Source organism: Calonectris borealis, chromosome 1 (assembly GCF_964195595.1).
Source record: "Calonectris borealis chromosome 1, bCalBor7.hap1.2, whole genome shotgun sequence".
NCBI lineage: Eukaryota > Metazoa > Chordata > Aves > Procellariiformes > Procellariidae > Calonectris > Calonectris borealis.
Genome location: NC_134312.1, coordinates 61,536,951 through 61,640,118, shown reverse-complemented (window position 1 = coordinate 61,640,118; position 103,168 = coordinate 61,536,951). Strand labels below are relative to the sequence as shown.

At 38.1% G+C, this 103,168-nt stretch overlaps 3 protein-coding genes across 6 annotated transcripts; 1 reads left to right on the top strand and 2 right to left on the bottom strand.

Moving 5' to 3' along the window:
* Positions 1 to 526: 526 nt before the first annotated feature.
* On the bottom strand, positions 527 to 57,762 carry SLC41A2 (solute carrier family 41 member 2). Of its 2 annotated transcripts, XM_075157208.1 has the most exons (12): positions 57,646 to 57,762; positions 56,073 to 56,205; positions 48,935 to 49,675; positions 47,026 to 47,133; positions 40,992 to 41,063; positions 39,959 to 40,103; positions 37,903 to 38,049; positions 29,233 to 29,380; positions 28,585 to 28,664; positions 13,932 to 14,063; positions 12,809 to 12,957; positions 527 to 2,564 (listed from the first exon to the last, which is right to left on the bottom strand). In XM_075157208.1, the coding sequence occupies exons 3-12, from the start codon at positions 49,487 to 49,489 to the stop codon at positions 2,379 to 2,381; spliced, it is 1,722 nt and encodes a 573-aa protein (XP_075013309.1). In that variant the 5' UTR covers positions 49,490 to 49,675; positions 56,073 to 56,205; positions 57,646 to 57,762; the 3' UTR covers positions 527 to 2,378. The 2 variants fall into 2 exon arrangements, with proteins under 2 accessions (XP_075013309.1, XP_075013316.1); XM_075157215.1 differs by lacking the exon at positions 56,073 to 56,205.
* A 2,606-nt stretch (positions 57,763 to 60,368) lies between these two features.
* Positions 60,369 to 66,496, top strand: NOPCHAP1 (NOP protein chaperone 1). 2 transcript variants are annotated; one of them, XM_075157196.1, is made up of 4 exons: positions 60,369 to 60,496; positions 61,793 to 61,879; positions 63,562 to 63,698; positions 65,237 to 66,496. In XM_075157196.1, exons 1-4 carry the CDS (start codon positions 60,427 to 60,429, stop codon positions 65,417 to 65,419), a joined length of 477 nt encoding a protein of 158 aa, XP_075013297.1. In that variant the 5' UTR covers positions 60,369 to 60,426; the 3' UTR covers positions 65,420 to 66,496. The 2 variants fall into 2 exon arrangements, with proteins under 2 accessions (XP_075013297.1, XP_075013291.1); XM_075157190.1 differs by lacking the exons at positions 60,369 to 60,496; positions 61,793 to 61,879 and adding an exon at positions 62,624 to 62,922.
* A 508-nt stretch (positions 66,497 to 67,004) lies between these two features.
* On the bottom strand, positions 67,005 to 101,815 carry ALDH1L2 (aldehyde dehydrogenase 1 family member L2). 2 transcript variants are annotated; one of them, XM_075157179.1, is made up of 24 exons: positions 101,744 to 101,815; positions 101,632 to 101,712; positions 95,640 to 95,781; positions 93,203 to 93,437; positions 89,680 to 89,845; positions 88,741 to 88,842; positions 87,079 to 87,168; positions 85,909 to 86,043; positions 85,388 to 85,513; positions 83,893 to 83,984; positions 82,863 to 83,010; positions 81,997 to 82,116; positions 80,657 to 80,784; positions 76,722 to 76,872; positions 75,944 to 76,014; positions 75,733 to 75,838; positions 75,287 to 75,374; positions 74,426 to 74,519; positions 74,079 to 74,175; positions 72,482 to 72,580; positions 71,580 to 71,745; positions 70,198 to 70,303; positions 68,828 to 69,027; positions 67,005 to 67,789 (listed from the first exon to the last, which is right to left on the bottom strand). In XM_075157179.1, exons 1-24 carry the CDS (start codon positions 101,813 to 101,815, stop codon positions 67,734 to 67,736), a joined length of 2,871 nt encoding a protein of 956 aa, XP_075013280.1. In that variant the 3' UTR covers positions 67,005 to 67,733. The 2 variants fall into 2 exon arrangements, with proteins under 2 accessions (XP_075013280.1, XP_075013271.1); XM_075157170.1 differs by having other exon boundaries at positions 101,632 to 101,811.
* Between the last annotated feature and the right edge of the window lie 1,353 nt (positions 101,816 to 103,168).

The window sequence follows — 103,168 nt, the reverse complement described above, 5'->3', positions numbered from 1 at the left end:
ATGGATTTTGCTCTCTCAACCATGCAATGAACTTGCCTCCTCTTGAAGTACCAGATTTTCCCATTACACTTTTCCATCACTTATTGTTTCCATGCCCAGATTATTCCAATATGTCAACATATTTCCCCTTTTCAAATTTCACTGAATTTGTCCCATTTAACATTTCTTCCCCAATTCTGCAATCTAAACGCTCACCCATTTGTCAGCAGACTGTACCAACCGTTGTTGCTTATTTACTGGGAAAATATTTAACACACTAAGGATACTGCCATGGCTAAATACTACAATGCCCTCACGCATCAGAGAAGCACAGATCACAAGTATCTCAAGAAATTTTAATTTGTAAGAATCTTGCAATTCATTTAAAACCACCTTAAAATTCAGTAACTCTAATGAAAAAAGTGCTTGAAATGGCAGCTTAGTTGATTCAGATGGCAGTTCTATCACAATAAAAAAAATTTGCATCTACATCTGTACCAAAAATAAATATTATTGAAAAAAAAACTTAAAAATGAGTTACATCTAGTCCATTTTAAACAATTTAATAGGCGTATTTCCCACAATGCTACATACAAGAAACTATTTTAAATAACATTAATACAAACTAAGAAAAGTCAGAGAACCTGAAGTTAGAAAGATTTCATCTTTCTCTCACGTAATAAAAGACAAAATACATATGATTCATTCAAACAACTATATTATCATAACTGTAAGAAAAAGCTTAAATAAAAGTGTTTAAATGAGGGAGCTAAAAGTCAGGCATCTAAATCCATGCGTAGGCACTGAATAGCTGGTTTAATTTTCAGAATTGCAAACACTTTCAACTTCCACAGAGTTTAAGGTGACCGACACCTATAGAATTCCCTTTAACACTTATCCACATAATTAATTTAATTCATCTGAGTAGGTCCATCAAATTAAAAGGGAGGATTTATATGCATAAATCACATGACTAATGTTTACAGGATTACAACATATGCTGAGATATGGATTTAGTTGTCTAATTTAAATCTCAAAATTTAAAACTTTCAATCACAACATTTAAAATATGAGTTATTTATTTAATTATGCATCTAGGATGTATGCTATATGTCTTCAAAAACATATGCTGTGAGGAACTGCCACTAGAGTTTAAAACAGAGCAATTAGTTCATTTTTTCAAAGTGGCAACCAGAGTCCTCATGATCAATGTATTATTCAAAATATTGAGGTATACAAATAAGAGAAATCATTTAGAAGCAGTCATTTTCCTTATTGACCATATTAGTTCCACACTTTGAAAGCAGAAATCCTGTTAGCAGAGATTTCTGCTTAGAAATGGATGACATAGATAGCTCTGAAATTTTAGAAGTTTATGTAACTTCCTAAGTGCCTAAAAAGGAAACACAATCTTTCGTACCCCAAGTTTTAATCAGGGATCAGTATTTACATTTGAATCAACACCTCTAAATACTTCATTAAATCAGGATACTGGCCATCACAACACCATTAATATCAGTTAGTTAAACATCTTTTCGGTTGCTAAATGAAAATACACTTTCCAACACAAAGAGTTTTAATCATTCATCCATTATTATTGATCAGGTCAGTGTCACATTATTTGTCTTTACTATGCTCTTGTTCTAATAAATCACAACAGCAAAATAATTAGGTTGCTTTTTTTAGCACAAAGAGAAAGGGCTCAGTTCTGCAGACACTTTTCAAGTGTCTAATTTTATAAATGGTGGTGGTCATATTAGTATACATAAAATAAAACTTGTGACAAAATGTTTAGACAATCAGGGTTCAAATCACCATAACAGTTATTATTGATATCAAGTCTGCCATGGTCAGAGAGTTACAGCACCAAAATGGCAAGATAAGAACATATCATCAACTAATCAGGTAATGTCTATGAAACTGAATTCATCTGAGGTCTGCTAACCACTTCTGTGGTAAGATGAAAATACATACCCACTTTGTTCCCGGGAGGGAAAGACAAGGCAAGGACTGATTGGGTCTTACCCTCTTCTTCATCACCACTGAACAAGCAATTAGAGATTGTTCTGGTTCACAATACAGGTAAGGAACTGTTCTTTTAAAAGACTGGAGCTTTTAAAAATTTAAAACTTGATGAAGGATTGATCTGCCCTTCATTGTGTCTACTCAGATGTTTTCAACTAGCAGCAATCCACCTGTTTTCAGAGTAAAGGTCTCAAGTATCCTCCTAGTTCCATACTATTTTTTAAAAAACAAACAAAACTAAAATCATTAAGGCTGTTTTATATCTGCGTCAACTTGATTTACTTATACAAAATGGAACAATCACTTTGAGGACCTTCAAGGAACGATTGGTCTTGTCAATATTCCAGGAAAAGTCATTGCATCCGTTGGAATAATTAGTCTCCGACATCACCATCTCTGTCACCTATGAGCCACAGAAAATGAAAACCTATAGCTAATAAGGCAGTTCCAAGCAGATCTCCCAGTGCAGTAAGATAAGGGATAGAAAAACTGTCAGGATCTTTTCCTTTTTTCCAGAAGTGGTGTACCATCCAGTCAGCAATCCATAACAGAGTAAACACCTACAGAACATCAAAAAAACAAAATCTGCGTTACTATCACTTAAGTTATACTGAAAGGAAGTCAACAGCCAACATTATTGTCTCCTTAGTACTTAGCACTATTGTATACAACTGCTTTTGAAAAATATAAATAATCAATATGAATTAATTTCAGACTAAAACTCCCCACAACTAGAGACAGCGACACTTAGCCAACTTCACTCAGTCAATCACATGCACAGGTTGAAGGAACACATTGAACCATCGACAGCATTCTTCGCCCAGTCTATGCTTCAGGACTTCTGAAAACGGCAAGAAAAAGCAAAAACTCCAACCAAATGTGCAACTGCACGTCTCACACAAGACATCATTCCGTACAGTCAGAGCATAAGTGGGGCTTCGAGATCATTCAGAACCGACTGATGTTGCCCCAGATGAAAACACTCAACACAGGTGTGACTCTTGTTTTCACAGGTCTAGAACTGAGCTGAAATCAGATGCGATGTAAAGAATATCAGGTCAGATTAAGAACAGTTTCATCTGGATTGTATGAACTCCAAAAAATGGCCTACAAGCTACTTTTATGCATGAAATACCAACTTCAGCCCTTCTGTAATAAGGCACACCTGCAATATATATTATGAAATTGTCACTCCAGGCTGAATTTGTCCCAGAATAAAAGATTTCATTCCCAACTGTGAATGTCTGAACATTCAAGAGGTTTGATCTTAATACCAAAGGTATGCATAATCATTAATCCAGTTTTAGAAAAGAATTCTTTTAATGTTGTACAGCTGTATGATAAGAGATTCTGGTTCAGTGGAATCATGCGGTGTGGCATGGCATGAGATGAATGGAGAAAGGATCACTAACTGAGCTTCCATTTCTTCTTGTCTCTTCTAAGGAGCTGCTTAAGATGAAATAAACACTGTATTTTATGTATTTTTAGTTAACCAGATCTTTAGGAATGGTAAACTTAAGACAGTTACTACCATAATTCATTTTTAAAAAGTCTACTATGTACATTTAAAGCAATATGCAGTAGTAAAAGGTACAAAATTCACATTTTACTTAGTAAATGATCAATTACTGGTATCAAAAGCATCTTTATAAATGTATGCACTCATTTACTGAAATACTGATAAGATGGTTGCAAGAGACTTCTCCACAATACAAAATACAGTAAAATGAATGTCATATTAAAAATTGTGTTGAAAAAGTTCCTCAGTTAATCTTTGCTTTGCAAAAGTATATGTTAAAATACAAGCCAGATTTTCTAATTTTTATAAAAAAAAAAAAAAAAGAGAAAGGGAGGAGTATTTGCTTAATGAAAAATGCATGGTTTATTTATATAAACATATCTTCTGAAAAGGGAACTGTGTAGTCTAAGCTAATTATGCAAGTCCTAGGTGTGCTGACTGGAATCCAAACAAATATATTTAAAACAGATGTTTTCTTTGGAAGACTATCAGATTCTTTGAGTCAGCTCCTTCTTCTAACAGAGACAAAAAGAGGCCTGTTTATAAAAGATACTGTACATTAACATCTACAGGATGTACACAGAAGACTCTGTAGCGCCCCACATCAACAATAGTTATGTATGTTCTACTAGAAGATGAGAGCATTCGTTCCAAGAATAATTTATAACGCATCTATATGATACAACCAATTAGACATAGCATACACAGTTTAATTTAAATGACAGTATGCACTTTTGTTTTTTAAAAATCATGACACGAAAACCCTAATTTGTCTATATATTTTCCACCCTAAAATAACTGACTTAGACTATTGTGAAAAATGGGTAATTTGGAAATGAAGTTTAGTGAACCTTCTCATATTAATTTACAGGTGCATAACACATAACACAAATTATAACAAACCTGGCTTCTCTGCGTAATAGGAAAAAAGTTATAGCATATTATATTAACTGATGCTTATGAAAGTATATGATGACAGTTGGGACATACTGCTTGCGGAATGAGACTGCAGTTTACCAGCCTGTATTTTGGTGAAGGAACAATGCTATCAACATGCATTTGCATGGCTGGAAACTCACTAACATTTAAGAATTATACAGATCTGTCTTTGGAAACGGTTACTTATTTGGCCACAGTCATTGGTGTTGCAAGATCAATGTGACTTAAATCTTTAATGAGATTTTACTTCTTATCAATGTTAAAAGGGGGCGATCAAAGTCATCAATCAACTGTTATTTTTGGAAGGAAAAAAAAAAACCCACAAAACCAAAAGCCCTACTATGAGTTTGCTGATTTTTGAAAGTAAGACAGTCCTTGAATTTAAAGTGACAAGAAAAGTCAGTCACAAAGATCTGTCAGAGGTAAAAAGAAGAGAAAAATCATACAAAAGACATCACAAGACTTGTTACTTTAAGTAGCACAACACTTCACATTTTCTGGGATTTATTAGTGACCTCTGCTTATTTCAGCAAAATCACACAGGTGGCACAGCAGTACAAATGCTGTGTACTGCTACTCTGCACCCATGCTATGAAGAAGAAAGCCTTCATACTTCAAATTGAAAATGAGCTGCTTTGGAAGGAAAAAATAAAGGGATCAGCATTACAGAAAAGCCTAATAAGATAATACAAAAATTATCTGTTTGGCATGAAATGCTGCAGAAAAGTGATAAGCAAAGCTTGTAAATATATGCAGAACTGTTCGAGATGTGAGCTAGTATTTTTAAATTATTTAGTACACAGAGGAAGAGAACAATGAAGTGTTTTTTGCAAAAAAGAGATGAGTAGTAGTATAATTATGAAACAGAGCCCTAGGAATTCTTCCAGCCTGAAGAATTAAATAAGCCTGAGGTTTAAGAAAGGTAAAAAAAACCCTAAATATCTATATACATAAAAAGATATAGCTAAGAAAAGGGAGACACTCTATAGTCATTGATCAAGAAAAAAAGCCCAGAGCAAGGATTGCAAAAATATAAGCAACATTCCAGATCTTTTGATATTTTAAAAGGAAGATCATGCTAAGTTATTACTCTTCAGGAAAAAATTACAATCAAAATTGAGGAAAATGAAAGTAAAGACATCACCAGTTTTAGACTAACAAAATATGAAACAAGTATCCAATAATGACTGATATTTTCTATTTATAAATGTGTATTGGTAAAAAGACTTATCAGTCACATTTGTCAAAAAGGTCCTAAGAAGCAGCAGAATATAGCAATAAGAATGACAGGGAGGGAGGGAGGAAAAGAGCAAGAGTGAAGTCTTTATCAAACCCTAATGATGAAGACTCTGAAAATAAAGAGTGTAAGTACACATACCATTTTGTACAACAAAGGACAGAAATAGAGAGTAATTCTTGATATTGAACTTTCTGATTCAAATTATGAATAACAGATTGAAACTGAAATTGAATATGAATGCTTAAATAAGAGTGAGCCTCACTATTTAAAGCTCAAATCTTATGATTGCAAGACTAGAAATGGGAACATTATACACTACAAAGCAGTTTTTTCCTTTGTAATTTGGCACAAAGTTTACTTTCATTCTTTGCAGATCTTTAGATACAAATAAATTTAGCTAAAGAAAAGTTATTTTTGGTCTTTTGCCTGTAGTAGGGATCCCTAAAAACTATCTGCATTTTCTCATGTAATTAATTTCTCATTACTTCTGAAATGGGAAAAGAATGAAACTATTATTTTAAATAAAAATACATAACTCCTTCCAAACATTTTTAATACTGCCTCAGCTTCCTATAGCCTAAATGATACATTGCAGGATGCTATAATACTTTTATTGTTTCTTTCATCTGGCATGACCACATTTCATCAGTGAACGCATGTCAAATTCACAGTGATAAAAAGTATTACATTCAAATGCATAATATTTGTAAAGCGGATTTAAATCTTTCATGTTTATATTAGTTTATACATTAGTTGCTGTGATTAGTGAATCCCAACACCAAACTGGGAAGAAAAAGTTTAGGTTATATATTTGCATATGTTTTTTCACACAGGCATTATCAAAATTCTGCTTTAAGTTTAGTGTGTAGAACCAAGACCTTTTAGGAGTTTATTTGGCATGCCTTAGATGGACAGGATATGCTGCCTGTTACTAGTACTGCTGATTCACCTTAAATCATTTCCACGTGAAGGTGCATTACAAAATAGTTTCATTCTGTTACTTTAGACAGGAAACACAGATGCAAATAAACTGTGGTAACCTCTTTTCAAATGTATTTTAATTCTGCTTTACTCTCAAACTTATAGTGACCCAAAATTCACCTATAATGTAACCATGACAAGATCTGGTAATTACTGCATAAGAACTCCTATAAATCAATGAAATTCAAAGGTAAATTTATTTTTTTTTTTAATTATGACTGAAAAACCCCAGTTAAGGATCTCTAAAAACTACTGTGTCCTAATCTCATCATTCTCACCAGATTTATGGTTTAGGTCTTGTAGTGGTTTTGACCCTTCATTAAGTTAATTTTTAAATGATATATTACATTTCTCAGATTTTAAATGGCTTTTGATGTCTTCATGTGAAACTAAGTAGTAACTGTAAAGCACTCATAATAGATCTACACTGAACTTACTTGCTGAATTTCCATTGTCTACAGCCAGAATTCTGTAGTTGGTGAACTCTCGAAGTAGGGTCTACATACATTTTTCCAAAGAAATTTTTCTCCACTGTCTTCTCAGGTAGCATATCTGGTGTGTATCGTGTCCAGGGGAAACAAGTCACTATTTCCTCCAAACATGAAGAGATTTCCTTCAACGTCTGGCTGCAAAGAAACCACTGAACAGCAAGTTCTTTCTTGCTGTTGTTGTTTGCGTTGTAGCTAAGTGGTATTAGCTACACTATGGTATCCAAGTACCCAGAGAGCATAACATAAATTTATGTAAGACTAAAACCTCATCTAAGTAAAAAACTGCAGTTGTTTCTAAATCAATTTGATTATATTGATGTAATTTTGTGGGAAGGGACTTTTCCCCACAGTTTAAATCCGAATTCCTCAGACTGTCTTCTTGATTTCTTTGTAGCTTTGCCAGACACCCCAGTTTGACCAAGACAGCTCTAATTTCGGGCTGTTTGTCAGCTGTCTGATTGAGGAGTGCAACCCAGACCATTAAGTGTTCAGGTATGCTCAACCTGCACTAGCTGTAGCACAATTCAGCGTGTCGTGCTACATACATGAGCACTTTGAGCTCAGCTTTCTGGAAGCAAAAATGATATATCCCTGCTAATGACTTGGTAGGAGCCAGGTTTCGACCACAGACAGCAACATGCCTGGAAGTGAGAGAGCGGGTGACACCCACATTCAGATCCCAATGAATCTGGCAAGTCTGCTTCTCATGCTACAATGAAAAAGCACCGAACATGCAGAACTGTCCAGGTTTGGACCTTGGTTTCCATATTTCCGTGAATCATGTAGTCTCTTTAGCAGTTATATGATCTACATTTCGGAAGTAACCTTTCCTATTAGAAAAAGCAGTATTTAAAATGCATCAATATTTTCTCTATAAACACAACCTTCCTTATTTCTCTATAATGTACAGTATACCCCATGAGTTATTTTTCCACACTGAAGAGGCCCATACCATCATTAGAATCCTCACACTAGTGAGAAACCCAAGACGGTTTTGATGTGAGCAGGAAGTCATTATGAGCACTGCTGAATTCTGAGTTTTCTATTGCCCCAAACAGCCCTGAAGCATTACAAAAGTTACTTCACAGCAGTATACACCTGACCCTCATCGGATAAGAAGGACTGCATTTTGGAATTACTTATTTGCTTGGTAATAGCTCTGGGAATCTCCTATTGTTTGTTTATTCCCCGAGTCTTTAACGTAACTGTGTGCACAGATTTTGTTAGGAGGTGTGAAAATTCCTTAGAGGGCATTTTACTGGCTCAGAGAGAACATGAAGAACAGAGGCCGCCTTTGAATGCTGAGAGCCCTGTGCCAGGACTGATGGCTTGGCAATTCCAGGGCTGCTCTCATTCTACTGTAGGTTGACAAGACAGGATGAAACTCTGCTCAGTGCATAGCCTCATACAGTTAAAAAATACTTCTGCCTTTGTGAGGTATTAGAGGAGGAGTGTTTTTCAATTAAGATATTCTTTGTTGGTCAAACGCCAGATTGTAACTGCGTGTAGCATAGTGGTATGTGCTCGTGTGTGACTTGTTTTTGTAAAATTTTCAAGAAAAGAGTATTCCTCTTCAATAGAGGCCATTCACCAAATACAAAACACATTTAAAATCAATATACTGGTTTTCATTAATGCACATTGGCTTGCCCAGATACTGTATGCTGCATTATGTGAAGTACCCTACATACTTACAGGGCATAATTTTTTTTTTGTATTTTCCTCTGATGCTGCCATTCATAAGCACAGAACAGACTCTTCACTACAGAGCTAATTCAGATCTTTTGAACTCCAGCCTAAAAGTTCTAGTTGAATCCAGATTAATATAAGTATTTGTGCAGTTTTCCTCACCTTTATGAAAATATAACTGTGAAATCCTAGCCCCACTAAAGTTAAAGGGAGTATTGCCTTGGATTTCAATAGAACCAGTTCAATTTAATTGAAGAACATTTCAAGAATATGTATTTACTTAAAAAACAGAAACAACTGTACTATTAAAGGCAGGGAAATTAAAATAAAAGAAAATAAAACACTTTCTGGGTTTTCTTAAGTCTAGAAACCCAGAACTGCTTTGTTCATAGAGAATCAGAGAGAATGCAGATCATAATACTGGCTACTCATATTATTTAAAATATCTTAATTTAATGATTTTTAGAAACAACTACATAGTCAGTGGAACTGTGCTTTGTTTTACTACATAGCGTGTTTTTGGTCAATAATAACTAAATCATACTATTGCTAATGCAGATCATGTCATATTAATTACATATTTCCCATACATATTTCAATTAAATGACATGCTGGGGAGAGATCAGGTAGGGAGAAGACAGGAAAGAAGCTGGTAGGCATGGGTGGTGAAAAAACAAAAATCAAATAATGAAAGTACCAGAATTGGATGAAAATGAAATTAACTACCTGATTGGAACTTCAGTAATATTGTATAGAGCTTGCAATGCAAATAAATTCTGTTTTATCACTTTGGGAAGAGGAATATTGAAGTTTACAGGCAATCTGAAAAAGTCTTGTTAAAATGCCAAATAGAGTTCATATATATGTTACTAATTTACTGTAGAGATAATGTGGAATAGTATAAACTGCCAGAGGAAGAGAGAAATATAAAAGTCATAATCAAAGTTTTTGTGTTAATATTTCCTTGATTTTTTTCAGCTTACTATAACATTCCAGTTCTACTTTTGTCATTTCCCTAACCCCTTCCTCTCCATTTTAAACAAACACAGAGCTGGACAGTCAGAGATAATAAACAGATCTTGAAGTTAATTAACAATCTATTTCAGTCCACTGTAAAATACGTCGTTAAATAATTTAACATCTTACAATAGTCGCTAGAATTTTAAAGATAGAAAATTCACTTTGTTGCTGTTGTTATTTTTTAATTTAGCATTAATTTTTTAACATAGTGGAAAAAATGTAAATAGGTGGTATATTGCCATAATCATTATTCAGCTACCCTTTCCGCCCCCCAGCTCAATATGAGGAAGGAATTGGAAAGGGCAAAGTAGTGATATCAAACCTCCTTAAACACAGGACTGACAGTAATTAACTCTTTGGGAATCACTATGTTCTATTAAATTATCATCTACCACCTCAAACATAAAAGATATAGCCTGCAAGCAGGCTTGTAATTTTTGACATCCATTTTCATATGCCTTCCATGCAAAGTGAAAATAAATGCAAAGTCCAATATATTATAAAAAAGGCCTAGAATGCAGGTCTCTCACTGCTCAAAAGACTGTTAATGGATTTTTTTTGTTGGTAATTGAAATGACAATAATTAGCTGCGAGGTTTTTCAGTTTTACAGCAGAACTGGAAAAGCTCTCATTGGGAGGGCAAAAATATAAAAGAATTCTGGAAAAATGAGATCAGTAGATGTTGGCTTATGCCAAAAGAAATGGCAGCTTGAAAACTGTTCTTTACTATATCCAGGTGCGTAGATGATGTCACTGAAAAAAGGGAAGAGGAATGAGTACAAATATTTAAGTGTTTTCCTTGAGAAAGGAGAAACATAAAAGCACACAACTGCAGCAGTGCTTCAGACCGATAACATATGTTCAAGATTTTAGAGTTAAAGCAAGAATCGTCTCTCTGAAAATTTTAAATCTGCTCTAATTAGAGGTATGCAAAACTACAATAATCACTACTAGAAAAATGCCAGAATAATTAAAATGGGGAGAAGAATCTATTAAATATTTTCAGAAGGTGTCAAAAAACACGGGGTTCCAAATTGTAAATCTGTCAAGACCCATGAGAAGTTATAGTGTGCAATACTGTTGCTCAGTTTCAAAGTAAATAAATCTCAGACTGCCTGTTACGGCTGAAGACAGAAGGTAAAGAGGAAAAAATCATCTATAAAAGACAGCAAGGAAAAAAGAAAAAAAGCTATATGTCTGCTTTATGGTTGAAAAATCAACAAAATCAGGCGTGGCCTTATGAACTGTAATGGAGATGCATGACTGCAAAATTGAGTACTCTAATCAGACTTTGAATTTATAGAAATCAACTTTACACGTGTATATGTGGTAATGCTGGGTCCAAATTACTGTGTGATCTGAAAGTCCTGCCCTAATGCCTTAACTTGGTTTTCAGCTGAACTTCCGCATTTCTCACATCTTACCCTTCCTTTGCTGCTGAAAAAAGGTTTGTATCCCTAACCATATTATGATTGCAGTTCTGTGAGCAGAAGGACTGTATGGATTTCATAGATTTATGAATTCAGGTTGATTCCCATGTGAAATCTCTGAAGTCTAATAATGGTTGAAATCACACTGCAGTCTTACCTTCAGCAGAGGCATTAACGGGGACTCTTTCCCCAACCTGTTTTTGTTAAGCTTGTAAGAACTTAGTATCACTGACAGAGCCGAGACTCAGAAAAACTTGACTGAAATGAGCCAAAGGATTCAAAAGTTATTAGAAAGGACAGACAGACAGACAGAACAGAGAGAGTGAAGGAATAGCATTATTTCCTCAGGAAAACACATTATAAAACAAGTGATAAGGCTGGAAACTATGAATATTATGTAAGAGGAAAATGAAAAGTAATTTATAACTTTTAGTATGACATTCTCACTTGCAAAGGTTGGAATGTTACCAGTTATATTCTACCAAAAAAAGTATAGAATTCTTATATGAAATTAAAATAGTAACAGTTTTCAAAACCTATCTTTATTGAAATAGTGTGATAAACACAGAAAGACAATTCAGAACATTAAAAATTATAATTTTTATTAAGGATTGACTGATGATAATGTTGTCTGTATTTTAAAACTAAATTGGTCACATTTTTAGAAGCACTATGTATAATTAACTTATGGATATTTCAACTGTATTTTTATTGTGTAACGTGAACAGTCAATTTTTGTTTTTAAGGTGCAATGAAACATTATAGTTAATTCAGCCAAGGTTTAGCTAAAAATTGGCTGTAGATGTAATAAAAACATTCCATTTTGTATTACTGATTTCTCTAAGTGAAATTATTTCACCTTAAGACATTGCTATTTCAAAAGGCATCTTTCAAGAACTGTCCTTGCTGGGTGTGAACAGGCCACTAGGTTAAGACCAGCGAAAATAATCTAACAATGTTTGACAATTAATGCAATTACAATGTCTTGTACAATGATCGCTGTCAGACTAATTTCAACTTTAATAAATATTAAGAATGCACCAAGCAAGCCACAACATTCTCATCTACTGCATTTTTTACCACGTTAACTGAAACAGTAACGTCAACCACTTTGGGAGATTTCTTTGAGAGTTTTCCTTGATGTATTCATGATTCATAAATGCTACTTTTCCTTCTCTCCATCTCCCCTCTAGTTGATTAAAATGATGGGGGATTTAGATGCAATGGTTCCAAGAAGCATGTGAAAGAGAAAGTGCATGATGCATGACTGGGAAATAATGCAGTTAAGTGTCTTCTGAAAAGCACTCACAATACAGATACACCTGTGTGAGCTGTATACATGTGGAGATAATTAGTTACTTCAAAACTGTGCTGAAAGTCTGTATTAACCCATACCTTCTTGTACTATTAATGAGATTTCAGAAATCAGATAAAACATGATTTTCTTCAAGAACTTGATTTTATACAAGCATTTTCAAGTTGTACTTGTTCTTACCTGTAGCAGAGCTGCAAACAAATATACTGTTATAAAGATAGGAGTTAAGGAAGTGTGGCCACTTTTCATTAAGTGGATAGTGTACAAGAAAATCAGGTGTCCAGGAATCACCAAAAGAAGCAGAACTTGGGCTGATTTGTTATTTACTCCTACAATAAAGAAATCCAAAATTCAGTTAAACTCTTCAATTACTGTGTCAGATTTTTATTCATTTTAATATAAAGAGCAGTTTTAGAAATCCACAACATTGGCTATTGTGGAACAGCAGGCATTATTTTCTGCTAGAAGACTCGTAAGGATTTTCATAGGGGGAAAAAAGTCACCCCTAGTGTCTGCCAGAAAAGTTAAGCAGGGCCCTTCCAGAAGAGGGTGCAATCTGTCTGCTTTTCATTCTGTACTCATGTAATACCATCTGCTTTTTTGGAGCTGCAGTGACTTCCTAAAGCCTTCCTAGGAAAGAGGATGTTTTGGACACCATATTCAAGACATCCTCAAAAGTACCTTATACTTCTAAAAAGTAATCCCACATTTACCATTTTCTCATCTGTTCCAATTCATTTCATAAATATGAAAGTGTAACACATGCTGTTGACACATCACATTACACCACAGTTACCACATTATTAGGAAAGGGAGCAATATAGGGGAGGAATAAGCTGTGAAGTAAGAATCTAGAAAAAAAAATAGCAAATGGGAAATGGAAAGCAGGCACTTGGCCTAGTAATAATGTTAGATATCAAGTTTGGTCATAACAGGAGATTGGTTTGAACTTCTGGAGTTAAATGACAAAGGTTAGGAGCAGGTAAACAAGCTAAGAAAAGATGAAGGTTGAAATCCTTCTGAGTGGGTATCACGGTGTCCTGCCTCATCGGTCCCTGTCTTTGACCCTTGCCAGGGTTACACCTTTCTCTGTGTTCCTCTCTACGCGTCGCCTCCTGCACAAGGGAGTTCCTTGTGCTTCTCACAGGCAAACAGCTGCAGGCAAAGGAAACTGCCAAGCCTCTGCTGCCTTTGAATTGCGCACAAGTTCAGTTTGTTGCCATTTCTCACTGGTGGTACAGTCTAGCACACAGGGGTAAAAAGAGGAGACAGTAGTTTTAACAATTAACTGACAAATACATACCTGTACCATAATAGGTTCTGCACGGATAATAGCAACCCTTGGCTTCCTCTGGCAGCTCTCCAGGAATGCTATGCAAATGGAGGTAGGTAGAAATTCTGCTAGCTTGAATAGCTACTAGATTACCACCAATACCTGAAATACAAAAGAGAACAAGTGGTAAATTTTCAGCTATTTTTTTCCTCTAGTAGGCAGTATTTTTGCAAATTCACCAACTTCCTCTATGTTTACCACAGTCCCCTACCTACAAAAGTCAATAAGAGAAACATCTTTAGAATGCGTATTAGTTATAGACAGGCTAACACCAAGCACTAAAATAAGTCAAAAAACTTGGGCTACGATTTGGTGTGTCACTGGATATTTGGAAGATCTTGGATATCAGTTTTGATTCATGGTAAGTGCAAAAGATTCCTCCAAAAGGTTTGGTCTGGCTTTCTCACAGGTGAAGCTCCCTTTTATTGCTCCCTCTTCTTTGGAAATCCCTCTTGGAACAATAGAAGTACTACATGATTGTGCGACCGCTGGATTACCTTCCTAGGTCAGCATTGCTGGCAAGTATAAATAACGCAAAGCAGATGCACTCACTACCACAAGCATAAATGCAGATTTCACACATAGAATCATAGGGCTGGAAAAAACTTCAAGAGCTAATCTATCCATTCCCCTTTGCTACAGAGCAGGACTAACTATAATCTTTTGCCTTTCATAATTCAGGTTGAAAGGACAAGACAAGTGTCTGAATAACTGATTTTTAAAAGAATGGTAGTGATGAAGACTCTACCTTCTCCATGACAACTGTTGATATACTTCCTATTAGAAAAAAGATTTCTATGAAACAATTTATATGAAACAAACCACCCTAGGATGCAAAGAGAAGTGGCTGGCATTGTTACAAGGCCACTGTCTATAATCTTTGAAACATTGTGGAGATCAGTCCCTGACAACTGGAAGAGGGCAAATATCATGCCCATCTTCAGCAAAGCCTTTGACAGTTTCCCACAGCTTCCTACTAGACAAACCGGCAAGTTACAGACTGGATGGGTAGTCTGTGAGGTGAGTAGGAAACAGGTCACACTTAGGGGGTGGTGATCAATGGTTTTTACTCCAGCTGGCAGCTTGTCACAAGTGGGGTCCCCCAGGGATTGATACTGGGCCGCACACTGTTCAACGTCTTCAAAAATGACCTGGATGATGGGATTGAAAGCATGTTCACCAAGTTTGCTGATGACACTAAACTGGGTGGTGAGGTGGGAGAAGGGAGAGCCATCTTACAGAGAGACCTGGACAGGCTGGAAGAGTGGGCTAGCAAGAACAGTATGAAGTTTAACAAAGACAAGTGCAAAGTCCTGCACCTAGGACAACATAACCAAAAAGCCCAGTACAGGCTAGGATCTGTGTGGCTGGGGAGCAGCTTTGCTGAAAGGGACCTGCTGAAAGGTCCTGGTGGACGAGATGAACATGAGTCAGCAGTGTGCTGCTGCAGCAACGAAGGCAAATCGCATCCTGGGCTGCATCCATTTCTACTTGCAGAGATAGAGGCATGATCATCCCACTCTACTCAGTGCTTGTCAGGCCACACCTGGAGTACTGTGTCCAGTCCTGGTCCCCACAATTCAAGAAAGACATGGACAGATTGGAGGAGGTCAAAAGGAGGGCCACGAAGATGATCAAAGGGCTGGAGAACCTGCCCTATAAGGAAAGACTGAAGGAGTTAGGTCTTTTCTCCCTGGAGAAAAGAAGGCTCAGGGGAGACCTCATCACAGTTTTCCAGTACTTAAAGGGCGGCTACAAAGAGGACTGAGGCGCTCTCTTCACAAGGAGACACATGGAGAGGACAAGGGGCAATGGGTACAAGTTGCACCAGAAGAGGTTTCATCTTAATATAAGAAAGAACAATCATTCACTGGAACAACCATCCCAGGAACATGGTGGAGTCCCCACCACTGGAGGTTTTCAAGATGTGACTGGATGGGGTGCTAGATCATCTCATCTAGGCTCCCTTTCCCATGAAAGGTTGGACCAGATGATCTTTCGAGGTCCCTTCCAACCTGGGCTGTTCTATAAATTTTTACTTCAGTGAATAGAAAACTAACCCAATTTGTTATATCTACATTACAGAATGCAGTGGCACTAGCATAAAATTGTCCTACTGCTATTATACTCTAGAATTGCCTACTTGCATATCAAGCATGTGCTTTTCTTCCCCAGATGCTTTACATAGGGATGGGTTGCTCTGAGAAGATATGATTAGGCAGAAATAATGCAGATCTTGCCCCCACTTTGGAAGGAGAAAGCCCTTGTTTATTGTAGTTGAACTGATTTGTTTATCTGATGCTTAGGGCTTTGTTTGAATGCAGAACAAATGTCTGTGGTCACCAGAAGACACTATTTGCCAAATTCTTTTGAGGACTATGGAGTGGTTAGGACAAACATCTAGTATTGAGAACTCAAAGATTTCCTGTCTCACCACTGCTTAAAGACAATTAATAGCAGAGCTTAACAAGGGAGTAGGACATTTAAGCAAAAGGCTTCCAATATAAATCAGGAAATAAGGTAGAAAAAATCATGGAGTTGGCAGAAAGGACTCTTTATGAAACTTACCTGCATCTTCCCAGTCAGGAGATATAGGGACAAAATGTGAACTACCAAAAGGTTGAGTCAGTCTTTGCAAAGAAAATTAAAATAACAGTAGCTTTTTTCAGACAAACTACAGAATTAGAAGTAAAATAAGGGATTTATATAAACCACAAAAGGGGTTTAAACAGATCAAAACCAATCTAAGTAGGGTCCAAAGTCTGTCTTTTGATTGAGAACAATAATTTTGAGACTTCTGACAAAAGAGAATAAGGTATGGAAAGGGAGGCAGAAATAAAACTAAGGATCAATGCACTACATTTGGATGGGGATCAGATAATTTCTGTGACTGAATTACAAAAAAACTGTTATGTAAAACTACTTCTTAATAAAGCTACAAAGCTGGGGATGGTGCCATATGACTAGAAAATACGAAACAGTTTCTGCTTAAAAAAGAGGGGATAAAAGCAATCTGGGTAATTACAAGCAGGCTAACAACTGCAATAACTGATATATTCAAAACAATGTTAAAGGAAAAAAATCAGTAAACTCTCACTATCCGTATCTATCATAGCATTACAAGAAGAAATAAAAGAAGTAAATAGGGCTGTTTTTCAAGGTGTGCTTTGAGGTTTGTAGCAATGCAACCATAAACCATGTTAGCACAAAACCCCCCAGATTTCAAGTATTTCCTAGGGAGTGTGCAATTTCCTCTTGTGACTGATAATTATCTGCTTCAAGAAATTCAGACCATCAGAAATACGATAAATGATCTGGAGCTCCTTCCCTAATTAATAACAAGGGAAACTGAGTGAGAGAAAAGAATTAAGGAAAATGGAAATTTGCCCATTTGAAATGGCAATAAAAAAACCTGCCTGGACAACAGAGACATGGACAAGTCTAAGAAAGAAGGTATGAGATTGGTTGTCAATCTTTTGATGGGTAGCTGTTAATCAAAAATCTTTTTACTTTTATAACCGCTGTTCAGAGAAGGTATGCCCCAAGCCCTATTGTGCATGTAGATAACAAGAAAAATGATTGAAAAGTATTAAAAGTGATTCTAAAACAAACTGGCCAGCCATGGGGCACTAGTAAAAGGAGGTCCTGCTCTGCAAAGGAAGCTGACATGCTAACCAAAACAGCCAGTGTGGAGTGTGATTTCAAGAGGTGCAACATTCTCTTTTCTATTTTAATTACAGCTAAGTTGAACATACACAATCTATTTTAGCTAACTGGAAATGCAATATTCATATGCTAAGGAAAATTATTTTAAATTTCATTTGGTCTGAGTCTCAATAATCTAATATCAGTGGTATATTTTTAACTCACAGAAGATAGACAGGTGTACTGAAGTGTAAAAAGCTTCTAGAATCCATACATCCTGCTCAGTCTCAACCAGCCGACAATGTATGGTGATGGGCTGCAGCAGTCACACTGTCTTTTAGTTCTGTCCATTCACCTACCAGTTCTTCCTTCTAATTATTTTTGAACCTTTGGGCCAAGTTCGACCACGTCTGACACAAGGATAGAGATACTAACTACCTCTGAGTATGGTGAAACAAGCTAACAAAAAGGAAACAGTGGGTAGGTAAATAAAGAGAAAGATTCAAACCCATGCCCTCCGTGAGACAAAGGCAGTAACACGAGCTGTATAGTTAACACCATAAACATGCGAGCTGACCAGTCAGCACCTAGCTTGGAGCTAGGCATGATGCCTCTTGCTCAGCCAGTGGTTCAGTGACACTGAAGAGGAACGATGATGTTGTGGAAAGCAGAGGGAGAATGGAGAGAATGCTGTGAGCAGCGGGTATTGCAGGGACACAAGGCCATAGGGAACACTGCGGGTTGAAAGGGCTATCGGGTGCTCTAAAAACTCAGGATACAAATCAACACGGAATCAGGTTTCATTATTCTGCTCGTCATAGAATGACTTGTATAAAGCTATGCTTGTCTTGAATGAATCACTTCAATATGTACACAGATATTCAGTTTGTTTTGTAACAGCAGTTACTGTGCATGTGAAGTTATCTCGGCAGCATTAGATTAATCAGATCCCTGCAAAAAGCAGAAAACAGATAAAACTGCATAGGTTGACAAGGTGTCAATACACAAAATTGATAACTTCTCAGCATCTTCTGAATGCATAAAATGGTCGTGTGCTCAGTAGCTGCTCATATTATGAAAATCTCTGTAGGCATATATGAGGACTGTTTCCATGAACATTTAAGTCAGAAATTTTTTTCCTGGAAAACAGTATTGCAGTCATCATAGCAAATACTTTATTATAAAGACTAACTTTGTTAGCTTCTTTTCATTCCAATGAGAACTACAACACAGAGGAAAATAATCTTTCAAAAGTAAAATCCTGCAACTGTTACTGCATTCCTCTCAGAATAGCAGATGTGTTTAACTTCAATATGAGAGTGCTACTTTGTCAATAAGCAGAAGAGACATTGTCTGGTAAAGTGTGAAGGATGTCATGCTGACTTACAACATTAAAAGAAAATTGAAAACCTCATCATTTTATCGAGCCAGTTAAGCGCTAAGCAAGAGTAAATATTACTTCTGAAAATTGTTATCACAGTTCTTTTTTGTCTAACAAGCACAGAAAGCCATATTCAAAGTAGAGCCAAAACCATGTCATGTATTTGCGAATAGGCCTACGGGCATGATTCTATTAATCATTATCTGGAAAAAGGACTTTTTTCTAATAATAGAAGTAACCATGCTATTTGGAAAACCACATTAGAAGTACTTTTCATCAATGCATCTTAAAGAGTATTTCTTAAAGAATCTGTCTCATAACCCTCATCACAGGTAAAAAAACAGAAATTAAGGGAAGCTGTTGCTGACACAGACTGATCTGAGACCATCCAATGCTCTGGGTAACACACGGGGCTGTTTTTTTCCTCAGATCTTATACTGCATGTTTTCATAAACAGGGTAACATTTTCCAGGGAAAACTGGGAGGAGTGGCTGATAAACCAGCGGTTGTACTGCGATTCAGAGGGTACTGGATAGACTGGAGAATTGGGTCGAGAGGAATCTCATGAAGTTCAACAAGAGGAAAACTACATCTGAGTGGGAATAACCCCATGCACCAGTACAGGCTGGGAGTCGACCATCTGGAAAGCAGCTCTGCAGAGAAGGACCTGGGGATCCTGGAGGACAAGAAGTTGACCATGACCCTGCAATCCACCTTCATGGCAAAAAATGCCAACAGCATCCTGGGCTACATTAGGAAAAGCATCACCAGCGAGCCAAGAGAGGTGATGCTGTACTCCGCACTGGTGAGGCCACATCTGGACTACTATGTCCATTTCTGAGCTCCTCAGTACAAGAAATAGACTTACCGGAGCGAGTCCAACACAGGGCCACAGGGACTGTAGCTTCTTTTCTATGAGGAAAGGCTGAGTGATGTGACTGTTCAGCCTGGAGAAGAGAAGGCTCAGGGAGATCTTATCAATGTATATAAATACCTGAGGGGAGGGATGAAGACAAGGGAGCCAGGCTCTTCTCAGCAGTACCCACTGACAGGACAAGAGGCAATGAGAAAAAATTGAAACACAAGATATTCTATCTGAATACAAAAAACCCCACTTTTTTTTTACCGCGAGGGGAGTCAAACACTGGAATAGGTTGCCCAGAGAGAGAGGGGTCTCCACCTGTGGAGATATTCAAAACCCTACTGGACACAGTACTGGACAACCTGCTCTAGCGGACCCTGCTTGAGCAGGGGGTTGGACTAGATCTTAAAAGGTCTCATCCAACCTAAATGACTCTGTGATTTTATAAAAAAGTAAATAAAGCCACGTTTTCCTCCCAACTCTATTTCAGCTATGTTTCAAATGAGCAGAGCAAGCACTTGCTTATATTACTTACTGCTTTTGAAGAACAGATGTATCCACCTAACCTTTGAAAAGGACTCTCTACATTTTGAATCTTGAGCAGACAAGGTACTTGTCTTCCTGTGTTTTTCCAAGGTAGATCACTGTCTTTCAGACACTGTTGTGAGCCCCTTGTTTAGGGTTTTAGTTTATCTGCAGAAGGCCAGGTACCCAGAATCAAGGTATTCCAAAGCCAAAGGTGATAGTAGCTGCAGCCCTCTAACCTACCATGGGTAGAATTGGTATAAATTATGATGCGGTCGAATAATACGACTACTATTCTTCCTCTCAGACCTCTAATTCAATGCCACAAAGTATTGCCTAACTAAACATCACGTTGATAATTTGCTTTATCCTTAGCGTATAATGAATAGCTGGTAGTCTTATTTAATATGCACTATTCAAAGCTTGGACTGAATAGAGACTTCCTAGTTTCCTTTATGCTTTTCAGTCGTGCTTGTCTCTATAAATCTGAGTGCTTTACAAACATGAATGAATTTATTTTTAAAACATACCTGTGAAGTGATATTTTTGTACTCCATGTAAAGAGCATTTTTCAGTTTTGAATATCCAATGTAAAATATTAAAGTCTTTTTTTCCACCAAATGTTTTAGTATTTAAAGCAGACTTCTCAATTATTTCATGTGTCCCAATAAATGTTTAGTAATTCTGCCGGTCAGATCCAGAATCTCTAATCAGGGATTCCAGAAAAAGAGAAGAATTAAGTTATTACTAATTAATAAAAGATCTGGTTTAAGGTACTTGTTTAGCATCAGGGGAGAACTGTATGATAGGTAAGAGCAATTTTCCAAAGCAGTATTCAACTACCTTATTTATAAAGTCACTTCCTCTCCTGTAGGTCCCCATCTCATTCTTACTTTTTTCTTTTTCTTGAATGTATATAAATGAAGAAAGGTTCCTGCAGAAAACTGCCTCCTATGAAGGCACTGAGACCACAAGATAAAGCCTACATACTCAGCTTTAATGACCAGTGCCATAACTGTCCACAAGACTATAAAGAACTGTTGCATGATGGGGCACACAAATAATTGTGTAGGAATGGCAAACCATATGCATATCAATTCATTGAGATTAAAGTTTTTTAGCAATCCAGTTCTATGGAGAGAGATTAACCAGTGACAGAATACCATGTTGTTCCCAAGCATCTACAATATAGCTTGTGCAATAGGACAAAAATAAATTAATACCCACATAAGGGAAGAATTAGGCCAACACAATTCCCAAATTGATTTTTCTTGTAAATCTATCAAGAGAAGGAAGGCAACAACATTCTCACTTTTGTGCACTCCTGCGTACAATCCATAGTTCAGAATAGTCAGTTGTGCCAATTAGTCTTTCTGGAGTTCAACAACAACTGCTCTTTGATGTCATTTGTATTACAAAAACGAAATGAAAAGGAAGGAAAAGAATCTCAGTTACAATAGTGACCAAAAACTCTAAATTTTTTCATAATTGGATTATCTTTCAGAAAGTTCAAGATCAATTTTTGCCCTGACCTCTCTATCACTAACTTCAAAAAACCATGTTTTATGCAAGTGAAATACTTAGAATGGAAGCCTAGCTTATCTAGGTACTTTTTAATGTTGCTTTTTCATCCATATTTCTTCTATCTTCCTTTGCACTTTGTAGCATTTCTTTTAATACTTAAAAATGTTTGGGGGAAACAGTTGGAAATTATTAGCTTTTCCTCTAGGGATGTTTTTTAAGAGAAGTCTTTGAGACAACATTATATATGCATATTATTACATTTTAAAATGGAGTAGTTTACGTTTCATTTGGCTTATAAATAATTTCTTCCTTATGCCTGATTAAAAATTGTTCTGTGACTGTCAAAAAATGAAAATATTCTAGATATAATTTTGACATGAAAACTAATAATTACTGAAATCTTGTAAAAAAATTTACAAGTAAGAAGTAAAAGAAAGAATAATAGCGTAGAATACGCTATTAATAGCATGTCTCTAATAGCATAGAATATGCAGATTTACATGTACAGGCTAGCAACTAAAAAGTAGTAAAACTATCACCCAATAATGCATCAGAATTAAATATCCAGAATCAAAACCCTCCTCCTTTTTCATGTGAAAATAAAGGCTGAATTATAAAGTTCTCGTACAGTATAGGTGCCTTCTGAGACTATCACATTCTTTCCAATTCAGGATGCAGAAAATTAATTTGCTACTCAGCCAAATTGCTCTACTACCATACAGGTCACTAATGCTTTCCCTTGTAATTTACAGAGGCAAATTTCAGATGCTTAACTGACTGAGACAATGGTTATCTTCTAATCAAAGCACTTCTCTGTTGTGTGAAAGCTGAGAGTACAACTACTCTATAAGAGATTAAAATATACAAAGTTATTAAAAAAAAAGCATTTTCTTTTTTGAGGAGGAATGGTTTCTGGGTATTTTCTTTCCATATTCTCCAAAGCACACAATTTACAGCAAAAGCTCTCTGAAAAACCTGAAAGTTTGTCATTCAATTTATCCTACTAATAGATAAAAAAGGTATGGTTTGGGGAATATACTACGTAAGTTTAACTTTCATCTCCCAGACAACAGACATTCAGTAACTTTTGTGTTAGTTTTTCTCATATGGATTTCTCATATTGCTTGATCTACATTTATTCCCTTCAGATACCAAATAATCCTACAATACGTACAGCCAAAGAGTAAGAAATAGTAAACAGTTTTATGTTACCCTTAAAGAGTATTCCTTCAAACCATCTGTAAAGGCAGATTTTTCTACATAAAGCCTGCAAAGCATTTCTGATTTTCAGATGTTTTCACAATTGATTTGCAGAACCTCCATTCTACAAAATGCATAAAAATGGGGTAAGGTCTACCAACATGTTTGTTATGATGCAGTAACTCCTGAAATGCAAATACTTACAAAATATCTCACAGTGTTTTTCTTAGGCATACAAGAAAAATGGTGAGGAAAGTAGCTCTGCCTAGTAACCGCACCTTAGTTCATTTCAGCTGCATATTCTGAAGCATATAACTGTTCAAGGCATTATCTTTTTTCTGCTCAAAAGGAACTCGGTTCCTTGCAAATTGCAATTCCTGAGCCAAATGCAACACGCTGTGATGTTGTAAGAGAATTTGCAAATTTTAACCATCTCATCCTTTAGAAAACATAAAGATCAACTTGAGTATCTAGGCTGAAGCACAGCCACGCTTGGGCTTAGTCATTTTATTCAGAACCTCAGTACATCAAACAGAGACATCTAAATCTCTACATCTAAAGTAGTTTGGAAGTACCACAATGGCTGAAACCACAAAATGATTTATTTATTTTCAAAAAGCAGAGTTACAATTTAACCCAACCAACCATAGTGTTAAAAATAATTACTCATCTCAAGAAATGTGTTTAACAGGTGAAAAATGGAAAAGCGGTTGTGAAATCCTTCTGGCCACCAGCAGTAAAGCTGACTATAAATGCCTGTCTGCTTAAGAACTATTTTAACATTCTTGGCAAATATTTGCAGTTATTGTTAATAGGGGTAGGAACCTTTGAGGTTGCTCAAATTCCAGACCAATATTTCTTAAACCAAAAAATTTATAGCTCCACACTGTAACATATGTGATGAAAGTAACTTGTCTCACATCTAAGAATATTCAAACCCTCTAGACAGGACCAGGTTGAAAGCTACTTAATGGCGCACACAGGAAGCCTAACACCTGACAGCTTTGCAGTGCATACTGTTCAGGATTTGAGACTGGTTGGACTCGATGATCTTAGAGGTCTTTTCCAATCTTAATGATTCTATGATGATTCTATATGGCGACTGGCACTGAAAAAAACAGTGACAGCTTGAAATCCTGGACAAATTCGCACTCCTCAAATTTTGGCTGGACACAATCCCAATAGGTTACAGTATTTCTTTCAGGTTTCCCTGGTTTCTTTCAGGTTTCCTGTGTCATAGGAGCAACAAACATTAAGGTAAGAGAAAGGAAAAGGCATCTGAAAAGCATTTTGAGGGGAAAACCCTCAGCTCCTTTCGCTACTTAGGCTTACAATGAGAATTCCAAGGCCAGGAAAGCACCGGTAGAGAAAGCTTTTGGCAACAGTAATATTTAAAAAGCCATCTGTTAAGCAGTCTAGCACACTGTTTATGTTAGTAAATGAGTGTCCTTAGATGTGCTTTTTTAACTGAAAGATTTCCTAAACTCCAGTTTACTGCAGTATACTGACCAGCAATATCCAAAGGTGCCAGTAGAATTATGAAACCCAGGAGACGCTAATCTAACAGCAACCAAAAAAATCACCTACCTACAATTTCCTTTTCCAGGAGGTGTACCATAAAACAGGCCCATTCTGCCTCCTCTACACAGAACACATTTTCTCTACATTTTCCAAGAAAAATGCCTCTATATTTTGAATTCTGAGGGTTGAAGGGGTTAGCATACGCATGTACAACACTTACACATTACTCCCCTCTGCTCTTTTGTGGATGAGGGAAAACCAGAACTCCTCAGTGCCACAGCTGTCGCCCAGTGGCACTGCAAAAGCAGCATTGCCATCGCCAGTAACAGGCCATGGGCCTCAGGCTAACCATACCTTACGCTAGCGTTGCAAGACTCTAGTCTTGGCCTGTTAGGCTTGTTGTCAGCTCCAAAATGGCGCTTGGTATGAGGCTTCTCTTCTTACAATGTGGAATTTAAGTTTGGGATAATAGCAAAGGTCCTGAAAATATGGACACAGGACTATAAGCAGCTTGCTGATGGATCATTACTAGTCACTGAAAAAGTTTAAATTTTCAGAGCTGGGAAAAGACTGCTTTATGCATAACAAGAAAAGAAGGAGCTAAGCATGAAAAATCCAGACGAACAATGGAGGCACCTGGTGTGTGGAAAATAACATTCTCAGGCATTGCGTAGCAGTCCAGGGGCAGATGAAGAGGCTAAGAACAGTCTGGAAATACAAATCTTCTTATGAAAAAGCAACATTTTGAATGGGGGTGGTACAATCATCACAGGAATCATCACTGCAGGAGCACTGTGGGACTTCCACAGCTACAAGCATGACTCTTGCTGTCCCTGCCTTCTTGAAGGACTCTTTCTCTCCCTGTCTACTCTAATAGCGTGTCCAGAGAAGGGCAACGAAGCTGGTGAAGGGCCTGGAGCACAAGTCTTATGAGGAGCGGCTGAGGGAACGGTGGTTGTTTAGTCTGGAGAAAAGAAGGCTCAGGGGAGACCTTATTGTTTTCTACAACTACCTGAAAGGAGGTTGTAGCGAGGTGGGTGTTGGTCTCTTCTCCCGAGTAACAAGTGACAGGACAAGAGGAAATGGCCTCAAGCTGTGCCAGGGGAGGTGTAGATTGGACATTAGGAAAAATTTCTTCACTGAAAGTGTTGTCAAGCATTGGAACAGGTTGCCCAGGGAAGTGTTTGAGTCACCATCCCTGGAGGTATTTAAAAGACGTGTAGATGTGGTGCTTGGGGACATGGTTTAGTGGTGGACTTGGCAGTGTTAGGTTTATGGTTAGACTCAATGATCTTAAAGGTCTTTTCCAACCTAAATGATTCTATGATTCTAATGGCCCCAGCTTTCCCTCTCTCCACTTGCCTAATTCTTCAAGGATCTTTTGACCTGTCAGCTAATCATCCAGGGCTATGTATAGCTTCTGGCTAGTTCTTTTTCTCTAAAGCTCATTCAAAAGAATGTATGCACGTTGCCTTAATTCTGTTGATAAACTTATGAAAGAAAATAAGAAATAAAGTGATACATTTACCCTTTTCTCTAGAGGCATGTTTATAGTAAGCTGTCATTGTTAGCAATTAAAATTATTTGCTTAAGTCCAATCATCAGCTAAAAATGTTAAAAAGGTAAAATGTAAACATGCAGGCAATCCAGGTTTCACACTCAATTTCTGTGGAAGAAAATGACCTTGAACAGGATGTATAGTTCACTTACAAGAGCAGTCCATAACTACTACAGGGTAAAAAACCATCACCACTGCAACATCTGGTAGGAGCATGAGGCCTTGAGAAAGGCATGTATCCATGCGACCTGTATCCATTGTAGGTAGCAAATCTAGAATAAGTGAGTCTATAAAGAATAAGTGAGTTTATAGAGAAAATCCAGAAGTGTTCTGGTACTGTACTGGAGCAGAGATAGAAGCCTTTGGGGAAACAGTAAGAAACAATCACCAGACAGTTGTTGGCTTTTATAATCAAGGGATGGCATCTAGGAAAGCAGGACCACTGGTTGGGGTATACCTGCCTAAAAAGAAAAAACAATCCTCTTCTCTTAGGAAGCAAATCTAGGGGGTTACTAAAAAGGACTATAATTAAGAAAAGTTTCAGATGTAAAGCAGAAAAAAGTTGAAGATCAACATGTCCGCCCTGCTCTTTAGGTATCTGGAAATTAAAATGGAAACACACAAAAGGTAGGTGCAAGTACTTGCAATTTTGAATGAATATAAAGGTAAGGCACAGGCAAGGAAGCATAAAGGCTGAAGTGTAAAAATAAATTTACAGTTAGCAAGGAACACAAGTGACAACACAGAAATGCTTCATATTAAAAGTAAGAAGAAAGGAAATATAGGACCTTAATGGGAAAGAAGAACAAGCAACATGCTCTGTGGAAGATTGAAATGCTCAGTTCCTTTTGTCTACTGCCTTCATAAAAATGGTGATGTCTGATCACAAACTCATATGTATTAAGTCTGTAGGGCCTGAGAGTAAATTAAATTCAGTGCATCTTTAGAGAGCTACATGAACAATCCATGAATTATCAGTGATCATTTTTGCAAACCGATTATCTTGGAGGTTAGAGAATACCAGAGGGCTGTAATGGGGAAAACAGAAAATACATATTTAAAAAGGGCCAGAAAGGATGATCCATGAAATCTATATATCAGTGAAATTTATATTGCTACATAAGTATTAGAACAAATTATTAAAAAGACAATTTATAAGCTCTAGAATGTATGAAAGCCGTAAAACAAGAGCTAACATGAATTTGCCAAGAACATGCTTCTGTCAAAACAATATGATTTCCTCCTGTAACTGAACAGCTTGCCTTAAGGGTGCAGCAATATATGTACTAACTCTCAACTGTAGTAAAGCTTAGCAAAATGTTTTGGTGCTATCCCATGCTACATTTCCACTAGCAACCTCTCAAAAATTAATTATATCAGGGCAATATGTTCAAAACTAAAAATCAGTGTCCATATTAACATTTTACTATCGAAATGGAAAACAAGTGGTCATAATTAATTTAATTGATAGCTCAGAAAACAGAATAGAATATACCCATATGGAATTTGCAAAGGCCAAGTTAAGTCAAAAGCACTTTGTAAGCCAAAAATTAGAAGTCAGAATCATCTTGATAATTGGAGAAATGGTTTAAAAATCAATAATACTTAAAAGCGCAAAATAATGTAAGAAATAAAATGGAGAAATACAAAAGGGGAAAAGAACAGCTAGGCAGCAATAGAGTGGGAACATATATCTGGTGATTATAATTATTGCAAACTAAATATGTATCAACCCTGTGATACTGTAGGAAAAAAAAAGCTCAAAAGTTTGCATTTTCAAACTGCATCAGTCTAATAAGATATTATCTGTTCTTAAAAAATTTGCTTTGTTGTTATCCTTACATGATAGAACACTTAACTTAAGGACCAAATTTTCACAAATACATTCTTACACACCTGGAAAGTGTATACCAAGCATGGGAAACAATACACATTTTTCTTGAGAAATCTATTTACTTGCCTGTAGCATCCCTGTTAGTTCTTATATCTATGTACATTACATGTAAATAGTAAATTACTATTTTGAAAATTTGTCCTTGGATGTTCATAAGAAAATCCTTTGAAATAAAATTTTATCTACATTTTCCTCAGCCACAACCTTTTCAATATAATATTTGATCATTTAATATTTGAATGCATTACTTCAATATTTACACTTTCTGTTTCTTAATGCATACTTTAGGTTCCTACTTCTCACATTCTCTATCATGTTTTAATGGTTGTAGTACATACGATCAGGAAGCACTCCTTAGGTGTTCAAATAAACAACTGTTGGCATCAAAATCAAAACTTGAAATTAATATAGCAGATACTAATTAGCATAACAGGAATTTGTTGTAATAGACTTTTCTCAAACCAAGGTATATCAATTGATATATAGTAGCACATAATCCTATCAGAGTCTTACCATTAATTACTGGGGTATAAACAACAATTCCAACCAAGTTAGGATCAGATACCGTTGTGTCCAGAATAAGGCCACCAATACTGAAAAACAAGGTACAATATTTAGAATAAGGCAAGCAGGTACATTAATTAGTATTTAAAAACTTTTTTAGCAATCTGTCTATCTGTCTTAGAACATCTTCAAGCCACAATTTTCTTCTCAGTTCATTCCCATTACCTCGTTCTCAGCTACAAACTGACATCGCTATAGTTATTTATATATTAAAATCAACTTCTTGTATAACAAAGACCACAGAATTTCAGCCAATCACTCCACTTTTAAGATTCATAACTTTCATTGAATTAAATAATCTCTCAGATCAGTGTATAATTTTGATTGGAAACTGCAGGAGATGAATAGCTCACCATTTTCTTCATTTAATACAGCACACTTCTGCTCAGTCGTTGCCACAGGCTACTGCTGCCTCCCCCACTCATTCCCACCTGTGACTTAACTTTGTAACCTCCTCATTTTGGGAAGATTAAAGTTTATTCACACTCTACATTGTAGAGGCTCCTTAAATGTTTCTTTTAAGTACAATCAGGTGTTAAATAAGATATGTAGAGACACAGGGTGACTATCAAGACAAAGCAAGACAAATAGATTTACCTGCTTATAACCATGGCAGTTATAACAGGCTCCCATCCTGAATGGAGAACAGTTCTGGTAGCTGGGTGTTTGGCAGCTATGACAATCCCCATCGGAGTCAGAGCCAAAAAAAAGGCACCAACCAAAGGAGATACATAGTAATATGTCTCTAAAATAATAATATAGAAAAAACCAAAAAACCTGTTTTACTTTCAAGGCATTCCTGTATGTTTTTCCTAATTTAGAACTCTAAAATAAATTATAACCTGTATCATGCAGTTGAGGAATTTTCATAGTCTTTATCACTACTGTACCTAAAGTTTCAACTACTGCACTAAACAATATGGTTAACATCTGCCATCTGTGATCACTGTCTCCCATCTTCTCAAGGACAGAACTATCTGTACAAAGAAGGAATTTTGAAGAAGATTTTTGTATGATGCTTTGTGATAAAAATGCAATAAGGATGTGGAATATAAAACATTATTTTGTAACTTATCTACTAAAAAAAAAAGGAAACTGAATATATTGAAAATGCATTTTGTCTCTACACAAATTCATAGCATATGTACACCCCCTTCTTTCCAAAGCACAGATAATATGGTAATCCTACCAGAAATATCTTAAATGATGCAAGCACAGTGTGTAATATTGAGACATTTATATCTGTAGCTCAGTTATTTTATAACCAGTCTGAGTCTGAAAATACTCAGCCACAATTCTGCTGCTTGCACCTATCCATCAGAATGGCATCATATTTCATAGGAACACAACTGCAAACACCAGTGAGTACCATCATAAAGCTGAGCTTATAAGGCAAACAGCTGCCTCCACAAAAATAATACTATTTTTTGAGATTACTTGGTTTTATAATCCCATCCACACAGAAGCTATTACAGTGATCCAAGACTTCCTAATTCAACAGTGAGGTAAATAATGGAAAATTTATCCTAATCACAAGTATATATATAAACTATGCAAACATTCCACTTTTACAGATATTTAGTTTTATGAGAAATATGGTAATGTATTTAATGTTAAATACCTTTTGTCTAAAATTTCAGAATTTGGGCAAGTTTTATTGCAAAATATATTTTAAATAACAGGTTGAAGTAGTTAATGTAGAACACACAAACAATTTACCAAAGAAGAATATTTAGTATATAAAAAAGTACTTTCACCCATGTATTATGGCTTATTACAAAGGCTGCAAATTCAAGCAATTACTACTTTGATGTTATCTTGGTGGAGCTAAAATTATTGCTGGAAGAATTGCTGTAGAGTTTTTAGAAGTTACTATCCTTCTGCATCGACTGGTAACAACCTCTGCAGCAGAGCCAGCAGAAAAGATAGTAAGATACCTTTCACTGGGTAAGCTAAAAGCAGAAAGCTATTAGAATGAGAATGAGACAAAGCCCAAAAGAGAAGTAATTTTTCCCTTTCCTTAACTATTCTACAGTATATTATCTCCTTCTTCCTTTGTGGTGCCTTTTTTTCCTCCTTTCTCCTCTTTTTGTGAACTAAGAAGTGGGCCTAATGTAAAGAGTTCTTACCCAAAAGAGTACACACAATACATGATTCCTTTATTTGATAATTACAGTTTTGTTTTATCAAACTTAATAAAAAAGACAACAATGTACTGATGTAAAGTTCTTGAACTTTTTGTCATGTAGACTACTACTTACTGCCCGAGTAAATGCATCCTTCCTTCCACTTGCAATGAAGAAAGACCCCTGTGTGCACTAAAATTGGTCACATGGAGAGGCATAATTCATTCTACATCTATTTATTTAAAATTTTGAGACTTCCCTCCTTTTCCCCTCTCTTTTTTTCCCCCCCTTCTTTTTTTCCCCAAGACATAAATCATACTGCATTCCTGCTACGTGTTCTTTCTCCCTCTCTGTCTGTTCCTCTCAAATGGAACCAAGGTGAGGCATTAGCATGTACCAGATGTCCAATAACTGATTTAAAGCTCAGAATGAGAGAATAATTCTAATGTAGTATATTTAGTAAAATATAAAAGTGCATAAAATGATGAAATCCTATTAATATCACAGATTTCCAAGTCTTTGCCACATTTTTGGAGAGGTTGCCAATTTTATTAAAAGGTAAAGTCTGCTGGTCAGCAAAGATCCTCTGTTGCAAAAAAACATTCAACGGCAAAATACAGATGCAATGGTGAGCATTATCCTAATTAATCACTAATTTTTGAAAGTTCTTCACTTGTACATCAACAATTAGCCCACTGTACTCTTTATTACAGGATTTCTACCAAGTCAGGAAAGGAAATAAAAGTTCAAAAAAGTATGCCTTTTACAATATTTTCTTTTTTAATCCCACTAACAACTTGTTAGAACACGTTCATGAAAAAAAGGCAGAGTATGTAACTATCTGCACCAGCCTCCAAGCTTGGAGAGCTAGTCCAAGAATGTAATCCAAGAATTACAAAGAACACTAAAAATAAACAAAGTAAAATATATCGTATAATTCCTTTCTTCTGAAAAAAAGGAAAGAGCACATAGATAAAACCGAAATCAGTCTGGCAAATGAACGATGAATACTAACCAAGAATTATTTAATAGGTAATTTCTAAATAAATAATAATTATGTAAAATATAACATATACATACACATATCATCCTGCCACAGAAATGTTTTGTAAGAAGTTTAAAAAAAAGGGGAAAAAAAAAAAAAGAGAAGACAATCTTGCTAGTGTATAGTGATTCATGAATTATAAGCAAAATAAATATAATTTATATCTGCAGTGCAACAGGACCATTTCAGAAGTCAGCAAGTAGCCAGAAGCAAGGGCAGCTTTACAAATCTTAGAAAACATGACTAACCCATGATTGATTATCAAACCTTTCACGAGTTGAATTCAACATATTTTAAGTTAGTTAACAGCAACTACAGGAAAAAAGGAAATATGCATCTATAAACTGACACAAGCTGTCATTTTTACAGCAAACAAAGCAAAAGTTAGATGAATTTTCAAGAGGGTGCATACATATTTTATAACAATAAAACCAAAGTGCATAGTGATATAAAAGACAATGACATGAAACAAAATGCAACCAGTGTTTTTTTGGGTTTTTTTTTTTTTTTTTTACATACTAAGATAGGACTTTCAAGACTACTCAGCAATGGCTTAGCTTTGTTCCTCTGAGTCAAAAGCAAGTGAGAGGAGTTAATTTTTTTGGCCTTATTGTTCAAAATTTTAATATGTACAAATGTCTTAATTTCACTGTGGAGAAAAGTACACATAAAACTTACAAAATACATTTTATACCCGAGTCCTTTAAATTGAGTTGGACAGAAACTGGATTATAAAAGCTACCCCATTGTTACAATACTGTCACAAGTTTCTTCTTAAAAGGGACAAAAGCCACTGACTCTCAGGAGTGGGGGATCTCCAAGAACAGGATGCAGCCAGAGCTTATATTTAAAAAAAAACAAAAACAAAACCAAAAAACTTCTACTATCATAATATACTAGCACTTTATTGGGATTCCTTGTTCTAAAAGTGCTAGAGGGAATACTAAATAAACAAAAAAATAGGCCACCAACCATGCCCATGCTGCTAAACAAGGTGGAAGTCAGGTATACATATTAATCAGTTTACAAGTTTTAGACTAGACAAGTGAAATTCACCCCACTCATGTTTTAAGGCAATGATGATGTAAAAATGAAGGTGAGGCAGCTGCTCCCGACCAGAACTTCAAATTCTACTGCCTATTAAGTTTAATTAAAAACAGAACTATAGAAGTAATTAATAGTTTAGAAACATATCACAGCATCTGTCACAAGTGAGCAACGATAGACTCCAGCTACCTGCAGGAGTAGTGAAACTACTCAGCTCCAGTCTAACTCTTGGGAACAGAGTGCAGGACTTTCTTTTAGCTATGGGAGACTCTACTTGCAGAACACCTTACTATAAGAATCTAAAAAGACATTAACCTTGAGATGCATCTTTGGAGGAAGGGTGGGCCATCTTCCTCTTCATAATTAATTCACAGAAGAAGAAAATGTATTATACAATAGCTGGAGAATGGGAAGAGGGAATAAATTACTCCTCTTTTAGGGCTCACTTCACTCCATTTTTGATAGACTTGTAGCAAGTAGCTTACACGGTGAAAGGAATCTCGCTCAGCCTGGCTCTGTGATAGAGTTTGTACCATCCAACAGTGGAAGATCAACTCCTAAAAGCACTCAACTCTTCAATGAACTTCTGACTGTGACCTTAAATTAAAAAAGGAAGGATGGAAGAGGAAAGAGACAAGGTTCTCAACAGAGTCCTTCCTGATCTTCATTTACTTTAAGCCCTCATCCCTTTAGTAAACTGTGATATAAATTAATCTTCTAGTTTGGAGAACTCAGATGCTTAATGTTTTACTCCTTGTGCAGGGTAGCTACTGTGACATACTGTTCAGTGCAGTGCCACTGAAAACAATGCAACCTCTAGTAGGAATTAGAAGTAAACTGGAAATAAACTACTTCAAAGCAACTGGTAGGAACCTGAAAATAATAATGTGAATCACACAATTTGACTTCTCAACCCAGATCCAACATGCACGAGAGAGAAATGCATATATTTAAGCCACGTTCTGTAAGAAAAAAGGAAAGCTTTAAACGAAGTCCTCAGATCGTTACTGACAAATGACAAGCAACACGGACCTCCACATTTAATATACTGGGTCTTTCGATTCCAGAGCGTTGGTCGAGGAACCGGAGGTGGGACCCAGCGACGGTCCTAGGGAGCCCTCTAGTGCTTTCCCCCAGCTATTTAACAACGATTCACAGATACAGTTCTTGAAAGGGAATTGTTAAGGCAGAAAGAACTGTTAACATTTTGCTATGTAAATCCCCATGTTTGATGGCTTTGCTATTATTTTTAAAACGCTCAGATGAACTTTTAAGAAATTATATATATGATGGTGGCCAAACAAGACGTTTCATTTGGCCCTAGCCTAGGTAAAAATGCTACAGTCCTTTTTCCCTGTCTCTTCTGGCTATGCCATGAAGCATCATATCAAACCAAAGGCTGAGCACAGGTGTACAGCTCTATTACGGACAAGCATAAAGCTTGTACATACATCATGTCCCCCCTCCAGCCTCATTATCTGAAAACAACTTTTCCCATGCAGAGAGAAGCCAGAAATTTACACTTTTGTTTCAGTACATTTGAGTAGTTAGGCTAATAAATCATAGGGGAAAATAGTTAATTCAGAATACAGTTCAGAGGTGAATCCCACCTGCTTCATTACTAGCCCATAAACTGTGGGTTTCTTTATAACATTCCCATTGTGCTTGTTATTGTAGCATTGAGAAAGCAGGGAAATGACAGAAAGAACATAAGAACATCTGTGCTGGGTGAGGCCAAAGGTCTCATCTAGTCTAGTATCCTGTGTCTGACTACGGTCACCAGTTCAGGTTTGTGGAAAGAAGAAAAGAAAATGACAAGTTTAGAGTGATGCTTTTTCCAGTGTACTCTGTCAGCTTCTGCTGCTGTTTGCCTCAGGGATTTCATCACTCAAGTTTCTCTCTGCATCTGTCTGTTCAATACTCCTCAATGGATTCTTCTCTGATTATTTTATCCAAATAGTTTTCTAAAATCACTTTGGTCCTCTTAATACATCACAGAAGTAAGTTCCGCATCCCAATCACGTAGAGTGTAAAAAAGTTTCTTTAACTTTTTTTTAACCTGTTGCCTACTCATTTTCCTAATGCCTCTTTCCTGCCATTCACAACTTCATATACCTCTCCTGAGCTGAAGCTACTCCATACTTTTATTGCTTGTTACTATTTCATAGTTCAAATACATGTATCTTGGAAACCACATATTTCCAAGGGCTTTGTGGTATGTTCTTACTTTAGAAACATTCTCTGTTTCCTAAGAGAAAGAAATACAAAGACATTGAAAAAAAATACAAGAAGCAGCAGCAGCCATTTTAGCGGTAACTAGATATTTACATATATCACCAAAGGAGAAGTATTTCCAGAAGACCATATAGAAAGAAAATTGGGAGTAACTCTCAGAAGTGTACTTGAGCACACTAATCCTTCCCCCTACACAATGTGTGGGATCTGCTTTTCAGCTGCAGTGGCTAACTAAAATGTGAATGGCCATGACAGCTGTAAAAGTAGCAAAGGATCCGTTCAAACTGGCCCCACTTGTTTTTTTATTCCTCTGAGATACATTAGGCCATCTGCAACTAGAGATGTAAATTTCTGGAAATGTGTAAAAGAAGTCCAAGTTTCATTCCCCATGTTCTTTTTGGGGCTCAGGGTTTTTTGCTTTTTTTTTTTTAGGAGCATGGTTTTTTTAGCATGTTTTAGGAGAAACTGAAATATTAGTAGTATACTAACTTACTAGTAGTAAGTTACTCCTTAAAAAAAAGAAACATATTATCTGTAATTTATATAAAGCATAGGAAGCAGTACTAGATATATTCACAAAATAACATGTTGTTTATTTACAAATGACAAATGTAGCTACTATTAAAATACCAGCACATGTAAATAAGTTTTGCCTGTAGCCACAATTAAAAAAAAAATGGAAAGGAGTAGAGGAAGCTGTTTAAAAAGAGTAAGACTCAGTATTAATGATTTACTGTCTTTGAGTTATATGGGTTCAACTTAGGCAATTATATAGAGAACATTACAATGCAAATACATAGGAAACTAATATTTATAGGGAAAAGATTTAGGAAACAAATGAAAAATCACTGGCCTATTCATTACAATGTAGTTTACAAAGCAAAATTTTAAAAACCAAAATGAAGTTTGACCTATAGGGCATAAGTTTCTAAGAAACTTCATTTTAAATGCTTACTAGTTAACATTTAAAGCCTGAAGTCTAGCATTAATTATTTTAAATCAGACAAAGTCCTGACTAGAATAAATTTCAATCGTAACCCTACACTATAATTGTCTACAGTTATGTCATTTAAAACACAATATACTTTAAATAGTTTCTGTGGAAGGAGTCAGTTGCAGCAATAATATAATTTTAAATATTGTTCTGAACATTCTTCTCCTCCTGTGAGAAAATGTTTTCACACTTTTTGTTTCTTCATGGGAGACATGATGAAACAGGAAGAAAAAGACTGATTTTTGAGTTCCTAATTCTCATTTTCCAAGCTCACATCTCCTTTGTGACAACCAAGCATTTCATTACATCAGCTACTGAGCATGCTTCTAATAATAATAATAATAATAACAATTATAGGCATATTCATTTTTAGCAGACATTGTGATGATGAACCTTCTTCTGTGGACTTCTCCTTTAAGAGAGTAGGATTTAGACAGTACAGGTCCTAGAAATCAGAAAAACAGTTTCAAAGGGACTATAGACACATGCAAATAACCAGTAGAAGAGAAGAATTGCAGACTGAAAAAAAAAGTCATTCATAAGAAAATTAATTTGGGGCTGTTTATGTGTAATTCACCTGTTCATAGCTATTAGTGGGAGAATTAGCAAACAGTAAAAAACTGTCAGCAAGAAGCCAGACAGAATTCATGCGTGAAGTAGGATTAGATCATTGCCCTCTGTAGTCAGTAGTCAGAGAAGACTTCTCCTTTGCTGCTTAGCTACTCAGAGTGGTTATACATTTTTTCATCTTTCATGGCAGAAAGATGTTCTGAAGAAAGCTACAGCTAACTTAGCAGATTTAGGTTTGAAATATAGCCACCAAATTTATAAGACAAAACAAAACAAAGAAAACAGAAGAGAGCAGGGCCATTATTTGGAGAATCTGGAAGTGGTTACTTCGTTTACTGAAAAGCAGAAGGAAACACTGGTAAAATCAAGCAGAGGCACAGGGAACAGGAAGGAGACATGGAAGTGTCACACTGTGAGGGAGACGAGAGATAGGAAAGAGCTGAGGAAACTGGTATTGGAAGCTGGAGTAGGGGAGATGAGGAAACATGAAGGTATTGCAATGGGAGCTGGAAAGCACTTGGAAGGAATCAGAAGGAAACTCACAATAGTTTTTGCATAACTCATTTAAAAGTCATAGCAATCACAAAGCACAAATCTATCTAAAATTAGGCTTCACTTCTTTGAATACATACTTGTTGTAGACTTGCTATTGTTACTCAAGTTACTTAAATTATTTTTATTTTGATTTCCGGGCATAGCTGCAGCTCAAGATATGTTTGAATGGTGTCTAAAACCACACTCTAACAAAAAAAAATTCTCAAAGTAGAACTCCTCTCCCAGCAGCTTATCAAGACAGCCAATTCAACTCCTTCCTCCTAGTGCAAGGGGAGAACAATTCAAAAGGTCTCTGGGAAGCAAATATTTGATTTAGGGGTGGGCATTCAAGAAAACTTGGATGAAGTCAGCTTCCCTCCCCTCTACAGGAAAGCAGAGTAAATTCAGCAACTACAGTTTCTAATCCACATGTAGATTGACTGTGGTACCGTGAGAGTCTTTCAGATATTAGTAGATTGTACCAAGATTGTGGTTAGTGACTTCTATCATCTTAAAAAAAAAAAAAAAGAAAAAGAAAAAAAAAGATCATGGCATAATGTTGCAACCCAAGATTTATCATTCAACGGTATAAATGTTGACAAAAAAAGTCAGTCAAACTAAAATGTTTTCTAAACCTCTCCCTCCCTGCCTTCTCTCCACGCTCCTGATGCAAAAGAGGTTCCTAGGGAGACATATACACTAGGAAACGTACTTACCAAGGCAAGTATAAAGACCCTGACTTATCCATGCTAGTATAGCAAGAGTGATAAGATCTCCAAAACTTGCTGCTATAGGAGTGGCAACATTGTCAGGATTAATACCCGTCTTCTTTGATCCAACAATAACTCCAACCATTATTATACCTAGATTCAATAAAGAAGACAGTACAGTAACCATATCTACTGTTGTAACTCCACAGAAAACTCCAGGATAACGTCAATTTCAAACTTGATAAATACAAAGTCAGTGCTTTTGTCCCAGGATGATTTTTCTTCCCACCTAACTGATGTCTGTATTTTTAAGTTTTAGCCATTTTTAAAAATGAGGTTGTATATTAAAAAAAATACAATAAGCACACAAAAAACCCCACCAAGAACCTTATTCACAATGAACTATTTTGCTTATGATAAGAATTAGCACTATCGAAATTGTAAATCAGCTATTTCCTGAATAAAAAAAAAATATGCAGTGTATTATTTCTACACCCTATTAACTTTAGCTGAGTGAAATTTAAATTACAATAGTGTAATTTAAATTTAGGCTGAAAACAACATAAGATTAAATACTTTGACATCTGATATTGTGCAAGATTTTCAGTCATGGACTTAGCACCAAACATCAAGAAGCTATACCATAAATTAAAAACAAGACAACATATAAAAATGTTACTTGCTACACAGTTAAAAAATTTTAAATTAGGGATGTAGGGGTTTTTTTTCGTATAAACAGCAATACTAACTTTTTAAGAGGCATTTCCCTGCAGAATGCAAGGGGCTACTAAAAATAAAATTCACATTGTTATTAACAGTTGTCTTTGGCATAACCTGAGTAATTTCCCTCTCATCATATAATACAAGAGCTTCAACTGTGTATACTATCTTTTATGTTATTTTAAAGACTTTTTGAAAAATTGGTATTATAATTTTCATGTATTTTAGGAATATTATGTATTGTAGGCTATATTAGGAGTTCACCTTCAGAGAAACTGCCTAAAGAGTTAAGCTCCATGAAATTCTCAAAAGAACGAACTGAAATAATCCTGTAGGATCACAATATTTCAAAAGCATCTGTTTCACCTTTAGGAGGATGAAGCTTAGAAAGTAATTTCCCATGCTGGCTCATCACCAGATAACAACAAAGTTTCTCTTCATGTCCAAATTATACCTGAGAAGTGGAAAAAATGCACTCATACTCCCCAGTTTTCTTGCTGCTCCTAATTCTGCGCATGATCAAACTCAATGGCTTTGTAGTCACTAAAAACCATGTATGCTCTTAATTCCATGCAAAACTTTAACAATTTTGTAATTTTTACATAAGTAAGCATATCAAATTACTAAAAAAAGGAAGTTAAACATTTTACTTGACTTACTGTTATTAAGACTACTGACTATGTATTTTCATTAAGAATGAAAGTAGGGGTACTTTTTTCCCCCCTCATGTCCATTAAGTACCGTCTTTTATGGTTAAATGTTTCCTGACAATTGGGAAGAGAAGATTAAATTCATCATGCCATATGGCTCCAAACAGACATTGGCACTGTTTGTAGAGGGGGGCTTGAACTTGGCCCAAATCCTTCACATAACAAGCCAATTTGTTCACTTCAGATACAAAGCAGAGCACAAACTAACATCTAAGCCGCATGGACAACCAGGGAGTTTAGATTCAGCTGAGTTAACATCTGGGCTCACTTGAGCTTAATTACAAATAAGTTCTACCTGTTTAGCCCTAAGAATGTATTTTGTACATTAATTTATATAGAAAACAGGGGACAAAAGTTCTCCATCATATTAGGTAAAATCTAAAAAACATACTTTTTGTTTTAGATATGCTCAGGAGGTCCTGCAAATCAAACCTTTTCAAAGAATATGACAGGAGAGGAATGCAATATGCTGGCCTGTATGGAAATTGCAAAAGGGCAGCCTATCCTCAGCTGTGTTTCAGATGTATTACACCTTACTGGATTTAAATTTTTAAGGAATAGCAACATAATATACATTCTCCATCCACAGAAAACTAAATAACTGTAGAAAGTGACATATATACTCCTTTTACCTTGTAAAAGAGAAGCTATGAAGGCAGTTGCTACACTGCTAGAACACAGAAGGATTGAATGATCAAAGCGGTATTTGCCCTCTGGAATCCAGCCCAATATAACTGCTGCCACTGCTGCCAGAAAACCAACTACTGTTGCCTGAACCTGGAAAAGAAAAAGATGGTGAACAATTCTTAAAATAATTGCTAGACTTATGAGGACTACAGAATAATTTTCTGTTATTCTTTCCTCCTATCTACATTTATTTGCAAGGTGTAAAGGGAGCATGCTCATCCATTTTGTAGAGATGATGATAACCTTGGATTATCAAGAAGAAAAATCTTATGCCAGCAGAAAAGGCTTTACCAGCATTTCAGAGACTCTAGAATAACAAAAGTAAAATCAGGGAAAAGAGCTGAGGACTTATCAGGAGCCAAAGCTGAAATGCCTAAAGAGGCTCCTAAGGCCATTTAAAACAGTGAAGTCACAGTATAAACATTTCACATATTTTTTGAGCATGTTGTATTATAACATATGAACATGAAATAGTTCTTAATCTTAAGAAATAGTTGCTTTGGAGAACAAACATTCCTCAAATGACCCAGCTATTTAAAATATTGTTTATTGTCCAAAAGCTCTATCACGTGCTTTCTTTAAAGATTTAATCTAATGCAAATACAGTATTGAAAACATTTGAGAGGTCAAATTTAAACGGTTTTGCCAAACCTGGAATTTTTCTCTAATCATCCTCAAATCCTTTCTCAGAAAAATTAAAAAGGAAATACCCTTGGTAAAGTCACAAAGAATACTTTACCTCTTCTTCTGATAAATATAAGCTCATATTGTTTTATGTATTTATATTCTTTAGGGAAGAACTACATTGTTCAAAAAAAATCAGTCATGCAAACATTATATGTTAAGTATGAGCCAGTGTAAGTAGAGCTAGTTTCTCATTAACACTGTCCATCTCCATACTTACCAAAGTTTGTGATGGAGTTTTTCAATAATTTTGCTCACTTACAAGAGTTAATCAAATAAGTCCATTATATTTACCTGTTTTAAGGCCAAATTGCCAATTATTAGGTTCCATTTCTCAATGGGAGAATCCATTTTTCCAATATTTACCTGACAAAATTTCAAAAGAATTTCAGACATTTGGGTTTAAAATTGTATTACTTGAAAATGCACTAACAAGGCAGAAACCCACAAATAATTCAACTCATACAAAAAAAGAGACATTTTGAAAGCAAGTTAAAACCAGGCTATACTTTTTTCAAGTCAAGTGTTGCTGTTGATTTTAAATTGTACTTACAGTATCTATCCAAAAGTAGCAAAACTTGATGCAGTTTTACATAGTAACTTGTTTAACATTAGCCTACTGTGCAAGATATACTAGCCACCTTACATTCCAGGAATGTCCAAGCACCACCAGTGATTAGATCAGTGGCTGGAAGGGAAACTTATCAGTGTTCGGTCACTTTAGACTGGACTTGTTTCTATGGCCCTTAAATTCTATAAGCCAATAGAAATATGTGTAGATACCTGCGTGTGGACACACACACTCATGCAAGTGTGTTAATTGATTGCAGTGAAACTACCTGCACAGAGAAAATGCAAGTGCTTACAGAAGATCAGAAACCACATCTAATATTGGTTATTAGTATTCTAACTTTTCATTTATACAATACCAGCTAAAGACTTATGATGCTGTAAATGATATAAGTCCAGTCCTAAGGCAGTAGCTGGAAAGACAGCAAATAAATTATTCTAAGAAGTGAAAAAGTACAGACATAGTCCTTTATAATGTATTTCCTACTTTCACTTATTTTTTTGAGTTAGAGGACAAGATCCGAAGAACAGTACATACCACTGCAGTATATTTAAAAATAATTTCCTTTTTGAGATAACTGAACAATTTTTCACATGTTGAGCATAAATTTTAATGTTTTTTCCCCACAGAATACTAATTTATAAGATAACATAATTCTCAAAACACAGAAAGTCTTAATGCATATTTTTTTCCTCTTTTGATAATTTCTTTCCATTTGGTTTTACTTCCATTTTTTTTCCACTTTTTTCCATTTTGTGACAGTAATGACTTGCGAGGAGCATAGTAGTAAAAGAAATGTTAACTTAGAAATATAATAAGATGCTTTATCTCAATCTACGCTATAAATATTTTACAGTGTTCAAAGTACAGTCAAAGCTCCACAAGTACATGCATTAAATTTAAATATTACAGCAATATTTAAGGAAGCGCAGATAAGAATCTCCTTTGCATCCTTCTTAAATATATATGCTAAATGAATGAAATGACAGGCTATGGAGAGCTTCACTCTTTTTCTCCTCTGAAGAAGTTTTTGAAAAGTATACAAAAGCCCCCTGTTAAAACAGTAATCTTGCAAAGTGCTTAATGCAGCCTAAAAGTGAGCTGCTGCCAAATGGCATAGTTCTTCTCTCCCCTACTATCAGCTACACGTTCACGTTTTCTTTCTTGAACCAGATCTACCAACTCCATGAGTGAGTTCATGGCAACATAAATTTGCTTGCTAGTTTGCTGGAAAACTTTTTTTTCAGGGAGCAAAAAGGAGTTATCTTTTACAAAATGATCTGATACATCACATGCAACCATGTAACCATGCACACATGCTCTTAGGGTTTGGAAGGCAGAAAAAGAGCAGGACGACTCCTTTCAGCTGCAGATTTCCATAAAGTAAGATCAAGTTTATTGTGATACTGTGGAATAGATGGACCTAAACAAAAAGTTTGTAAAGTTGTATTGCTAATGCCTAACCCTGATGACACACAGTCAAAACAAGAGTCTGCATAAGTTAACAGGGATGACTGGATGAGTGGTGTTTTGGTGTTGGGTCGGGTTTTTTTCACTTCCTCATAAAAAAAGTAAAAAGGAATAAGGAGAAAAGGTAACAGTGTGAACCAAGACAATGAGAGTGACTCAAACTACAGAACAAGACTGAAGAATACAAAACCACACAATATAAATGTTGTGCTTGAATGGGCAGTTGACTTAAGTACACCTCACACAGTTATGCCAGCACAGCAGTGTGGGGAGGGAGAACAGTTTACATTAACACTAACATCAAAGAGAATTATAAGCTATGCCCTGAGGTAGATTAAAAACACAGTCTTGAGACAGATTTAGTGAAATGACCGATTCTAAAGTGGATGGGAAATTGTGAGTGACCAGTAACAAGCAGCTAAAGTAGTAATTTGGGCAACAAGATGACTGAAGGTGATCAGGCAAAACTTGAAACCAGATGTATTATGGATAACAGAAACTTGCTAATAAGACATTACTTTTTGGCTGACTACATAATTACAATGGAGTAAAGATAATTAGTTCACAGCCCCAACAGCATAGACATTTCTACAAATTCAGATGCAATTATAAGCTAACGGAGCAAGAAGGGTATGAATTAGCTCCAATGCTGAAGTCATGTTAGAAATTTCTTCCTCAAAGGTAAAGCTATTCACAGTCTTGCATTTACTGTAAAGACAGTATCTGGTGGGGAGCCAGCTAGTGCAAATTTAGTCAGAGAAAGGAAGATTAATCATACAACTGCCTCCAAATAACTGTTTAGATATGCTCTGAATTAATATACTCCTTCAGTTTTCACCTAGGATGAGGATGACAGGATCAAAGACTGGATGGCTAAAGAGAGTAGGGGGTCAATGAAATCAATGTGAAGAGTACAAAGGTCAGAATAACCTCTTTCACAAAGGTCTGAGAGAACTGGCATGTAAATTACAGGTCCAGTAGTAAGCTTTTTGATTAAACTCTCCAGTAAGGAATGACACAATATGACACAGCTCCTGTTTTTAAAACCTGGGGAAAGCAGAGCAATCAAGGCAACTGTCCTGAAGTTTAAATTTGTATCTGGCAACTAAGCCCAAGTTGTCACCTGTAAGAAGTTACATGTAACATATAACAAGTTTCCATAGTTTTTTGGTTTGTTTTTTTTTTTTTTTTTTAACTAATAATTGGAAACATTACTGAGTTCTTGTGTATTTGTTTGCCTTTGCAGTAGCTCTCTGGGGGATGCAGCTGGCTATCCACCAGCTCGCAGAGCTGTGCACATTGCAACTGATGTTGAACATGAAAAAAGACACATAAGAGAAAGTTGGAAGGTTCTCTCCAAGAAAAAAAGGCATTTTTTCTGGTTTTTCACATGTAAAAACTAAATATAATCTTGCTAGCATTATCCTGATAATGAATGATCTATACTGTTCTTATTTTCTACAGTATTGTTCTCTTAAATCTCCACTGTGTTGTGCACATGCGCATACACATTTATTGATGAGCTCTTCACCAGCTAGAACAAATTAGAGCCACCACTGGCAAAAGAGAGCATGTTCACCGAACTGTGACAAGCCTCTACCTGCTCCCCATTAAGGATGTCGAATGAACTTACAATATGACTAAGGAAGTTCCAGAAAGTATTTCAATCACCTGTGTAACTTAGTCCAGGGTCTGTCATGATTCTTGAAGAAAACAGGTCATACAAGGAAATCAAAGGCATCAGAAAACAACCACCCAACAAAAAAAACCCCTACAGGTCTGTTAATGCAAAGCTGGGAAATAGCTCGGTGCCAGTGGTGTTGTGAACGTGACATCGGGCAATGCCAAAGAAACTGGAAGTCCCACACGCCACATAGCACTGTCTGAAGAAATGTATACTTCACTGACTTCTTCTTAGCCAGTTGATTAACATTCATGGTGGAAGGACATGAACAGAGTTAGCTAACCTGATTTGGCAAAGACAGACATACATGGCATTCATGGCATGCTTGAGTAAAAACCTCTGAAGCATCAGCTGATTTATGTCTTGGTGAGACTTAATGACAGTGGTAAGTGGCACTGGTAATAACACTCCTCAAACTAAGCCCTCTCAGAATGGGCTATTTGAGTCTTGGTAGGATCTTGGCCTTCAAATGGCCAAATTGGCTCTGAAAAAATCACATTAAAGACATCTACAGATCATGTTATCACACAGTTACTGGGATACTCTTAAGAATGCCATTTTGGGCTGAGTTTACCACTTTAGTTAACCAGTGAACATGTAGCCAATGTTGTGGAAACTCCAGTATCCTTTATCTGTGTGTGTGAGAGTGGGATCAACTCCGTGGTAACAGTTGATGGATAATATGAACCGAGGTCAGGATTCCCAGTGCAGAAAAAGGGTCTGCATGACCCTTTTCCAAGTGTCCCCTGAGGTTCACAAATGAGATGGCATTGGTGAGGATGGGGAAATCAGCCATGGGTTGGACCAGAGAAGAAGTTCTGGAGGCATGATCTGGCAAAGGTCATAAGCTCAACTGAGACAAAGAATTAAAGATCCCATTAACTGAAGCAGAAGTGGTGGAGCTGATTCTGATCCTCCTTTTTTTAAGCCTTCAGTAAGGCACCGGTAGATCTTGGACTTCGTGTATTTTTCACTATGCAATACAAGCACTTTCAATCCTCAGGTCACGAACTGTACCAGTCAGGAACAAATTAAGCAACAGGTCAACATAAAAAAAAAAGTAAGGTAAAAGACAAAAGTATTTATGCCTGACAATAAAGGCAATAAGGTTTAAACACAAAATATTGTTAAGAAACAGTGAGAATACTCAGAAAAGTAAGAGCATTAAAATCAACCAGAAAACAAGACTGAATAGCTAAGGCTGCCATTGACAAAGATACAACAAAACATGTCAATTCTTATGTATGAAAGAATGGATATGGGGCAAAAGTAATCAATTTCTATACTGGGCATGACACAAGCAAACCTTTATAGGACTGCTAAGGCTATGTCCATCACAGTGTGCATTTGGGCAATAACTCAATATAATGTGGCAATGAAATTTATTAATGACAGAAAGCTGGGAGACCTTGTCAATATAAAGCATTGTAATATCATACAAAAACTGGGTGACCTTGAGGATTACAGCAACAAAAACAGATTAATTCAACAGTAGAAATGCAAGGTCATGCACTTATGGACTAATAATATTTCTGCCAGAAGATGGGAGTGACAGCTGGAAATAACACAAAAGGAGAAATACTAGGACACAGCCATTGATCACAAAGTGACTGTAAGGTCTAAATCTGACACTGCTAGGAAAATAAGCACATATAAACTTAGGAAGTTTCAAGAGCAATTTTAGAGAGAAATAAGGAAATGCTATTCTACAAAGCCACAGTGAGGTCTCATGTGGAGTTACATACACCTTCGACCAAACATTTTCTAGAAAGATTCATTCAAGCAGGAACAGGCAGAGAGAGGGGGCCTTGCTGGAGAACAGAAAAATTATCTTACAAAGGAGAAACACTGCATAAGGCAGTGTCATACAGAGATACCCAGTTCAGGTACCAGAAATAGTTTAGCCATGTTTTTAGAACATTCTGTTCACAATAGTTATCCACACAAGAGAAAAAATATATGGTAAGGTAATCTGGCTTGCTTAGGCTAAAAAAATGAAGGGATGGAACATCTCCTGAGATGTAGAAAAGAACTATAACAAATACATAAGAAAGAAGACATAGAGAAAACCTAGTAATGCTATGTTACAGTGTTGACACAAATAAAAAAAAAAGCACGTCCAAAAAGACCACAACAACAACAACAAAAAAGTAATAAAATCATTTAGCCAGAAAGCTACAAAAGAGTTTCTTACAGTTTGATCAACAAAGATCTGGAGTAGCAACGGCAGCAATGATTCATTTTGGTGCCACACAAATGGTCTTTACAAAAATGTGTTCAAAATGTACACATTTTGTTAGCCTGTTCAAACCCCATCAAGGCCAAAGAGATCTGTCAACCTTACAGAATACACACGTAAGTCTCAAAAATCTACTTTATCTGTTCTGAATGATGACACACAAGAGACCAAAGAAGTAAAATTTTCATGTGTGGAGGTTAAAGGGGGTCACCTTTTTAACTTTGCCAATTTAATAACAGATTTAAAGAGCCCCCCGTAACAGCCAGATTAAGCCATAAAACACTTGTGTTCTAAAGATTTGTTTTCCTTTTGAAATATTTACAACATGTATCCAAAGAGGAAAGGGGAAGAGAAAGTTACTCACAGCAGTTGACAGCCGAGATGCCAAGGTCATTTCCAAATTTCCTTTCAGACCAAGAAGTGCAGGAACCAAGATAAAAACTTCAGTAACATTCTTGAACACATCCCAGTGCTATTTTAAGGACACAGCGGGAAAAATTCAATTGAAAAATTCTCTTTAGACCATCTGCAAAGTATTCAAAAAATTCTGTAACTCATAACATAAGCCTCTAAAAAAATCAATATTTTTATATTAGACCTACAAGTCTAAAGCCAGAACTGTTATCTATCTAGATAAAATAGATTTATGACTGCATATTACTACTTCAAAGATGAGAATACTAAAAGTAAGAGATACAAAACTTGGTCTTAAAACAAACCTAGTTAAAAAAAGATGTCATTAATTTGAAGGGGGGCGGGGGGGTATGACTTTAAAATAGTACCAGGTGCTATGACTGCTCTTGAATTCTGCTCTTAATTTACAATAATATTTTCATCTTTTCCCTTCCAACTGTGTAGAAATCTCACAGAAAAAGAGCAAGGAATTAGTTGTCAAATGGACAGAGCTTGTAAGTGAAAAAAGCTTCTTTTAATTCTTTTACTTCTAAGTGTGAAATTTAGAAGAGTACAATTTTCCAAAACCCAGATTTTATAAAGCAAAGACAAACTCTCCCATAATCTTTTGTGGGTGCTGAGTTCTCAGTGCAGAAATGCTATGCTACTTTATCTGTCAATCCATGTATTTAATTTGTAATCATCAACTTTAACTAAATTAAAATAACAAAATTGTAAATTGTCTTTTTATTCAGGGATTTGCAATTTTTTAAACTATTAATTTAAAAAATGATTCAATTCTCAAATGTAAACAAGATCTGAGAATTTCCTATATGTGAAGTTACATATGTATTTACTACTGGGAAAGAATAGCCATGAAATGTTTGTCAAAAAACAAGTTTAGAATGCTTTGTTGTCTTCAAGTTTTCATTTTCAAAACACGTTCTGTCACATTTCAATATCCTGCTGATATCACATTTATTTCATAGGAAACCGTTACTTTTAATTCCACTGAAATGCTGATATCTACAACTGCGTTAAGCTAGAAACCAGTCCTAAAAGTATTCCATATCAGTAGGGTTTTAGTGATATAATACTCCAAAACAGGTTTTAAAAATATTATTAAACTTAAATCTTAAAATTCAGAGAATTTTATCTTAATCCTGAATAACTACCATCAGTTAAATCTGCAACCACAAACCAAGATAATCTGGCTTCTCTGGACCTAATACAATTATATTTCAAGGTGGACCATGACTTCGCAGCCCTGTTCACAGCACTCACGTTTGTAATTCTGAGTGCTCAGTTTACCTTATGTTATATAAAAAAGTCACTTACATACATCTGAATATTCAAAAAAGCTCTCAATCATTTCATGTGATTTTCATATAACATATGAATGTAATGCACAATTTCGTATACCATATGCATTATCATGGACCAAATCTACACAGTATTTCAGAAATTGCATAGACTTGGAGCATACAAGGAGATGAGATAATGCAATAAATTCTTCTAATCTTTTTAAACTCCTATGTATTGCGGCATCACGGTTAATGACAACTTGCACTTGACTACGTACACATTTACTAGTGTCAACAGAATTTTGCATCATTACTGTGTTTCTATCCCTAGTTAAAGCAGAAGGTAACAGTTTTATTCACCAGCTCACTGTGGCTAAGCGACAACACTTAGCAAGACTTGAATGACTCCAAATTAAACACTGGAACTGTTTAAGGTGAGGTTTGGGGGAAAGGAGTTCATAGTAGCAGAACCATACACAGACCTAATTACTCCTCAATATTGTAAATATCTACAATATTACGTGTTAGAAACAGACTACCTGTTAAAAAAAAAAATCTTCCAAAGCAAATACCAACCTGTACAATATCCAAAACCATGCCAGCAGAAACTGTTCCAAATCCTGCTAGCAAAAAAGGAACAAGTATCTGTAATGCCATAATACTACTAGATTCTTTGGGTTGTTTTCTGCTCCCTTCCACAATGATATCTTCATTACTGTCACTAGATAGGTTGTCTTCCTGCAACATGGCATCTGTTTCTGAAGTGTCCATACCATCACAGTAATTATAACTGGTAAAATCATCATATTTAGGGCTACAGCTAGATGGGCTGTGTCCATTACTACCATGAAAACTTGGTTCTGAGAAGTGATGGTACTCTGTGTGTTGTTCAGACTTAACATTAAAATTGTGTCCTGCCTGTTGTAATCCATCTTGCCAGACACCATTCACTTTTTTGTGTCTTTCATCCTGGTTTATTTGGTAAACAACAGGAACCATACTCAAAAGCAGTCTCAAAAATTTATCGGACTGAATTGTATTAAGATTTATGGTCCAGTTTACAAAACCTTCTCTGTCATGAACTTTGCTATTTATTTTGGAGATTGTAGATCTGCCTTTACAGTTAGTCATAGTGCTACAGAAGTACAGGTTGAAAAGCACTTTGTTCTTCAGACGTCAGTGAAGAAATCTTGTAGATGAGTCAAGTGCCACACTTAATGATTTTAAAACAGATAAACCAAAATGATCCTTTTTTGCATGCAAAAACGTTTTTTCATTGATCTCAGATCTTCAACAATTCCATAAGCAAGACTGGATCTGCAAAAAAGTAATAAGTATATATTCAAGCTTTAAAATATTTTAACTCTACAGAAGACACAAGATATTGGTTTAAATTTTCAGATCACCCCGTATCTTTCCAAAGCAACTATTTGTAGAAATGCCAATCTCCTCCAACATTCAACTGCCTAAGTTGAAAGAAATTAGAAGGTAAAAAGGGAAAGTTGGTGGGTGAGGAAGTCTCACAAACCGATGTACTTTCCAGTGAAAGAAAGAGACGGCAATGTGGACTGTAAGTGAATTGGTGAGGGCCTAGCTTTTGCCTTCTTAAAGCCCAGAAAGTCGAAGTCTTCAGGCAGATACTGTCTGTAGCCCTAGACTTCCCGTAGCCTTGAAAGCAGTAGGTCCCCAGAGAAACGTAATTCTGCAAGGTGCAAGGGAATGGACAAATGGAACCCACATGATGCACCGCGGGGGCACTGTTGTTCCTCCCACTTTATGCTAACGGCAAGGAGCACGGAAAAAATAGGGGAAAAAAGCCCCTAACTTTCAAAACACTCTCAGAGGTGGTAAGCCCAAAGCAATATTCTGGGTAGCAAAGGCCTTATGCGTTGACGGTCCCTACCCTCCATCCCTGTAAAAAGATGACAAACCGATATTGATATGTACAATTCAAAAGCATGCTATTCTAAAATCACAGTAACCAAATTTCCTCTGAAGCAAGCATACAAATTATGTTAAATATAAAGAGCTCCTGTATACACAGTATACTCCTGTATACTCCTGTATACACAGTAAAACTGGACATTTTTTCATAAAATACTACAATATCAAGGAAAGGAGACAGTAATGAAATTCAGACCAACTAGTCTAAAATAGTTTAAATTAGTCTAATTTAAAAATAAACCTGCAATACTATATTCATAAATATGGCATATTAAAATTTAATTAGAATTAGAAAAAATGTTAGGAGTTAGGATAATTAAAATAAAGATATTAAAATTCTGATTTTAATTTAATTTTGCATGAGGTGTAGGTTGCAGATATTTCCTGAAAGACAGGTTATTCTGATGTCTGGTAACCACTAAAATGTAAAATGTAATTATTTGATCAATATTAACACTTGACGTGGTCGGTTTGTTTTGCTTTCTGCAAATATATCTTTTATGTTTAATGTGATTTAATGTGCATTTATTTCTACTTTGAAATTTCCATTATGGTAGAAAATTAAACAATTATATATTGGCAGCCTCAAGTCATTTGACATTTCCTTCATCAGAAGCCACTTTACCTTCCTCTTCTTCAGTTTTCATGTTGTGATAATAGTTATGGTAATTTACTAAAAGAACAACAGTTTTCATTTGACTTGAAGATTTGTTGACTTTGGTATTTGTTACTAGGCTCCATGAATACAGGTAAATGATTGGCATAAACAAAGAAACAAAGGTCAGGCAGACCACACCAGCATGATGTGGGATGACACAATTCCACAAGCTCAATTTCCACACTGTATCTGTGTAAAGCTGGGAAAACATAGTTTAACAGATTGCAGAAAATAAAAATAGTTTAGGCTTAGAGGATTTTTAATCTATTTTTCCTGAGAAAACAAGGCTCCTAAGATCATATAATTTATGTTATGATCCCTATACTTCCCCTCCTTCCATTTCAATGTTTTTAAGTCATCCAATATTTCTGGAGCAATTTCAGATAGATTTGACAGAGAGTAGAGATGTCAAAGCTTTTAGTAACTAATGGCCTTATAAGAGACCTAAATTTGTGCCCTTGCCGTAAGGCATCTTCAAACATTAGTTAGGATAATTCACTCATATATGGCCATAGCAAGTCCATTTCAAAAGTCCTGCTGGTCACAGAATTACTTATTTTGTTTTTGTGAGTGAAGAGATGACTCAGACGCAACATGAAGATTTTCCCTCTATCAATGGCTTCCTCCAAGGGAGCTCTGACCACGAAACAAATATTTTAAAAATTACAATGGAGTTTATCACTTGATTTAGAAAGAAGTCAAGTTTTGCAAGAAAAAGCAATCTTTTCTCCACAAGGCCAGCAGAGGAATTTAAGTAACCAAGATTCCTGCAATATCCTTTGCCGCTCTGTAGCGGATTGTGCTACGTTGAACCTTTTAGCATAAGTGCATAGAAACTCCTAGGCCTCGATTCTGGTTTCCACACACTTTAATTAGGAGTAACAAAATAACTTTTGCTGCTATCCCAGAGGAGCTCTAACCACAGGCCAAAACGGTGCTCTGTTAAGTGCTACAGAAAGACAGAAAAAGAGGAGGTAATTTTGTTTCTTCCTGGCCCAAAGGTGGCATTATCTAAGTAAAAGAAACAGTGCATTAAAAAAAGACAAGCAGAAGCAGATGTATCATTAAACTCGCAAACTAACTATTATTAACTTCTATGACAACAGCAAAGAGCTTTATAGAAGGATTAAGAGGAATACAAGAGAAGAGAAGTTAATGGAAGTTGAGGAAAATTAAAATTTCAGGTCGGGTATAGCCTAGGGTGCTGAAGGTTGCCAACTGATTTATGAGGATGGGAAGTGGCACACAACTTATGAAGTTTGCAGAGGGAAAAGCTTTGGATCACTTTAGCCGGCTGAGTTTCGGTTGGTCACATGAAACTTTATGACAGAATTCAAGAACCGGATGTAGAATTGAAATGTAAAAGTGTCTGTGATGAAAGACACATACTTAGGCCCACAGCAACCTCACTGTTTTTTTTGGGGGGGTGGTGGTATTTTTTTTGAGGAGAGGTGGAGGAGTAACAAATGAAGGATTTTATTTCACTCACAGAGAAATACATTGAGAAAATTTCCCAATAATTTAACAAGGCAGAGTCTGGCTATCATAGTGGTTTCTCCAATATGTCCTCCAGTCACATCACCAGAGTGCTAGACCAGTGACTCATGGAAATTATTCATTGGTCTGGAACTCTGGCCAAAAATATTTGGGTTAATTATCCATATTTTTCTAACATACGGACTTTTTCCTTTTATATTTTTACTATCTTTTTTTTTTAAGAAACAAATCTTTCGGAAAGATTGTGGTTTCATTTAATATGAGAAAGTGTTTAACAAATAGAAATGGTACTTAAAAGAAAAAAAAAGGAACAGAAAAATAATTTGGTCAACTAGCAAGTTACAAAGGAAGGAAAAGGTTGGCATGGATGGCTAACAGTTGAAATAGTACAAAGCAGTTTGGGTGACAGTCATTTATGTTTTTCCTACCAAAAAGACTTGGAAAGACAAAAAGTAAGCTAATGATAAGTGCTGAAAAATGACAATTTAAGAAGACAAACTGAAAAATATACTATACAGTGAAGAGTAATCACTTTCCCAGAGCATACAGAGAGGAGATAACTATGAAGCCTTCTGAATGTAACTATTAATTTCTAAAAACCTGTTCCAACAAAGATAATTTTCCAAATGCCACCTGATGCAATAATTTTATCCTGAGTTATGGGATGCTAATATTGCTGTACTTTTAGGGGTTTTTTTTGTACCAATAAAATGCAGCAAACCGTCTAAGGAGCAGTATGATCTCAGGGACAAGAACTCCCTAAGAAGCTTTATCATTGACAAGAACAATACCAATTTTATTGTGTTGTCTAGAAAAGATATAGCCAGCTAAAGAAGCAAGCTCTACTTGAGTAACTCATATGAGGAAAAGGAAGTAAAAATCTCAAAAATCCGATCCCCAGTTTCTGTACGATGAGGAGATAAGTGAATCTGGTTTCTTGCCATATAATCAGGAGGTTACAGAGAAAGGTGAAGTACTAAAAAAAGGAAAAGAGCGAGACAAAGATCCTTTGAGAAACCAGGAAGCAGCCTCACATTTATCCTACCTGGCGTGTTATATATGAAATGAAAGGACACCTTGTCTTTGTCCCTACAAGCAAAATAATGAGCTATGCCCAGACTATGAATATAATAATTTCCACTTCTTTATTGTTTCCTAAGTACCTACTCTTCATAGTTTCTTGTTTTCCTTCATACATTTTATAACACACAACAATTACTGTGTATTATTCACCTCCCTTTCTCAGTCCTGCAAACATACACAAGCATAAACAAATAGTCCTGCAAACATACACAGATAGGAAATACAGCCATACCCTGCTGTTTGCTGAAGACCTCTTCCTGAAAAGTGAGACACTTAGCAAGCCAACGGATAACAAACCAAGTTTCCCCAAAAGAATTAATACAATTGATGCATCCAGGCATTTAAAAATACAGACAGAGACAGTATATACGATGTGGAAAACGGACAGGCAGAAGCAGATGATGTGGAAAATAGACAGGACCATGAGCTGGAAGAGATGCTGACTTTTGGAAATGGATAGCTGCTTTAGAAAAATCTCAGATACTTCAGCTATGAAACTGAACACCCGATCATTATCACATTTTTCCATCCTTCACCTTTGATTGGCTTGATTGGTCTTGATTCATCTGAGGAAGATGAAGATGACGAGGAAAATGTAATTGTTTGGGAAGAGGCAGCAAGAACGCTCTTCATTATTACCCAAATGAATTGCCAACATTGCTTCAGACACACTCATGATTCAGTTCTCAAGAGCATAGGAAGGAGATGCTTCTTCCATACTTTCCTAAGGTCTGAAGAACATCCAGCACCAGCAGGATTAAGGGACTGGATTCTACAGCTAAATTTGATCATTTAGTGATTAGACTGCTGATAATTTATTTAAAGCATGAAAACAATTAGTAATTAAATCACCGTGCTTTTTTAAGTACCTTCAGAAAAAGGGGAAGGGGGAAGAGTGGTGAATTGAGTATGAAACTTTTGTAGAGTCAACATTATGACAGGCTAAAACAAATATTTATCAAAGTCTAAGCCTAGGAAAATTAATTTCTTTCACAGTTTAGCTAACAAGACTAAAAAATAACACTTATCTAAATAATACTGAGGGCTTTCACAGGATCTAAATGTAATCACACCATAGCCAAAAACCATTTTTCCTAAAAGCTGCAAACATTTCTTACAGGTAATCTTTTAGAGCAAGAATAACTTCTACATTGCACTTCTAAGTAGTCTACAATGAAACACAATAGCTTAAACATACCTGCTTGAGAAACACATCTCAGTACAAGAACGAGCCTTGGAAAGGGATATTCAGGAAAGTAATATGAAACATTAATGAAATACTGATCTTTAATATTTTGCCATAATAAGCAAAGATGAAGCTGGATTCTTTACTGGCTTCAAAGATGAAGCCAGGTTATTTTCAGTGAAAGGATGAGAGGTAGTGGGCATAAATTGAAACACAGGAAATTCCATTTAAACATAAGAAAAAGCTTTGTTTTACCACGAGGGTGGTTGAACACTGGTCCAAACAGGTTATGGGCTCTCCATCCTTGGTGATATTTGAAACCCAACTGGACATGGCCCTAAGCAGTCTGCTCTACTTGACCCTACATTGAGCAGAGATGGTTGACTAGACTATTTCCAGAGATCCCTTCCGACCTCAACAATTCTGAGATTCTGTGAAGTTTGAGATGTGAGGTTGTGGGGGACTTTTTTAAATTCAGGATAATATTTACACAGGTGATACAGGGATCTACATGGCGTCTTCCCCACTATTCTGTCCTGCATACATAGAAATTCCCAGTATCACACTGACTTCCTTTTCACAGCTGTGGCTACTCATTTACATCGTTGTATCCCAGTGAACGTATCAGCAGAAAGTGAAAGCTACATCGTATCACCTCAGCACATATAGAGAATAGACAAACAGACTGTATTATCATTAACTATTTTGTAGAATCCAGAACCCAAGGTGGTGCGCTGGACTAAGATTATTTATACCAGATACTTAATGTTTAAAGACTGGAAAACATGCTGAAAATTAACAAATGTTGCATGCAAAGCAGATATATGGGCATTACATACCATTTCTTAAATATTATGCAGTAAATTAGTTAACGTGGTGTTTATTGTATGGCAGTTGTAGGTTAAATCAATAGCAAAAGAAACAAAAGAAAAAATAACGAGAGGAAAAAACAGATTAAAGAACCTCCAGATGCCTTCTTGAATATAAGACGCCGAAAGAGCTGCCAGCCTCAGGCTCCGTTTTCAGACAAGTTTGAGACTGCTGCATTCCACTTCCTGAACATGGCAGCTTTTCATTTTGGCCCCAAGGAAGAGAACGGCAGCTGTCGGCAAAAGATTTGGTTTGCCTCTGCGCTTTTAAGGCAACTCAATTAGAAGAGGCCAAAACAGAGCCAGAAACAAGGTAGCAAGGCTGTAAAATGTGGCCAGGTTGTAAAATCGCTCAAATGGAATACCATCACAAAAAATACCAGGCAAATAACTTCCAACCCATCAAAAGCAGATGGGAAAGTTTGAAATGTAAGAGATAACGCAGTCCTATAGATTAAGTAACCAATAGGTACTTACCAGAATGAGTTCTAACTATACTATTTGGGATCCTGATTACAGGTTTCTGCTGTCATCACCAAGGAGGGATGAATTGCTTATTAACTCAGGCACTTAGGATACAGACTTCACATTGTTTTTTGTGGATAATATCCTAAGGTATTTGAAAAGAAAATGATACACTGTTATTTTTCCTTCTGAAGTGTCTACCAGTCATACTGTAGTATTTATGGTTCCAGTTTCACAATCCCTTTAAGGCAGTGTATGTAGGGAATGCTGCCAAAACAGGTCTTCCCACCTGCTCTCATCTTTTTACCAGCATTACTGAATTGGTAAAGTGAGGATAACTTAGGATGTCTACTAAAGCCTGCTAGGACTCTACCTAGAAAAGATATATGAGCAGACTTTTTTCAGGTATTTATGTTTTGTTCCTGACACTAAGACTAAACAATTATTTAATTTTATATGTTCCGTTTATCAGAGCCTGGCTAATGTAGTGTGGTCTATAATCTAGGATCAAATGTGAGTGAAGAAGACACACAACTGCAACCTGGACAGCGGGGCAGAGAGGGGCGGAATTATAATGTTCACTGAAATTAAAGAAAGAGACACAGCCACAACTTGAGCTGCATTGAAAATTAATGACAGAGTAGAAAGTACAGTAGAGTAAATCACAAAAAGCCTCTATGTTTTGGCAGAAAAGTATGGAAAGGGCACAAATGTACCATCACATATTAATTACAACACTTGTAAACAAAAAAAGATGACCGTTGAAGTCTGTGTGCATGCTGTTCGGGTAGAGGTCCCATGCTTGTCTAGCAACTGCACCTGCGGTGGCAGATTCTGGCATATTTTTATAGGTGCAAAGGTGGGAACAGAAATGCAAGCACAGAGGGATGTAAAGAGTGCCAGGGAATAAGGGCCACTGGAAATGTTGGGCAGATCTTGTGCACGCGTAGAGAAACCAAAGAAAAGGCTCATTGTCCAGGCTACCTGGAGCAGTGCATAATTATGCGCACATGATGAAAAGAGCTGCGGGGGTTTGAGGAGCGCAGGGTACCGCGACGCGGGCGGCCTTACGCCCTTCAGCATCCGTGGGCCGGGCGCAGGGCACCCGGACAGGCCGACGACGAGCGGAGCCTGCCCCGGCGCCGGGGGGCGGCTGCAGGGCGCGGGATGCGGCTGAAAGGAGGGCGCATGGGGAGGCTGCGAGGGCGGGCGGCCGCCTCAGGGCCCGGAGAACGGGGGACAGGACGAGCCCTACGGCGCACGGGGGAAGCCGGCCCGGGCCGGGGCCGGCGCCGCGCGTGGGAGGAGGACGGGCGGTCGCGCGCGCCCCGCAGCCCGGGGGCACCCCCCGGCATCCGGGGTGCGGCGGGCGCGTTGCTCGCGCGGGGCGCAGCGCCTGCAGGGCGGCGCCTGGCGGCTCCGCCACTCCTGAGGAAACTTTCCCGCCCGCCGCCGCCTCCCGCGGCCCCCGCCGCCTCCCTCGCCCCGGGGCGGCAGGTCGTCGGCCCGCCCCGGCCCCTCTCCCCTCGCTGGCGTCCACCCCCCCGGGTCCCCGCCGCCCCCTCGGGCCGCGCCTTCCTCTCACCTAGGCGAGGGCGATGCCGGCAGCCGCCCGGGGTCCCGCTCCATCGCTGCGGCGGGCGGGGAGGGACCAGCCCGGCGGCGGTGACAGCTCCGGAGCTAGGTGAGCGCCGCCGCCACTGAGCAGGCGCGGAAGCGGCTGGAGGGCGGGCAGCCCCCGCGATGATGTGGCCCGTGATGCGCAGCAGCCGCCACCGGCCGCTCTGACCCGGCAGCGGGCGGGGGAGGGGCTGAGTGCCGGGGGCGCGAGCAGCCGCCAACCATCGCCCCGCACCGCTGAGGGGAGAGGACGGGACGGGGCGCGGAGGTGCGCGGCGGGAGGGGCCGGGCCCGCCCGCCATCGCTCCCAGCCCGGCCCGACGCCCCCGGGCAAGCTCCGGCCGCCTGTCACCCCGCCGCCGCCGCCTGCGAGGGTCGCTGAGGGGACAGCGGGAGGGACCCGCTGCGCGTTCTCGGACCCCTCGGGCAGCCCGGTACTCGGTGGCGGCGCGGGGCGAAGCTGGGCCCGACTGAGGCTCCGCAGCCTGGGAAAACAAAAGGCTGGGAAGGGGGGCGAGCGGCGAAGGCGCTCCCCTGGCAGGCGGTGGCGGTGGCTTTGCTTCCACTTGCAGAAGCTTTCTTGGCGACGTAGCACAGAGTCAGCGTTTTGTGCTGGCTCCAGAATGTCAGCTACTAGGACATTTCTGTTCTTTCCTGCAGCTTGGCTAAAAATAATTTCCTCAGAAATCCATTTTTTTAAGTATTTGGGTCAGTTGGAATATTCTTCTTCTTGCCCAGCTAGTCTGTATCCCCTGCGTGCAACAGCGAGTGCTTGCACACAAGTCTGCGAGTAACTCCCTTGAAATGAGCTGCCTGTGTCAAACTAAATACGGAGTCGAGGCCTTGCTGTGTCCTGTTAATCAATCCTCAAAACTCTTTGTTTTGAGACACACTTTATATTAACACATTAAAATAGTCAAGCCAGCTAAATTTGTGCAGTTCTTATCATTGCTAGTATTATTCCTCATTTGTTGCTCGACTCTTTGAAGTAGTGAGGATGCCTTAAGTGGAAGGTAAAAGGGAAGAAAGAGGAAGAAAAGAGAACCAGGATTTAATGATGGTGACAGCAGCCAAGTCTACAGCATCTCTCTTCCTTTACGTAGACAGAACAAAAGACAGCATGGGCAAGTCACCAAATGTCTGCCGTGACCTGGAGCTAGTTGCTGTGGGTATGTGTGGAAAAGCAGAAAGTTAAGCACGGGAGAATGTATTTGCAGGACCACGGCCAAAATTCACTACAATAGTGAAATATACAGCATCATCTTGAACTCTGAGTCAATACTGCATTAAATGAATGAAGCAGCCCGAACCCCAGAGCTACTAATTCAGCGGTGAATGCTGTCTCAAGCCTGAATTTATTGGGAATTTGGGCTACGGATGCTGTTGTCACCCTACCCTAGTAACAACTAAATATATCCATGCCTTGTCTGCGCTCACGTGTCACGCAGTGTGGATACATAGCTGGGCCACCTCACAAATCAGATAAAGATCACATCTGCCTCTGCTGCCAACAGGTTAGAATATAAACCTGAGGTTTGGGAATAGCACCTGAGGGTGCTATTTTTGGCTTTTCTAATTGCTTGTCTGGTGATCTTGGGCAATCATTTCATCACTCCCTATTACAGGTTTCTGGAAAGTATTATGCCCCTCCCTCCACTGAAATGGGTGAAATAGATTGATTGACGTTCACACACTGTTTTTTGGGCTGTCTGCAAATTCAGGAAGACCCACTTTTGTGGCCCAAGGCAAAAACCTCAGTCCTCGAGATTTTTCAGTCATCAAAGCTAGCAATAGGGTTTTTTTGAGAAACTGAAATTTTGGAGCACAGTTGGGCAGAAAGGCGCAAATCAGGTAGCAAATTCAGCGGAATGCCAGTGGTGCTGCAGGTGGCCTGGGAAAGTGGCAGAGGACGCTTGCTTGGGCCAAACGGTCAGGAAAATAACAGTGCAGTCTCTTGCTTGAGGCCTTGCAGAAGGTTTGCTTCTTACTCCTTTGCATTTGTCAAGTCTAAAATACTCGGATCTGGTTTTTTTCCTTGTGTTCTTTGCAATGAGGGCATATAAACCACTTACCTGATTACTACTTTTTCTCATTTTTGGCTTGCACTTCCTGTCTCATCTCTAATGAACCATTCAGTTCTCTTTTTACAGTTTTCACAGTGTCTAGATTATAAACAGGTAGGGACAGAAACTGCAGAACAAATCTTGAATAACAGGTTGGCCAGTGTCAACTGAACTTGACGGTTGTGTAAGTTTCTTTTCCAAAAGATAATTAAAATTCCCTCAGGGTCTGAAATTTAATTTTAGGTGCATTTGTCAAATTCTGACAGTGAAAATGGGAAAGTTTTCACAGAAGAGCAGCTGCTGGCAGGCGTTGCAGTAACGTTATCTGCTGGCAGCTTGGTTTCATACTCTCATTCTCCTCCAAGCGACGGGATGGACTTTTCATGCCAAGTCGTTTCATAAAGATTTTAAAATTTTTTTTTTTCCTTGTGACATGAATCATTTCCCTCTCTGCATTGTTAACCCCGGATTTACACGAGTGTAGCTGTTGGTGCCGGTTACCTGACGTAAGGAGCGGCGGCAACGCCGCGGAGTCCCCCAGGAACCCCCCAGGAGCCCCTCACCCCCGCCGCGGCCTCGGGGCGGCTCTGCCCCTCCCGCCCTCCAGGGGGCGCCTCGCCGCGCCTCGGCAGCTGCGGCAGGGTGAGCGCTCGGCGCGGAGCCACTTCCGCTTCGGTCGGCGGATGGCGGGGGACGGCGGAGCGGCGGGCCCGGCCGCCTCTCGGGAGTTGCTGGCCGTGGGGCGCCGAGGAGGTGAGCGGCCCCCGGGGGGGGAGCGGGGCCGGTGGGAGCCCCGCGGCCGAGAGGTGCGGCGCCGCTCGCCAAGCTGAGCTGGGCCTCCCGCCCGCTTTTCGGGACCGGCGCTGCGGGGCTCGGCCCGGCCGCCGCCCTGGCCGGGCGGTTGGGGAGGGGCGAGCCGGGGAGCGGGGGGTTGGCTCGGCTCGGCTCGGCTCGTGGTGAGTCCCCGGCCTCGCCCGCCGGCCGGCTGCCCGAGGGGGCTTTTCAGCCCGGCTGGCTGCTCGTACTGCGCTTTTTATTACATCTCGCGTGTTTTGAAGAGCTGCCGTTTTCCCGGGCGCGGCTAGTACAGGACGAAGTGAATACGCGGGGGGGAAAACCCAAAACAAACGTTGAACTAGTATCGATAGTCGTAACAACATTTCTATGAAGATAAAAAAATGTTAAAAAGAAATAAAGCTTCGTTTAGTAGTAAAGGGCTGGTGGCTCTGTTGGCGGTCATAAGAACTACCTTGCCTAATTAATGCAGTTTCCCCACATCATTTGGATTTTACGATGCTTCTCCTGAAAATACTTGATTAGGTGATTAGCACCACCGTGTGCGGCCTGCTTTCATTGATTGCCACCACACAGTCACACACATGAGGGAAGGGATTTAAATGCATGTAACTAGCATGTGTTAGCTGTTGCCTCAGTAGGGTTTGCTGTGGGTTATTGCAGGTATATTTTCTCTGTGCCTTGATAACTGTCGCTACAAAAATCTTTGACAAAAGACTTTAAAAACAGTGGGAGCCTGTAAGAAGTGACCTGCTGGGTCAGACCAGCGGTCCGTATAGCCGAGTATTCTGTCTCCCATCAGCTGCGATAGCAGATGATAATTACAGAGAACTTGTTAGTTTAAGCACCGTGCTCCCCATTCTGGTAATTGCCCGGTGTCTGCAGTTGAAGTGGTAGGGATGCTAGGGGGTGCGTTCCTGCTCAGTCCTTTTAGTATCTGATTATGACTCTGCTGCCCTGAATTTGTCTAATTCCGTGTTGAACCTCCTGATCCGTCTGCTTTCACAGCCTCTTGTGGTAGCAAGTTCTAGAGATTCACTGCCTACTACATACAGAAGTACTGAGATGACCACCCCAAACAGACATCAAGGAACAGTATTTGCAGGAAAGCAGAGTGGAATTCCTGGAGGCAGAGACAGTTGAATCCTCATTTTTAGTCTTGTAGAAAAGTAGCAGCAAGAAGAGAGCCTCACAGTTAAAAAGTGACATTTGTGGTTGACATAGGTAAACATTCAAATACTTGTTTGTTTCCAGGGCTGGAAGAAACTTTGTTGATTAGTTCAAAATGTAGCAGCAAGAAGGCCACAACTTTACAGACAGTGAGGATGCCAAGGAGTAATGGTAAGTAGGACTTTGTTACTGGAACAGTGTAAAGTAGTAGGTAACGTATTTGACATAACTTTTGCTTCTGTGCTTTCCTTGCATTAGTAAAGGGAGGAACTCGTGTGTTCTGTTTCTACTGGTGCAGGTCGTCCATTGCAGTTGCACGTCCCACAGGTCAATCACGTAACTGCTGCTTCTGCAAAGCTAGATTTTGCGATGCTCGGCTTTACAGCTGTAAGTTTTAGGGACTTAGTTCTCCTTGCAGAAATACTCGCGCTGTCTGCATATAGTGAACTTGCCACAGCTTTGGTCTTTGTTTAGTCAGCTACTTTCAAATTGATGCAAGTTATGTAGATCACTTTCAGAACTTTATTTTTAATGAATGTGCTGACAAAATTATTAAGCCAGATCATATAACCATTTATTCGTAACAAATTAATTTGAATGCATTAAGAAAACTTTTTTTTCTTTAATCAAGCTACGTTCCTTCTTTCTTAATTGAAGTTACATATAGATTGCTAACATTCTCTTCAGCGTAACTCCGTGCATAAGAGGACATAGTGTAAAAATCATTATTCTTTGAAAGTAGTGTGTCTTCAGGAGTTTTTCTCTTCATGAAAATATACCAGAGTTCTTTAGTCTCAGATTGTTCTTTTTCAGTATAGAGTTGTTGCTTTTTTGCTGATCTGGGCTTCTTATCTCTTTTCAGAAGTAATTCCTCAGTATAAAATATTTGGTGTATAAAAGCATTTAATTTAAAATGGACTCCTTTCAAATTACTGTATTTTTATTTTGTGATTGAGCTGAGATTTAAAAAGTAATAGAAAAAACAATTTGTTATATCGAGTTCTTTCTTGGATAAAAGTCTCTACGAAGATGACAGTGTTTCAAGGGTAGATTATACCTGTTAGACTTCTGTGGACCTCACTCGGAATAGTACCTCTTACTTCACGGAGAATGAAAACTGATGATTGGCTCATCTGCATGTGTGGCGCACAGATTATTTGAAGAAACTCTGGAGGCAGGTGAAGATATTCCCTTCCTCCGCGGGAGGGAAAGGGGTGTGAGTCTGGTAATGACACTGATTATCTTAGAATTGTTGGGAAGTCCACTGAGCTTAGCGGGATATTTCTGTAGAGGGTAAGTGCTTTATACTTCTACCTAGAGCATCTATCTCTTTCCCACGGTCTTAATTTCAGAGCCCCTTTTCATAATTATGTTGAACTTTCTTTAGTCTAGCATCTGTACTTTAGTGGCATCTGTACTACACCTAATTTTTCCATCTTCTTTGAGACATTCAGTCTATACTTTAATAGGGAAGAAAGGAGGACATAATTACATTTCCATTGGAGATAATACTGATGTGGAAGTTTCTCAAGATGGCACTCAATATGTATTTAAAACCATGGAATTTACAAAGAAGTTTTCTGTAAAGTAGTCACATTTTGTTTTCAGAATCTGAATGGAATTGTTGAAGTCATTTCTTCCTGCACCACATGCTGACCAATAGATTCAGTATCTTTTTGCTGTTTATGTCTTGGGAAATTGAATACTGTAATAAATCCTCCTATTAGAACATCTTAAATATAGTAGACAGCTGAAATGGAATCTGTTTAAATGCTCAGATTTCTGAGGTATAAATGTATAAACTAATGCACATCTGTTTGTATATATACATGTGATAATTATTTCTTTTTCAGTTTTGGACCGAGTACAGAGCTTTTTACCACAGATGGCCCATGCAAATGATGAGCTAAGAAGAAAAATGGTAACGGCACCAGCTCATCAGTTTGATATTGAAAATCTAGACAGTGCAACAGAAAAAGTTATAGAAATGGTAAATACTATATTTTTTTATTTTATAAAGTAAATTTAGATGTGATTAAAATAATTCTCTGATCTTAGAATGAGCTAATTTGGTAGATAAGGCTAAGTCTTTACCATTAATAAAAATGCTTATTTGGTTAAAATTTACTACCTGGTTTTCATACTTGCAGAATTTAATGACTGGGGATGAAGTAGTTTAAGGCCAGAACAAGACATACTTTTGAATCAGCATCTCTGAATCAAAAGTAAGTCACAAATTGTATTTTAAATGTCTCATGGGTAATTTGGTTTAGAAACTGGACAGTGTAAGGCATAACAGAAGGCTTTAGTATAAGAGTAATAACTGGCTTTCAGCTGTGCTTTGTAGGTATTTTTAGGACTGGCTATAGGTCTTGGGTTTAGAAAAGTTGTTAGTGGTGGTGTGATCCTTTATGGCTGGTATTTGCCTGTTTATTTACATTCACATCAATATTTTCTTTCTGTTTTTAACGGAAGTGTTGCAGCCACACTCATGTAGGAAAATTTTAATATGAAGGTGATGTGATACGTGCGTGTCCCAGACAAATGCCTTCTGGCCTGCAGACCCGCAAGATAAAAGGCAGAAATAAGGCAGCCTGGGGTTTGGTGTGTGAGCTGTCAGAACAATTTATTGGCCACTGATTGGATTCAGAGTTCTTGTAGATAGTATCCAGCCTACATGCAATAGGTTGTCCAGTGCTGAAGAATTTGAAATAAATAGTGAGGAAACAAAGTGGATCATGAAAATTGTTTGTTTTAATGCACTGAAGTGGAATGGGTAACTTGGACAGGATTTTTAAAAGATTGCACCGGGGAGTTTTGATTTCTCTTTTTGGCTTCCCGTGCCCTGCCACGTGCAGGGGAAGCTGGGGTGTGGGGGGGGGAGCCTAGCCGGGGTCGTTGACCCAGCTGGCCAATGGGGTATTCTATACCATGTGACATCAGTATAAAAACCGGGGGGGGGGGGGGGTGGCCTCACCCCCTGTTCGTGACACGCAGTCGGTGAGCAGTTGCATTGTGCATCACCTGCTTTGTATATTCTGTTATTGTTGTTGTTCTCATTGTTATTATTACTGTTCTCCTTCATTTTATTTCAATTATTAAACTGTTTTTATCTCAACCTGGGAGTTTTCCTACTTGTGCCCTCCCGGTTCTCTCCCCCATCCCACCGGAGGGGGGGTGAGCGAGCGGCTGCATGGGATTTATTTGCTCGCTGGGGTTAAACCACGACACTGCTCATCAGTTTAAATATCTGATTTAGACTATCTGAGTTCAGCTATTGACTCATTTCTTTCTTTGATAATGATATAAAAATGGCCTTATATTTGCTATAGGGCAATATAAATTACAATTTAAATATTTAGGAATCTGTTAATGATATTTGTCATAATCCTAGGAGAACCCAAAAGTCTTTCTAATTGTGGTTTTCTTATGGTAGTAGGCTGTTTCATGTGTTTGCTTTATGTTTTACTCAAATGATAGAAGTGGTATAGACGTGTATAACGTGTTAACTAAGGTCTTTTTTTCCAGAATGTGGCTGTAGTTGAACTGAGTGATTCTGATACAGATGAAGAGATACTAACTTCAGAAGATGACTCGGAATCTGAAGATGACTGTATAACTGATGAAGTGACAATAGACAACATTAAGTTTCCTAAACAAAAGGGAGAAAAGGGCAAAATAGAAATTTTGGACAGCAAAGTGAATGAGTAAATCTGTTTTATTTTACTTAAAAAAACCCCAAACAACAAAAACCCCAAATCGTGTTTTCTTACTTTGAAGACTTGGCCCTTAAAACTGCCTTGTTTCCCAATGTAGCATCCCTCAGGGTCATGTGAAATGCTATAGTTTACATGGTGGAGAATTCAGGATCGACTCATGACTGAGGCAGGCTGGATTTCTGAAGAATTAAGTACGGTTTTATTCATCATAAAACATGGAAATGAACTTCATGGTAGGTTAGACTAAGAAAGCAGCTAGAATTTGGGGCACTTGAACTAGTTAAGTTAAAATTCTTGTTCTGTTGCTTTGTTGAAGAAAGATTTTTGTAGTGTGCTATAAGAAATTTTTGCTTCAAGGGCAGGAGAGAGTTAACTAGGAAAAAAGTTATGGTATTTTATATTCCATGTCCTGTGAAGTGTTATGTACAATGTCTTCAATATTAAACATTATCTTAAAATACGTTAGAGGTATGTCTACATTGCATTCATGACAGTAACTGTTGAACACTAAAGCAGTGGCTGAGGTCATTTCAAGATGAGCTAGCACGGGTAAGGACAGCCACGACTCACGAGAGAGTTCAGCAAAGGATTACTTACCCTCTATGCCTGCACTGAGCTCCCTATCATTACGGGTAGGTTACTAGCTCATATCTGGAACGTTTGTGGCTGTAGTGCTGATACCCTCAGTACTTAAACGGTCAAGTCTGCCTCTGTGGTGTTACAATTGCTTTAAGCTACACTTTTCATCTCCCACTTTCCCTGCCACGTTTCTGTCCTCTCCATTTTGTTAACATTCTGTCACTACCAGAAGAACAAAAAGGTGACTCTTCAGCTGGCCTGTACTTAGGTTAGCTTGAAACAATTGTGAAACCAAAATCAGTGAAAGTATGTCTCCTTCATACTTACCTCAGACTGATCAAATACAATGATTTGGGCTGTATTTACTTCATAGATTGGTTTGCATTTCAGAAGTATCTATCATACTCTGGATGTCATCGTTTGTTTCTTAAAGGAACTTTGTATTTTCTACACCATTAAAGTAAAATTTTCTATATTGTATTTGCTCGAATATTAAACTTAATGTCATGACTTGGAACCTGCAATTACTTACAGAATTTATTTTGAATCCCATACTTAAAGCTGTGGTTTTAATACCTGTTTCTGTAATATTTGTGATAAGAAATAACAAGGATTCTGGTCTTTCTTTCACAATGTGGCTGCTTAAAAATAGAACAAGGGCATGATTTACTGGGATTAACTGACTAAACCACAAAATATTTTAGCGAAGGGGAAGGATGGGAATTGGGGAATGGGACTGCTACTTTTAATGGCAGCCCACAGATCAGATTAAGCTTTGGGTGAAGTTGAACTCTAAGAAGAGCAAGTAGTCTTAGTAGGCTTAGTTTGTTAGATAAGGTCTCAATCTATGGAAAATTTCCTTCGAACTGAAAAAAGTTTGAAAGCCAACATCTTAACTCAGTCATTTTACAAGAGATTTTCCCGTAGATTAAAAAAAAAACAAAGTATGAAATACAAAGTAATAATCATGCTGTATAAAACAGTGATAACAGTCCATGTGCACAGACACAAAAAGTGATTTTAATCTGTTAATGTAACCACCTTTCAAATTGCAGGCAGATCACACATTCCATATCAACAAAAAGATAGAAAATATTTTCAGTAACTTTAGCTTGATATGCATAGTTTAACACCAATGTTGAACTCTGTATGTACTATACAAAGATCATAGTAAGTGCACTTTCTTGCATTGATTCACTTCTTATGGCACAAAGATTTTCTGTACTGCTGAAGAATCACCAGAGCAGAATGTTTAATTGCTACTGTAAAACTTGAACTGGTTTATAGCAAAAATGGCATAATAAGTATATTTTAGTTCAACTGTAAGAGAAGCCTAATGACTAAGGATTTAAAATGATCATGTAAATATTATGTTCACACAAATAAGAAGTAGGCATGTGAGAACTCATTCTTCAGTTGTATTTAAAAAAATAAGCCAAACCATGTTCTTGGGTTTTTTGGGGGTATTGTGCTAACAACTGCTGCTGCTGCATAATTTAAATAACTTCAGGTTAATTTCCAAATGCTTTTATCTTTCAGTGAGACTAAAATTTGGACCTGATTTATATGAACTTGTCTGTTCTGTGGAATGGGTGTTTTGGTTTGGTTATTTTTTTTTTAGTTGTAGCACTGCAGACAGCATGTCCTGGGCATGGCATTAAGTGTTTCATGGAGTCATTAGGATTCAAACTCTGCCGAAAGTTTACTTTCCAAGTGAGGCTGTTACTTTAATATTCCACAGTGATAGCCTTGGTTCTGAGATATTCATGAAGAGCTTCTTCACCTGTACAAGCACAATATTCACCAGTTAGAATAGCAGCTAAATGACAGAATGTTGTCAGAGACTGTAACTATATTATCAAGAAAAAATCTAAAATGCTTTAGCCAATATTTGAGTCCTTAAGGAACAAAGAAAAACTAATTAAGTTACCCTCCCACTGAGATTTACAGAACTGGTTTGACAAGAAGAGGCCAAACCCAACAGATGTGGAAAGAAAAAGGAGCTGGAATTTAACAAGCAGACACCCGGGTGGGACTGAAGTAGCGGCAGCCTCCGGATGGCCGTTGGGGGCTCATAGTTGAATTTACGAACTTTGGTTTGCCTGTGTTAAGTTTCTAGGTAAAGAAGCTGTGTAAAAATCAGTAATCTTTTTTTCCGGATACTATTACTCATTTTGGTTTCAGGAAATGTCCAATGCTTGCTAGAGATTCCAAAGGCAAAAATCTGTTGTGTCACTGAAATTTTTTTTCCTTTCATTTTTCTTTGCTACAAGGCTGGATCTGCCCAGTCTTGTAAAGTTTCTTTGACAGACTAGACCTTGCTTTTTTAAAAACTGGTTTCAAAAAGAAAAGATTTTTTAATGCACCTTTCTCTGTGGCTGTCGGCAAATTTTGAAGACATTTTAAGGCAAAAAAAAAAAGTTTCCCATGCTCTTACAAGTTTAGAGGAGAAACCTAAATTAGCGTTCTTTCTGAGAGAAAGGAAAGAAGATTTTGGCCAATACCTTTGCTGCTTGACAGTGTGTCGTAGCCTGTATGCAGCTTTGGACAAGCTGTAATGTGACTGCTGAGAGGAGCTGGAGAGGAATACTGGGCATGCCGTAGCATCGTTTAGCAAATGTACAGGACGGGTTGAACGGGAGGTATTGAGGCGGGAATATTGTAGGGATGGGAGAGGAACTAGATTACTGTAACTGCAGGAATGTAGGAGATACAGGAAATGCGTCCATAGCTCATGTTTTAGTAGACACACTGTACACAGGCAGGGTTGTTTTTCCATTGGACTGTCAGATGTGAAATGAGGGAGGGAGAGAAAACTTACCTAAATCTTTCCCGAAGCCAGACTGTTTAAATCCACCAAATGGTGCTGCCACATCAGTTTTGTTATATGTGTTAATAAAAACTGTTCCAGCTTCAAGCTTTTCACTGATGTAGAGAGCTTTGCTTATGTCTTTTGTGAAAACTCCTGAAGCTAAACCATATTCTGTGGTATTTGCCCGTCGCAGCACTCCATCGACATCCCTACGGGGGAAAGAATTTATTTAATTGCCACGAGGTAAAATAAACAAGTGTTAGCAACCTTCCACATTCAATGTCATTGAAGCACCTTTTCCCATGCTCTTTCTTCTCCAGTTAGCTTTTTTAAAGCAATTTATGAAAGACTAATCTGTCTCTCAATCTGACAGATCTACGGAAATTCGTACCCTTGCTTCAAGTTTATAACCTTACATTTTAATGTTTAAAGTCTACACTAAGAAATGCCAAAGGAAAACTTGCAATATACCAGCTTTGCTCAGCTACAGTGCAACTTGGGGATTAGAGCAATACAAAAATAGTTGTAAAGCAGAGCTTGGCAGCAGATTATGAATCAGTTTGCTAAAATTTTGGCCTGGTTTACAAGTTAATGGAGAATAAATGCTGAAATTCAGACTTCTATCAAGACACAAGTTCTCAGGCCATGTCCAGAGTGCTATTTTCTATTTGCATCTCATCTCCACATAGGTTCAAAAATCCATAATAATTTAAAACTTTAAAAAACTCAATACAGTCCCTTATCACCATACATAATTTATAGATGTGAAGGGTTATCTATGTGGCTGGTTAACTGCATTATCAAACTGCAGAAAAAGAAACCTGGTGGAAATAGTTACATGAATTTTCTACATAGGGTTTTAATCTCATCTGTGTGTAAAATAATTCTTATGATTTGGAATGAAAGCTATTAAAACTGGCAGTCTACAAAATATACAGAAGGATTTTCATTTGCAAGAGTAATGTGCCAGTGTTACACAATGCACAACAATGCTATGCAGTCTTCTGTGACAGAGAAAAATAAGTGATTCCACTGGAAAAAATACACATTTTGTAATTTGATCAAGCTGTTGCAATTACCGCATCAACTTCAGTAAAAACGTTTCACTGAATACTAAGTCTTATTTAAGAACTGGCACTTACGGTTGCATTCTATCCTGTCACACACTGCTAATAGCATTAGTTCTGTATCGACATGGAGCAGGATACCCTGTACTAAAAAGGGTATTTTTTCAGAATTTAGCTGGAAGAGATTAGCTGGAAGGGATTCAGACTGGTCTTACAAGATTTAACAAAATCATACCACGTATGCTATCATTTCTACACTTCGGGTGAAAATGAGAAAATAAAGTTTCTAACAGTAACCAGCGGAGAACATACCCATTTTTAAATTTAGAAATCACCATCACAGGACCAAAGGACTCTTCCTGGGCAATATACATATGGTCTTCAACATCTGTGAATACAGTGGGTTCCATGAAGAAACCTAAACAGAGGATAGAGCATCATTTGAGCATGGCAAAAATGCTTCATGGTTTGTATTGTCCAGGCCGTCTCTTTTCCATACTTTGAGGTCATAGATATGTTGAGACTTGAAACAGAAAATATCAAGATTGATATGAATGAAGCATGAATGGAAATGCATGTGTGTAAGCACCAGAGAAACAGCAGAAAAAAGGTTAAAAGAATGGCCTGTATTGATCAGAGCAACAACACGTGCTGTTCCTGTGCAGGCCAGAAGGTCTGCATGCCACAGCCCAGGGGACTCCTCGGGGAAGACCCTATACTCTGACAGCAGGAAGACAAGGTTACAGCATGACTCAGACGCCACTGTTTTTCTTGTTACCCAACAAGAAGATAGACCGTAGCCATGAAGACCTGTATATTCCAAACAAGGAAGAACATGTGATGGGCAGCAACTTTGCCTAAGATTTATGGATGCTGAAGTAAAGAAAATTCTAAGGCAAAGGACCACCTCATAATGACTGTTCATTTCTGAAGGGTGTGAAGACCTGTCCAAAAGCTAGCTCATCATTGCCAATCAAGAACTGTCCTGGTTTTATACACAAGTGATCCTGGTCACCTACATCTTGGTGAGTGAGTGTGTTCCAGTTTGCGTGGGTAAAATCAACTTCAGAGCTTTTATATGAATGCCGCCCCATTCCATAAGATTTCCCATTTAGTTTTCTTACACTGATTTCATATAGGTATGAATCTCCATTTTTGTTTTATTTAGGGATGCAATCATTATGTTTTGAAACTCTGACGCAAATGTTTCTCCTTCATTATTGATAAAAGGACAGATGTCCATGACCAAATGTTGCTTTCATGCCTGCCCACTAAATTTAGCATACATACTGTCTAAATAGCAAAAAAGGCTTTTGATAGTAACACCTTATGCAAACTCTGGTAGTAGTTTCCTCAGTCAGCTTTAGTGTTAGTGTGATCTAAATGGATATAATTATACTTATGGCTCTTGACAGTTCAAGGGTGTTGTAAAAAAAGCCTCAGGGCCTCACAAACAACAGGAATAAATGAGCAAAATATTCTCATACAGACTAGATTCTGATTCAATTTCCTATGTTATGCTTCAGTCGCACAGTTTCTCTTAATATGAGACTTGAAAGTCCTGTTCTCAAGTGGTATCTTGGGCTTGCTTGGTACTCATCCCGAGATATTGCTACTTTACATAATGCAGCAGAGACAATGATGGCTTTTGTTTAAAGTGTGAAAGTTCCAAACACCTCTGAACAATATTTTACCTGGTCTACGTACTTGTCTTCCTCCATACACTAGAGTGGCTCCTTCTTTTACTCCAGTTTCACAATATTGCAGCAGCTTTTCCAAATGTGCCTTGTGATTTTGTGGACCATGATCTGTAGATCTATCGAGTGGGTCACCAATTTTCATCTTTTTTATTTCTTCCACCTATGGGTTACCCAATTAAAATGAAGTTACATAACATAGCAAATAGTTGTTAAAGTGACCAGTGATTCAGGATGCTTCATTTTTTGTACTATGAAGTTAGGCTCTAAGAAAGGGCTGGATTCTAAGAACGTGGAATGCTCCTCCCTTTCTAAAATGAGGCTTTGTTTTATGTTTGGTAATCTCTGGTTACTTCTGAAAGCTTTTGATGCTGTTTTCATGTATTCACTCTCTTCTGCTATTAAGATAGGCATGTAAAATGTTAACTTTTACCAGTGGTAAATGAGTTATGACAGTGATTTCCTGTTCTTGATCGGAACAAATGAATTCTCCAGTGGTACAGTGTAGTGACTTGTTGGATTTTTAATAACGACCTTTGTAGTATTCTAGCTATGCTTCCAATATGCCTTTTTTTAAAACTTCACAGCAGCCTTTAATCACATTGACCCAAGTTCAGTAATTTTTTTAATCTTACTTTCCTAGTCAAATATGAAATATCACTGAAGGTACAATATCTACTTCAATGTCACTTATCTGTGCATTACTGATAAAAATATCTCCCTTCAGTGCCTTCCTTCTAACCCTGCAAGAGGTTCCCAAGAAGCAGCATTGCCTATCATAAGCAATAATGAGAAATTAAACAACTGAAAATAAGAAGAAATGCAAGTGTCTATAAAACTAGTGGATCTTTGTGCCATAGTAAAGTATCTGCTTCAACTTTAGTCCTTGAATATCTTACCACTTTTCTAACAAATTCATCATGGATTGATTCTTCCACAAACAGCCTGCCAGCTGCAATGCAGTTTTCTCCTTTGTTGAAATATACTGCTCCCATACCCTGATCAGGGAAAAAAACATTAATATTTATATGCATCCTTTTGTTCAGTCTCCCTTTCATTCTGTTCCCTTGGGTTGCATTCTGTGTTCGTGACCCTCAAAGCGTAATGCTTTATGTAAAGGGACATCGTCAATGCAACAAGCAGACTAATCTTATAACTAACTGGCAAACACACTTCCATGGAAACAAATGGCTCAGGATGAACCCATTAGCACTGCCCTTTCCATTTCCGTCAGCGTTCCACAGAAACACCTGCTGCAGCATCACAGAGAACAGGGGTGGCAGCATGACCAGTGAATATAAAACTGTACTAATCCACTGAGCAATACTGGTTGTGTCAAAAGTCGCATGTAACTGGGTGAACATTACCTAACTCTAATCTGCAGAGAACCTCCTGTTTCAAGAGTGTGGATTCAGACTCCATGCAGTTTGTTCCTTTTTATTTACCAAGAACTGATACCTGCCATTGTTTTTCCAGGGGGGTAGGCAGGTGAGGGAAGGAAAAGCAGGACAAATAAAATTCCTAAAAAGTAGTTTTCCGGCAGCTGCAAAGGCCTAGGGTCCTGGCATTAGTAGGTATGACCAGGATCATGTGCTAGTGTCAAGTGTGTGGCAAAAAAGCATCGTTTCGCAATCATTTTAAGCCATCAGTGCCAGGTATAGCTCAGGCCAACCTCTGCATCACCCTCTCACTTCTACAGCTGACAACAGTAGTGAGGCCAAGCAGTGCTGACTGCGAAGTTTCAGCTTTTATTATTTTCCATATATATTTCACTGTGCAGTCACTCAGACTCGTCCTGCCAAAAGACACTCCAAAAATGGGGAAAGTGTATAACAGTTTCTTCTTGGTAGCAGTACCTGCTTATGCTGGTTTAGAGAACTCACATAATTAGCACTTTGGGTAAGTACAGTGTGGAAGACCTTTGTTTGCTTCTTAGTGAGCAAACTGTATCTGCTGTCATTTTGATGAATCAGATTACTTTAGCAGGAAATAAGCTCCCTAAATCCACTGAATTTCTCATTTGCACATCTTATGTATGAACTCTAAGCACATTATGGCTGATTGGGAAGGTGGATTATGATGACTGATGGTGAATTAAGAAGTAGTATATGGCATTAGGTGCTCAATAGAAGCACCTTCAGGCTTCTATTTTTTAAGCGCATTTTTTTTTGAGCATCAGATTTTGACAAATCAATTTTAATGTGTTAACTTGGCTAGTGAAAATACTTTCCAGCTATATTTATTTCTTTTATTGTATTTTCTAATGTATATTTCTTGTAGTACTGATCCCTGCCTTTTTGGTGCAGCATGAACAGTTTAATTGTGCTGCCATAAAGAAAGATTCTGTAGAAAAAGGAGTCTGTTTTCTAACAGATTGCATGATTTTTCATGCAAGGGCTCCCTACTGCAGTTTTTGGCAAGTCAAGAAGAATATTGCAATACTGTGAGGATGTATCACAAAGGCTTTGAATATATTTTACTTCGAGGTAACATTACCATTTTTACGGCTCTGTCAAGTTCACAGTCACCGAATATGATCAATGGTGATTTACCACCAAGTTCAAGAGAAACCTTCTTCAGATTAGTGGCTGCACTGTAAAAAATATAAATAATCATATAAAACCAACATTTAAATAGCTTATTTCATTATTTCCTTTGAATCATATCTAGTGAAAATGCATAAACCTCTATTTTCCAATAGTGACTTAGTAGAATTCTACATAAATGTAAACAACCATATGTAGTTATGCTTTTCTATTACTGCTACATGCACAATATAGCTAATAAGATACTTCAGAACTAGATTACGCAGTGTTTATTTATGAATCTTTTGCTGAGAGTACCTCTTCATGATCTGTTTACCAGTTGGTGTTGAACCAGTGAATCCAACTTTGCGGACATCTGGATGTTCAGACAGGTGCTGTCCCACTAAGCCACCTATCAAGGTGAGGAAAACAGCTTAACTGGACAGTACATAGGCAATTTTTACTACTCCAGCAGCAGCACTGTATCACAGAAAGATCTAACAATATGTCAGTCAAGTGCAATATCACATCCTTATTTATATTTACAGCTTTATTCATATGACTACGAAAAATCTCATATTAGTTAACTTGGATCACGTGTCTCCAAATTTCCCCCACCTCTCTGCACTGACGAACTTCCTTCCTAATATTCCATTGTAGGTGGAATAATCTAATTTGTAACAGAGCCTGCCCCATACAGTTACTTTGCCACTTGTCTTCCTTAGGAGAAAGAGGAAAATGGTGACATCAGGTAACATGGTGTGGACCATGTCTTACCTATAGTGACCAATACACATCTTACCAGCTTGCTTTAGGTCTCACAGTCACATTTAAATACATCCAAGTGATGATAAGATTAGGAGAAAAAATGATGTTTTACAATCAAGTGAAACATGTTTCTCTGTAATACATTCTTTTTCACAGAATTCATGCTATTTGTGTGAACTTGTAAAAGGTGTAGGCTGATGGCTCTTACCAGTAGCTAGAGCCAGGTGACATACAGATTTTTCCAGTTCTGTCCCGGAAATATGTGAAATTGCTGTATGACATAGATGCAAGCCTACTACCTATGAAGATACATGCACTTATGTAATAGGTCTTCAAAAAGGTAAAATGCTAGTTCACCAGTTTTTTAGCATGACCTACTCTTCCCAGAAAAATGATTAATTGAAGTTTTACCTGAACCAGGCAGAATATTTATAACGCCCTTAGGAAATCCAGCTTTAGCTGAGAGTTCTGCAAACTTCAAGGAAGTCAGAGGTGTGACCTAAGTAGAAACATTTAGATTAGGTCTCCTATTTTAATTAAATGCATGATGATATCTTTTACATTCAATACATCTTAATTTTGATACAATATTCATCTTCTTACTCACAGTATTGACAAATTAAAAGCGATGGCTTCTTGCGGAAAAGAATTCATTCTTGAAAACGAGAGTAGCATCAGAGCAGAATTGAAGACAATCAGTACCTTGTATCATCATGGCAATTCGCATTATTACACATACACTTTAAAACATATGATACGGTCAACCTACAGGTGAAATCCACTAGATTGCCTGAATTATTTTGCCTGAACAAACAGTGGAGAACCTGAGCCATCTGTACATTCCTTTTTGTTTTTACCTGAGCTGGCTTGAGTACGAGTGTGTTGCCTGCAGCCAAGCATGCTGCGCTCTTCCATGCAAGCATCATCAGTGGGTAATTCCAGGGGATAACAATTGCACAGACACTTAAGGTAGGGAAAAACAGGGAAAGATTACATTTTTCATGGCAGCTTTTGAATGGCTTTTCTGTATGTCAAGGCTGTCACTAAGAAGAAAAAAGTGATACTTACCCTATTGGCTCTTTCCTGGTGAATGTTAGATTATGGTTTGGCCGAGCCTGGTTAATTGGAATTGTAGCACCCTAAAAGACAGAGGAGGGACAAATCTTGGTACTGTTTAATCATTTTTATTACAAATATATTTGCCGTATAAGTATGTTTTGGAAAGCCACAGAGTAAGCTTCAAAACCAGAACAATTTTTGCATCAGAGAAAGGGGCAGGGATGCTTCTACTGTATGATTTCCTACTATGGATACCGTAGTCAACTCCTGATTTTCAGTTGGATGAAATAAAAGCACAGATACCAAAAGTATGGAAGAACATAAAGTGAGTGTCTGAGGGACCAAAAAAAGCTGAATGATATTCTTGATTGTGGATCTTAAAGATACTTGAGGAAATGCTGTGCCACGTGCTCTGCCATCAAGCAAACTCCCCAGCCTTGGTCAGAATGTAACATAGCACATGAGTCTCTGCACTTACCCTCATGATGACCACAATGACATTCTGCTCCATGAATAATCAAGAGCTGGCTAAACATGCATATCCACTGTGACACCTCAACTGATTTCTTAGATATTTAGAGTCACATTCTAAATCCATATTCTCCAATTGGAAGCAGACTGTCCTTTTGTATTGCCAGGGAGACCCATTTTAGGTAAAATTCTAATTTTGCTTTATTTTTTGATTCCTTGATTACTTTTGCTAACACTGCTTTTTGGCACTGTGTCAGAAAAAAAAAATGTGTAGAGAAGAACTGCCACTGCTTATTTCCTTTACATATTCACTTGCCTGAATTTTGTCACACCATCCAGCGAAGTATCTGAATGTTTGCACAGACATTCCAACATGAGTCTTTAAAGCTAAAGTGTAGACAGCTCCTGAGTCGATAGACTCTATTGTTGCTAACTCTTCTTGATGTTCTTCCATCAGGTCTGCAAGTCTTTAATAAAAATATTACACATCCACATCAAAGAGAAGTGACATCTAACCATTGACAGCCTAAAATGATATTTGGTATGGCAAAGAACTGTAATTAAAATTGCATTCCCATTGAATTTGGAGGTGCAGCACTGGAGCCACTGCTCATTAATATCAGTAAGAGCTTGAACAATTGCCTGTTAAAGTCTGCAAATGTCTTCACATTGGCTGTAGTAGACACTGGATGGAGACATGAACAGTGAAAACTTACCTGATTGTTCAACTATGGTTTTGTAGATAAAATAATAACTAGAAAATTTGTACTCTTTTTCTGTTGTACTACAGGGAGCCAATTATAGAAAATCAGACCAGTAAGTCAAAAGCAAATACAGTAACATAAGTGTTAGATGCTTCAAAGGCAGCCAGATGTCCAAAGACAGAGCTCCTGGCCTGTAATGCAAATTGAATTTTATATGCCTTGATACATTTGAAAATCTGACCCATGGTCTTCTTGGGCGTCAAGTTCTCCATCTGTTAGATTAATGAAGCAACACGGTGAGGTGTAAGTAAGACTGTGGTAAATATTATTGAGTTAATAGTAGCGATCAGAGTGTCTCCAAAATGCATCTGCATAGACAGATACCTATACTTATGAGGAGCTCTTGTAATTTTAGTGGTCCCCCACTAAGGCAGAACGGTCTGTTTCCATGAATGAATTTTTACATTCAGGTCTTAGATCTCTCACATGGCAGTGAAACAGATACATCAATGTTCTTCTTAAGCTTCTGTCTGTGTTGGTACTCAAGACATATAATCAATGCTCCCATGTGATTTTAAGAGCTTAACCAAGTGCATTTTAGATCCTGTAAAGAGTATTCAAAACTGGGTGTTAAACCTATTTTTCCATTATGTAAATTCAACCCATTTAAAGCGTTTGCAGAGATGTGGAAAATACTCTTTAATACTTGTTTTAACTGTATCTTGGAGACCCAGCTACAGGTCAGGGCATCAGCAGTAGTGTGTAAAAGAACAGATATGGCATGTCAGGGACAAAGGAGAAAGTTCCATTTAATGCGTGCTTATTCTATTAGATTCCTTAAGACAAAGCAGCAGAGCTAGGGGCTTTAATGGTACAAACCTTGCCTCTGGTTCAGCACTCAAAAACTCCAGTTTGAACAGAGACCAGAGAAAAAGGGGCCTTGTTTGAATTAAGGTGGACCAGAGAGATACTTCATTCATAGTGGGGATGGTTTGCAACATGAACACTCTGATATAACTATCCTAGAGAGCCTAAGCAGAGAAGAGTTTAATCCAGGAATAATCTATGCCGTGTAGGGGAGTTACGTTTTCCATATGCCTGACATAGTTACGCTTGCAAACCTTTCAAGTGTAAAAAACAGAGCAGTAGTTCTAAGACCTTAAAAGTTTCTCTTCAGGGCAGAGTTAACTTGGGCTCTCAAGCGCTCTATGTTCCTAACACAAATTAAACCCCATGTTTGTACATGCTTTGAATCTGTGCATGCTTGTGAAAAATTTAAGTGATCGACCGTATTTAATTTTAATATGAGTTCTGACTCGCCCATTTTCTGTTGTGATGATTACTCAACTTTTTTACAGTCCTGCAGGCATTCTTCAAAGGCCTGGTCACATACTTTACGAGACAAGCAAAATTTTCAGTTTTGCTTTCATTCTCTTTTGCCAAGATACCTGCAGTATCTTGTAAAACATGTGGCATTTTTAAATACTTTTTTATTTCTAATTACATCTACTTGGTCCATACAGATATGGTAAAAGAGGGGAGGGGAATTTACATCCAAGGCATTCAACAAAGTAAAAATTACAGCTATATTAATGTGATAAGAAATGATCTGCTGCATACACTACAGTGGACACAGACCCAGGTTTCCCAAGTGCAGCATTACATTTCCCCATGTTCTTCTTCCTTAGCTGCCAGAGCACAGACATGCACTGGATTCCCTACTCCTTACTGTCTTGCTAGGCTAAGCCCAGCCTTATGAGGACAGAGTCATCTTCTAGTTGCTTATTCCAAACCTCTGAATCAGCTGGATCTTCAGTTTCCAAATCCTCACAGAAGTTATGCAGAGAGCAGTGTGCAACAATAAAAGGAAGGGCAGTGACCCACCCCTGCACCCAAACAAACTGCCAGATTGTCTTGCCATCCAAACACATAGCCTGCTACCATCCTGCAGCTGCCCACCGTGTAACTGATCCTTCTTCTGCTGTCTCTTCTGGTGTCCAGGGCTAGCCTCCTGGCACAGCACAATAAAGGCTTAATATAGCAGCAGTTATGGGCACACTATTGAAGATCATATTTTTTGAAGGTGAAAAAACTTCCTTCTCTTCCCTATAGATAAATATGCAGTCTCCTCAGCACAACTGACTTGGCCAGGACATCCAATAGTAATGTTGGTGAGCCTGCAGACTACACCCTGCAGAAGAAAGGTGTTTGATACACAGGACCTACTCCTTCATGAGTTCCCTGGGGAAGGAAGTTTCAGCTCTGTTCAAGATCCTAACTTCTTTAAAGCCAGCTGCTGTATCAAGCACAGTAACTAAGCTCTCCACCTACTGAATAGGAACATAATTGGCCTCGTACATCTCCTCTCCTCTGTGCTGACAATTGACTTTCTATCATCACATTAGCTAAATGTGGACCTGTGGCAATCAGGAGTAGCAATCTGTTTCTTTACTCATGTCTACTCTACTCACTCCTTTTTATGTCCTGGAAAAGAAAAAGCACTGAAAATTCTTCATGTACCTCCACAAAAGAGGCTTTCTTTATAGGGAAGCTCTGGAGCTTCTATTCATCCCAAGTCTGCAAGACAGTGTTCTCCCTGCGCTTGCTGTAAGGCACCAGAAGCATCATGCTGCATATGGAGAGTCCATAGTAACCGGGCTTTTATTAGTTGCCTCCAGTACTGCCCTCCCAATACATAGGCAGCATCATCGTTCTTCCAAGACCACCTCTTGTCCTTCAAGGATCAGAAACCACCACTAAAATACCATTCACTCAGCATAACCTCTGTTTATCTTCTGAAACAATAACAACACAGCCAAAAAAAGAACCAGGCATTATCTGGGGTTGACACAATGAAACAGATACAAATAAGAAATACTGAGCTGGAAGTGTCCCAGATAAATGTGGGATTTAGTTTAGAGTGTTTCTACACAGGGACAATTCTTCCACAACAGACCATATCACATCTCCTAGAGTGGGTCTTTAGCCAGGTGAGAAGTATGCTGGGATATGATCCTGGAAAATCTAGCATCAGTTACAATGTATTTCAAAATCAGTGGCAATGTGGCTGTATGTTTACTGTATGGAGCGCAGATGCAGGCAGGCTTAGCAAGGTAAAAAGTCTCTGCCTGCCTAACCTAGGTAGACCTTGCCCGTAAAACTTAGCCTCATTTATACAGAAGGATTTGGACTTTACAAGGGAATTTTCAATCCTTGCAACAAGAAGCATATAGATTAAATGAAGCTATCAAGTATTTAAAAGACGTTTTCCTCAAATTCTTTGTTTCCATTCATAAATAATTTAAAAAAAAATGGTAGCAGTGAGAGATCACAAGATTTTTCTCTGCCACAAGAAAGGTTAGCCAGTTAAGACCCAAGGCCGGTATACTGAAGCAAATTAGGGGATGGAAAGATGGCTAGTCTGGTTCCTCTGACAGTGGGGTTATGAATATCCATCATATCCAGAAAATGTATGCAACAATTCTTCAGAGGAACAAAACAGTAAGATGTAAGAAAACAAAACAAACACAAGATGCCTTTCACATACCTGTACATGAGTCGCCCTCTTTCCCTTGCATTCATTCTTCCCCATTCACCATTTTCAAATGCATCCTTTGCTGCTGCCACTGCCTTGTCAACATCAGCCAATGAAGCAGAAGATACACTGGCTATTATCTGTCCAAAGGTAGCATTGTGTTAGCTCAAACTAAAATGCTGGGATGTAGAGCGTTATTCCTTCCTTCTAAACTTCTTGAGTGGGTATAAGCAAATACTTAATATCCTCAACCCCGGCAGTTGGCACGGGTGAGTCAGGCTGCAAAACGTTCAGAAACAACTGAGGTGGCAGAATTTGGAGGACACTGCAGGGACTCTGATTCCTGTCTTCTTCTTCACATCAAGGTGCATCGTCCTACTTGATTTCACTCTCTCATTCCAGATGTAAAATCAATATGTGATATTACAAAAGTTGGAAGTCTTTATATGTAGTATTATGATCTAATATCCAAACATGTTAAAATGACTCCTGCATGTTCCATTTCTTAGGAATGGAGCTTCTGTTACCATAAGGCACCATATACACATAGTATTTTATGATGATTGTGTTCTATAAATACACACATTATAAAGTCTAAAACAGAATTGTTATGACTTTTATTCAATTCCATAATGAGTTTCAGGAAAAGTACCAGAGTCTGACTTCTGATGATAGTGAAATTTGTGGTATTGATTTCAGCAGAATTTATTTCCTCCAGAATTAAATGGCTATTACATGGACATCAGAATCACTACTCTTATTTATAATTCATAGTTATAAGTTGCTCAACCAAGATTCAGTAGTGCAGGACTGAAGTGCAACTACATGTATTTTCCTATTGAAGAGTCATTTTTCTTACTGGGAATTTAAAGGGACATTTTAAAGTCACACTTGTCCTAAGACAACAGATTTGTAAAAAAAGTAAAATAAAAACTGAAGTTGATGACTGACAGAAAATAGAGACAATATCCTAAAAGAAGTACTTCTTTAGCAACTAAACTATAGCAATTTTTGTTTGCAAAGCTAAACAAGAATGAAATCAAGGTAAAACAAATGGCTGGATATGGAAATTGACATAATAGTTGAAGTGGAAGTAGGTTATTTTTACTGCGCAGCTTGACTGAAATGCAAAAACTGTAAAATATACAGACTGAGAAGTCTGTATATTTTTGAAATATACAGAAATTTGAAACTTCAATTTATTTCAAATTGAAATGTCAAATTATTTCTAGGGGTTGATAATGTGTACTGTATGGTTTTAAAACTGGCAATATTCAGTTAGTGTTTTAGATTTTTTAACAGGCAAAGAAATTGAAATAAACTGATATTGATCATATTTAGAAATTACTCACTGATCCATCTGCTGGATTTATAGTGTCATATGTCTTTCCATCATCAGCATTTATAAATTGCCCATTTATGAAACACTGGTATGGCATATTCACAGTCATGTTGTTCACATTTTTTGAAACCTAATAGTGAAATAAACAACAAATTAATTTAAACTTTTAGTAACAAAGATTTTAATGTAGCTTAGCAAGCTTTTGATATCTACAGCCAACATCCAGCCACATTTTACAATGTATATATGGCTGTCAGAAGTGGACAAGAAAGTATAATGAAATGGAAATCATATTCTCCCTGAAGACCAATGACTACACTCTGAGATAGTTAAGCAGATTTCTGTATTTTTTATCATTGGATCTCTATGTTCAAACCAATACTAAATCCTGGTTGAGGCTGGTCCTAGTGGACTTCAATCAAATGCATAATTCCCAAATTCAAGAAATCCTGACTTGCTTAATGAGTTAAAAACCACACAATCCTCCTTTCACACAAAGTTTTCGAACAGACCCGTAGGAGAAAAATCTAGCACTGTTTGCCTTGGGAAAGCAGAAGGTCTAGAATCATTCTGACTGAAGCATACTGGCAGGAGAGTGCAAGGGAGGAAGGAATATCTGCCCGTGTGTGATCTACTCTACCGCATGTTCTTGATCTCCTGGTTTCTGGTACGCTGTAAGTGACATTACATATATACTTCCATTCCAAAATGCTAATATATAAAAGCTGCAAAAAAGAAAGTCACAAAGAAGAACTTGTATGACCAAGTATTTGTTTGCTTTTCCTACTGCATCAAGCAGTCTAATAAAATGCATTGCCTACCCTCCCCCAAAAAACAAGAAAGAATAAGCAAGAAAGGCAAAATAAAAAGTCTTACATAATCAATGACTAACTCTTCTTCTTTGTCTTCTCCTCTGAATTTTCTGACAGCCATTTGAATAAAGTCTGCAAACTTAGTGGCCATATACACATCTTCATTCTGTAGTTGAAGTCCACTATATTTCTGTTTGATCTCTTCTAGCATTCTAAAGATTTTGAAGAAAGAGTAAGTTTAATTACAAATGAAAGAATTATTCGGATAACCGAATCATTAGAAGGTCGAAAGGGATCAAAACTGAGCACCAGTTTGTATGCATGGGAATATGTGTGTGTGTTTCTCTCACAACAGTGGCACAGACGTTGTGCATTTTACTGAAATCTGTTGGTTTAATCAGGAGTGTTATGGAAAAGAAAATGTCAGTTCTGGAATACTTTTAGGTAAACTTTTGGAAATAAATGACAAATAGCATATATTGATTGATAAAACAGTATATGGGACTACTATAACCAATACATGGAGGACATTCAGAGCTCTATGAGACTGGTAAGCAATAAGGACAATAATCTGTTAAAAAAAACTACCTGAAATGCTGGTCTTATATTACGGCTTGGGATATCTGAGTTGCAAAAAGAAGTTAACTGAGGTGACCCAACACAGCATGAACTCTGTGCACTTGTAAGTATAGGCTCAATTCTTTCTGTGAAAGGCTCCTCTTTCCCTCTGGGGAATTCTTTGCTCAGCTTTCCATCAGCCCCCTGGGCTTGAGATACCTGTCATTGCATGCAGACAGGTTTGAGCATCACCATGCTCACCATGTGGTTGAGCATCACCATGTGGCTGATGTTCCTCAAGTTAAGGGGAATTTTCCTTCAGTAGGGAGAGCAGGCTTATGTCAATATCTCCTAATTTTGGGAGCAGAACAGTACCACATTTTCAAAGGTAGGAAAGGGAATAGTTAGAGTATTGGAAAATACAGGGGGATCTTTTTTTTTAACACTACTTGATCAACCCTGATTTAAAAGCACCATGACAAGTTTGTTTCCATTAACTTTGACTTCAAAATTTTGTTATTTTGAATATTTTTTACCTGACAACATGCATAGAAGATGCTCCCGATTTGAAGAAGTCTGTGGAATCCTCAATTACAGCAACATTGCTCAAAATTCCCTTCCAAATAGCCTAATAATACATAAAAATAATGGAGGCAATCATGAATAATCCTCTAGTTGCAAGAAGTATTTATCAAACCATATTTTCTATGGTATCTGTGCCTATAACATGTATTATTTCAAAGGATTCTAAAACAGAAAATTATTTTAAGAGGGTCTTGAACTGTCTAGAGATCTGATGTTAGCCAATAAATTCTTCAGCATAATTAGCTTATCAAAAAATACTATTTTGTCCATGATAATTTCACCTAATCAGGCAAGAAACTTGAATGGTACAATGCTAATAATTTTCAGGCCCACTTTTTTATCCTCCAAATAATAACTTCCCATTGCATTATGGAATACGTCGTCAGCAGAGGCAAGGACAGCCTGGAGCACTTTGTGACTGGACTGATGGCATTTTTGGCACCTGGGCAGAGCTGAGAAGTAGTTTAAGCTGCATGCATGAGATGGAGATTTCCTCTAACATGAATAGTGAAATAACTGGTAACATAATACTTCAATTAATTAGAGTTTCAGAGTTAGCAGGTAGTGTCATGAACTGAAGAGTTTATATTTCTTTTTGCTATTGTCTCAGTCAGTCAACAGCTCCAGGCAGCTTTTAGGTTGCTGGCAAGCAGGTTCAAAGTAATCTTGAAGAAGCAGTTTAAAATATTAGTGCATCAAGCTGCCTGACCTGTGCCAAAAGTTATTGGCCCTATAGCAGAAGGGAAGACATCTGTGACTGACTTGCTCTGGCACAAAACTTTAATGACAAATGTGGCTTTCAGCTAAGCCCCTGCCACTCACTACAGAGGGATGGATTACATGAGAGGGCAGCAACGTGCCTCTCTGGCTGTGAGACCTTTCTCCTCCACTGCCCCGTTGCTGCATGCCTCTGTCACCTAGCCCCTTGTGTGTGGTGGTGGCAGAAGAGAGACAGCACGCACAGGCACAGGGAGAAAATTGCTGCTTTTCTCTTTCAGACTGCTGTTCTAAGACTCCCTGGAGCTTGTCCGACAGGACCACCCCGAGCACATCCTAGTGAGTAACACCACAACGAAGAAAGGATTTCAGAACTCCAGATCTGTCAGTGTTGAAAATCTCACTTTCGTGAGACAAAGGTCCATTTGTTTTTCCTCACTCCCACCTTGATCATTCATAAATATTTACCATAACTGACCCTGCAATCACTGTCTTTGTATCACTTGTATTTGAAACAAAACTTTCTAAAGTGACGTGTAAGTACTCTAGTGAATTCCCAATTCCGCCTGAATTAATGTCAATAACTAAAGATTCAACCCCATACTCTTTAAGTACATTTTATCAAAAAACATTTGCATGGCTAAATAAAAGATATGCCTTGCCTATAATGAGAAGTACGTAAAGCTTTTGTCTGAAGTAATATCCTACTAAAGCAGTTTATTGAATTACCCTAATATCTTCTGCCATCTTTTTCTCCTCCTCTGTAAGTTCCAGGGTAGTTGTTTCATCAGCAGAGAAGTATTTAGATGCTGGGATCATTTTTCCATCCTCAAACTGCAGATTTCTCACTAGTACCTGAAAAATGAGAGGGTATGATTTTAAATTATCTGGGAGGCAATACATCCTTGTGTGAAGAGTTTTTAGGCATTAACATAGTTATTGAAATAGTAAAATAAATGGCTTGCAGGAAAGCTGCTATAATGCAGGTAATTTAACACAGGCCACTCCTACCGGTCTTTCAGATTCTCTCCCAGTATTAGTACATTTTAATCCATATTGGAAATAAATATGGATTGAGTGAGAAGCAAACCATGAATGTCTTCTCTATAGGATGGCAGAGGATTGATAAACTCCAAGCGAATTAGCCGCCATTAGCAGCTGGATTTGTATAGCCTGACAATTCCACACTACTTGCACTTCTTGCTAAAGTTATTTCATCCATGCTTATGTTTGCCAGGGTGAGCACTTACCATCTTCCCATCATTACCAAAAATGACTAGACCATTCTTGGTTACAAGTCCAGGTCTTGAAGCACCTTTTATTGCCAGCTCTTGTCCAGCAGGCACTGAAGCATCAAGTAATGATGACCCATAAAAAGTAATCACCTAAAAATAAATGGAATTAAAAGTGCACAGACTCTAAACATGCTCTAAAATTCTAATAATGAAATGATACTGATTTGAAGCTTTAATATAATATAAATAAAATATAAGTACCTACACATGGAAAACGTGTTACAACATTATTTCTGTATCTTTACAACAGCTGTAACAATGTGCATGCTGGAACCAGTGCAGAAAGGGAAGCAGCTTTTGTCAGTGCATGCCCAAAGTGAGAGACTGGCAAAAGCCTGACTGTGACTAGTGGAGTCCTGCTCTGCTCCAGGCTGGCAATGTTGAACGCTGCCTCTATTTCAGGTTCTTCTGTTCTTTCTGGGCTCTCAAATCAGCAAGAGTTCCTGGATATTAGGGCAGAACCAGGCTTTTTGGAGCAGCCTACCAGCAGATGGCTAATAGTTAAGCAACAAAATCTAGACATCACGGCCAGGAAAGATATTGTGATTTTTAAAATATTTTATGCAAGTACAATTGTGGATCAAATGTATAGTCCTTTTAATATATTGAAAGGAAGTAGTTGGTTTTGGATAAAATGAGATATATTTATTTCTGCAAATGATCTAGGCCCAAATCTCCTTAAAATAAAACCTCCTTTCTTATTTCAGTAGCTCACAGTGTTTCATTTTGCTGTTAATACTGTGATGTTGCCCAATGTACGGCATGGGTTGCATTATACTGTAATGCAAGCCTACTTCCCAAAATGACTGGCACAGTCTGGTTCTACCCTTCTTACTTACTACTTATTGCTTTGTACTGTGCTCAATTTTTTTTCAGATATTGCTCTTATCTTTCTTTGAATTAAATGGATCTATCATAAAAAAAAATCTTAACTACTGTGTTCTGTACATTTGTTTAGGTGCCTGTTCTAGATATATACAAAACATATAGTCATCAAATGAGAGCTACTCCAATGTAACTCTCACTTGTATTCACCTGTATGCAGACACCTCTAGTTTTATAATAAAAAAAGGTCAAAAAGAGAGTAGAGAAATGAAGAATATTCTTCTGGTTTTCAGAGCATACCTGGCCATCTATTGTTGCCCATGCTCCAGGCACTTTATCGTGCCCTCGAATCCAATTGTGCAAAGCTGCTGCAGGTTGGTCCCAGGGGATCTAGGAAATCAAGACATGCTAGCTAATTCTGCTCTGTTTAGTTATAAATCAAGTTAGTAATGTTTTCCTATATAAGAATTACAAATTCTCCCTCCTTCTCTTTCGAGCATTCATTTATTTAAGAAGACAGAAAGGGTCTGGTCTAATAAAGGAAGATCAGTGATCTCCGGGTGGCTAATCATCAAAGACCTATCAAATGGGATGCTCTTAGCACTTCTGTGTTCTGTACAGCCTGTATCTTTTTATAGATTCTCCTTCTCACACTAATATAATGAAAATATAACTCTTGCTACTAGGTATTAATTAATAAATAATTAATATTATGATTAACAAATTTAATAAAATAAATAAAATAAGCATAAATAAAATAAGTGTATGTCTGGGGTATCACGTTCTGCTGAAAATGATCTATTTATTGCTTGGATCCTAAGTTATTTAATAAATCTACAAACTTTCATTAAAATACTTTCTAATCATTTACTAACCCTTTATAAATTGTTTCATAAATCGAATCCCTACTACAACTTGCAATTCCTGCAAGACTTTGAGGAAAATGGAAATAATGTTTTGTTAAGAATGTCATGTATATTTAATATATAACACCAATGAAAATTTATTCCTTTACCTTTGCAGTATTGTGAGTATATGTACAAAATGAATTAAAGAAAGTATCAGAATAGCTATTAAACAACAAAACTCAGATACCCAGCATCCTTCTTAGTTGAAGCACAAAGAATATTTAGAGGCAAATTATAAGCCAATGAGAATAGTTTTACACCAAGGAGATTAAGCTAGTTCACTCCAAGGAAGCTCCTTATATATTATATTAAAGGGATGAATAAAAACATCCTTATGCAAAGCTGTTTGTTTCTAAAGTAAGTCAGGAATTGAAATATGATAAAAAGCATCACCTACAATATTTCAGGTGGAAAGGACTACATTCACCATGGAAAAGTGACTGAAATTGTTGGAATAATTTTTTCTTTTTCTTCTTTTGTTTTTTAAACTTTTGCACTGGTCTAGAAAAGGAAAAGAAGGTATTACAGGCAGCATTCACTATCATTTTATGGTGGCCTTCCCAACCACAAAGAAAATCCAGCTAATGCAGCGGGGGTGCTTATATAATATAATTCTTATATGGGTGTTTAAATAATTTTTTTCTCTGTATTTTTTTTCCTAGTCCCAACAGGAAAGATGCCAACACTTGCTTTTCCTAAAATCAAATCTATTTCTGGTAGAGAATTTAGTATGGACTGTTGGTAAACAAAGACAGCTATCTCCATTAAATGCTGTATTTAAAGGTATGGTAACATATTAAGAATCCACTGAAGGTGCAGCTGCCATCTAGATGTGTGTAGATGATCCCAAGTAGGACATCAAGTTTCTAAATATATGTAACTGCTGAAAGAGAATAGGAACTTAACCTGGGGCTCCATTACACTCATCCTTGGAGTTATCCCAGGAATAAGAAGCGGGGAAACAACCGCATTAAAATTAATGTTAACTTGATATTGCTACTATTGTAATTTTGAGTTAATAACAACTTTTCTAGTGATATGCACAAAACACTACCTCTGCATTTTCCTTTTTCTGGATCCCTTCGTATGTTGCCCCTTCTTCAGGCTGAGGTATACGAGGGGCCTTACCATCAGCAATTAGATGTACAGCTTCCACCTAAGTGAAAAAGTAACAGATTTAATGTTAGCTTGGTTCAGCTTTTTTCCTCAGTCATACTTGTGAATGACAGCAAAAGACTTTCTGCCACAAGGGGGACTGGTTTATTTTTAAAACCTAGGATTTCCAAAATCTGGGAGACCAATGCTGCACTCATTAACATACATATATGCTTAAACTTCTTTGACAAAAGAAATAGCCTCAGAAATTTGATGGGAGAACCTAGTCACCAAACATAGCAGCTACCTAAATTCTGCAGGACCAGAATGTGGCTCTGTATGACTGCATTCAACTCTTTCCTTTTTCTTTCTGCAAGTTATTTCTCTGCATTTAAATGGAGAGAGAAAAAATTTCTCTAACAATCCATGCTGAGTATTTATTATGCATTTTCTTTTCTTCATTTTAAAACAAAACAAAAAAGGACAAGCATACAAAATCCAAAGCCAATCCACCAGGGCTCTGAATTTAAAACACCATCCCCCTTTTTCTTTCAGCCTCACCACTAACTTTCTGTTCTCTCTGGGCCTGTAAAAAATTTCACCTTGTAAAAACATTCAAGAAATCTGTGGAAAGAGCTACATTCCAGAGAAATCCAACTTCTTGCCTTCTGTGGAAACAGGATATGTTCTGCCCGCTGCCAGCAACAAATATTCTGAGGCCACGTCCTCAGCTGTCATGAAGCAGCACAGCTCCACTGAAGTCTAGGTTTCGGCTGAGCACCACAAGCTCTGTCTTTCCAATTGTATGCATCTTGTCTATATTTCCTTTACTTTCAAAGTCCAGCAGATGCTCTTCTTTTCCTCTTAAAATGTTGATACTTAGTATAGGTAAACATACCATAGCCTTTATTCCTTCTGGGAAGAGAAACCGGTTATACAGGTCATCCACAGTATCATTTTGGCCAACATCACATTCTCGCTGCAGAAGTATTGGTCCAGTGTCCAAGCCATCATCAGCCCAAAAAATAGTAAATCCTGCTTTCTTATCTCCTTGAATTAAAGTCCTGGACAAAAAAAAACACCTTATAGTAAATACAGACTGTATGAAAGTAGTCAGGAATATCAACCCATGTGTTACACATTCATTTGCTTTAGGTAGATAGAAAAGATAAACCTAACCGCCTTTAATACTAGTTTCATCGCTCGTTTCATAGTCAGAAACCCAGTTTTGATACTGTTGATGTGTGGTTTCCACAAAGTGACATCAGAAATGCTGCAACTGAATCCAGGGTGTCCATCAAACAGTTCATTGTGATAATTATTTTTCAAGTGTTATTAGTGGTAAGACATGCAGAGCAAAAGGAGTGCAATAGTTATGACATAATTTGAAAGATGGAAGCATCTAGACAGCATATCATCTGAATAATTCATAGTTTACTGTAATTACCTAAGCCTCACAACTTATCTGTAGGTCAGCAAGGGAAGTACAGTTGTCCCACAGCTGAAAAAGAGCTAAACTCAGAGTGGAAAATTATGGATATGCAGCTGTTTAAGGAAAAGTTATTAAGAGAATTGGTATCCAGCCAGATTCTCAGCTGCTGTGAATTGCTTACCATAGACCTATACTGATTTACATCAGCTCAGGATCTGCCTCTGAATCTGAAGGGAACTTCAGCCACTTAGATTTCCAGTTCTCCTTTGGAGTTGCATGTGCCTTAGAATGATGTATAATCAAACAGAAGCGTGTTTAAGGGAGCAGCCAGAAATGGAGAGATATATATCTTTCCTACATGCTTTTAACCATTTGTCTGCATGCAAACACCAATGCCATTTTCTGTAAGACATATCTCATATAAGTATTCCCTTGGCAGTCCATGTTGTAACAGGATCATCCGAGATCTGGCTTATACACATGAAAAATCACTGTTAATCACACATTTAAGCAGCATCTCTTCTGTTTTATATTATGTTCAAATGCCAAAAGAGCGCCGTGGTAAGAAATGCACGTGCTCAGCATGTCTGGAGGAGAAGAAGTTACCATGGGCAAACGTCCCTGATGCTGAATAGGTGACAGGATGAGAACTACTGTGTGCCCCCTCCTCTGCCCACCAGCTCTCCCCGCAGATAGCTGCTGATAACAAAGTGGCAGCAGCTGGAAGAGGCTGTAAAGGATGGAGTGAGGAACCCTCAGAGGCTTGGGACTCTTGTTTGTGCCTGGTGCCCTGTTAGCCATGCCTAATTCCTACAGGCTTTCTCAATCATACTGTGGGGAGGAAAGAGTCTGATCAGCACCAGGGCTGTAGCCACAACAGATGAAAGCAGTTGTGATGAGCAAGTGGTGCGAGGGTGAAACACAAGAATGGTCAGCCAAGGCCAAATCCTAGCTTAGTTTAAAGGTCTTAGGACAACAGCCTTTACCTGAGAAGGGCAGGAGCAGGTGCTTACAGAAGGAATATGCAAAATAGAGCAAGACCCGGTGATACACCATTGGGATACATACCCGTTTCTGGAAACCTTCACCTCAGAAACTTCCTGAAAGAGTTTGTATCTACATCTTCCTGTGGAATAGAATTTGACGAACTTTTCCTCCATGAAAACATCCTTCTAGAGCTCTCTAGATGTTCAGTTCCACTGTTTAATAACGGACTGCATGGAGTAAAAGTACCTCCTTTTTTAGTCAAATCCTACTACCTGATCTCTTTGCTGACTGCCCCCTAATTTTTGATTAAGAATGAGCAAGTGTTCCTTATTCACCTTCCCATGTCCTTCATGGCTTAATACACTGCTGGCATATTTCCTTCCCAATGATCTCTTTTCCAGTCTGAACACTCCTAGATTTCTCTCCCATCATGTGGAAGATGTTCTATACCTTTGACCATCTTTCTTAGCCTTTTCTGAAGCATTTCTAGCTCCTTCATGTCCTACCGACAGTATTTAAGGTCCTTCCATGGTCTCTTGTGAGTAACAACAACTAACTTAAATTTTATTGCTGCTAACACATAGTTAGGTTTTCCCCCCTTACGTACATTATTTTATATTTTTTAACTTTGAATTTGACCACCCATTTTCTTAATCTCATTTTTACATTATCACATTTACCCATTTGTGTAGAAACTGTCTTCTTTATTACAGATTGAAATCAGAGCGACTGGTCTATAGTTTCCTGGCTTTTCCTCTGAGCCCGTTTAAAACTGGTATTGCTCTTGCTGTTTTCCAGTCTCCTGCACCAACACAATCTGAAGGAACACAAACCTGCGGAACCTTTGCTTGAAAGTTCCCGGGTCCTGAGAAGAGATTCTTACTCATTCAACAGTTTATCTAAAATCTCTTCTACTCACAGTTCAGCTCAAGAGAATTGTTCTGACTTATTCTACACAAAGAAGGGCTGGATGGTAGTAACATCTTAAGCTCCTCCATCCTGAATACCAATACAGATTTCCTACTATGGTGTTCTCTTTGATAAGTACCTTTTTTATATCAAACACCTATATCACTCTACATACGTCCCACCTTGAATGCATTTGAGAAAATTGTTATTATTCAATTTTATGCCTTTAAAAGCTGATTCTCTATTTCTTTTCTGGACTGTCTTACTCTCATTTTACATCTAATTTGCCAGAGCTTATACTCTTTTTTATTTTACTCACTTGGACACAACTACCACTTTTTGAAGGATTTCCTTATGTCTCTAATAGTCTCCTTTACTCCTCTGTTTAAGTACTTCAGCTTAGCATTTTTTCCACTAAGGATTTAAAAAAAATCCCCAAAATATGCCTTTACTTTGAATCTACAACATTGTGTCTTTAGATAATCATCATGCTGCTTGTAAGATTATTCTAAAATTGTTTCTTCGTATTTAGACAATTTCTTATTGAATTTAAACACTGTGATAATGGCATTTCTGTTGTCACAAAAATGCTACATCTGAGTCTACTTGGTCATTATTGGCAGTGTAGTTCTTTCACAGTAACATTTTGAATCTAGCCGTGCGTTGCTTAGGAAGACAATAAGATAAGGTTTTATTCTTGTGGATTCTCTTCTCCCTTCCCTTCCCTTCCGTGAAATATTAGGCTCTGCATCAAGCCCTGTTGCGACAGTGATCTAGTGTTTGTGGGGGATGAGCTAGGAGGGCAGTGCCCTGCCTATGAAAACTACAGATTGTCAATTTGCTTGTGTGAGTAAATTATATGAATGTACAGATCACATCACTGATCTTCCCAGAATAACAACTGCACTTGCATTGGAAATCATAATGAATCTTAGGTATGAAGTGCAGTTCATGAACCAAATACTCAGCTGCTTCAGGAAGTTCCTTCAGGGCAGTTGCAAGTCAACAGAACTGTGCTAGCATTTACGTGAGTAATGGGTACAGACCAACATCCTAACATGATATACACGTAGTTTTGATGAACAAAACTCACCAGTTGATTGCAGAAGCTCCTCGGTGGCGTGGTAGGATGGATGGATGGTAAATAATTGAGCCATGTTTTGGGCAGTCAATAACATCCATGGGGATGAACTGTGTACAGAATGGAAGGACATTTAGCTCTGCTCCAACCGATTTGTAGGCTGCAACTACCTCCTGGATAGGCTTGCCTTTAGCTCTCCATCTGGGGAACTTAAACACAGGAGTGCCGTCCTTCTCCGCTGCCAGTGCTGAGGGGCAAGAATGATTTTCTTTTTTAATTCACATTTTGTGTTAAAAATTCAAATTTGAAATCAGAAAGATATTGCATGACAACTCAAGCAGATCATCAAGTGTACGATTACGGAGTGCCCTTTGTACTATTCTGTATGTTGTTTAAAAATGGTTGCGCTTGGATATATTTTATTAATTCTGCCTTTGATTCTCATTCCTACAACTTATGTCATTCTCAACTTTAAGTTCACTCTTATGACTTGGCTAATAAGTACCAGCGAAAGCAGAAAAGAATGATGAATGCTATTGACTATTTGACAGTGACACTTAATTTGCTGTCTGGTCATTTCATTTGCCTGCAACAGGTTTGTTTTAACAGAACTTAATTTTCCACATCAGCAATTTGTATGTGAATATGACTACGTACAACTAAGATTCACTCAAGTTAGCACCATTTTGCCATGTGCTGCAAATAATTACAGATGCTAGAGGCCTTCAGCAATTTCTTCAAAATTCTGTTTACTGATGCCTTCTGGATATGCTTCCATTTATCTGTGAGACACACAGCTACACACAAAATTAGGCTCAAAGGTGAGAAAAAACAACTGCACTAATTGCAAAAAGAATTTTTAGGTGTTTAATAAATTCTGTTGCACAACTGCTTAACAACTCATCACAGAGAGTAGGATAGTAGAGTCAAACTCTACATCTGTTGAGTTTTATGTGTAATAGGAAGAAAAGGGAAAACAAGAGCAGCTATGGAAAATTCACCTAATTTAATTTATATTTCTAAACACATTTTTGAACTTTCCTTTCTCTTTTTCACTTCTGAAATTGGATCTTGAGTTTGACCTGAAGTATCTTTAGCCTATTAACCTAGGTCTTAAATAAATACTTACTTAAATATCATTCCATGGACATTAGTGTGTATTGTAGTTGTTTTTAGAAATAAAAATCATAGCTGTCTGAGGATATAGAAACATTAGCAAATTTCACTTGAGACTTAAGCTGTGTGAGTCATCTGGAAGTAAAAAGCAACAAAGTATCTAGTAATTTCTTTTTTTTTTTCATTAGGAGATCAATAAACTAATTCTATGGGTTTAGTTAAAATAAATATATGATTGAAATCAGTGGAAGATTTGCTTTGTTACATCTGCTTGTGTAATAACTGTACAACAATAGTTTATATAATGTAACCAAGTATTATGGTATGCTTCCAGAGCTGGATAGTCAAATTGTCTTTTTCTAAACTAATAGTTGGCTCCTCTAATTCTTCCAAAGTGTGATTAAATCTTTTAATGAGGTAGAGTTACAGAATCTAATAGACTCGAGAACTATATGCTAGTTTGGGAGTGCCACAGCCCAGGTAAGCAAAATTCATGTTTGATTCTTCCCTCGTAAGAGTTCTATAAAAACATGTTAGGACCTGACAAAAAGAAAGACTTAAGACAACTCATGGAATGTAGTTTTAATTTCTGATTATCCATAAAGGTATATTCCATTCTAGCACTTCTATTTGCTAATCATACTAACTCACTATTTTTGTGCCACTGAATTCAGATGATTCCAAAGTACCTTCTTTGTCATACTGGGTTCTGCTGTATGAGTACAATTCTTAATACCTGTCAGGCAACAACTCTTTCTTTAGGAAGTCTAGAAAATCCTTATGCATCTTGGCAATGGGAAAATGGACAGCAAAGCCTCCTCTACCCTTTTCAATGGGTTTTCCATAGTCCAGGTGGAAGAGAAATAGGCTCTGCAGGTACACTGCCGCATGCAAGCTTGTCAGAAAGGGCAGAAAGCCAGGGATAAACTGTCTTGGCTTCATGCCTTGAGTGTCCCAGACAGCATAGTGAAACAGGTGACAGACATTTGTGCTTCAGTACAGGCTCAGCAGCTATTTGCTTTAAGATACAGATCTAGTTCAGGATGATTACCTCTAGGATGTACATTCAAATAAGGTACCCAGATTAATTTAGTTTTTAAATATCATAATGTATGGTCCTGTATGGTTAGAAACAACTTTTAAATACTGACTAACTAACAAGGTTAAACCAGTTCTGGGACTTGTGTTTGTTAAAGCATAGCTCTTGTGCTGAACCCAGTGTAATGAAGGCAATATATGCAAGTCATTCCCATACAGATATCACCTTCTCACGAAAAGGCAAGTTTGTTATGTATGCCTGTAATTTTAACATTTGGATTAAGGTTACACTTACCCAAAGGATCAGCTTGTCCATTCTTGTCAGGCACTGTGAATACTCCCACAACTTTATGGCCCTCTTTTCTCAGCTTGTTATAAACTTCTTGTCCAAAAATACTTTGACCTATAAGGGCTAGCTTTAGCTTATGTTGATAAGCCTGGTAAAAAGAATTAAAACAAGCCATGTTCTAGGATGCAAAGAAAATACATTGTTGCTTACATATCTCTCTTGCTCCTTCTCGATCAACGTTCATTTCGATTTAAAATGGAATAGTCTTTTTACCCCAATCACCTTTGAAGGAATAATAATCAATTTTTTGAGATTAGTGGCAGGCAATGTACAATTCAGAGAGAACACACTTAATATAAAAGTATCATCTGATACTGTCACTGATGTTTATATTGCTTTCCCAGTATTTTCATTAGACAGACCCGCTGCTTGTTACAAGAGGCATAACAGGCTGCATCATCTTATTCATAGCCAGAACTAATATGGTAAGAAATGAAAATACGTTTTTTTAAACAGATACATAAAACACTTTTTCTAGGCATAACTTAGGTGCCTGGAATATGCCCTCTAAATTCCTGTAATTAAAAGGTGGCGTATTATTTGTGGTTAATATGTATATGCTAAAGAAGACAAGCTTGCATTGTTCCTGCCAAGTTAAAGGTACTGATCATCCATTTGATCCTCCTACAAGGAAATACTGCAAGGTTCCTTTGTTTGACTTCCACTGCCTTCTGTGTTTGCATCCCAGCACACTGGACACATGCTTTTAAGCTTCTTCAGACTGAGTAGGTGCCAATAAGTGCCCCAACTTTTTATTTTTAGGATAGTTAGAATCACAACACTACTATGGTATCAGGATATCATGTACTGCTACGTTATTCAAGTGCTTGCACCCTGAGAAAACTACTAATTCCTTCAGAGTCCCTTTAGATTTAGGGGACAGTTGTGCTCCTCTCCCACCCTACCTCCAGTCCCTCGCCTCTAACACTTCCTTTATCCCAGAACTGGTATCCCTATACCTGCAAGAACTGGATTAGGGTACTGAGGTAGGGAGGCACTGACTTGACAAAATGCAGCTTATTCTTAACGGCATCTACTCACTAATCTAGTTCATTGCACTGCCACAAGTCCTAACGCAAGTCCAGTGGAGGAGCAGGAATGAGCATGCAGGCACTGGCAGAAGGGTGGAGCTGTCCCTACAAGCAGGGCCTTCGCATTTTTCATCAGCTTCTGGAAACTGAAAACTGGAAACCGAAAACTGGACACCTTCAAAAAACAAATGGACTAGCGGAACTGATTATGAAGGAAAGGTCCAGACAGAATAAACAGAAAATTTACCTTCCCCAAAGCTGAGGTTAGCAGAAACTACCCCTAGACTCAAACCATTGAAGATCCCTCCTCTTAGGAGGCCTGAATGAAAGGTAGAAAAATAAATCCACATACTCCCCACCTTTATTCTTAACTTCACCTTTCCCAACTGGACTTTGTCTTCCTTTTTTTTGAATGACCCATCAGATGCCATAAGCTCAGAACGATAAAGAGGAATCAAAGCACTGTCTGAATATCTTAACCACCAGCATTTGTTCTGTATGTTGGCACTTGTATGTTTTTCTCCCTCCTCTTTTCCCTTTCTTACAGTGGCTGGGACATGAGAATACCTTGACTACATGGGTTATTGATTGGATACCAAATGTTCTGGACTGCCCATCAGATCATATGAAAAATTCTATCACAAACAGAAATGTCCTGAAAAACAGGTTACTCAAAACCACAATCCATTTCATTGCAATTCATTTCACAGCTGAAATATTATGGATGTATTTTGTATTTGTTTTCAAATTACATTTTAGTGGTGCAGCTAGCTTCAGAAAAGGGAGTTATGAAATGGTAGGTTCCATTAGAGGAATATGGAAGTGTGCTTTTTATTTTTTATGCAAAACAATAGGAAATACTATTTGTCCAGGGACAATATTTTCCCTCAGTAGTGTAGTAAAACTGTCCCTGTATTACAGCATTAGTCACCACTAGTGCAACTGCAGTAGTAACAAGTAGTAAGATGCAAAGGCGAACATAACTCAGGCTCTTGCAAAATCAGATTGTGATAGTTGGCTGGTAAAAAATGTCTGTGATACTGGTGACGATAATATTCCTAACCAATGCTGCACTGTTGGCAGTAATGCCTAAAATATGTCCACTATTTTGTTCTTAATAATGACAAGACCTTGTTCTGAATTACAATGAGTACAACTTATCCTTGCAATCTTTGTCTAGCAAGGCCCAATGGATCCATTACCAATGCTTTATGACTGATACTTTTGCTTTCACAGCAGAAATGTTGCTGCATTATAAAAAGCAATCATCAGATTTTCCTAATCACTTAATTATTTTAACTATAGCAGGCAAGTTGGAGAAAGATTAACCCTCTGGATCACTGAACATGTTTGGCATGGTATGAAATCCTCTGATTTCTGTACAGTGCTAATTTACAGTGGTAGCCCAACTAGTACATTGAAGAAACATTAAAGATAGTCCAGATGAGAGTTACTTATTCTACTTTTGTCCTTTTGTTAAGATCTCTCAGTAAGAACACAAGACTGGAAGGAATTTCCTTAGCTAATAAGCCTAGTCCTCTGCCATCACAAGCAATCATGTCATATGATTTCTTTTGTAAATTTATCCAACCACCATTTTAAAGTACTTTTACTCACTGCTGTACTCTGTTGCTTTTCTGATACTTGGCCAATCTTCTTGTAATTTTCAGTCCAAATTTATTACCACTTTAAGAGCTACTTTTTCTCCACTTATTCATCTCCACTTATTCAAAGTGTTAATAACATATGCATCCTCTATTCCTAAACTTAACTTTTAGTTCATGTTTCCCTGTCAATAAATCTGATTCTCATATTACATGGAACTGCATACCAGTTTCAGTTCCAAATCATGAGTTGCTGTAAATCAACATAGTTTCAGTAAAGCTACACGTGCTTAATTTGTGCTAGTTGTGGAACTGAGTCAACAAATGGTGAGAAGTAAACAGAGAACACAGACTCCAAAGGAACAAAAAAATAAAACTGGCAAAATTGAGAAGATTGCAGACTGGCTAAGTCCCATTTCTTCACTCTAGTGCACAAAAAGATTAGCCTGGCAGCAAACCAGCCCTGCTGTCTCACACTTACAGAAAGTTACTCAAATGAAGACTGATTTCAGGTGCAAGATGCATCTGGTAATTGTGCTATGACCAGTGATTCTTGAGTTACTTCTCCAATGAATGGTACATGTGTATTATGTGATTTCTATTAACATCTGGCTTAGACGTGGCAATTTGCTTGTAACACATACACTGTCACTAGCAGAAAGCAGGAGCCAAACCCACAAGGCAGCACAGGATTTCTACTGAGTAAAACAAAAGAAAAGAAATCCCAATGTGGAAGGGCTTGCATGATCAAACCACAAATTCAATCCTTCATTTTTTGTCTTATTTGAAAAATGACAGTTGAGCAACTGCACGAGATCTTATAGCCACCCTGTATCCTGTATCTTATTTTGGAAATTCTCCTCAAGCGTTTTTACGTAAGATGAGTTAGACCTGTGAAAGTGGGAAATCCCTTTAGAAGAATTTAATGTGGACATAACACCCAATTAAAACGGAAAGTTCTATAAGATTACACAGAAATGAAAAACAGTTTGGTGTTTTCTTTCTTATAGAAATGGCACATTTTGGCCAGCGTACCATCACTAATGTTCATCAAGAAGCTGTAGAAAGGAAGCTCATTAAAGAACAGTAAAACAATCTTGTTGCTGAATAATGTGCTAGATGGATACTGGATCATTATCACTAAGACATACGAAGATTGAACTTTTTATTGTTTCTGTCAGTGATGTTAAGAGGCTGTATTAGATTGCTTTTGCAGTTGCCTGACTATGGACATACAACATTCATTAACAGATGCATGGGAAGGTTAATGGTCATGTAGTATCAGAGTGGATTTTTTGCTGTACTTTTGTAAGACTACCCAGTTCCTAGTTATGGCAAACAATGCAGCTCAGGTGGTTTACAGAGATCTGGCCTTTCTTTTATTACTTTAGTAATCACAGGATAACGTAGTTATTATGATAAGAATTCAGAAGTTGGTGCTCACTCCACTGTAATTCTCTCGTTTTCATTGTCTGAACTTTTAATTTCTTCTTTAACCTTCTATTTTGCTTATATTGTAACAGAGATTAATATTAATTCTGCTTCCCTGACTCAAGTGCTCCCAATTTGGATGAAGAAAATAAGATAAAGATAAGGAGCATAAACCCTGAGAACTACTTGTACAAGAAGTCTTATCTTGAATGCTCAACTTTTCACTGCCTCAATATGAAAGCACAGATTTAAGTTTAACTTCGCTATTTAAAAATTCTGGCCGTATCATCTGTTAATGCAGTACTGGAATTTATTTTAGAATGGCTCATAAAAAGATATATTTTAATGTTTGCTTCCACTCTGGTTCTTTTTTTCCTCCAAAACACCTAACCAAAAATAAAACAAATAGAATTAAGCACTGCATAGAAAAGCAGCCTGACAAATGCTGGTAACTGTCTTGTCAAGTTCTAGTTCCTAAAAATGGAAGACAAGTCAAAGAGCTACATATTCTTCTCTCAGAAGAGTCTAATGTTACAAAACCTATCCACAGGAGAATATTTATTTCATAGATAAAAATAATTTTCTGTTACTGCCTCTTTTGTATGTGTGTCTAACATTCAGTTGGTTATAAGTTTCTAATCAAATTTCTTGAATGCTAACATTTAGTAACTGCTACTCTTGTTATGAAGCTTACTATCAAAAAGATTACAATATTTTATTTATTCTGTATAAGAATTTAGTGAAACTAGTAAATATTTTAATGTTACATCTTTTTTTAAAAGGAATGTAGAATTATGCCTCCTTTGAAAAGCAGTACTGCAACGTTATTCCTATTGAGCATCCCCCTACATATGCTAAATTTCAGTACCTCCAAATAGAAACCTGCCGTAGGGCCTCCCCTCCCATCTACACATCTACGGGCAATGCATTCTCATCAGTCATTCATTCTCATTTTTTGGCACTGCTGACTGCGTTTCCAAAAAGCTTGTGTTAAGTCTCTTTATTCTAACCCCTTTCATGTAGATACCTTAGTAGGACTGCTGTCCTTATGCTAAACCATGCAGTCAAACATGAAAAAAAGAACAGTCTTTACGAAAGAAAAAACCTTCTCCCAACCTCATTCAGCTTGCCAGACCTACACATCTGGACAATCTGGATTGGGCAAGGCTTTCGGGGAGCGGTTACTTGTAGGAGTTCTGCAGTCTGTGTATTTAACAGGACATAAAGAATAGCTTGGAACAAATGCGCAGAGCTGTAAAAAACTAAACCATGGGGTGCAGAGGAATTTAGGCCATCAACTTCGACCCAGAGCAACTCACCATCCCAGAATAGGAACTGGCGATGAGAAGGTCACAAACTAAACACTCCTCCTAGGCCAAAGCATGGGGCTTCTCTCCGGCACTGGGAACGGGCATGGTCCTTCCTAACTGAGAAGGCAACCTTCAGCTTCTCACAGGACAAATCCAGCGTGAGGGAGGCAGCGAACAGCCACACTCACATTGTTCTCGACACACGATTACTGGGGATTATCACAGCATCGCTGGTGCCTGTTCCCTGCTAGCTTCCTGCAAGATGCAGCGCCCAGATGATGGCTGCGATCCCGCTCGCAGACCAGCCGGGCAAGATGCTGCTACTGCGCCCAAATCAAGCTCTCTCCCGAACCCTCCTGACTTTCCCGTGCCTGTACGCGCTTTACTAAAACCCCGGCAGAGACAATACGCATCACTCCTGATGCCCCCTTCTTACTCGACCCCTGGCTGCCCTCCGACCGGGGCGGCACGCCGAGGAACGGCCCCCGCCGCTCGCCCCCGGCACGGCACGGCACAGCACGGGGGGGCCCACGTCCCCCGCTACCCGCCCCACGCTACTCACTGCGGCCGTCGTGGAGATCGTCCGCAGCAGCCGAGGGGCTGTCCGCAGCATCTTGCGGAGCGCCGCTGGGCCCCCGGCTCCCTCGGCCGCCCGGCGAAGACCGAGCCGGCACCGCGGCCGCGGCGGACCGCCTCGTCTGATGCAACCCGCGCCGATGCCGCTGGCGCCCCGCCAGCGCATGCATCCGCGGCCGCGGCGGCGCGCCCCCGCTCGGGCCCGCGGGGACCGGCGCGGCGGGTGGAGGGGGGAAGCCCCGCACCTGCCGCTCCCGCTGCTGCCGCACCCCCCGCCCCCTTGGCGGCTGCACGACGGGGGTCGCAGGGGGCGTGCAGCCCCGGAGACGGGGCGGGGAGCCAGGCAAGCGCCTCTGCCCCCCGCCGGTTCCCCCCCCCGAGAGGCAGCCCTCTGAGACGGGCTGTGCCCTCCCCGCTGCTGCCCACGCGGCCCGAGGGCAGGCACTACCGGGGTGGGGCGAGGGGCTCCCGGCCCACGAGGATACGAGTCACGGCCACCTGGGCGACATTTTGTGGTCCGCGGCGCTCGCAGTGCGCCCAGCGCTGCCCTGCCGCGGGGGCCGGTACAGCCCCTGTCCGTTCACAGGCTCGGGGGCGGCAGAGCGGGTGTCTCCGCTTTCGTCCCCTCTGCCGAGGCTGCTGGCGAGACGTCCATGTGAATCTGCTGTGACAGTCAAAAGATAATGTAGATTATCGACATTGATTTTTAGTTTATTGCATGCCAAAAAATGCCAGTAATGAGGTTAAAAAACATTAATGACTTTCTGGAAATCCGTATCGCCAACATTGTCAGGTATTTTTAAAACAGCTCATTCTACTTAATTTAAAAAAATCTTCCAGCATTTGAGGTCATCTATTAACATAAATGTTTCAACTTCAATATTTTTCTAAAGTCACAACAAAATCTTCTTGTCAGAGGTATGGAGATCTTGAAAATACAAACTCAAAAGTGCTAAAAAAAATCAAAAGGCAAATGAAAATGACCCCAAAAGGGGTATGAATAGCAAACCCAAAAGTAGATAGCATGACAGTAGTATAAGCATAATTGCAAATTAGGTCAGGTTTAAACCCCAGCAACACTTAAAGAACAAGGGTGGGTAAAAGGCTGAAATACACTCTGTTCTTGTCAAGAAAACAAGGAAGGAAAAAACACAGAAGTTGGTCATCATATGGCCGAGTTGTGAACCACATCAGAGAGGTTAGAAGCAACACTTACGCCAAATTGATGACCCGCAGAGAGCTTACTACAGCAGAAAATACAGTAGACAAAGTCTCGCCTAGCACTTGCGAACATCCATGTCTCGCTGATTTTTTGATGCTTTCCTGCAAACGAAGTGAAATAGCAATCCCCCGGCTTTAATTCCAAGGCCCCCACCCTTTTTGTCAGGGTACTTCAAACGCTCAGCTATACCTGAAAGAAGAGCATTGCTGCAGAACTGCTGCTCCCTCCGTGTTCAGGGGACATGGGAAGGAGAGGCGCTGCAAGAGGTGAATTGTACCAGTCCCAAAGTAAGTCAGGTTGG

What these genes read in the sequence shown, in the direction of transcription:
- NOPCHAP1 (XM_075157196.1), top strand. Translation starts at nt 60,427, where the DNA reads ATGGCGGGGGACGGCGGAGCGGCGGGCCCGGCCGCCTCTCGGGAGTTG. An exon ending in GGCCGTGGGGCGCCGAGGAG is followed by an intron (nt 60,497 to 61,792) that starts GTGAGCGGCCCC and finishes GTTTGTTTCCAG; the next exon opens with GGCTGGAAGAAACTTTGTTG. An exon ending in GAGGATGCCAAGGAGTAATG is followed by an intron (nt 61,880 to 63,561) that starts GTAAGTAGGACT and finishes TTTCTTTTTCAG; the next exon opens with TTTTGGACCGAGTACAGAGC.
- ALDH1L2 (XM_075157170.1), bottom strand. Translation starts at nt 101,811, where the DNA reads ATGCGCTGGCGGGGCGCCAGCGGCATCGGCGCGGGTTGCATCAGACGA. An exon ending in AAGAGTTAGTCATTGATTAT is followed by an intron (nt 82,117 to 82,862) that starts GTAAGACTTTTT and finishes TTTCACTATTAG; the next exon opens with GTTTCAAAAAATGTGAACAA. An exon ending in AGAGGGCGACTCATGTACAG is followed by an intron (nt 76,873 to 80,656) that starts GTATGTGAAAGG and finishes TTTTTATTAAAG; the next exon opens with ACTTGCAGACCTGATGGAAG.
- SLC41A2 (XM_075157208.1), bottom strand. Translation starts at nt 49,489, where the DNA reads ATGACTAACTGTAAAGGCAGATCTACAATCTCCAAAATAAATAGCAAA. An exon ending in CATCTCGGCTGTCAACTGCT is followed by an intron (nt 41,064 to 47,025) that starts GTGAGTAACTTT and finishes AAATTTTGTCAG; the next exon opens with GTAAATATTGGAAAAATGGA. An exon ending in ACTGCCATGGTTATAAGCAG is followed by an intron (nt 28,665 to 29,232) that starts GTAAATCTATTT and finishes CTTGTTTTTCAG; the next exon opens with TATTGGTGGCCTTATTCTGG.